This window comes from Dasypus novemcinctus, chromosome 11 (assembly GCF_030445035.2).
Source record: "Dasypus novemcinctus isolate mDasNov1 chromosome 11, mDasNov1.1.hap2, whole genome shotgun sequence".
Classification (NCBI taxonomy): Eukaryota; Metazoa; Chordata; class Mammalia; order Cingulata; family Dasypodidae; genus Dasypus; species Dasypus novemcinctus.
Genome location: NC_080683.1, coordinates 28,121,087 through 28,265,265, shown reverse-complemented (window position 1 = coordinate 28,265,265; position 144,179 = coordinate 28,121,087). Strand labels below are relative to the sequence as shown.

Sequence of the window (144,179 nt, the reverse complement as noted above, 5' to 3'; positions counted from 1 at the left end):
TTCCCAATGAAAGATTATATTAATTTATTATAGCATTACTAAAACAGATAAACATGGGAGAATATGTAGTCTATATACTGATAGCATTTACAAACCTATAAAAATGCTTCATCCATTGTCTCCTTTGGGGCATGGCTACTATCTCTTGAGTTCATGGATTCTGCCTCTTTCAATGGAACTAAATCTATAAACAACAACTCTGTTGGGAGGTTGTAGCCTCTACATCTAAAACTTTCGTTTTGGATATGAAACTCAGAAAACAGTAAGTCAAAATTATCCAGCCCCAACTCACAAAGACTCGCCATCTTCTTGAATATGGAAGACAAAATAATTTTACTTCTTTAAAATCCATTACAAGAGTGGGATGAAGACAAAAATTAATATCTCATAAAAGCATCTTTCCAAAGTAACCACATACCTACTTTGCAAGCAAACTCAGTTAAATATTTCTTACCTGGTTCAAAACTGGTTAAGGGAACAAACTACATGACCACTAACACAATATTTTCTACAAAATGAGGGTAAATTAACAGCAGTGTGGAAATTCATAAAAAGAGCACAAATTGAGCATGATCTGCCAGGAACATGATTAATAGAGGAAATAAAATTGTGGCGAAATCCCAATTTCCAGGCAAAGTGTACATTTTTGAAATGGTAACAAATTGAAATTAAAGATAAATATCTTGAAAGAAGTACATGAAATTAAACTAAATAATATTATGCCAAAAGTCAAAAATAATGGAAAAAAGTTGAAAATAGTAATTACTGCACAAAAGTAAATTGAGAAAAGATAGTTTATAATTGGTATCACACTATGGCTTACACCATACAGGCAAAAAAATATTGTCTTATTTTGCAATGTGAGAGATCAATAAATAAGAATAAATGATAAATCAACATTACAAATGTCTGAATAAATTGAAAGATATTTCTCACAAGACTGAAAGCTTCATGAGTGCAAAATTATTTTTGTTTTTAATCAATGTGTTCCCCATACCTATTACATAGTAGGTACTCAATAAAAATATGTTTAATGACTGAACAGATAAAAATGTCAATTCTTAACCAAGCAAAGTTTCAAATAATTTCTAATTAAAGTATCTAAGAAGTTCACTAACTGATTCTACATTTCATGAATAAATAGGTAAAATGCTAAAATGTATCAAAGGAAAAGTAAGGAGAATCTTGGCCTATCTTGTAATAAAATATATTGTTTTATGAAATGACAATTACTATGGCATGGTAGCAATAAGAGAATCAGTAGGAGCATGTTTCTGATACTGGTCAGATAAAGCAGACTTAATTTTTAAAAAATAATTTAAATCTTCACCTTATAATATCTTTTGAATTAAAATGTGACATTAGGGCCATTTTTTAAAAAGAGAAGAAAATACAAATAATGTCTGACTGGGCAAAATCACACTAATCCTAAAAGCAATGGATGAAATGGGAGACATCACAGAGGAAAGGGTCAACATATTTTAAAATGTTAAAAAATTATAAATTTAAAAGACAAGTAGCAAGATGGGAAAAATATTCATTCCAACTATGAAATAAATACTTAATATCCTTAATAATGACCTCATACAAATTTTGAAAGAAGGATGTTCTAAAACTGCACTAGAAATTAGAATAAAACATAAACAGTTTAAAAGACAGAAGAAGCAAATGGCTAATAAGCCTATGAAAATGTTCAACTTCACTTAGATCTAAAAGGTACATTAAAACAAAATATTATTCTGCCTTATAAAATTGGCCAAGATGCTTTCTCCCTCTTTTTAGTGAACTACTCACTATTGAATTAGATATTAAAAAATGAATATTTTAGGCACTATTCCTTTCAAATATAGATTTATCTAACACTTCTGGAGGGAAAATAATTTTTAAAAATGTATCCAGAGTTTTAAAAATGTTCATACATTTGTACCTGGTATTTTCTCCTTGAAGAATCCATTGTACGTAAATAAAAAAACTTGAACAAAGAACACACACAGATCTTCACCATACCTTCGTTGAGAAAAACAAAACATGCAGTAATAAAAAGGGTGAGTAAATTCTGGCCCATTCACATGATGAAATTGTAGTCATTGAAAATCATCTTAACTAAGAAGAAAAAATATGAGAAAAACCCTAACTAATTGTCTTTGTTTGCTAAAAGCTGCCAATGCAAAATATCAGAAATGGGTTGGCTTTTATAATAGGAATTTATTAGGGTAGTAGTTTACAATTCTAAGGCTGTAAAATGTCCAATTTAAGGCATCATCAAGAAATATTGGCTCATCGAGTTGCAGCTATGGCCAACCAGGCACATGGTAGTGTTTTCTAAAGGTGCCTTTTCTCAGAGCTCGGCTGTGGGGGATCAAGCACATGGCAGGGCAAAATGGCAACCTGCTCATCTCTTCCCTCTTCTCTGAGCCTGTGGCTAGTAGTGCTTTGGGCTGCTCCACCCATCTAGCCTCTGACCTCTCTCATCTTCTAGGGGTTTCTTTGTCTTTCTGTGGCTATAGGCAATCCTGGAACACTCTCTCACGTGGCAGGGTAAAATGGCAGTTCTCATTATCTCTGTGTCTCTGCTTTCAATCCTCCTTTCATATGATTCCAGCAAAAGGGCTGAGATCCTCCCTGGGTTATGCCTCACTGAAGTAGTTAAATCAAAGGCTCCCCCAACTGAATCCAACCCAAGCAAAGGGTCCCACACCCACAGAAATGGATTAACTGACATACATTTATCTGATAAAGTGATCAATACATGAAATTATAAGAACAAATGGCAGAGTTTCAGTGATCTGGGAATATGAATATATATATATTCATATAAAAATATTATCAGAAATTATACCAAAATATTAACACTGATTACTATTGGAGTGATGGAAACATGAAAATGATGTTATTAATTTTTATATATTTTGGGGTTTCTATATGTACTACAAAAATATAAAACAGAATATAAAATATGACCTTTTGATGATTAGAAGTGAACAACATGCTTAACCATAGTATCAGTAAAATGTGTCTGTTTTTGGATGAAACTTTTAGGATTCATTGGAAATATAAGAATATATGTTTAAAAAACAGAACATATGTTTATCATGTGACATAATCACTGTCACTTCTTTAACAGAAAGCATTGAAAAAGAAAGTAAGATGAATATATTCTATGAATAAACAATATCAAGAACAAAGGAATGGTACAAATATTAAAATAAAAATATAAAGGGATATTAAATATTAAAAAGGAACTTGCACCATTCAGCTTACCAGAGCTAACCATATCTGTCCCAATGCCATACCAGTAGATCCATTTTTTTCATTGCTTCCATAAGGAAATCATTTTGTGATATGTTTCCTCAACCACTTGCGTGACTTTATTTTTTAATACCTTGCATTGGAACCATGAGGAATATAGCACACAAACTCTGCCATGTGACTTTTAGGCTTACTTAGGAAATAGGACTTTTCTTCTATATTTTCCATTGATTCCATAGACATGAATTACCTTTACAGGAAAAAATATAATGTAGTAAACTACGCAGGCTATTCATGCTTTATATATAACTGTACCATAAAATTTATTTTGACACACCAAGTTTTAATTCCCCAATATGGAAAATTACCTAGCCCCTTTGGGCATTTATTTCAAATGATATGGAATCTTTCAGACGGTTTGAGAAAAAGGGTAACATAGTCAGACTGATACTTTTAAAGTACTTTAACTGCTTTAACGGCTGTGTTGAGAAAAGGCTGTTGGGAGAGGGTGGCAATGGAAGAGGCAATGATAACAGTAAGGCATCTATTAAAACAATCCAGGTGCAAGACAACAATGCCAAAGGGATTGCTGATGGACAGGGTGTGTGGTGAGAGAAAGTGAGGAGTCAAGACTCCAAAGCTCTCTGTCTGAGCCAGCTGGAAGGATGAAGTTGCCTCAACCTGGATGGAGAAGTCAGAGGCTTAAGAAGATTTGAGGGGAATATGAAGACATATTAATTTGTGCTCTTAAACCCCTGAAGTGTTAAGAAGGTAACTGGGTGCTGAGTCTAATATTCAGGGAAGATTTCCAGGCTGGAGCTATTAATTTGGGAGTCCTTAACATATGGATATTGCAACCAAGTGTGAGAGATGCTGTGTTTACCCAACGGATTTTAACTTCCTGAGAGCATAAACCATGGCCCACTTCTTTTATACCTGTCAGTCTACACAGCACACTAAAAATATACCTTGGGCTGAAGTAAAATTTGGATCACAAATATTCCTCAAACAAAATTGTCTCAATTCTCATATGCTTTTTCTGTAGTTTGATTTTTTTTTTTTTCCCATCTTAGTCATCAGGAAGTATTCCTAGCCTCATAGTGCACTGACCTTTGCAGACAGGAGTATTCACCAGTTCTGGACATGATATGTGCCAAAAAGTATAGAAAGATTTGCTCTAAAGATTGCTGAGCCCTAGGCCAAGGGAAGGGGTTTTATCTCTAACATTTTAGTTTTATATGCAGGGCAAATAATGGTATTGTCATATCTAAGAGAAATGACAATCCAGATTTTTTTCTTTCAAAATTTTATCAATGCAGACAAAAGTTTTCAAAGGTATAATGTGTTATAAGGAAATAACCTCACATTTGATTTCTCTCTTATTATACAAGAGGGCAAAGTTAAAATCCTTAAAGATTACCGAGTGAGTTGTAAAAACTTGATATATTACTTATTAGTTAACTAAGATTCAATTTGCTATCAACTATTTTATTATGCACATAACTAATTTTCTTTCTTTCCTTGTCATCTGCATGTAAACTCTTGTTAAGATATGGCTACAAGAACTAATGTGGACCTTAATACATATTTATCATTGAAATTGGAAGAATTGAAACCACACAAAACATGATTAATTTTACAAGTTTATAGCAAATGCAAGGAAATGTAAAGCTTTGGAATTTTCTTCAGGTGAGGAAATGGGCCTATACATATGTTGCTGGTTAAAATGCAACACATTTCCGATATATCAGTATCTGCAGTTTCTGTAGCATACAGTGAGCTGATATCACTCCTTTTTATCTGTCAACAAATGCCTCCTCCCACACAACCTCAAATAAATAACTTCAAAAAACACTTAATTTGCTATACAATTGAATCTTGTTCTATTTATTTAAATCTGTAACCCGAAGGTTAAGTTTAAGTTTTAGATATTGAAGTGAAGTTTTTGACAAATCGTCATAATGTAACAAAAGCCAGCTTTTCTTTAGAGGTAACTATCTTTACTATAGCATGTTCTTTCAATGGTAATACACTGATGCCTTAAACAAAGAGCCTTTAAGATTTAATATTGGTGAAACACTTAATGCTCTTCCTATATCTATACTCGTTCTAACAACAACAACAACAACAGTTGTTGGGGTACAAAATGGAGTACAATGAAGAACAATATTCTTAATTAAGTTTTATATCATACCGGGGAAGAAAGAGCTTTGTATGTTCGAGCATCATACACTGTACATTGATGGGACAAGGGATGAGCTCATGACACATGCCAGCTAGCAAATATTTTGCATCTTAACTCATTATGTCACCCCGACTACATTTCCTCTTCCTCGGGAAGCAGAGGGGACAAATTTATTAAGGAGTTGTGTCTTGTTTATTCATTCCATCTGCTGTTTCGTCACCTCACTGGCTCATTACAGTAACCCTGAGCAAAGTAATTAGTTTAGAGCCTCCACTGGGAGCAGGAGAAGGCACACCTCAGGAATAAGCAGGGATGTTGGGGCACAGGGAGCCTGCTTTATGCATCTTCTTCAAACAGCCTTTTGTCACCTCTTCTGGGCCTTTTATTCTTTCACTCTGTCATTGACTTGGTTCTTGCTGTTTATTGATAGATTTGATCAGGTTCCAGTTTATTATACTAGATTACAGACTATGTATAGCCCTTCCAATTATGCTGGAGTAGTTGTGAAAGGATATATTCCTTTCCAGACAACTCTGCCCATGATGCTGGCTTTTCTGACTAGAAAACACTAAGGACTTCCAGCTGGCTTATGTCTTCATTAAATGAACAGCGAAAGGCAAATACACATAAATTAAAGGGAAAAAAAAGAACACGGCATGACCTAAAATTTCTGAAATGCAATAACAGAAGCTTTGTAAAAATCCAGTCTGGCTGGTATCAGTAAAAGATTATAACACAACCAGAAGGAGAATGCATTCCAAATCTTGCTACATCTGCCTCAGGCAAGTTAAAAATATGAATAACCTCAGTACAAAAATTTGAAACTTTATTATACAATATACAATATGGAAGAAGCTCAAATCAGTGATAGATGTTTTCAGTTTGCCAGCTTCTAAACACATTTGCAACTTTAATTTATTTGGAAACTTCTTACTATATATGTATAGCTTACCCTTCGATATTCCAAAGGCACTGCTTCCATTTAATAGCTATCAACAGCTGCAACAGAACCATTTATCCCCAGCTCAGAGAGCTATTCCCTCAATTTCTTTTTAATTCTGAGCCTCCATACTCTAGCATGATCTTCTTGAATACACTTTATCTGAAAATGGTGTGTGATTTAAATCCTATACATGGCAGGTTAACAGCATAAGGAACTAAAAGAAGTTGGTATTATTATCAATTATCAAGTTGAGGATGAGTGGGGAATATTCTGAATCTAACACTTTATTTCATGGTATAAAAAATGTGGTATGAATTCAGCAAGCTATGCTTACTAAAGTGACTTGCAATTTTACAAACCTGGGTGAAACTGAATATAAAATATTTTAAAAACTTAAATATATGGATTAGACCTCTGGGGAAGATGGCAGGGTAGGGAGCTCCAGGAATCAGTCCCTCCACCAAAACAACTATTGAACAGGCAGAAAGTGTCTGAAACAGGTATTTTGAAACTATGGAGTCCAGAAGAACACTGTACAGCATCCAGGAAGAACAAAAGGGAGAGTCTGATAAACTACAGTAAAGGACAGTAATTTGCTTTCTCCTCACAGCATCTACCAGTGTCCATCCCCCACTCTCATGAGAAGCAGTCTAGGAGTCCAGCCCATAGATAGCTTGCTGGTGACAGAAAAGGACATAAAAATCCTCTTCCCCAAGAACAGGAGTGGGCACCACTGACCACTGATCACAGATCACAGCTGTTGACTTGCAATTTTGGATTGCTGAGAACAAGCTCTGAGGGCAGCCATTGTTTCTACCCTGCCCCAGACAGATAGTGTGACAGCCATTGTTTAAACCCTCTCTGGACAGGTGCAGAGTGATGGAAATGCTAAGATTCCTCAAAGTAACAAGGGACAGATAGTTAAAGGGCTGCATCTGCTGGGCAGGTCCGGAAAGCTCAGCTTTGGGGAAAAGTTGGAGTTCTTGCTAGCCTTTCTGATCCCCTCCACAGGGGACTTTGGAGCCAGTGGGCTCCCTGGTCCTGTTTTGGCTAGAAAAAACTGACTTGGGAAAGTCCTCTCTAAAGCGACCTTCCTCCTATAATTTGCCCCCCAGGCAAAGTCAGCTTGTGATAACAAAAAGGAGTGTAAAAAACTATAAAGCAGACAGTCTGAGACAAAGACCTGCCAAATTCAAACATCTAAGAGAAGGGGAAAACCGAACTCTTGTAAATAGGGGAACTCCAAAGCATTTAAAAGGCAAAAGCCCAGGACCAGACAGGCCCAGAATGCAGGAAAACCCTGCACAAAGCATTTGCCTTGGGCAGACCTTCCTGATAGGAGGGCTGAAACTCAAGAAAAGTCTTATCAGCCGCTGGTTACAAAATCAAGAAACAGACATCCCAGAGTTTTAAAATATTAATGTACAAGGAGCAAGAAAATAACACAAGACAAGCAAAGAAATAGGAAATGATGATCCAGCCAAAGGAAGAGAATAAAAATCCAGAAAACACTAACAGAGATGAGAATGTGTATATACCAAACAAAGCTTTTAAAAAATGATCTTAAAAATACTCAAGGAGATGAAGGAAATTACAGAAAAAGAACTAAAGGATATCAGGAAAACAATCAATGAGCGATATGAGAGTCTATGTAAAATTTGGAAAGGGACTAAACAGAACTACTGGAGTTGAAGACTAAAATAACTGAAAGGAAAAATTCCCAGAAAGGTCTCAGGAACAGATTGGAACTGGAAGAATAAAGAATCAGTGAACATGAAGACAAGATACTTGAAATGAATCAGGCTGAGGAGCAGAAGGACAAAAGAAATAGCAAAAGCAAAAATAGCCTAACAAAGTATGGGAAACCACCAAATGCACCAAGTTACACATTGCGGGAGTCCCAAAAGAAGAAGAAAAAGATAGCAGGGTAAGGGGACTAGTCAAAGAAATAATGACAGAGAATGTCCCAAACTAAGCAAAAGACCCACAAGAAGAAGCTCAAAGAACACCTAATAGGATAAACATGAAGAAAAATGCACTCCAGTCAAGAATTTTTTTTCCCATGAGGTATTTTTTTTTTAAATGAGGGAGCAATTAAGACATTCCCAGATAAACAAAGCTGAGGGAGTTCATCACCACTAAACCTTCCTTAAAAACAATGCTAAAGGGAGTTGTACAGACTGAAAGGAAAAGACACTAGACAGTGGTTAAAAGCAGCATAAAGAAATGAAGACCTGCAGTAAGGTAACCATTTAGGTAATTATAAATATCAGTATTATTGTATTGTTGGGTAGGTAGCTCCACACCTTACATACTACGAATGCTAAAGTGAAAACACATAAAAAGTAATGATAAAGGTATTTTTGGACATACAATGTACAAAAATATAAGTCATAACAAGCACCAAAGAAATGGTATGGGGACAGAGTGTTATAGGAAATGCAATATATATGCTATTGAAGTTAAGTAGGTATCAATGGGGAGGAAATACATAAGTAAATAATAAATCTTTTTTTTAAAAAGTCATTCAGATTGGAAAGGAAGAAGTAAAACTTTCCTTATTTGCAGATGAAATGGTCCTATATACAGAAAATCCTGAAAAAACAACAAATGAATTCAGCAATGTAGTGGGGCACAAAATCAACACCCAAAATCAGTAGCAATGAACAATTGGAAGAAGAAATCAAGAAAAAAAAATCCATTCAAACACCTAAACCAGAAGAATCATATCTATGAATAAATCTAACTCATGATATAAAGGACTTGTACACAGAAAACTACAAAACATTGCTAAAAGAAATTAAAGAAGACAAATAAATGGAAGGACTTTTCACGTTCACGGATTGGAAGCATAAATACCATTAAGATGTCAATACTACCCAAAGCAATTTATAGATTCAATGCAATCCCAATCAAAAGTCCAACAATCTTCTTTGAAGAAATGGAAAAGCCAACCATCAAATATATATATTGGAAGGGTAAGGAGCCCTGAATAGATAAAGCCATCATGAAAAATAAGAATGAACTTGAGGGAAGCGGACTTGGCCCAGCGGTTAGGGCATCTGTCTACCCACATGGGAGGTCCATGGTTCAAACCCCAGGCCTTCTTGACCTGTGTGGAGCTGGCACATGCACAGTGCTGTTGTATGCAAGGAGTGCCATGCCACGCAGTGGTGTCCCCTGCGTAGGGGAGCCCCACGCGCAAGGAGTGTGCCCTGTAAGGAGAGCCGCCCAGCGGGAAAGAAAGTGCAGCCTATCAAGGAATGAATGGTGCCGCACACACGGAGAACTGACACAACAAGATGACACAATGAAAAGAAACACAGATTCCTGTACCACTGACAACAACAGAAGTAGACAATGAAGAACATGAGCAGATAGACACAAAGACAACTGGGGCAGGGGGGAAGGGAAAGAAATAAAATAAATAAATAAATCTTAAAAAAAAAAAAAAAGAATGAATTTGAGACATCCTACTTCCTGATTGTAAAACTTACTACAAAGCCACAATACTCAAAACAGCCATGGTTCTGGCATAAGAACAGACATATAGACCAACTGAATAGAATTGAGAGCTCGGAAATCAACCCTCACATTTATGGCCAGCTGATTTTTGACAAGGTGGTAAAGACCACTCAATTGGGAAAGAATAGTCTCTTCAATAAATGGTGCTGGGAAAACTGGATCACCATTTGCAAAAAAAGAAGGAGGACCCCTACCACATATCATATACAAATATCAACTCAAAAAGCATCAAAGACCATAATTTATGAACTAAAACCACCAAACTCCAAGAAGAAAACATAGGGAAGCATCTTCAGGGACTTATGAAGATGGTTTCTTAGACTTTAAATCCAAAGCATAAGCAACAAAAGAAAAAAAAATACATAAATGGAACCTCATCAAAATTAAAAACTTTTTTGTCTCAAAGGACTTTATCATGAAAGTTAAATGACAACCTATACAATGAGTGAAAATATTTGGAATCCACATATTTGATAAAGGATTAATATCCAGAATATATAAAGAAATCTTTCAACTTAACAAAAAGACAAGCAACCCAAGACTTGAACAGATTTATCTCTCCAAAGAAGATATACAAATGGCCAGAAGGCACATGAAAAGATGTTCAACATCATTAGCCATCAGGGAAATGCAAATCAAAACCACAATGAGATTCCATTTCATAGCCATTAAAAAGGCTGCTTGGAAAATAACAAGTGTTGGAGAGGATTTGGAGAAATAGGAACACTCTTTCTTTGCTGGTGGGAATGTAAAATGATGTAGTCACTGTGAAAACTTTGGTTGTTCCTCAGAATGCTAAATATAGAACTATCATATGATTTCACAATCCCACTACTAGGTAGATACTCAAAATAATTGAAAGCAGGGACTCAAACAGATATTTGGACACTGTTTTTTTATAGCAGTATTATTCACAGTTTTCAAAAGATGGAAGCAATACAAATGTTCACCAACCAATAAAGAGATAAATAAAATGCGGTATATACATACAATGAAATAATATTCAGTCAGTAAAAGGAATGAAATCCTGATAAATGAAACAATATAGATGAACCTGGAAGACATCATGTTGAGCAAAATAAAACACACACAAAACTACAAATCTTATATGAAGTCACTGATTTGAAACTATTAGAATATGCAAATTCGTAGAGTCAGAATCTAAAATATAGGTTACCAGGGGACAGGAAGGGGATAGGAAATAGGAAGTTAAGGCTTGAAATGTACAGGGTTCCTGTTAGGAATGATGGAAATGTTTTGGTAATTGATGGTGGTGATGGTAGCACAAAATTGTGAATGAAATTAATAGCATTGAAATCTATATCTCAATATAATTAAAAGAGGGAAATGCTAGCTTGTATATAACAGAATTTAAAAAAAATTTTAAACCCATCAACTACAATATACAGTGAACCCTAAGGTAATAGACGGACTTTAATTAATAGTAAAATTATAAAAATGTGGTTTCATCAATTGTAGCAAATATTCCACACCAGTGCAAGGTGTTGGTGATGTGTTGGTATATTTTATTCATGATTGTTCTGTTACCCCACACATTTTCTAATAAAGAAAAAAATTAAAGTTAAATATGTAAACAAATTCATATGACTAAGTATTTTTATTTTTAGAAAAGTAAGTATAAGCATTGCAAATATTATATTGAGAATAAATCTTTAGTAATGCATTGGTCATGGAAGATGTGTTAAATGCCAAATTTTTCTTCTAGAAAGGAATATTATTTCAATAATATTGGTTTCCTCTTTTTAAACTGACAATTCCTCCAACTGATGTAAATGCCATTCTGGTTTAGGAGAATACACTGATGGGCAAGCATACCTTGATCCTTAAATACTTAATTTTTATATAAGTGGCACCAACTCTCATCTGATTATCTGATTCTTAAGTATGATTCTTAAGTACAAGCAGAAAGAAATCTTAAAGGAAGTGACAATAGTAAAAATTATTTATTTTAAGCAGTAAGTAGATCACTTTGTGCACATTATTTTTCTGTCTTCTCTCTTTTCTAACCCCTGTTCCTCCCCTCCTAACATTTTGCAAGAATGAAGAAGCTGGTGTAGTTATTAAGACAACGCTATACATCACTGTTCTGGTTCATCATAGTATGAGTATAGCTTTTAGTCACATTACTAGATTAGAATTTGCTAATGGCCAGGGTCTTTTCTTTATTAAAATAAAAACTTCTGCTCAGTGAATGACTGTTAAGAGAATGAAAAGAAAAGCCACAGACTGGGAAAAAATATTTGCAAAATATATATATGGTAAAGACCTTGTATCTAAAATATATAAAGAACTCTTTGAAATCAACAATAAGGAAACAACCAAATTTTAAACATCAGCAAGGTATACAAACAGATACCTCACTTAAAATTATTTAGAGATGACAAACACATATAATATACTCAACATCATTTGTAATTAGGGAATTGCAAATTAAAGCAATAAAAAGATACCACTAGATAACCATTAGAATGCCTAAAATTTAAAAAAACTGACAATGTTAAATGCTGGTGAAAGTGTAGGGCAGGAGGAACTCATTCAATCTGGTGAGAGCGCAAAATTGAACGGCCACTTGGTAAGACAATTCAGCAGCTTCTTACAAAGATAATCTTACCATATGACCTAGCAATTTTTCTCCTAGGTATTTACCCAATTAAACTGAAAATTTATGTTACACAAAATCCTGAACCCGAGTTTATAGCAGCTATATTCATAATTGCCCAACAGTGGAAGCAATCAAGATGTTCTTCAATTTGTAAATAGACAAACTATGGTATATATATTCAGTGATAAAAATAAATGAGTAATCAAATCATGAAAATACATGGAGGAACTTTAAATACATACTCTAAGTGGAAGAATCTAGCCGTAGGGTTTTCAATATATATGTTTAACTAATCTAAGGCCAATTTCTAATAATACTATACCATTTCACAGATAGTACAGAGACCTTATAACAGAATATTCCACTTCCTCACTCCTGTATTTTATAACATTTCTGTCATTGATTTCACTTATCCATATGTTATAATTATCTAATACATTGTTACCAGTACTTTTCCCGCTCCCCCTTCCCTCCTCATCCCCTACTGCCCCGCCTGCTGTTTTTGCTGTCTGTGTCCATTCACTGTGTGATCTTCTATATCTATTTCTCTCTCTCTCTTTTTTTTTTTTGTCTTCTTGTTTTTCTCCTCTAGGACATCAGGATTCAATCCTGGGACCTCCGATGTGGGGAGAGGTTCCCTGTCACTTGCACTGCCTCAATTCCTGGCTTCTGTTGTGCTTCGCCTTGACTCTCCCCTTTGTCTCTCTTTTCGTTGCGTCATCATCTTGCTGCATGACTCACTTGCAGAGGCACTCGGCTCACCACCCAGACACTTGCATGGGCACTCAGCTTGCTGCACAGGTATGCTTTTTATTTTTACCAGGAGGTCCCAGGGAGCAAACCTGGGTCCTCCTATATGTTAGGTGGAAGCCCAATCACTTGAGTCACATCTGCTTCCTTGTTACTACTACTTTTAACAGTTGTCTATTAGGTCAATTAAAAATAGGAAAAATAAAAGATTTTATTGTACCTTTGAGGTAGGGAAAAAGTAGGAGGAGGGAGATAACTCAGCAAAGGAGGAGGACCAATGGAAAATTACCATCAGCTAATACTTAACCTAGCAGAAAATCACTTGCCCAAGGCCTAGGGCCCAAGGCCTAGTGCTGGAAGATACCAGATGACAAAAGGCCCACCCATCACCTGAGCTTCACTGACCCTTCCCCTGGACAGTTCTCACTTCAGCAGGAATACTGAGTCAGGAAAAAGTTGTAGTTGTCAATCCCTCTTTTGCATAAGAAAGAACAAGTGAGAATGTTGGAACTTAAAGTCCTCACTGACGTGGAGGGGGAGAAAGAGGGAGAGTCCAGCCTTAATAAAACAGCACCACCAGCCCAGCAGGTGCACCTTGTACAATTCATACAAGCTTGAGTGTGCACTCTCACTTTACATTCAATTTTGCTACTGTATGACTTGTCCTTGAATTCTTTGACTGTGTCAAGAACCCTCCTACCCTAGGTTGAGGTCTTTCTTCAAGACCTCCCAGAGCCTCTCTGACATCACCTTCAATTATATCTTCTCTGATGTATATATTTTTTTGAATATCTGGGGGACCTATATCATTTTCCTTCTCTCTGAAGGAAGCATTCAGATATTCTTTTAACATTTTTGGCTGAGCAAATCTATGGGTGATAAATTCCCTCAATTTTTCCTTGTCTTAGAACCTATTTGTCTTTCACTTTTGAAGAATAATTTCACTGGATATAGAATTCTAGATTATTTTTTAACACTTTAAATATTTTACTCCACTCTCTTCTTGCTTGTATGGTTTCTTATGAATGGGCCGATATAAATCTAATCCTTCTACTCTATGTAAGGTGTCTCGCCGAACCTCTGACTTCATTTTAAAATTTCCTTTGTCATTGGGTTTCTGTGGTTTGAACATGGCATATGGATATTAGAAGGATAAAAAGAGTCCTCCTTATCCTCAGTGTGTGTTATGATTAATCATCCCCACTTTTATAGTAGCTCCCTATTGTGCCAGCTGGTTCACCAACCTGAGACAAAAATGGCTAAAGTGCAGTTTCAGTTTCTAATTCTCAACTTCCAAATAAGCAGTTTGAGTTTTCCCCTTGAGCAGCAGGAACTCCAAACTCATCAATCCCAGTTTCATAAATACAAAAGACAAAAATTCTTCAAGTGGGTTCTTATGTTTAATAATTACATGGATCACCTCTACCTTGACCTTCTTGTCTCCTGGAACTTTAATGAAGAGAAAAACTGCCACAACTGTACATTGCAGAAGCACCAGTTCAGGAAACTTCCAGCAAATGATCCCTTTATTACTTGTACAGAATAAGGAATCCAGAAAAGGAAAATAATCTCATTTTCACTTAGCATAAAGAGTCCAAAAGAGCAGGGGAAGAAGTCCCATAACGGCTGGTCTCCTGGGGTGGCTGAAAAACTGTTTGTGTTGGGGTCAGTAGATAGCAGCTCCATATGACCCACTTTGCAACAGAAAAGAGAGGCAAATCTGTCCTGTTTGGCTGTGATATTTATCCATTCTGTGAGGTAGGTGCCTGCCACTGAGAATCCCTATTCTGATAAGCATCTGGGGCTGCTTCTTCCTGGTTTCCTGGGCCCCTTTTCAGGTTTAAGGTCTGGCCAGACTTTTCATTAAACTTAATGAAAACCCACTTTGTGGAACAGCACACACAATTTTAAAAAAAGGAGCTGGGGGTAGCAGAAGGCTTCTTAGTGTGTGTTTGTGACTTTTTCAGAGAAGGAAGTCAGGGTAGATAAGGTCTAGGCAATGGCCTCTTAATTTGTGGCTGTGATTTCCCTAACAGGGATAGCAGGAGGGACTGGGGAAAAGAGGTGGGGCTTCCTCCTACAAGAAAAATTTAAAGATTAAGTCAAGCCTGCCAAAATACCCTACAGAAGGCCATGGAGTCCCCATCTTTCTCCAAAAATGCCCTTGGCCCTAAGGTTAAGGGGGTAAGAAACTTGGTAGTGTTGAGCATTCAATTGACAAGGCATTGTGTAGCCAAGCCCCAGGTATACAAAGGACTTCTGAAAATTGAAAGGAGAAAGAACATAAACACAACAGAGAAGCAAGCAAGATACAGGAATTGGAAGGAAAAAAAAAGGTGAATAGCTCCTAAGCATATGGAAGATGTTCAACCTCAGCAATAATGTTAATAAAAGAAGTGATAATAAAACCATAGGCAGATAACGTGGAGTCCTAACTAATGGAAAAGGAAACAGATTCTTGCCAGACCTACTGCTTATCAGAATTCCTTCTTTTCCCATTACTAAAATTCCTTTCTGAGTTTTTCTTACAGGCAGTTAAATTTAGCCTCAGTCAAAACTCAGCCACTGATGGAGAATGCGCAGATAGTCACATTGCTCAAAGCTTGTTGAGGAAGATGTGCTCCAATCAGCAATTTCTCAAAAGGCTGTCAAACAGAAAAGGAAGAACATATGATGCCCAAGTACTAGGAACTATAAAAGATTCTTTTTTTTACCAAGGGAAACTAACTTTGGAGAGGGTAAAGAGAGATCCTGGAGTGAATGAAGCACCACCAAATACATATATACATATATCATATAAATGTAAAAGATAAGTGAAGACCAAATGAATATGCTTATTTTATTGTACAATATTCAACATGAGGATCAACTGACTATAGTCTTAGTAAGTTCTCACTGAAAACATCCAATTAGATCTATAATAGATTCCTTTTACCACTCTGCCATAGTGACACTATGTTCTAAAAGCATAATACAAGTTAATGGAACCTATAAATATTTTTATAGAAATTTAGGTTTCCAGTAACACTTTATCATGAAATCTCTTGGCACCATGTAACTTTCTTTCACAACCCTTACCACCTGTAATTTTACTTATCTTTTTGGAATTATTTGATTAATTCCTGTCTCTTTCACTACACCATAATTTCAATACGAACAAGTGCAACCAGATTTTATCTAGGTTCTTGACTATGCTATAGAAATGAATTTCAAAAACACGTCAGGTTAGTTAGGCCAGTAATTTATTAAGGTAGGGAAGGAAAAGAAATGGGAGAAAATAACAGATCATGGGTCTCAGGTAGAGAGGAAGGTGCTGAAAAGTGATAAAGTGGGCTGATTTACAGACTATGGTTTCCCACTATAGATTATAAATGCCCAGGTTTTACTTGCATGTTGATACATGCAGGGGGACATGGCGAGATTAGGGTACAGAAGGCAAAAACAGGGGTCAAAAAACAAGAGAGAGTTAGCCTTTGCTCTTGTTTTTTTTTTTTTTAAGATATATTTATTTATTTATCTCCTCTTCCCCTGCCCCAGTTGTCTGTTCCCTGTGTCCACTTGCTGTGTCTTCTTTGTCCACTTCTGTTGCTGTCAGCGGCACGGGAATCTGTGTTTCTTTTTGTTGCATCATCTTGTTGTGTGTGCAGTGCCATTCCTGGGCAGGCTGCACTTTCTTTCGCACTGGGCGGCTCTCCTCCTGGGGCGCACTCCTCATGCATGGGGCTCCCCTACGTGGGGGACACCCCTGTGTGGCACGGCACTCCTTGCGCGCATCAGCACTGCGCATGGGCCAGCTCCACACTGGTCAAGGAGGCCCGGGGTTTGAACCGCAGACCTCCCATGTGGTAGACGGACGCCCTAACCACTGGGCCAAGTCTGCTTCCCTGCTCTTGCTTTTTAAACCATTAATTATTCCACCCCTTTGCTCATGGCAGGTGTATTAGTTAGTCAAAGGGATGCTTATGCAAAATACCAGAAATCAGCTGGCTTTTACATAGGGTATTCATTTGGGGTAGAAGCTTTGTTACCAGTCCATAAAACATAAGTTATTCCCTCACCAAAGTGTTTCACTATGTGTTGGAGCAAGATGGCTGCTAATGGGTGCCAGGATTCAGACTTCTTGGATTCCTCTCTTCCCGGGGTTCACTTCTCTCAGGGATCAGCTCCTCTGTTTTCTCCACAAGGTCAGCTATAGACTAAGAGGCTCTCCAGGTTTTGCCTCTTTCTACAGGGTGAGCTGTAGACTATCAGACAAACAGCTCTATCTCTCTGCCTGGGGCTTCTGTTTAAGGAGATGTTTCTCTATTCCTCTGTGTTTTTTTCCTGTGTGTTCACTTCTGGGCTCCAGCTCAAAAACTCCAACTATCTCTTTTGCCATGTTGTTTTCTTTGTGAGTCCTTGCCCACCAAGGGGGCAGGGAAGCAACATCCTACTGATGTGCCCCAATCAAAACCTGAATCATTATTCAATCAAGTAAACCTCTGAATCCACTATAATCTAATATGCCCAGAGGAAAATCCTGTTTAAAAACATAATCCAATATTTCTTTTTGGAATTCATCAATAATATCACACTGCTACAGAAGGGGAGGAATCCCAGCTGTTTGCTGTTTTGATTGATTGCCCCACCCATCAATCCCCAGGAGGGTCCAATAATAAGACCCCTGAAGAATATCCAGGGCCTCTCCTGGCTTTGGAGGAAATCTTGTTCTGAACTGGATTTCTCAGGAGAATCTTCCAGCAGCCATCTTGGGGTTATTGATATCCATGTGGACTTCTTGCCAAGTTCCAGATTCATCTATTAATTCTCCATCTTACCAGCCTGCTTCACAAGGACCATGTCTGCTTTTATTCACCATTTTTTCCCAGCACAGATAATATTGATTAGCACAGAATCAGTGCTCAGTGATTATTTCTGAGCCAGTAAATGAACTTTTCAAGAATGCATTCATTCCATTGTTAATTGAATACAAAGATCTGATTGAAAAAGTTCCATTTATATAATTCAGATTTTTAAATTTCATTTTCTTTATGATTTAGTTACATACCAATTTGTGATATGCAAAATGTCACTATTCAAATTTATTTTTAGCCCAATGATTCCTACCACCTACATAATAATTCTACTTACTTTTCTCGATAACAAAGCATTTCTAAAACTAAACTTAGCCTTCTACCATTTTTGCCATTGATACCACAATTTGTCAGCACCAAGGTGATGGGTGGAAAAACAAGATAAAGAGCAAGCTGGTGCTGCTGAAACAAAATGAGTGATCTGAGCATCAGGGTTAGAATCTACATCATATACCATACTTTAGCATATTAATAATTACAATAATTACAGCATTTTTAGTCCCTTCCTGTGTAAGGCATGGTATTGAATGATTTATGCATAGTCTTAAAATTATTCCCACAAAAAGTACTGCAATTTGGAGTTGTGGAGGAGACATTAAGTAACTGCCCAAGGTCAGACAGTTAGCTAATTGCTGCCTGCAGATACACTCACATCTGTTTGACACCAAAACTCTTGTTTTTAATACTATATTCCAAGCACTGATTTGGAGAAACTTATGTGATACCAGAAAATCTTTTATTCTGAGACAAAGTTAAAATTATTCTTTTATTTTTAATACTGTATGTCATTCCTTTACCAATACAAACTGATTCCTTGCTGTTCTCTGGGTCAGCTTTCAACTCAGCCTGTAAATTAAGATGTTCGCTTACCTCATCTGCTAAAAACAGCCCCTCCCTACTTTAGTCATGCTCTTCTCTTGACCTTCCTGAAACATCCATGCTCATCTCCAAATATGCATTTGCAGAGTGGGTCTGTTGCATAAGTTGCTCTTCCCTTCCAAGGACAAAGCCCATGCTTCCTCAAGTTCAAATGTGACTCATCTCATTCAGGATGCCATACCTGAATAATGTTGCTCCACAATCATCTTCCCTTTCCCTTGTAAAGATTTCTCTCTGTATTTCTGATGATAATCTAGACCTCATTTCCAGGCAATTCATGCCTTTTTATTTGTTCATTCATTTATTATCCTATATATATTGATCACCTACTTGGTGCCTGGTAGTGATATAAGTGCCAGGAAATACAATAGTGAACAACAGAGGAAAGTGCCTTTTTACTTGTAAAACATATATTCTAGTGTGGAATGTACATAATAAACAAGCAAACCAACAAATGAATAAGATAATTTGAGAAAGAATTAGAAATTAATAAAACAGGGTGCTGATCAAGAGTACCTAGGTGGCCACTTTAGACTGGGTGTTGAGAAAGCCTTTATGAGGTAGGAAGGTTTGAATTTTTGAATATTGTAGACAAGACTTAAAAGAAGAAACCAGCCTTTGCAGATGTGAAGACAAAACACTGCAGATGTCAGTTACAAGGTCTGGAAAGAGAATGAACTTGGCATGCTTGAGAGACATCAAGAGGTTGCTAAGGATGGAACATAGTGGGGAAAACAGTGGTAGAAGGTGAGGTTGGAGACATGAAGAATGGCAAAGGGTTTTTAAGCTAGTTGCAATGGAAGTCACTGGAGGAATTTAAAAATGGAAAGACATAATCTATTTCTCTTCTAAAGAAATTACTTTGGCTGCTAAATGAAAAATGACTTGTATGGAAGCACGAATGGAAGAAGGGAGATTCCAAGGGAAGAGTGATACATGTTTGGATTATCAGAGAGCACTGAAGATAGGGGAAATACATTAGCAATGCATGTTGGAGATATGGCCAACATGACTTGCGGCTGAGTATATTAATACTAAAATCTATGTTCTTTTTTTTTTTTTTTAAAGATTTATTTATTTATTTAATTTCCCCCCCTCCCCTGGTTGTCTGTTCTTGGTGTCTATTTGCTGCGTCTTGTTTCTTTGTCCGCTTCTGTTGTCATCAGCGGCACGGGAAGTGTGGGCGGTGCCATTCCTGGGCAAGCTGCACTCTCCTTTCACGCTGGGCGTCTCTCCTCACGGGCGCACTCCCTGCGCGTGGGGCTCCCCCACGCGGGGGACACCCCTGCGTGGCAGGGCACTCCCTGCATGCACCAGCACTGCGCATGGCCAGCTCCACACGGGTCAAGGAGGCCCGGGGTTTGAACCGCGGACCTCCCATATGGTAGACGGACGCCCTAACCACTGGGCCAAAGTCCGTTTCCCAAAATCTAAGTTCTTGAGCCACTGGTTGGATAAATAGACTATTTTCAGATGGAGGATAAGTAAGATTTGAGGCCAAAACCAAGAGTCCCAATTTAACCATCATGTGTTTGACATGCCTGTTAGATACCAGTGTAGAGACTTGAAGTAGATAAGGCCAGAGATATGAATTTAGGAGGCAACAGCAGTTGAATGGCAATTGAAGACATAGTACTTGATATTGGGTAGGAATGTAAGGATACCAGTAGAGGGCCTATAAAATAGAATTTCTCCATTTTCAGCTACTTTCAGTTATTTCAGAGATGTATGTCCAGTATGCAGTGATGGTTAATTTTGTTTCATGTATGAATATCTACTCCATGGCTACTCTATAAGCTCTTCAAGAGGAGTATCTCATATTTCTTTATTTCTTTGTTTATGGATAACTGAATTGAAATGAATTAAAGTGAAGGAAAATGAGGAGTCAATAGAATCAGAGAACTTCTGCAAGTTTTTTAATGAGAGCATTTTTCTCCATTACTTTTAAACCCAATTGAAAATAATAGGTTTTGCATTACTAAGATGTCACTGCTACTGCTCAATTTGGAAAAAGAAAACATTTCCCTTTTTTAAAATTGCTTTTCTCAGTTTCATACAGGGACATTTATTTAAAAAGTTCTGTAATGAAAATTCTTTTCTGACTCTGTGTTTCTTAGAAAAGTACTATTTCTTCATTTCTACAAATATTTGGGATGAACCAGCAGGGGACTATCTCATTCTGAACTCCCTCAAAGTAGACCCTGAGCTAAAATTTGAGTAAAAGCAGTTTATTTGAGTAGTACTCTCAGGAAATACAGGGAATTGAGACAGGAAGGTGTAGGGACATTCAATGGCATATTAACAAACAAATTACCACTGTGGGCAACTAAAACTTGATTTTGCTGGGGATCTTCGGAATCAAGTGTAGAACATACAGCTCAGGTCTGAAGAAGGCGGCACATTTCATGCACTCCTGGCAGCCATTTTGTGCTGATTTTTCCCAGAACCATTACGTTCTGAACATTTCACTCAGGGCTGGGTTCAGGCTGAGTGGACTCCTATGATAGGAGACCGCCTACCAATAAATGATATTAAATATTGGAAGTTGGATATTGGGTTGTAACAGCATGAAATGGGGAGTGTGAAGGATGGGGTGAAGCACTGACCACTTGTGAGGTAGTGAGGGAATGCCAGAAATCTGGTTAAATAAGATTTTAAACAGTCAACTGGTTTCAGCATGTTAGAAGTTTCCTTTACAACTTTGCAAACAGCTTCAGTCTGATGGCATGGTCTTTTCAAATGAAATAGCAATGGGGTCATAAAATTCACTTATTATTTATTTAAACAAATAATAAGCAAGAAATAAAGTGTGTGAAAGAAAGGGAGAATATGTTGGTGGTATGAAATTTTAACCTACAATTTGAATTTAAATTTAAAAGGAAAGCAATATATTTACTTGACTATTTCTTCATTTCAAGATTTAGGGAATGTTAGAAGAATCATGCCTATAAAAAGGAAGAAATTGGAGAAAATAAAGTGGTAGAGAAGATGGAAAAAATGGGAAGTATTTGGCTTACACTTATAAACCTTACTCCTGAAATAATGAAGCTAAGCCTAATTATAATTAATACCTAAGAGTTACATCCTGAAAACCTTCTTGTTATTCAAATGTGGCCTCTCTCTAAGCCAAACTCTGCAAATAAACTCACTACTTCTGCCGCCCTCCCAACATTGGACATGTCTCCCAGAGATGAGCCTCCTTGGCAATGAGGTATTACCATGTGAGAATTTTTTTTAAAAATCCAAAAGTGATGCATTTGGAGAAAGATCTTAACCAAAAGAGGACAATATTAAGTAAAATATATAGTTTTTATGGCTAAGAGATTTCACTAGATTTCAAACTGACTCAGGCAGTCATTCTGTAGGTTACACTTATGCAATCACAGCCAGACTTCATAAACTGATGCGGTAAATAAAGCTTCAGACAAAAGGGCTCCTGAGAACCCTAGGGACAGCTGGACACCATAGGCAAGCCACACGGCCAGATGAAATCAACACCCCCTCAATTGGGTTTTATCTGGCAATACATGTAAATCTATATCCCCAATATAATATAGTTATACTCATTTATAAATCCCCTAACCATGATTCTTCTATTCCATTTATCTGAACCTATAATTTTCAACTTACCTGTTAAGTATATTTCTTAGACACTTAACGTTTTCGGATTGTTCATATGCCAGTTGAGCCCTGAAGCCCAGCATAGTTGCAGTCAACTTCTGTTCCCCAGTTCTTCAGGCCTACCCTGGACAACTACTAAAAACAATTAGATGTCCAGCTCCACCCCAAAAACATGGAGTATCTTAACTGCAAGTAAATCAATTCTATTAGTCTGCCCCATGATATCTATGTCCTTCTCAGCTGAAGCAGTCAGAGCCGACCTTGTCCCAAACCCCTCAAGATTAAGGAATAAACAAAAATGGGGGGGGGACCACTGAACAAAGCAGGTTTATTGTTATTGTAGCTATGATCTTATGTTTGTTGAGCAACTTATAATGTTGAAATAAGTAATACATTTTTTAAATGGGAAGGATTTGCATTTATTTATAAGTGGGTAAGAAAAAAAAGTCATGCTCCAAAAAATAAATTGAAAAATAATTTTCCTCTTTCCTCTTTTCTACCTACCATGGCCTTTCCTTCAATCTCTGGCATTCCATGGTAAAGTATAGTTAGGATAATTCATGTTTTCTTGAGAAGGAAGCACAAAATCAGTGAAATATTAATATCATAAACATGAGAGTCTATGTGTTAAAATGGATTATCAAAACAGTAAATAGTAACTTTTCTCTTTTCAAAGTCACAAGTAGGAGCTAGTTCCTTAGTGATAACTAAACAGAGCTAGTTTTCAGACACCCTTAATATAATATAGGTGTATTATCTGATGGTTTAGCACACCCACAGAAAAATACCCCCTGTATAGACCACAAGATCCTGATCACATGGCCAGGTACCCCATTTATTTTAGACTTATTTTGTTTACAAAGTCATGGTGATTTTTCTAACACTGGATATTAGCAATCAGAAATAATAATGTTGAAGGAAAGCATTATATATGTTATTTATAAGAATTGTCTAACAGTTATTTAAATACATGTGTATGTTGAATTACTATAGGTAGAGCACAGTACAGTCTTGTTTAATCACTAATGCACTAATTCTTCCTCAGTAAGGGACTGACAAACTTCACAGGGGTTCAGAGACAAAATCTCAGCCTTTGGGCTGGTTTATTTTTTTTTCCTTTTCCATATAATTTCCATTTCTTGGGTTTCCTACAGGTTCTTGCCTGTATCTTGAACTCCCAGATTTCTTCTCTATTACTTTCAATTTTTAGAGTCTAAGAGCTGCTTTTACCACAAAATGATCTTTGTATTATTGACAAGGCATAGACTTCACGGCAAATTATCTGTATTTTTTTTAAAGATTGTACTATTTATTTATTTATTTATTTATTTAAGCCCCCTCAACCCCATGGCTCCCTTGTCTGTTTGCTCATCTTCTCTAGGAGGCACCAGGAACTGAACCCGGGATCTCTCATGTGGGAGGCAAGAGCCCAGATGGCTGAGCAAGATCCACTCCCTGCTGGCTACAGTATCTGCTCACCCTCTTTAGGAGGCCCTGGGACCAAAGTAGGGATCTCCCATGTGGGAGGTGGGTGCCCAGCTGATTGAGTCACATCTGCTCCCTTTCTGTGAATCTTTTTTGCCATGCATGATCCTATTCTGGCCTCAGATTTTTAATGTATTTCATTTGTTTACTCTTTACACCTGGTCCTCTGGTCCATTGTCAACAATGGTGACATATCTCTTTGTACCATAAGGTATTGGTGGACACATCCTTCAATTTTTTGTCATATTGACCAATTCAGTACTGTGGTTACAATATTCCCTGTCCTACACTGACTTCCCCCATCTTATAGCCAGTACTGATTTTATTCTCTCTGTGCCAACTGATTCCTGAGTTATTAATTTTATTACTGCAATTATCAACATAAAGCCATCAGTTACATCTCAATAATGAATACCTATAGTGTTCTGCTCTGCAAATCATAGAGATTGTTACCTTGTCCTTTGCATTAGGGAGGCACAAATTCCAAGCTGACCCTGGAAACAGTAATATATTTTTCTCTGTAGGACTCTTTCTTTCTCTCCTTCAACCTTTCCTCTGCATCATATTTACTGACAGAAATTAAGTCTGAGTCTTTGCAGATAGACAAAATTTGTTTCATTTGAGGGGAATGCTTTGAAAGGAGAAACTAACAAAACTTTTATTTTTAGTTCTACAACTCTGCCTGTTAACAGAGACACACATGGATACACCTTATATGTTGCATTAGAATTAGAATGTTTACTTCTTGACCAAAGACAGGTTTTTGTAAGACTAATCTAAAGATAGAAAAAAAAATCAAAGTATTTGTAGTACATCTGATTATGCATTTTATTTTCACAAGTGAGCAACCAGACATCTCTTTCTCTATATTATCATCACATTATAAACTTGAATAAGTAAAAACTGTACTGTGGTACATTAATGATAGAGCTCCATTTGAGGGGATTTTATTGAAACTCTTGCTCTACTTTCTCAGTGGGAAGGAAACTTTTAACAGAAAAGATTAATCTATAAATCCAGTTTCTTGGTATACATTAGAGATAATAGAGGCTGAGAATTGGAATGCAGCCAACTGGCAAAAAATATTAAGTATATGTACGCATATATATACATATATATATGTGTGTGTGCTTAGGCAGTCAAAAGTAAAATTTGCATAGGAAACTTCCAAACTTCGCATTGAGAAGATTATTTTTTATTTCTTTTACTTGAGGCTAAAAATATACACAGTGGCATATATCTGTGAAGATCCATTTTTGGAAAAGTATAAAATACAGATGATTATGCAACCTAACTATACATTGCATTGAAGGGCAGCAATTATTTTATATTAAAATTTCTCTTGGGATTAGAAAAAGCAAAAATCATCTAGGATTCTATGTTTAAACTGACATTTAAAAAATGAAGATAATAATTCTCAGTTACTCAGTTATTAAGAGAACTCATTTACCAAGAAGGTTGAGATAACACATATCTAGTTGAGGACCATTTCTCAACCCTTTTACATTGGCATTTGCTTCTGAAATTATGAAAACAAACCCAAAGCAAGAAAGCTAGAGAAGAAAGCAAGAAAGCAAGAAAGCAGGAAGGCAGGAAGGAAGAGAGAGACTGGGAAGGAAAAAGGAAGAGAAGAAGGAAGAAAAGGCAACTCTGTCTAGCTATCCTGCTATATCTCCCTTCCCTCGAAGCCATTTTACATTATGCTACAACACTCTACCTCGAAGTTACTCCTTCTACCTTCCCAATCTCTCAATAATTAGCCAAAGAAGATAAGAACATCTGGTAATTAATGATAGTCAATAATGGCTGCTCATTCCTCTATGATTTTTCAAAACAGAAGTAGTAAATAGAGATAACATTTGTTATATCCCTTTTACCAACTAGTCCCCAAGTCTTGCATATTCTTCTTTTATACAAAATTGTGTTCATCTTGTTCGTGTGTGTTTTAATTTTTCAATTCCATCCTCATCTATACATCAGGGCTTTTGTATCTCACTCTGGGATAACTTCAACAACAATCTAACTAATTTTCACATTTTCAGTTCTTTTTCCTTCAAATACCACCCTTAAATCAGATGAATCAATGTGTCTAAAATGCCGATTTAATTGTCTCATCCCAATGGCATCTTTATTTGTGATTTTAAAAAGTACTCTAGATTGATATGCAAGTTTCTCCACCCTGAAGCCCCAGCCTGCACTGACAATCTTTTATCACTGGTAATCATCAGTTCTACTAAGACAGGGGTTCTTCTCCAGGGGTCCACGGGTCCGTGGAAAGATTTCAGGGGGGTCATGAGTTTGACATGAAAAAAAAATCAACTTATCTTTATTTTCTCTGACCTCTAACTGAAATCTAGCATTTACTTCACTTATGAATATATGCAACAGGTAAATTCCAGTAGTATTCATTTCACCTGACTGGCGAAGAGGTCCATGGAACAAAAGGGTTAAGAACCTCTGTACTAAGGGGTTCTGAACCCTGTATTGTTCTCATTTTTTTATTCTAAATTTTTGTTGAAACTGCTTTTCTCCTACTTTAAATGCCACTTATCTTCCATCTCGTTAAATTTACCGTTCTTTAACGTCAATCAAAATTGCCACACTCCACAAAGTTTGGTTCTAGCCCATAAACCAGCAATATGCCCCTCTCCCTGTAGTTATTTAACTGGATATTCTTGAATAGTGTATGTAATGGTTCACTTACACCCTCTCCCACATCTCCCTACCCAAATGAATTGTTAATGAGTGCTAGGATTCATTTTTCTATGCCTAACAACATTTTTTACAAAGTAAATATTCAATAGACACTTTGTAAATAAGTAAAATGGAAAACAAAATGCTTACAAATTAATATAATACCACAAAAACACAACTAAACTTTGCTTTTTGTTTAAATTCATTAAACTTAATTATTAATTAATGGAAGTCTGTACCAACGAAAGGACTCAAATTCATAATGAGGCCCTAAAAAAAAGGTTGGGGAAAACTGAAAGTGGAATTATTTTGCATTAAAATATACAAGGTTTGGAGTCATACTGACCTGAGTTTCCATCTTAGCTTCCTCATTTCCAGACATATGATTGAGAACGAACTGCTTAAGGAAACTTCCATCTAAGTCTCAGAATAATACATACAGTATTGGGTTATTTTGAGGTATAAATTAAATCATGCATCCAAAACAGACAGCACAATGCCAATCACAGAGAATATGGCCATACGTGGTTGCTATTATTATTGGCGGTAGCCATAGTGGTGTTATTATCCCCACGTTAGCTCAGAGGTTATATTATTTAGGGGATAAGCCAAGGTGCTCTGACAAATGCATCCTAATACTTCATGATTCAGACAACATAGAAGTTAAGTCCAAGGAGGATCAATGACTCTGCTCCATGAGGATATTTAGGTACTCAGGTACATTCTAACCTTTTCCAGGCCTCCCTTAGGATGTTGAACTTTTTCTGCAGGCTTTACACCTACATCTCAGCTTGAGAGAAGAAAGTAACCATACAGAGCAGGAAATGGCATTTTTATAAATCATTTCAAACAGAAGTTGCCCATATTATTTCATATCTCATTGCCTAATCAACAACTCACATGGCCACATTTAGCTGAAAGAGAAGCTGAGATCTGTATTCTATAGTTGAGCCACCATATACGTCCAGCTGAGGAGTTACAGTAAGAGGAGCTTCATTTCCTCTCTCCAGGGGATAAGGGAATATGGGGTATCCTCACAGCTGACTTTAGGCACAAACTGCAACCAGTCCCCTCTGTTGTTCAGTCCTTTTCAGAGATTAGGGCTCTCAGTCTGCCCCTAGGACATGAGGCTGCATGTGCTGTTTCTTCTTCTGGATACAACCATTAAATAGCTTTATTTTTTAAATTTATTTATATTAAAATATCTTTATGTATTCATTTTTCTTTCACTTTAATCTCCAAGAACATCTTATAAATTTCAGCTCTTATATCCTTAAAGTCAATGGTGGCAGTTGGGGGCAAGGTTGATTGTTAATTCAACAATGAAACCTTGGATAGCCTTAGTTGAGCAGTGCTGAAGTCTTATTCATGATGGCCTCAGTATGGAAAATATTTACCGTGTGACCCAATGTGTACATACGTTTATATTACATGCAAAGTAGAATTAAATTTGCTAATTCTTGCTGGATCATTAGTCATGCATAGTGGGAACTCAATATGTATCATACATATGTTAGGTACTAGAGGTACAACAGTTAAACAAATAGGAAAAAAAAATCCCAGCTTTTGTGGAACATATATTTTAATGTCATCTCATTTCAATCCTAGGAAGTAGGTCTTATTTTCCTCACTATACATGATGAGAAAAAGTGAGATCAGAACTATGATGTGATTTATCTGAGTAGCTAATCAAGTAAACAATGATCAGGAGGGGCAAAAAACATACCCAGGTCAGTCTAATTCTAATACCACCAGCTACTAAATATCCTGCTATATGCATAGCAAACATTTCTTGAGATCCTCCTACATGCCAGGCACAAGATAAGTCATACGCACTGTACACACAGCCAAGGAGAGGCAAAGCACTTTCAGGCTTTGATGTGATGGTTCTGGAGACCTGGACTTTTAACCATTGCCTGACATGCCCCATTGCCATGTAGACATAGCCACAGTTCCCCATGTTGTCCTGCTCCTGAAAGAGGTTCCCGTTATTGTGAGCATGTTTTTGACAGGGAAGAAATTGAGAGGTAAATCACTTCTATCTGAAAGTATTTGAATGAAGATTGAACAATTTGCTTGGTAAGTTGTGAAAGGAGAAAACCTACCTCATTCACTGAAATTCAAGGGCAAAATCAATATTTTTGATGGAACAACTGATTTAATTTACTGCGGTGTTGCATCTAAATATAACTCTTATTTTAATGGTTTGCTTCTACACAAGGGAACAGTACATGCTGAAGATTAAATGGGGGACAGAATTTTTTTTTTCTAGGTTTGTTATTTTACTAGAACTTAAATACCTCTGCTTATACATTATTTTTCTCACTTGTATAATGATTTTAGAACCTATTTAACATATGAAAAAAAGCTTTTGTGAGAATGTTTAATTTCAAGGAGAAAGGTGTTAAATATGTTATTTCTTCAGGTTATTTAGGATAATGTTGATCTATTTAATTGAATGTTGTGCAATACTGCACAATATTGATAAGGGCCATATGTATCTTTTACAAAACAATTTTTAAAAATATAACTGTAAAAGAAATATGCTTAATACTTTATATAATGATGACATAATTGAAACTTTCATAATTTAAAAGCAAATTCAGGATTAATATTGATATAAATCATCATCTTAACATTTTTTCATTGTACATGTAGATATATATGTAGAAAATCTAACATCTCCAGGAATAAATAAGCCTTAAAAACTGGTTAAAAAGAAGAAATCCTTGATAGCAATCCATTTTAAAATATTTTTTCTTTCTTATTGGAGTGAAAAAAGTAGTTGTAAAGCATTCTATAACTTTAAATTCCAGATATATGGACATTAAATATAAAGTGGACATTAAATATAAATATTATTAAAGACTAAAACAACTAAACATTTTAAGTGACAATAAACATAGATCATTTACATTTATTTAAGAAAGTACCCAAACCACAATTTTCTCTGTAGATTACTTTTCAGTAAATAGCATGTAAACAATTATTTATAAGGACATTATTAAGTTTTTCTATAGTATATAAATATATAAAAGTTTTATGTTATATAATTGCTCTTTTGTAAAGAAATCATTGCTTGCAGAGTAAGCAGTGAAAAGCAAACTATCAGATCCCCATTAAATTTTATAAATATCCATTGCTAGCATTTATGTAGTTCTTACTATGCACTGGCGTGGTTTTAAATGCTTTTATACGCATTAGCTCACTTACCCCCTATAATAACTCAATGTGAAGGCACTATTATTAACTCCATTTCACAAATAAAGTGTTGTGCTCAACTTGAAGAAGCAGGGTAGACATGCCCATCCAAAATTTGGTTCAGAGTTTGAGTCTAATGATGCCACACACAATCAAAGAGGTTATGAAAAGAGGTTATGAGACTTTCTGGAGAGAGCAGGGTGGGCTTCCAAGCAGGTCCAAAAATGGTTTGAGCTGGCAGAGGAAAGACTGGCTTGGCCTTTGTGGTACTGATATGGATTGAATTGTGTCTGTGTCCCCCCAAAAGACAAGTTCAAATCCTAACCCCTGGTCTTCTGAATGAGACCCTATTTGGAAATATGGTCTTTGAAAATATTATTAGTTAGAATGAAGTCAGACTGCATTAGGTTGATACCAAGATGACCCTGTAAGCAGTGGAAATTTGGACACAGTTGGGAAAAGAGAGACAGCAATGTGACAGAGGCCGTGACTGTGTTATGCTGCCACAAGCCAAAGAACACCGTAGATTGCAGGCAACCTGCCAGAAGCCAGGAGAGAGGCAGGAATGCATTCTCCCCTTGGAAAGGAAGCGTGATCCTGCCTTGATTTCATATTTGTAGCTTCAAGAACTGTGAGACAACTTCTGTGTTTAAGCCAATTAATATGTGTGACTTGGTTTCCAGCAACCCTGTCCAACTAAGGCAGGTGGTTTAGAAGCTGCGTTTAGAGGAAAGGTTCCTGCATAGAGTTTGAACTTCCCATTGGTACCAAAGGAGGGAGCTCCCAGAACTTCTTATTAGCTTGCCCAGAAAGTGGGCAGAGGGAATAGGGTGTGGTGGAATTTGAAAGCTGCCAACAGTCAAACAACAAAAAAGAAGTCAGAGTTAAGACAACAGTGTTAAAAGACCAATCTTGTAATCCAGTTTGCAGATTACAGCATTTTATTGGAGACACTAAAAGTTTTGCTGCAGCAAGGAAGCCTGATCACCTGTGAGAGTGGAAGAGGCTTTGATCTTCCAGGGATGGCAAATACTTTTCAAGCCATGAAAAGGAAGTTTGTTTGGCCCTATTGATTGGACAGGGGTTTGTCCATTTTATAGGGGCAGGTTTAGGGCAGGTGGGATTTAATTTGTATTAAGTCAAATATAATGGACCAGGGGCTTGATTGGCCTTCTGGATCACCTGCCTTGATGGGGATTTCACAGTGAAAAAAGATATCAAAAAGAAACTCAAAAGGGAACTCAAAGAAGAAGTAGGGCACAAGTTTTTTGTTTTGTTTTGCTCCTAGTTGTCCGTGGGGCTTTGTCTATATAATTTTATCAGTAAACTCCTTCAAACTCAATTTTTGTTCCAGTAGGAAGCAGCAACTGTGAATCCTTACTTGGATTCTTTGGTTTGAGTATAGCCATGTGTCCACTGATCAAACACAAGCTGCCTTGGGATTACCACCTTCTGTACACAAATTAAGCTTCTATTCACCTCCTTGAACTATCAGACTATTATGATGTGGGGGTTCTTTTGGCAGCATTTGAACTAATTGTTCCTTCTAATTACAACACTTTTTTCTTAGATATTCATTCAGGTCTCTGTTCCAATGTCTTTCTCAGACAGTTCTCCTCTAACCACCTTCCTTAAAATAGCATCCCATCCTTATATTTATTCTTTATCTTCCTTACTCTGCTTCATTTTCCTTAATAAAATCTCTCCCTCTGACATAGTATAGTACCACAGTATAGCTTAAATAGTGAGGCATTGTATTGAACCTTTGAAACTGAGAGTTAAGAATTGTATAGATGCCTTTATATTATTTTAAAAAATAGCTAAATATTAATACCTGAAATTGCTGAAACTGGCTGGATTTAGCCTAGACTCGCTAATATGACGGTCGTTCTAAACAGACCTCATCCCTGTTAATGGTTACACAAAACTTAGTCTCTTGCTTGGGTATAACCACTCTACCCTTTGTCTGTATCCATATCAAAGGAAAACCTTGTCACTGACCTCTACTCTCCACTTTCCGATCCTGGAGTCTTGAGCTCTGATAATGATTATAACCTCGTAACTCACCCTGGTTTGGTACCCACCCCACCATGTTCAACCCCTTAATGTTCATTAATGAAGGAACCTGTGTCCAGCTCTGCCCCAAATATCCATTAGCACATCGAATAATATGGTATTAAACATTAGAAGTTCTGCAGTCCGTGAAGTCTGATTTGTGATTGTGTTATTTCGGTCTCCTGCTGGTGAATAAATCCATTTTCCTTCCCAGCCTAGTTTGGTGTGTCTGCCTATTCTTCTGCGCTGAGTGAACGAACCCAGATGAGGACCACCCCAGGCCCTCTTCAGTAGAATGAATTCAGCAGAACTTAGCTGGCTATAATAGTAAACTTTCCACCTCTGGGTGCAATTTAGGCGCCATTTTCTGTACATGTAATATATGACCAAGCATGTTAAAGCATGTAGTGCCACCTGTCAATCTTGTAACCCAACCCTTTGAACTCCTTTCCTGCACAAGCCAATATAACACTGCTACTTCTGCTGTTTAGGGAGGTTGATCTGAGACTATGTCTCCAGACCTCTACCAGCTTAAGAAACTCTTTTGCTTAGATGAGAAAACCTTAGTGGGGAACCCAATTCTCTGAGCTGAGCAAAAAGAACCCAGGGAACTCATGTGGGTCCCCTTCAAAATGAGCTTCTATGTGCTGAGAGGGCCATATGGCAAGGAACTGCAAGTGGCCTCTAGGAGCAGAGGAATGGCAGTTGACAGCCAGCAAGAAAACAGGGATTTCAACCACATAATCATGAGAAACTGAATTCTGCTAATGCCCACATGGGCTTGGAAAGGGACGTTAAGAATGGAATGCAGCCTAACCAACACCTTGTTTTCACTTTTGTGATATTCTGAGGATCCATCTAAATCATACCTGTACTCTTGACCCACAGCAACTGTTGCTTAAAATCACTAAATATGTGGTAATTTGTTGCATTAGCAATAGAAAACTAATGCACTCAAATGTGTTTTAAGTCATGACACAAATATCGATTAGATAGATTAACTTAAATTATTTAGCTGCTCCACATAAGCCTGAGTCTACATTTATTATTCTTTCCTCAGTATAAGTTTGAAGAAGTTATCTAAAATGTGACATATGTTACTTTTGCTCCCATAAATTCATGGCACAGTATTTTAGCAGCTCAAATGTCCATTGCTTACTGTCTTGATGGGACTGTCAACCTAGGTACCTGCCCCTGGCCTAAACAGAAGAGAGTCCTGTAAGCTAACAAGACTGATTAGACTCTTTCTGCGAAATGTGAATATCAACAAGAGTGACTGAGGCACTGAAGATCAGTGGATCTGAATCATGCTTATTGTGGCATTCTGTGATTCCCTCATGCCTAGATCTCCAGATGCCTCATTGCTCAGCTTTTCCTTTGATTCATAAGCTAATGTATATTCTTCTAATAATTGAACATATATAAATAGACATACAGATGATAGATATATAAACAAACACATGTGTTTCTGTCGCTTGCAACTAATTCTAGTAATACACTGAACCAAAAGACTAAACTTTTAACCACTTTTGCCAACCAAAATGCTTATACCAACTTTCAACAACATATGAGATTCTCATTTCCCTATGCTCTAAAATTTAAAAAGTTTTTCCCAATTTGATAGGTAAAAAGATACATCTTTTTGGTTTTTTTTTTTGCTTGTTTGTTTTTATATATTTTTTTTAATTTTTGTCCTTATTTTTTTAATGTTACATTCAAAAAATATGAGGTCCCCATATATCCCCCACCCCCCTCACCCCACTCCTCCCATAACAACAACCTCCACCATCATCATGGGACATTCATTGTACTTGGTGAATACATCTCTGAGCACTGCTGCATCACATGGTCAATGGTCCACATTATAGTTTATACTCTCCCCCAATCCACCCAGTGGGCCATGGGAAGACATACAATGTCTTTGTCCCTGCAGTACCACCCAGGACAGCTCCAAGTCCTGAAAATGTCCCCACATCACATCTCTTCTTCCCACTCCCTACCCTCAGCAGCTACCATGGCCACTTTAAAAACATTTCCTTCTCTCACTTTTTGTATGTACATTTATCTCTCTTTGCTCAAATATATACTTTTTTTCTGAATACTTCCTGCATTTTCTCAATTTTCTTACCAATCTTCAAAACTGAACTAACCTCCATGATCTGATCTAATTCAATAACTTTTGCAGTTTCTTCACTCACTTCTTTTATTTATATCTTTTTGGATTCATTATTGTGGTGATAAAACATATTCTATAGTTGTTCTTTAGCTAGGGCTTTTGAGGATAAATTTTCTCAGTTCTAGCATGATTGAAAATGTTTTACTTTCCTTCCATACTTTAATAATTGGTCACCTGGTGTAGAACATTCTAAGTTTGAGATTACATTTTATTAGAACTACACAGGTGCTGCTACATTGTATTCAGATTTGCCCAAAAGAATTCTGATGTCAATATGATTGATGCTTAGTTCTTTATAGTCATCTATTTCTTTCTTCTTTAAGCTCATAGTATTTTTCACTTTATCCTAGGTCTTCTGGAATTTTATCACAATAGGTCTAGTTATGAGATTTTGCTTTGTTTCATTTCACTTTGCTCAGCACCTAGTTAAGTTTTTCCCAATTCTTTCAGTATTTAATGTGTTTTTATTTTGAATATTCTATTTATGTTAAAATGTCTTTAGACAAATATTGGAACTTCCAGATCCATTTTCCTTTCATTCTAACTTCTATTTTTCTATATTTACTCTCTGTCCTTCTTGGCTAAGTTTGGAGGAATTCTTTATTTGACCTTGTACTTACTAATTTATTTTTCATTTGAGTCTATTCTGATATTCATTCTGTTTAATTTTATTTTAATATTTTTATACTTTCAAGGTTTCTAGTTGGTTCTTTTTTGTGTGAACTAAATTTCCTCTTTATCATGGCGAGGTTAATAATTTTATTTATTCTAAAGTCTTGTTTTTTGTTCCCATTCATACTATTCCATAGGTGTCAGCTCTATTCTTTGGCATTCATGACTTCTTTCCTTGAAGTCATGTTGTTCATAGAAGTATAGATTTTTCTTTTGAGCTCATTTTACTGGGCATACTGGTGAGGGGCAGGATGCTATGGGAAAGAATGCATTAGGAGCTAGTTTTCTGGTCACGGGGTTTTCCATTTCATCCTAGATGTCTCCTGCCACTCAGGGCACCGCCCTGCCTCTCTGGCCCACAGACCCAACCTCACTGCTCCTGCCTGACCACAAAGACTTTAAGTAGGCATGGGGAATGGGGCATGGAGAGTGCTGTGCCCTTTAGGACAGCCCCACCAAGACTCTTCTATTTAATCCATGGTCTCTTCTTCTTTAACACATGTATCACATGCAAACTTGGAAACCTGGAACACCTCCCCATCTTTACTTACGAATTTATTTTTTTGAAGAGTTTTCTTACCTGTGACTCCCTACTTTAATCTGATTCTATCACCTGCCATCTTCCAGTGACTGATCATCATTTCTAGTCCACTGAGAGAACAGCTTTTTCATTTCTAATTCTATTGTGGGTTTTTAAAAATATATTGTGAGGCATTTTGCAAGGGAAGATTGTCTAGAGTGTGTATACTAAGTCAACCATTTTAAGGCAATCCTGTAGTAAATTTCTAAACTTAAGATAATCTAAAGAAATTACAAATGAAATCATCTTTAGATTTGATTACTTTAAAATATAATGCTCTTCTCTTTTAAAAATAATAAATGGGGTGTAGACATAGCTCAGTGGTTGAGGGCCTGCCTCCCATGTATGAAGTCCTGGGTTCAGTCTCTGGTACCTCCTAAAAAACAAAACAAAAAATAAAACAGAAGAACTGGAAGATTACTTTTAAAAATTATAATAATAAATGAATAAAATTAAAAGAAGCAGTACCAAGGAGACATTTGAAATGAGCATGATAAAAAAATCACATACAAATCTATAGAAAGGTTAAAATTCCAATAAGTACATGGAAAAAGTTTATTAATTGGGAATTCAAATGATAAAAATAAATGTAAATAAACATGACAAAAAAACAATAGTAAATAAAATATAAATTTTAAAAATGAGAACTGTTTCACCTTTACCAACCTCACAAAAAATGAATTTTAATAACAATGTTCAATGCTAGGAAGTGTGTTATAAGTTAGACATTCTTATATACTGTTGGTAAGTATTAGAATTGAACTATTTGGGGAAAAAATTGTCACTATATTTAAAATTCCATAAAATTTTCACCCATTTGGTTGGCCCAAATATGTGACTAGATTTTAAAAATATATTTATATGGACTAGAATAGACTTATTGGTATTTACTATAGACTAACTGGTATTCTAGCAACAGAAGAAATTATATCATTGATGTGGTGACAGTGGCCACTGGAAGTGCTGAAGTCAGGGAAAGGGACAAAGAGGTATAATATGGGGGCAATTTCAGGACTTGGAATTGTCCTAAGTGACATTACAATGACAGATACGGGTCATAATATATGTGGCCATAATCTACAGAATTGAGTGGGAGAGAGTGTAAACTACAATGTAAACTACAATCCATGCTGTGTGGCAATGTTCCAAAATGTATTCATCAACTGCAATGAATGTACCACACTAATGAAAGACATTGTTAATGTGGGGAAGGGTGAGAGGTATGGGGAGTGGGGTATATGGGAATCCCTTATATTTTTTTATAAATGACATTTTATGTAATCTAAGTATTTTTAAAAAATAAATTAAAAATATAGTAAAAATAAATAAATAAATGGGAAAAAATTGAAAAATATATATTTAAGTGAGAATGGTGTTTTATACATAATTTATCATGGAAGAAAACTAAATGTCTAGTGATAGGATAATGGTAAAGTGCATCATTTGTCAGTCACATTACAGAATATTATGTAGCCAAAAACTGATATTTATAAAGACTTATTTTATGGGGAAATGCTTACAATCAGTTATTTTTTAAAATATAGTATAATTGTATATAGAGAGTTTGATTTCAACTTTTTAATAAATGTACATGTGTATAAACCAAAAACTAAAAGGACATTTGTGAAATGTTTTCTCTAGTTGATAAATTTACTTTTAATTTTCAAAAACATTTTTCTGTATTTCCTAATGATTCACAATGAGGATACAATACCCTGATAAATACTAGGAGAAGCTGTTTTTAAAATTAATCATTGAATAATATCAGACTTTATTCTCATCCTTCCCCACTTATTTCATGTCTGGTAATTTTGCCCTCTTCTTGCCATGTTATGATGTCCCACTTACTTCTGTTTTCCAAGAACCTATCTTTTGACTCTCTGAACATCTCTCTCTTTTTCTCGCTTGCTTGCTGTCTGTCACTCTCTCTTTTTATTAGGGAAGTTGTAGATTTACAAAAAAATCATGCAGAAAATACAGAGTTCCCTCTTAACGCTCTCAATGATCAAAATGTGCCAGATTAGTATGTAATTGCTGAGTCCTCTCAATCAGTTGGAAATGTCCTTATAAGAAAGGGCTTGGTTTTGGTTGGTATTGATGTCTACTAACAGAATAGGCATAAATGACAAACTAGGGGGGAAATATTTTTCAGCATCTCTCCAATCACACCAATATAGAATAAATAACAAACTACTTCACCTAATGCAAGGAAAGCAGAACAAGCAGCTGTCACCATTCCAACTCACTGGAGGCAACTAAGGAAGAAAAGTTTCAGGACCATTGAGAAACAGTAAAATGCCATGTTGGATAATATGCCTAGTGAGCCTTTAAATTGCTTCTTTAATTTAATACTGTAGTATTTTGCTTAGAGAAATCTCTCTGGGAAACAGTAGTAACAGCTTCAAAGTAGAAATTCACAGCATGAAACTAAAGCCAGTTTCCTTGCTTTCTTTCCAAAGAGTATATTCAAAATATAAAAAAAGGGAAAACAGATAAAAAATATGGCAATGTAGGTGGTCTTGGTAATTCTCAGCAATTGCATTGAATAAGGTGTCAAGTACTAAGGAGATACTAAACATTACCATTCATTGAATCAATTATAGATTTAATCCTCAAATTAAATCTTCTTTATTTAATTTTGAAAACATGTAAGTGGTAAATCTGGGAGCAAGGAACTATTTCTATGGCCCCCCAAAACCTCTATTTCTTTGGCAGCCCATATGAAAAATAGGGTGCTAGTATTTTAAAGCTAATTTGCATTTATTGTCAGCATATATTATTTAGATCTATAAATTAAATTGCATGGCAATTCATACTTGTTTACTCCCACATTTAAAATGTATGTGCTGCATGGTGCTTGATCTTCAGGCACACCTTCAGAACTAATTCCAGAGACACATCCCTCTTGCTGAATCAGTCCTTAACTATTGCTTCAGCACGACTTTGTGGCACCATACCAGAAGAAAATGCCATTTCTTTTAGGGACAGTGATTATTTTACCTTGTCCATTGAGGCTTACTATAGCAGAATGAGTGACTTTGACATAGTGATGATTATTCTAAGCAAATCCTAATTACAAACTTGTGTCCTTCCTCTGTAAATACCTCTGCTCTTTCAAATGGAAGGGCCGATATTTGAAATTCCCTCTAAACCATCTGAGTACTATTATTATATTCAAGCTCAGATTGTATGGGAACATCATTTTTTGTTGTTGTTTGGTGTGAAATAAAGAGTTATATCAAAAATTGTAGCTCTAAGTGCAATTCCAGCAAAGCTGGCATCTCAAATAGATGGTCTCTGAAATTCAAATGCAGTCATTCGCAAAGGCTGTGGGATAATCATTAATGCTGCATTACTCTCCCAAGACATTGTTTTGTTTTTGTTTTTCTTTCCTATTCCATAGATGGCTTAGCAATTATGATACTGAATTCAGAGAAATGCTGCAATATTCCAAGTAGATGACTTGAATACATGGGTTCATCATAATACCTAAATTGTTTCCTAGCAAACCAGCCAGGCTTATGCTTCTCTATAGGTCCAACCTCCTCCAAGATTAATTTTCTACAATCCTTAAACTATACTAACCACCCCTGTACCTTGAATTTCTCAGAACTTGATCATTCTTGAGGTAAATAAGAAAGCAGAATTTCATTTATTTTTTCCAAGATAAAAAAGCCATTTAAAAGTTATAGGAAGTTTCTCTTGTGTAGGAGTTGTCTTAGGTTTTCAAAGTTTCACAAGAACATTCTCCCCAACTATACAAAAATAAAGCAAGTAAATCACCAGAGGAAAGAGTGTAAATGTGGTGTGCTTTGTCTTAGCAAATACCTTTGATTGCTTAGTGGCTGGTATTGTGTAATGGTGTGGAAAAAAAATATATATATATATATATATTTTAGGATGTACCAGGGATTGAACCTGGGACCTTGCACATGGCAAGCAGGTACTCAACCACTGAGCTACAACTGCCCTCCAATGAGAGGTAGCTTTTTCACTTGTTTGTTTGGTTTTTAGGAGGTACCAGGGATTGAATGTGGGACCTCATACATGGAAAGCAGGTGCTTAACCACTTGAGCTACATCCACTTCTGTGATGGTATATTTTTAATATAGTGCCTCACCGATGACCCCTCTTTGTATCCAGGAATTTACTTAGGGATGAAGGAGAAATCTGGAAAGATCAGAAGTGAGGTTTATACTCCTTGCCTTAGAAGTTTGAAACCTTTGGAACAGGTGAAATGAACTGAAGGTTGTTCCCCACAAGTGAGATCAGTGTTCTCCAAGGTGAAACTCTGTTTTGAGATGGGGATTCAACCCATGACCCAGAATCACCATTGAGGAGCCCTAGTTCTGTGCACTGTGTGGCTGATGAACAGCATTGGTGTGCCTTAGGATAAGAGGTTGTGTGTGTGAATAGAAGACCTGTTCTATAAGGAATGGGCCTTGCTCTGGAGTGAGAGAAGCATTTCCTATTGGAGCTCTTGTCATCTGAATTTGAAAATAAACATAATTTGTTTTCTACTCAAGTGACGATGCAGCACACCAGTAACATTTATAATATATTTTCTCACATTTTTGTAGATGATTCCTGTATAACAGTTTTATTTCTTCAAACAGATTATCTCCCTGAAACCAAGATCTTCTGCGTTTTGGTAGGGAGCATACTTAATTGTGATAATTTGTCTATAATAAATACCTGATATGTGTTTGTTCATTGAACAGTATTTTACCTTTATAAAGTGTTATGGTTCATGATGTATTTCCATGAAAAAATTATCTAACAACCAGATAACTGTCACACAAAGAGGCAGTTGTACCTTATGATATTGTTTCCCTGAAACTCAGGGAAATAAAGGATTTATTCAAAGTCACATAGCTAATAATTGGGGAACCAAAGCTCAACTGATAGCTTAAAGAATATAAGTGAGCATCATTATTCCAACTTATAACAGAAATGACTATCTGATAGCCATCAAGTCAAATTTTGACCCAGATGATATATATTTTTGTCTTTATTTTGTCCCCATATACCTCCCACCCCCCTCACCGCACTCCTCCCCCCATAACAACAACTTCCTCCATCATCATGAGACATTCATTGCACTTGGTGAATACTTCTCTGAGCACTGCTGCACCTCATGGTCAGTGGTCCACATCATAGCCCACACTCTCCCACAGTCCACCCAGTGTGCCATGGGAGGACATACAATGTCTGGTAACTGTCCCTGCAGCACCACCCAGGACAACTCCAACCCCCGAAAATGCCACAGAGATGATATATTTTTTGACCTTCCATTAGATCAGATGCTCTCTCTCGAGTTGACCACATAGCCCACCACTCTCGGTTGAGCTATACCTGGAAACCCTTGATGTCTCAGGTTACCTGCTTAGCCCCTGAAGACCTGATATCCTAAACTTCACGACAAGTTATGCAACATACAGAGTTTAGTCTTCTTACTTTTCTGCCAGCATAGGGACTTCCTTAAAAGAGAAGTTATCAGGGGTGAGAAGGAAGCAAACTAAGCAGAGAGAGAAACTAAAAGGTTAAAAAGATACCAGAAAAGACATTTGTGATATGAGATTCTTATTTAAAAAATCACTCTCTGGGCCCTGGGACTTTGGTCCCGTAATAATCTTTCTTTTTTATAGATGCAAAGCGATTACAAACTGTAGGTTTTGTTTTTAAGCAGATAAGTATCTTAGTGTCCCTTTCAAGATACAAAAAAAGGGATGGAATTACTTAAGTCTATGCTTCCACTCTTATGATCTCTTTCTTTTTTTAAACTTAGTTTATACTTGTTTATTATATTTTATTAGTAATTAAAAAATAAGTTGCTCTTCTGTGATATAAATTAAGGGAGTTATGACTGAATATTACTACACATCTGCAAAATCTGCCCGGATGTAGGTAATGGAAGAAGTAAGGATGCATTCACACTTTGGAAAGAGTTCTATCGGCCCCACAGGCCACACCCTGGTGCCAACACCAGCCACAAAGTCCAAGCCCACCTCTGTGTTTACACCCAATTGCTGTGAGGGCACCATGAGCCAAGGGCCCACAATTAACTGGACAAGTGAAAAGTTCCAATTTAGGACAAAGCTGGAAGCAGTACTAGTGATAAGTTCAAACTGCTTAGCATCATGTTTAACAGAGAATTAAAGGACAGGGTTTCCCTTTTGGCACAGGCCTACATCTCTAATTTTTCTGAGATTTCTACCACTTTATGCTCTTAAAAGAATCAAAGAAAGCTCTGGGGCTCAGAGAAGGTAATCACCCTTAATTTTGACAGATATTAAAAGAGAATTGATATTCTGATTCATACTGAGGATCTACTAATCACTGAATTGCCTTAAATTACATCAGTTTTATTAAAAGTCTGTTCCTCTGTCCCTTTCCATCTTCACTGATTCCTAAGGCATTATTCAAGACTAGATAAGAAGGCTCTATAAGTGCCTTAAAGAGCCCTTTGGAAAAAAGGTTTTTCACATGGAAAACAGATTTTTAAGATTTAAGAATTTTTCTTCTTCTGATCTTTTCACAGTAGTTTGCTACAGCAGTTAGAGCTATGAGGCTATGTTGGGCTCAGAAAGAAAGAGCTTTGAGATCTATTTATCATCTTTTTCAGAGGTTTCAAAGAAAGAATGAAAATGGAGAGGCTGTGTATCTGCCATGATCACTCTGGTAGTCTTTATGTTATAAATATGGGCCATGATGTGCTTAACTCAGGTGGACATGGCTTAGACTTAAGGGAATGTCAGCAAGAAACAAGGGCTAATGGCTTGACCAAGACTCTAGTAAGACTGGCAGCTGACAATAACTTAGCCAGTGCTTAAGTATACAGCTGCAGCTTGCAAAAGGGCTACAGGGACTGAGCTTTAACCCAGTTCATTTTCAAGGGACCTGATTTGGCAACTATAGCCCAGCAACCAAATCCCAACACAGGAAATTGCTTAAGAAAGAGAAACTGGCATCCTTTGGACACCTGGTTGTTTTGTCTTGGTTTTATCACCCTTGGAAGTGATTTCCATACAGAGGACAGGGGATAATCCTTGGGCAACATTAAGGGTCAGTTAAGTCGAGGTTGAGCCTCGCAGGGAAATGGGAGTGTGAAATGAGGTTGCAAAATAGAAATTAAGGTTTAAAAGGAAGTAACAGAAATTGTAAAAACTTGTCCAGGCAGGGTAGGGAAGGTTGAAGGTTGGTACAAATATGAAATCTCAGTTTACACTAGTTTACGACTACCTGCTCTCAAGACCAGTCGACCCCAGTTCTATCCCTTCTCCTGCCAGCCCTCTGCCTCCTTCCTTCTTCTCCCTTGCAGGCTTGGGGATCCTGCCTTGGGCTCCACAAGGTTGACCTGAGCCCTCTGTGAGTATCATGATGGCATCGTTGAGAGAAGACATGCTTTTTTGAGCTGCCCATGGGATACAACAATCACAGACCTAAAGATGGAGTAACTATTTTGATGAGTTACTTTCTTTGAACTAGGGTAGAATGGAAGGAGTCTGAGCAGACATTTTCCTACATATTCCATGCACCTTAGTACATCGCCCAGTCATGCCAGTATGCAATTAGTCTTATCAAAATCATTTCAGTTTCTTTTTTATTCTTTCTCATGCATGGTTTCAAAGGGAGCAGTTTATAGAAACAGATCTAATACAAGAAACTGTCAAGTGTTGTGGAAAACATTTTGTGTGAAACAGGGTTTTAATGTACTTGTTAATATAGTTTTCATTTTTCTATATTTCTTTTTAATTTTTCCCAACACTATTGGAACAGTGTCAATAAAATAAGTGACATATGTGGATGACAATCTATGCAGGAAAAGTAGACATACTTTCCTGTCAAATAAGAGAAAAAGAGAAAAATCATGGAGGGTGCCTGCTTACTCAAATCTGGCAATTACCATAGTTAGGACAAATGTTTCTCTAAATTTAATTGTATGGGAATCACCCTCTGATCCCTTGCTTTTGAGTCATACTACAAGTTGAGAATTGTGAAATTATTAAATTTAGAAAATCATCTTAGGTTGATAGTTTCCCTCATTGATTTTTAGAGACCTAACTATCAATATCAAATGCAAACTAAGTACAGGAAGAAATTATAAAAATTATTTTAATCATGTATATTTTTTAGGCTATTCCATTCTTCAATGAAATAATTTTCTCTGTCTTTGGATATTGATTTGCTTTACAATTAAAATGAATGTGAAAATTCCCTATAAGGAGAATCTTTTCAATGCTTGTCTGCACTAGAATACTGTTTTGTTTTGTTTGCTTGTTTTGTACGTGTAGATTTATCAATGTCATCAAAAATATGAATGCTATGCCTCAATACATGTTTTATAATTTACTGAAGAAAATGTGTAACAAAAGGTGTAACTACTAGAAAATCCATACCTCTAAAAGAGATGGATATGTTAATTCAATCTTCTGAAATACATTTTTCACTACTAGTTATGTAGCACAGAAAAAAAGCACCAAGACAAATGATATACATATCACCACTAGTACTAAAATATTTACTTTGCATTAACACCAAGGGGGTCTTCTATTAGACCACATGTAAAGAATATGTTTTTCTCTGTATTATTAACTATGATTTTGGACATATAATTATTAACAAAATATAATGGAATATGCTTTCTGTATACAGTGCAGGAATGGGTTTTTTGTTCTGTTATGCTCCAAGCCCAAGTTTAAGAAACTATCAGAAGGAAGTTAGTTATAAGCTATCTTGAATTTATAAAATAGTTTTCTTCTCAGGAACTCAAAATTACTTGCATTCATTCTTTACACCTGCCAGGCTTCCAAGCATTGCTGTGTGTCTCACATGGCGTAAGATGTGCCTGGTTGAATTAATACCACTGCTGCCTGCCTCTTAATCAAGGGAGCTGGGTGGACCCTAGTAGAGCTATATGAGTTATGGGTCTGATTTATTTACAGACATACTTGACCTTATACATTCCTATATTGGATTGTGTTTGTCAGAACCCCGTTGAAGTCGTCACCTTAAAAGGATAAACATTCAAATAATTTGTCAACCTGTCAAATGTATTTGATTCTTTGGGAAAGGATAGCATTTCCTTCAGAGCCAGTTGATGGACCATTTAGAGCCAAGCATCACTCTTTGTGCATATTCCTCTTACATCAAACATAGCTACAACTAATTTTTATTGTTTGGATCCAGATAGATCGTGTCTGGCTTTGACACATACCATTTCTATAAAATGGGAATAATATATATTTTGAGTGGAGGCTGTTGGATAGAGAGTAAATGAGATTCTCTGTGCAAATGACAATGGAGTGCTTTGCCTATATCTGCTCCATACTGAAACTTCCATGTCTCTCGAATCTATACAGATATATGAAGGTTCTCCACCATTATAATAAATTTTACATCTATAAACTTGGCAGACAGGATGACTTGTTGAGCACTGGTAACTCAAATGTGTGAGTCACAGTCCACCTCAGTCTCTGCTAGATTTGATATTGAGTTTTCAAGTTTAACATGTCAGTTCTCCACTGGATTGTGTCCTAACTGCAAACCTCTGCTCACTAGACTAATTCTAAATATATTCATCATGAGGCTACTTCATACGGACCACTTAAGGATTTGAACATATTGAAGTGAGGGACTCCTGCTGCCTTGTATAGCCCACTAAATTGGATTGCTTTCAACATTGTTGCTGGCCTGTGTGAAACTTTGTATTTACCCTAGCTCTATGGGTTTGAGCAGCTGTCTACAAAGCCAAGTCACTCAATTTCACCTGGTATACACATGCTTCTCTTTATTCCTGGCTCATGACACCAAGTTCTCAACAGGTAGGAAGGTCTACTGTAGTTTCATAAGCCACTTCCCAAAGAATCACTCAAAACCACTCTGAATAACAACATAGTTGAAAATAGATACATATTGGTTCCCAGGATGACTAGTTAAAAAGAAACTCACTTATTTGTATAAAAATTGTAACAGTTAAAATAATGCTAAGAACTTTACCTGAATTATCTCTCTTACTCGTCACTGAAACTGCATAAGGGAGTTACTTTTATGATGTCCACTTTATAGATCAGAGTTGGGCAAATGATTGCCCAGAGATTCTGGCTTGTCACCCGTTTCTATACAGCCTGTAAGCATAGAATGATTTTTACATTTTTTAAGTAGTTGGAACAAAATCAAAGGAGGATTAATATTCAGAAAATTATATGAAATTCAAATTCCAGCTTCAATGATAGAGGTCTTATTGGAACACAGCCACACCTATCTGTTTATATATTGTCCACGGCTGCTTTTCCTGTGCAAGACCTAGTTGAATTGTTCTAACAGAGACCCTATATCCTGCAAAGCCTAAAACATTTACTATTTGATGCCTTACAGAAAAGGTTTGCTGACCCCATTTACAGATGATGATGCTAAAGATCAGAGAATCCAGTAGACTACCCTAAAGGTTACCCTAAAAATACTGGTGAAAATAAGATAACATCCAGGTCTTACTGATCCCAGAGATTATACTCTTAGCAGCTATATACTGTTAGTGCAATTCTGGTTGCTATGTAATCTAGTGAATCTCACACACAGAGAGTAAGCCACATTTCAGTGACTCTGCAGCTACTTTCCGTCAAAGCTAGGTTTGACAGAAGGTAACTGCTACAACTTCTGTAAAATTGTGTGTTGCTGAATGTATAAGAAGACTGCTTTGCCTTGCTGACATCTGCATGGCACAGTAAAGCTCTGGTCCTATTTCAAGTGGAATGGTTGCCAACCCCCATATTGTAAACACTTTCACTCCTGCCTGGACTTCAAAAGCACAGCACATATGCTCGGCTTTTGGAATTGGATGAAAGGTATGGGGACCATGCCCAAGAAATAATTACCAATGATTATTCAAAATTATACATTCAGTTAATTGCCAGTAAAGAGAATAAATAATCCCTTGCTGGTTTCTGAAGCCAGAAATACATTCAGTCCATTAAAATGAAAGAAAAACATTGCATCAGGAGAATCATTCTCTCAGAACAACATTTTAATGTCTAGTCTTCATTTCAATATCAGTGTTAAGTTTATTTCTAATAGTATTTTAATCTATACCTTAACTGTTATATTTCAGATATCATGATTAAAAACAACTACTGTACAGCTGATTTTTGTCTGTTTCCACATAGTGGCATAATGCTAATTTTCAAGAGTGCGATTTTGTGGTATGTTAGAGCATACAACCAGGGACATGAAGGATTAGTGGACATCTATTTTTAAATCTTTTCAGAGATATAGAGACTGGGACACAATAGCAAACCAATGATTAGTAATGTGAATATATATTGAATGATGGATTAATAAATTCATAGATTAGTATCCCATGTTATTCACATTGTTGGCGGTACTAGGATTCTTGGACTGAAATAATTAATCTGCATATGTTCATGGTTGCCCACTTGGGTAGTCTTCCTTCTCCAGTTATTGCTCTATTGGACCTTGGATATCTATTTTTGTGACTAGGCATTAAAGCTTAGGAAGACATTGTTTTTATTAAACTAGTGTTTACCTTAAGTGAAGAGGTAAAAAATATTAAGGATTTTTTTAAACTCTAGGTAAGTAGAGGGGAAAGATTTATTAGAAAATTATAAATGTAAATTGCTTACAAATACAAAAAATCAGGTGTTTTCCTAAATTGTCTTCACAAGTGTCATTAACTTATTCTCTAGACAAATCTTGCCTCAAAAGTAAACCATTTTCATATAGTAGGTAAAGCCTGTGACTCTTCATCTGGGTATGCTTTCTCCTTTCTCTGAGTCCTTTTACTCCATGTGTGCAAGCTTCTCATTGCACATTGGTTTTTTATTATAGTTGTTTATTTACTTGAATCATTTGCCTGGCCTTTTATAGTACAAACTCCTTGAAGGCAAGTACTGAATCTTGGAATGGTATTTTCAGTTCCTGCAATAGGTGACTAATGAACAATCACTTACATGAATGGAATAAAATGCCTAATAGTGGAAATTTATGTTATAAGGGAAGTTATGTGCTTTTGTTTGACGGACTGAAGGAAACTAGATATATATCACACAGTTTCTTGTGTTAAACAAAGCAAATGTGTCCCTTTTAATGTCTGATTTGCTCTGATACTTTTCACAAACAAAGAAAAGACAAATATGTAGTGGAGGGGTAGTTTTTTGTTTTGTTTTTAAGTAAAGGTTGCTAAGGAGAAAGTGGTGAACTTCAGAGAGAAATAATAGGATTAGACCTGAAAATAACTTGCACTCCCCAAAGCAAGGAAGGAACAGGAGTAGCTTGTGGAGCACTGGAAAATTACCCAATCTGAACATTGTTCAGCATTATGTTCCTTCCATGTCCCATCACAGCACCCAAACACGGTCCTCACTTTCCCAGTGGCTAATACTTATTAAACATTTAGTATATGCAGGGCATTGTACTAGAAACCATATCTATAGTTCATATTCTAAGTGCTTCAAATTAATTTTGGTAAGATAGATTGTTTTAATTTGCTAAAAGCTGCTGGGAACAATATACCAGAAATGTGTTGGCTTTTATAATGGGAATTTATTAGGTTAAAATCTTACAGTTCTGAGGATCTGGAAGTATCAAAACCAAGATGTCCAGGCTTACTTTCTCCCCAACTTTAGCTGTGGGTGATCAGGTATATGGCTCATCTCTCCCCTGACCTCCAGCCTCATCTCTTTCAGGCTCTTAGGGACCTCTTTCTGTGCCTCTGTGCAATACTGATTCCAGCCTCTGGACTCCAGGACTCTCGGCTTCTCAGGGTTTCTCTGTCTCTGCCACTTTTCCCCACGTCTGTGGCATTTTAGTCCTCAGTTTATAAATGACTCCAGCAAGAGGATTAAGACCCACCCTGGGTCCCATAATCTAATCACATGCCCTTAACAGAAGCAATCCATTCAAAAGTGATGTAGTCAAAAGGCCCCTTAACTGCATCTAATCAAATGTTCACATCTACAATGGGTTTACAGGCATAGGAATGGACTCTCTTTAAGAACAGGATTTTCTAGGGTTCACAAAAAGACTCAAACCAATGCATAGGCAGATAAGTATGATCCTCTGTCTAAGTTATGATAATAAATCCAGTCTGAACAGACTTTGTGGTTTAAACACTAATGAACATGTAAAGTGATTTAAAGCCATAGTCAATTAATCCAATTAGAGATGAGTCACTCCTAAAACATATTATTATTTTTTTGCCTGCATAGGCTTTGAAACCTAACTGTCTCAATTCAAATTTTGAATGTAGCATTTATTAGCTCCTTATTCTTTGGAACCATTAATGAAGTTCTTTAAGCTTCAGTTTCCTCATTTGGTAAATAGGGATGATAATAGGTCCCAGCCAATAAAATTACTGTGAGGATCAATTAAGACAATGCATTTGAAATGCTAAGCACATAATAAGCACTCAATAAATTCTAGCTACCAATACGATTATAATCAGTGTTGAACTATTGTGCAGCTGTCCCCTAAGGCAGGCATTTTTGAATATATGATTAATGTGGGTAGTTTGAATTTATTCATTGGACTTTAATAAGTCAACTCAGGATGAAACTGTCCCAAAGTCCAGGAGTCCCTGGTATTCTCTTTTCATACTTAACAAAGCACAGAATCACTAATTCTGATTAGCTTTCAAATTTTATTTTAATTTTCAACCTAGCCCTTAATAGTTAGGATGCATTCAAGTATATTTGAATGATCCAGTAGTTTTTAGATTTAATCTAATAGCTTATATAAATATTCCATTTAAAATCTATTCTATATATTAAGTCTTAAAATGGTGGCAATGCAGTTTTCCAGTATTCCTTTATTGAGATTATGTGATGCTCACTCAAGAAAGGGAGAAGGAACCTATTTAACTGGCTACAATAGTTAATTCTAATATAATTTTTGTAAGTGAGATTCTTCTGGAGAGTGTCTGGTTGGCTTCTACTCAAATTTATTAAAATCATCTTTGAGGTAATGGATATCTCAAAATATCCAGAATCTGCATTTGAAGTCCAGGGTATATCATAGAATCTTTCTTTCTGTAAGGTAACCAGATCAAAATTGTTGTAACCACAGAGCTTTGGAGCAATGGCAAGTAAGCTGCTTTGTCACTGACTATAGTAAAACATTTAGAGGAAAAAAGATCTATTCATAAATGACAAATTATATTTTACCTAATGATTTATAATAATGTAGAGTATATGTTTTCCAATCCAATTTCAAATGTTATTTATCAAAAATTAACATTAGCACAAAAGCAAAAAAATATTTGTTTTACAAGAAGGCAAAGCAGTGCAGATGTGATCCCTCTCCACCTCTAATATACATATGATCACATGGCTAATTAAGCACATCCATAACATTTAGATTAGGCAGATAAATAACTAGGTTTACCTAAGATCAAGTGGGAGTCTTTTAAGTGGGGAACTATTTCTAATATAATCTAATATACTCAAATATAACTCCTAGGAATTGCATGTGTGTGTGTGACTTTAGAGTTCAGTGGCTTTCAAATTGTAATACTCAGGCTAGCAGTACTAGCATCATCTGGGAAGTTATTAGAAATGCTAATTTGGGGCTCCAATCCAGATCTACCAAATCTGAAACTCTAGGGGTAGGATCCAGAAATCTATGTTTTAACAAGCTCACCAAGTGACTTGGATGCACACTAAAGTTTATGGACCTCTGGTCTAAAAAAATTTCTCACAAAAAGAAGAAATTTGACATATACTAAGAAGCCCAGAAGCAAACTAATGAAATCATTAATTTAAATAAGAGGCTTTTCAATGGTGTGTTTTCCAGATACTTTTTAGGTCTTATCTAGTTATCTTGTCCTCTGACAGTGCTACATTCTACTTGTAAGAATCCCAAACTCAGCCTCATTTTAGTTTCTAAATCCAATCTTGATCATAGTCAGGGATGCTTCAAGTATCTCTAGGTTTGTAATTTGGAGCTCAGTGTCACAACACTCACTGCTTTCTACTTAACTATATTGGTCAGTTCGACTTTGTCTAGTTGCCAAGTCCTCATTTCTAGGAAAGAGTAAAACATTGGTGCTCCTGTCCTCATCTTTCCACCTCTTGCCACAGAGGAGAGGTGTCCACCCAAACATGTACCTCTTACCATTACACAAGGGTAGATTTCTTATTAAGCAGATTAGTCAGAGACTGAGTCACTTTTCACCAGTATGTAAGAAAACTACGTTTATCTGAGGGTGAACATTGTGGAGGAGGAGGAGTGGAGAAGGAGGTATTCAATAGCCTCCCACATCTAAGCTTAGCTGACTTTTCAGCCAAGCCTTGAATGTGGTGGGGATGGCTGCTAGTGTATCAAGTGCCTTCTCATCAGAGGCCCTTCAAAGGCAGGAGTAAAGGGCAGAATTCTAACATTACAATTCTACTCCCCTAAATCTTGGTACCACTGAATCCCTGTTTTGTTCTTTAAATTGGGATTTCTGGGAAGTGAATGTGGCTCAAGCAACTGGACTTCCATCTACCATATGGAGAGCCCTGAGTTTGGTTCCTGGGCTTCCTAGTGAAAGTGAGCTGGCCTGCATGGCATGGAGAGCTGGTGCAAAAAGATGACACAACAAAAAAGCGACACAGAGGAGAGACAGTGAGAGACACAACAGACCAGGAAGCTAAGGTGGTTCAAGTGACTGAGTGCTTCTCTCCCCCATCAGAACGTCCTGGGATCAGTTTCCGGTGCCTCCTAAAGAGAAAGACAAGTGAAGACAAACAGACACAGAAGAACATTCAGCGAAAGGACACAGAGAGCAGTCAGTGAGTGCGAGCAGTGGGGATGGGTTGGGTTGGGGGGGATTAAATTAGAAAATAGATCTAAGAAAATCAATCAATCAATCAATCAATCAGGATTTCTGCCTGGATGCTCACCCACAATTTCCAGCCCTAGAGGAACTGAGTTGTTCTAATAAATCCTAAAGTTGGCTGGAATGCATACCTGAAGCCCTGTCAGGAGCAGGTCTCTGTGGCCAGTCATAACTCTCTACATCAACTGTCAGTTTGTCTGCTTCTAGATGCAGTGGACCTTTAAAAAAAAAAAAAATTGTATATGCTTCCCATCTGCCTAGAATATCTTCTTTATTTTATCTTACTGTAATATATTACCTTTGCAATGGTTTCTTAGGTGGTATATTTATTGCTAATTTTTGATTCTTTCTTCAATAGACTGTGCTCCTGAAGGGAAGGGATCATGAGAACCCCATGAGTATCCAGCAAATAGTAGACATTTAATTTCAGGGAATGAATAAGTGAGTGAATCTCATGCAATATGCATAGTAATTATACCTATATACAAGGATCTTGATCTTAGGATAAATTTGATAAATCAGTAAATTGTTCAAGATATACACATTTGGGGGAAGAACTAAACATTTGGAAAGATAGCATTTTGTCTTCTCATTAGCAGAATGAAAGAAAAGTTAATTTTATTTTCAAAGCAGACCAGAGAATGCTACTTTACATCTTCTGTTTAATTCAAACACTCAGAAATTTTGTCAGACATTTCCCACATCTTATAGTGAGTCAATTCTCTATGTATAATGTCAGGGCCATTTCTGCATTTAAAGAAAATGTAAATGGTGATCTTTTGTAATACCATGGAATAATTGACAATGGTATTGTGGTTACATTAGAAAAGAACCCTTAACTTTTAGAGATTCATAATGAGGCACTAACAGATGAAAATATGCAATCTATGAGATTTGCTTAAAAATAATATGAAATAATGGTAGAGTAGATAAGGTTGTTGATAGGGCAGATCTCTTCATGGGTTGAGGATTGCTTAGGACAGTTGATGGATAATGGGCACTCACTGAAATATTCTGTCCACTTTTGTGTACGCATGAAATCCTCTACAATTGTTTTCTATTAAAAAAATACATTTTCCATCATGGCCAATGCTTTTGCAATTGTGAACAATTAAAGTAACATTGAATACTTGTTCTTATTATTTTTGATGCACTCTGGTATTTTTTCATCTTCTATTTTATTTTAAAAGCTTGCCCACCATGACCCATTAAATTAATTTCAGTTTTTGCTAAAGGATAATGATAAATGCTTTAACAGAATATCCTTCATGTATTACTGTCCTTCCTCTGTCTAATGTCCATTCTTGCAGAGTTTTCTTTATTCCATATTAAATACTAATTTCCTCATAAGGCTTCCAGACTTTTAAACACCTCCCTGACGTTGCTCCAATTTGTTATATGATTTTTGTCATGAAATCTGCTGTAAAACAATTTCCTAGGATCATTCTAAACAGATGAAGGTTAAGGCAGGCCATGGAAAGATAAGGCAATCTAGGAAGGACAATAAATGGTGTTGCAAAATGTTTTCCTGACTATATATTTGAACAGAAACATTATTTTATTTAAAACAATGTTGTTACAGGTAATTAAATAGGATCCTTTATTTGAACTTGACACTGGAATAAAAAGATTCTTCCTGAAAGTACACGCTCCCATATGTTCCATTCTGTGTATAAACATCTGTACTCTCCCAGTTTTACTGGTATTTCTAGTGTTACATTCTGAATTTTCTTTAGCTTTGCAGCCACTGAAAATCTTCCAGCTTCATAGATTCCCTAGGCATCCCAGATCACTCCTTAGCTTGCATTTGTAAAGTCTATATTTCTAGTATTTTATCCATTGAATTCTATTCTATGTTTTTATATACTTTTCTGCTTACTAAGGTCATTTGTAATCTTTATTCTGTGGTGCAAGCTATACCTCTTGGGATGGTGCCATCTACAAAAAAACAAACACTTTATATACTGCAGCATTCAGTTTAATGATAACATTAAATACTATCCAGTTCCACTGAACCACCTTTTTTTTACTGTCACATACACACATATAACTTAATTTCAAGTCTCAAACTCATTTTAACTGATTGAGTCATGAACAGTTGAGCACCGCCAATGCGTTGACATTAAAAAATGTATATAGATGTATAGAAACTGACGAATATAATGGTTTTTGGATGAGTCAGTAGATATTCATCCACTCTACCACATTTAAGAAACAAAAGGCTTGATAAAGATGAAAGATATGAACTTTTATGTTTTGTTATACTCTATTCTTCTGTAATTGTTTGCATGTTATACTTCCACAAATGTATTTTAAGATCTTTGATGCCTTGTTACCAATAATGGGGGTGACAGTGTTCAATGTATGGTAGGCAATCTAATACTGTAAATTAAAATCCAAACTCTTCAATATATTATTCTGGCCTAGGAAGGCATAGAGACAAAATAATTGGCAAAGGTAGAAAAGAGAATAATTGGTTAAGCTCTTTAAAAAGAGGGACCTAAGGTAGTTGTTGGTGATTACACGTTAAGTAATTACATTATAAAAAATAAAACTTGCATGAATTTGGATGAGTCAATATGGAACTTAACATTGAAAAGTTTCTAACTAACCTACATCTATAATCTAGCATATATAAAAACTAAGCCCGCTTGCCACACTTTAAACATACATTTCTTGCTTAAGTATAGAGCTATTGTGGTAGATGGTCTGTCAGAATCCCCAAAATTCTTATGATCCCCTGACATGAGATTAAAAATAATTTAAGTCTATTTTCCCAGTTCATTAAACATTAAGAAATCTTAAATCTCTTAAAACATTGTATTTGATATTCCAATGAGAGTAAATGGGTTTCTGCCATTTTGATTAATGACTTACTTGTCAACTGTATGCATATCATAGGGAGTTGGTGCTGGAACATATCCAGCCAAGGTGAACTGATGCTAGGAGCACCACCTGCTGCCAGTCTGCTCTCCTCCAAGTCACTCCATTCCAGCCACTTTCTGGCCTCTGGTAATATATATTTCTTGGAGCTCAAACAAAAACACTTAAGATAGATGGCATTTAAAAATATATTTTAGCACTCAAATACCTAAGTTTTGATCTCCAGCATCTGCAAATCAACCTGTGTCAAATGCCAACTTCAATGGAGAGAAATATTTAGAATTTAAAGTTATTAGTCCCTTCAGCAAAGTTTAAAAAAATAGCTTTCAAAGTAATGCTAGGGGGATGATAATCCACCTATGCAAATGTTTACCTTGTGCCCTTGCTTCAAGGGAGCTCAAAATACAAGGGCGATGTCTTTATTATCTACATACTGCTATGAGGGGGGAAATATAATAATTTTTATTTAATATAAAAGAAGCCAAGTACAAAGAAGTGTCAAATAGTTTGTCAAGAGAGGGTAGAATTCAGCCTTCTATTGCTTTTTGCTCTTCCTTCTAATCTTATCTAATTTAATTTTAAAACACCACATTTCACCTCTTGATTAGAATACAAAATTTATTTCTCAATTTTTTTCCTTTGGAAATCAAGTGAGAATAACACTTATTGAGTCCCTTCCCTGTGACAAGCCTTGTGAAAGCACTTGCTATAACCAGCATTGTTAAATTTTAAATGATATGAAAACCCATTTTAAAATATTTACTAAGCTAAATAAATATTTTTCACACTTGAATTAGCAAAGTACATAACAAGATTGTTTTCTGTCTTTAAAAGAGCAACATTTTATTCTGCTGGGGAGAGAAAAATGAAAAATCAAACTTCAAGTAATTTGGAATCCTCACTTATGGAAACACATCTAGTTCTGAGCTTCCTGGTAAATCCTCATTATACTAGAATATTTATTTTAATCCAAAGAATATTCTGATTTAGTTCACCTAAGCAGTTAATTAAAAATTTTACTACTTTGTTAAGCGACTGAACAAACCAAAAATACACAAAGACAAAAGAAGATTCTTCCTAAATTGTAGACCATTAAGTCTAATAGAATCTATCTGATTGAGAGACATGAAGATGTTTCTTAGCTAGAAAAAAATTTTTTTTTAGAAAATTATAAAAAAAGAAAGCTAGAGACCAAATATGTTAATATTAGGATATACCCTGAGAATAAATCTTTGGTAAGAAGTTCTGAATTTTTATTTTTTTGGTTGTCGTTTTTATTTGCTATTTTAGTTGACCTCTTTTCAGTGAAAGTGAAATAGTGGAGACCATTCTGCCAAATTCACACTTTGTTTTGGTATGTACTATGTGTGACAAATATGACTCATTTCCTGGGCCATTCTAGCTTGATAAGGAAATAGGAAGTTCCCAGCTCTGTCAGTTCTGTCACAATTTTAGCATCCCTTAATTCCTACCAAATATTTTCTAGGAGTCCTTAGGGACTTAAGGACTTAGGGAGTGTGCTACAACTGCCCTCTGAATGTACCCTCTTGGTGACCTTATGGCGTTTGTTCTCTCCTGCTTTCGCCTACTGTGGTAATATCACGCAGTACTGCCTGCCCAGCGTTGCCTAATGGATGGGCAGCATAGGGCCTGCAGTTGTTGCTGTAACTTCAACCTGAGCAGAGCGGCTGCTGCTGAAAGCACGCGGCTGAGTGTGCGGAGGTCACCGGGGAGGGTGACCGTCTTCTGCCGCTGCCATAGCTCTTGACAACCCACTTGCAATAGTAGAACTTTTAGAGGAACTTTCTGGTGCTTTCCTCCTCACAGCAGACCAGTTTTTTTTTCCTTCACACAAACCCTAGGAAGACCAACCATGCCAGTTTTCTAAATATGTCCATATTCTACAGTGAATGGCACTGAAGCTTAAGATAGGATCCCTGCTGCATTTTTCTACGCTCTTTCATGCAAAATGATTATTCAGATAGTTAGAAATGGCATGTACTGTAAATACAGATATTCATAACTATCTACAGTTAAGAAAATGTCCTCATGGAAACCAGTATTTATTAGGCACCTCTTACGTGCACAAGGTGGGACAGACAGCTCTCAAGCAACATAGGGATTGTTTGCTGTTGACGTGGGTTATTCTTAAACCACTCGTGAAAACTTGCTGGGAGCTTCTGATTAGGCAGAATTTTTTTCTCTTATAACCGACATACTTGGAACATATTAGGTTCTCAGGACGTTTTAAATAAATAAATGAACCAGGTGTTGAGAACAGATTAATATCATGGGAGAATTATCCAATTTAACATATTACCACCTGCCTTGGTTAACTCAGAGACATTCTCCTATCTTTCTCTTGCTTCTGTTTCTCATTGACTGCTGTTCTGATAATTCCACATCAGGTCTGATTTTCTTCCCCAGAAAGGATACACACCTATCCTCGTCAGTGCCCTTCCACCTTTTCCTAATACTTGAAAGTCTAGAAAGACTGACCTTTGACACCTTTTATCCACTGAAACTATTCATAAATTTCCTTTAGGATGGTCACAAAAGTTAAGACCTGATCTATTTACCTTGCAATCCTGAGTTCACAAACTGAGTCTTTCTTACACATCAGCATTTATGATATAAAATAAAAATTTGTTCTATCATTATACTCAAGTACTTAAAATCACATTTATTTTTAAAAGGATCTTTAAAAAAGACTCTGAGAGGAAATGTAGCTGAGTGCCTGATGGCCTGCTTCCCGTGTATGAGGTCCTGAGTTCAATCCCTGGTACCGCCTAAAAAAAATTCCCAATACACAGTATTTCAACTACATTATAGCTTGTGGAATAATCTGTCATATAAAGGATATGGCTTTTTCTAAGAAAAATACATTCTGAGCTTTAAAGAACTAACTCTTGACTTCAAGATACTAAATATCACCAATTGGTCCATTACAGAGGCACATTTAGAATACCTTTATTCAAACCAATTTTTAAAAAGTTATACAAAAGTGAGTAAACATTGTTTTAAGGAACAGATTTCTCTATTTTTCTAAATCACCTGTTATTTAAAATAACCACTACATTACAGTAGAACTTGAGAATGGGTATATACGCTATTATTTTTTTTAAGATTTATTTCTCCCCACCCCTTCACTGTTTTGCATTTGTTGCGTCTGTTTGTTGTGTGCTGGTCTTTTTTTTAGGAGGCATGAAACCAAACCTGGGAACTCTCAAGTGGGAGGGGTTGCCTAATCTCTTGAGCCACCTCTGCTCCCTGTTGTTGTGTTTCACATTATGTTTTTCTCTTCTGTTGTCTCTTGTTACATCGTCTTGTCAAGTCAGCTCCCTGTCTTGCCTGTCTTCTTTAGGAGGCATCGGGAACTGAACCTGGACCTCCCACGTGGTAGGTAGGTGCTCAATCCCTTGAGCCACATCTGCTTCCCATACTATTGTTGTTTAAGGTAAGAGTATTGCTATTAACATCATATCTGGATAAATTGTATGTAAAATATAACTGCTAATCAAAATAGAAGCACGAGTGTTTAGAGATGATTTCAAAATCCAGGCAGAAATATTTCAAAGTGTATAAAAACCTAAATTTCTGACCTTAATAACTAAGTAAGCTTAAATGGAGAAATCCAAGGCATAAAGATAAACAATATACTGATGTTTATAAAAAATTATTTAATATTTATTTGTTGTTAAACAAAAGTTAATTTGGAAGAATATTTCTTTGCTAACATATGCATATAAAAAGTTGACTCTTTGGTTTTTATTTCATCCATTTTGCTATAATACAATGAACCCAAATGAATATTGATAACTTTTTTTTAAAAACAGTATTGCATGTAGGTCGCACATGTGAAACAATGAATCTATTTTGTATCCATTAGTCATATGCACATTACCCATCAACAGATATTCTCAAAAGACAGGTATCTGCGGAATAACTAGATAGCTCTTGAGCAAAGTTAAAGTTGAAAGCAGTTAGACTTCAATTGTCTTCATTGCTTATCTGGATTACACTAGCCATCATCATCTCAATTAAACAGGATATTTGCTTTTACAAACAAGACTTCAAACATACATCCTTACTTCAAAACACTACATTAGAATTGGGGCTACTTCCAATTGTTACAATAGGGGGAATACAGTCACTTAAATTATTCTGAGGCCATCTTGCCAAGTATTTTGAGACCACACCTATTTTCTTTAGTATTTGGTTCCAAATTAATGTCTCACAGAATAAAAATTACATTACTAAACTTAAATATGAAAGCACATCTAAGTGACAACAATATCTTTCCAATACTAGCATGGCAAGAAAACCAGGGAAAGTATATTGCTTGAAGTTTGGTAGTGTCAGTTTAAAACTTGTTAGTATTTTGAAGTTGAATGTGCTTGTTCAGTTTTAAACCTGAGTTCAGCCACAGAAACTTTAGGAAGTTACTATATACTGAGATACAGGTATTTATGGGAGGAATCAAAATAGAAGGAAAGCAAGGGTAAAAAGCAGAGAATAAATCTGTCACACAAAAGCTGAAGCTACCTGTCACAGGTGGATGAAATAAAGCAAGAGGTAAACAACAGCCTATACTCCCCAATTCCATTTCTTCAGAGGGGAGGAGCCTGGCAACTGTTTGGCAGGTTGTTTCTATAACCTATCTATACATTTCCAGGACTTACAGCAATTGCTGTACAAAAAGGAACAGGTTTTCCTTGTAATTAAACATGATTAAACCTCTGATCTTTATATAATTTCAGCTTTAAAGTTACATTACTCTAAATCTCAGGGCTTTTGATCTCAGAGCTACTTTATGACGACGATCCCATTATCCTCTTAGCTATAAAAGATACTCCTTCCAATACTAACAAAGCATGGGCAACTTTAAAGTAAATCTAGTTTGGGTAAGTATGGGTTCAGGATGTTGATAAGTGGGTAAAAGACTATGGGACAGAATTACAGAAGTGACTTTTTGCTCAATGCAAAATGAACATTCACTACTATGGCCCGATTTTAATGCTTTTTAATAAAATGACACTAACCTATGATGATCATACAAAAAAAATGAACCCATTAACAATTAGAAATATTTCTTTTGTTGCAACTGAACTCCTTGCCTGACTATAAGGAATATTATAATATAAAGGTTATTTTAAAAACAATTTTTCTCTAATTGTACTTGGCTTTCTTGTAATGAATGACCATTCTCTCTTAAAGTTTTATTTTGGATATTTATTAGGAATTGTACAATATTTCCAGTCTATTAAACTCAATTTCCTAAGAAAACAAAATTTCATGTTGTAGTACTTGGGAATTTCCTTTGTTATAATGGGAAATTAAAACCTACTTTTATGAATGATGCAAAACTGAGTATTATATTCTGGATTTGTGTATATAAAATATTATTGCTGTCAGTTACTGGTATATTTTTCCAATTTGTACATGGATACAGAGTGAGAGAGAGAGACAAGTACTTTTAAAGACGGTTCTTAAAGCAGGTGGAATAAGCCAGCAAGGTGGTGTGGTATTAAAAGTACAGCCTTTAGTGTTTATTTTAGTTTTCTAGGCTGCTCAAGCAAATACCATAAAATGGTTTGGCTTAAACAAAAGGAATTTATTCACTCATGGATCTGAGGCCAGGAAAATGTCCCTATTAAGGCATCATCAAGGTGATCCTTTCTCCCTTAAGGCTGTGGCATTCTGGAGCTGGCTGCTGGTGACCCCTTGTTTCTCTGCCACATGACAAGGCACCTGGCGGCATCTCTTGGTCTCTTAGTTCTCTCCCACATTGTGTCATTACCTTGTTTCCTGTGGCTTCCTCTGTCTAAATTTAAATCTCTTATAAAGGACTCCAGTAATAGGATTAAGACCCAATCTGACTGAGGTGGGCCACACCTTAACTGAAGTTACCTCATCAAAAGGTCCTACTTACAATGAGTTCATACGCACAGAAATGGATTAACTTTAAGAACATGTTTTCCTGGAGTACATACAGTTCCAAACCACCAGTATTCAAACCCCAGCTCCCATGATTCAGAGTTCTTGTAAATTACTTAACTTCTTAACTACTCTTGCAAATTACTTAACTTCTCTGAACCTTGGTTTCCTGCTTGCAAGAGGAACATCCTTATATCACAGGGTTATTGTGAATATTTAATGAGCTGATATATAAAATATGGACCTTCTTTTCCCTACCTGGCTTCCTGACCTAATGGGATTCTATCTCAAGTCCAGGGAGTAGGTTACAATTCACTTCCGCTTCCTTTTCCTTCCCCTTATTGCTTCAGGTAAATGGAAAGGCGATCAAAAGGCCACCTAGCAATTAAAACTGGCCCTATCAGATTGCATTTAGAAATTAATCTCAATTTAATTCCCTAATCGTACCTACTGCGATTAACCTAAGCCATTCTGTGTCCTTGTGTCTGGTGAAAATCAGCTTAATCTTTCCTGATTGGTTGCTACTGAGTCACAAAATAGGCTATATGTTTTCATAAACTTTCTGTCATTTAATCCTCACCAGATTTGGTAAGGTAGGCATTAAATGCAGTTGGGTGGTGGCAGAATGTTACAAGCACTTTAGAGTCAAATTACTTATGAGTTATGAGATGGAACATTACTTCTGTGAGCCTCAATTATCTCATTTCTCATCTATAAATAATGAGGAAAATGGTACTCACAAAATAGTGAGCTCGGACGTAAGGGTCTAAGTCACTACCTGGTTTACTTAAGTGTTGAATAAGTGCTAGGTTTTCTTTTCCCTAGTGTCACGTTTCCCTGCTGTGTTTCCTTTCATGTTTTTTAATATACTATGGGAATTTATTTTAATGACATAAATATTAGTGCCACTATTTTAACTATTTTAATGACACCTATAAGTATCTGGCTGAATCATAAATTTTTAAAACAACTGCATAATGCCTCTATATCAACCTAGGTGTTAAAAAATACAAAACATTCTAGAAATACTTAAAACTTCTGAAATGATGCATCAATTCTTGAATCTTTTTCACTTGTAAATGACAGAAAGTCAAGTTGTCCCACTGATGAATATGGAATGCTTATTTTATTACTCTAAGAAAGGTAAAGGGTATCTTATGATCTAAATATCATCAACAAATTAAGATTACTGAAAGATTTAAAACTGTACTAGGCTACATTGTCATGGAAGAATAGACTGGGTAGCACTTCTCAGTTTCAGCATGATATTCTTAGGAAAACATTTTGTGGTCATATCATATTTAGCAGAGCATGAAAAGAGGAGCAAAGGATTTTGCAAGCAAAACTCCTAAGCACTGTCATGTTAACCTGAGATAATTTCTAAAAGTTTTTATGTATTAGAAAAGGGAGGGAAGAGTTCAGGTTTTCTAAATTCCTGCAGACTTGCTATAAAGGATGCCTATAGAAATTGGCAGTCAAGTGGAGTGCAGGTTCTCTGCACTTAAAGTGGAAAGAAACACATCTTGGATGTTTTTTCAAAGAATTAGGAAAATAAATTCCTGTGATGTATTTGTACTACTTGAGGCTAATACTTTGCAAATATTTCAGGCACAATAAAAATTTCACTAAACCTTACAGTTTAAATTTTACTTTGCTAAACAACCAGTGGTATGTGATCCACAGGAAAATTAATAACATGTTAATAAAATGTAACAAGCTATCCTGTAGAATTTAAAGTTAAAAGCAATAAAAGCTTCTTCCTGTTTTCTTATATTTTTGAAGACATGTTAAAACAGGCCCTTGATTACTACCATGATGCTTTTGTAAAGGACTTTAGAATGAGTAGATAAAATCCATGCACCATCTCTCCACCTAAGCTCTTACTTAAGACTTAAGAGATTTAGTCTGAAGAAAACAATTACATTTGTTTTTCACCATTACCATATAAAAATCATGTGTTTACAGAGAAATTCCATCAACAGTGTAATTAAACAAGACTAAGTTGGTCGTACAGAACAATAATGCCTTTACTGTGCATTAGTATCTTATAAATATATACATCATATCCAAAATTCTGCCCCTCCAGAAATCTGTCTGTCCATTGTAAATTGGTCCACACTGTTTTTTGGACAAATATTTATAATCACATTCATTTTTATTTTAATATCTATTTAAATTTATGGCATTTCACTTATTTTTGTGGATGAAGTTGCCAAACTTTTGCATAAAACCTCGAAACTTGCTTTCATTGGGCTGATATGAGCGATAAACACCAGGGCTGTAATTAAGCATTGGGCTCGACCTGCTGTAACTGTTGCCCATAGTCGTGGATTTTATTTCTGGGTGGTGTATACTGGTATTTGGTATGTTACTTGCCGGTGAAGTAGTGCTCTCCATCTTACAAAATGGCTCAAAACGACTGTAAACTCGCCGGTCACTTGAATGAGATCTTAGAAGCTCACTGGGCTTCGGCCTTGGAGAAGCAGTTGGTTTTCTTTCAGGAGCAACAACAGCATTAATTTCCTTTGAATCTCGGTATTGGATCTGTTCGGTGTTAAATCTTGGGGCAGAGGCATCTCCTGCCCTTTCCAAGAAATTGCTTTCAATGGGACCTGGAGAAGGTATTATTTTACTATTTTCTTCAGATGGAGATTTTATCCCCTGAGATGAGCTAACTGTGACATCTTCCTTACTTTTGTGGATACTGCCTTGAGAGTTAGATGAAGAAGAACGCTTTCTTCTGGGAGATGAATCAACTTTTGGCTCTGATTTCTTGGGGTTTTGACCCTCTTCACCATTAGAAACTAAAGTATCAGAACTACTACACATTCTATAAAAGGCAGGTGCTTTATTTTTGGATATATTTTCTTTCTTTTCTGGGGTAAGGCTAAGTAATGACCTTAACTTCTGGGATCCTTTTTTCAAAAAACTTGGGGAACCTTTAACTTCCTTCTTTGAGGTGAGTTCTTTGTTGGGTTCCTCTTTATTTACATCAAGTAAAGCAGCAATGGAAACAGACTTGGTAGTGGTGCCAGTTGGAGGGTCTCTCTTGGTAACTTCATCATCCTCTTCCATGTTTTGGGTCACATTATGCATGCTTTTAGAACTTTTCAGTGGATCCTCTTTGGGTTTTTCTGGTGGTCTAGTTCGATTCCTGGTAAGTGTACTGTACACATACTGCTTACTATTTCCATGATCTAAATCGGCTTTTGTGTGGTCAAAGATTGGGAAACTTCGCCTTTTAAGCAGATTCCCATTCTGTTCATTCTTTAGATTTTCTGTCTGCTTATTTACACACAAGGTTGTATATAAATAGTTGTTTGGCTCTGTATGGCCATTTGTGGTATGGTTTAAGACTGGTGAATGGTTTTCAGGAACCTGCAAAGTTTGCATTACTGATGTCTCTGACTGCAATGGAATCTTGGGGACTGATTCTGGCACGGGCTGATCGGCTGAATGCTGAACACTTGTAGGGGTATCTGGGACCTCCTTAGCCACATCACTTCCCTGGGAACCAATGATAGTTGAATTTGAGGAGCCAGTTGTACAGCTGTTAACCTCTTGCTGCTCAGGTAAAGTTGGTTTAAATACAAAAGATGAACGAAGTCGAGAATGAGTATAAAGGGCATTGGCTTTCAAATTCTCAGCACCATCAGAGATCTCAAACCGGTCACCTAGAGCTGATCCATTTGAATCAGGAATAGCTTCTGAATGATCATTTAAGTAGGATTCAATTCTCCAGTTACGTAGGAATGACTTTGTGGTATGTTCAAGGGTTGGCATACGTTGTTGCAAAAAGCGAATATGATTATCTGTCCCATTAAAAGACCTCCGCACATTTGAATTTCTTTCTGCAAGATTTGTTGTTTTTCTCTGGGTAAGCCGATTGGCAAAACTCTGGGAAGGTGTGTTATGGTAGTTTGCAAAGCCTCCCCGTAATGATGATGCTACACTGAGACTATCGGAAGGCCTTTTCCAATTACCAGGTAGATTATTGGTTCGATTCAGAGCCCTGTTATGCAGCAGGTATGAGGATGTTTCTGGCTGTTCCCCAGCATAACTATGTCTTTTCCAATTTTCATTTATCTGACTGGGTTGATACTGACGGATTTTATTTGGACCATTAAAGTTTGGAAGAAAATGGGGTTTATATATATGATTTCTTATGCTATATTTGTCATGTTCATTTAGAGTATATATCCCTCTATTTTTGAAGTAACTAGAATCTAGTTTATGAAAACTGTCTTGTCTACTAAAAAGATTTCTCTGGCTGGATGAAGCTAATGAAGAAATTGAATGCTGGTAAGTCCCATTCTCCCAGAGTGCTTTGCCATGTTTCATCCTTGCTGATTCATCCTGAGCAAATGGACTAGGGACACAGGATCTGGCATAGAGAGTTCTAAATTCTTCATCAAAGGACTCAACCAATTGTCCTGTGATTATCTGAACCATGCTGATGTGAGCTTTTTCAAATGACCACATGTAGCTGAAAAAAAAATCAGAATTGGAAAATTTTAATTTTTCTAAGTTAAAAGACTGAGGATAATATCTAATTCTATTAAGAAAAGTTAGTTCTTTAATGTTGACCTTTTTTGTTGTTGTTTCATTTGGGTACCATAATTTAGAAAAGCTTCAATCATTATATGCTTACACTATACCATTTCCACAATCCCATATTCATATTTTTAAAAAACAAAGCAACTCAAATCCTGGCTTTGATTCCACCCACAATTTCTTATGCTATTTTCCAGGACTCAAAAGAAAAGCCTGCTTTGATTTGCATCTCAATCTACCATAATTTAGTGGTGTTTAAGAATGATATCGTAATTTCATATATAGCATCCTAGCAGGTTGTAGGAAAGCCAGGATGGGAAGGAAAGTTGAGAGAGTTGGTTACTATTGAGCTATGTTGCCACTCTAAGCTTGGGCCTCAGTTTCCTTATGTCCAAAATGAGGACATAGACAACAAACAATCTATGAGTCCTTTTAGTTCTAACATGTTATAAACAAGACACATCTCTGCTAATGCATGCTAATTTTAAGGACAGAGTTGCAGTGTCTTCCAGTTGTTACGTCTTTGGTTTACTCAGTCTAATTTAGGATGCCAAGAGCTGTAAACAGTGAGAGAATTTGTGGGCAGCAGCCTCGACCACTGATGGGCAGGTTTTTCTATTGTCAGTGCACACAGGATTGGTACATTTAGCACCCATAAACCACACCAGTCATAATGCCAATCAGGATCTTTTAATACATAAAACAATGCCTAGGAAATTAAAGTTTGTAACCACTTTGCAGTACTTGATGGAAATTCCAATCCTTTTCCTAGAATTTAGCATTGATAGCTATTTTGAAATTTCACACAAAATTTTAAATCTAATTTATATTTATTTTTTGAGGTACCAGGTTGGGGATTGAAACCTGGACCTGGTGTGTGGGAAGCCAGTACTCAACCACTGAGCTACACGTGGCTCCCCTGAGTTGGTTTTTTCATTTGATTACCTGTTTGGTTTTTGTTTGTTTGTTTGTTCTTAGTAGGTACCAGAGATTGAACCCATGACCTCAGGTGTCAGAAGCAGGTGCTCAACCACTTGAACTATATCTGCTCCCTTAGATCTAACTTTTGAAAACCAAGTATAATGTACCATACACAGCTGTAAAAGAAATGAATTAACTATATGCTGGTTGTCAAGTCATATATATGACACAGCAGAGATTAATACCAAAGAAAAAAGGATATGCATACTTTCTCCACAATGAAGGAGCTTACTGTTTATATAGGGAAGACAATAATACAGATAGATGAAAAGATTAAAATAATGTAAACTGTAACAATTGAAAATACATAATGTATCATAAACAGCAGAGTGCAACTAAAGAATCCTATTATTCTTATATGCTTAATTTTTCTGTCATGCCTATGGAATATCTGATATGAGAAGGACCTTGTGCAAGGTACTTTTATAAGCACATCTGTGGACCATTAGGCTGACTTTAAAGAAATGGTACAAGAGGAAATCACTAAAGGGATTTTCAATCTAACTAAAGATATAAATACAAAATAGGCGAGGAATATCAAGTAAAGCAATGAATAGTAAGCTTTCAAAATGAAATAATCCCTGGAGACAGTGGAAGTTTAACTGTGCTTTAAGACACTAGATACCCAAAACTTCAGAGAAGAGAAGTATGAGAGGACTTTCACGTGACAATTTTAAACAAGGATATCCAATTCAAAATACTATTTTTATAATTGATTAAAAGTATATATGACTTTCATCTTAATGTAGTATCATGTAAGGTAAAACTCCTGCTGTTTTCTTGACCAAAGCATCATCTTGGTTTTATGTAATATGTAACTATGGTGGATACAGTTGCTGGTCCTTTCCTGGAACACTGGGAGTTTAGAATATAATGATATTCTATAGTCAAGATTTCTGAATTAAAAAGGGAATTCTGAATTGGGCTAGGAGGAAAACATCAACAGCATAAGAATATCAGAGACTCAAGCTGTTTTTAAGAGAAAAGAAGCTAATTTTTAAATAGCTTTGATGAAAATTGGTTCATAAATGTTCTACCAGATCCTGTTAGAATCTCATTAGCAATAAGAAAGATCCATGATGGGGGAAATAATGGCAACAGCTGATAACCACTGTGTAAAGCAGAATATTTTGAATGAACTAGAAATATAGAGAATAGAGTTGTTATGTAAGACTTTTGATGGATTTTTATAATCTGTGGTCCAAGGTGTTCCATATCCACTTCCATAAAGAGTAAGCTGAGTTCTGCCTCTGCCTAATGATATAGATAGATAATTTTTGTTGCTGCTATTGCTTGTTTAATTCCATAGTAAGCTCATTCACAGTATACAAAGCACCTGTTAATATCTAGTGGTAGCAAAACAAAGTTGAGGTGAATTTATTGCTGAAGATAATCTTAAAAGTCAATTTAAATAATAAAAATAGAAAACATTAATTATAACGAGTTTAAATAATAAACACCATTCTATAAATCAATTTTAATTAAAATTTCAATTAAAAACTCTCGAAAACCAAAGAGCCTGAACAAATATGTATACACAGGTCCTTAAAAGGACTCATTAATTTTAAGCACTAGCTGTAATTTCTACTCTTAATAAGTTTACATTTTGAAATCCAAAGAGCATTTTCAAAAAAGACTCCCTGATTTTAAAGGGAGTGTTAGCAGATAATAACAATTAAAATAACGACTGAAATAATAGCTAATGAGGGGCTTCTCATTCATTAACTCATTTAATCCTTACAACAAGGACATCAAGTAGATTCTATGATCATCCTCATTTTGATGATGAGTAAACTAAAGTGCAACCAAGTTAAGTACCTTGCCCAAGGCCTCTCTATTCAACATGTTGCCTCCTTCTCCCGGGCTTTTTAAGTAATTAAGAAAAAATACCAGTGTTTTCCCTTTGATTATTTAAATCCACAGCTCGGCTGTCTTTTTCCCTCAGTATTTAATAATGATTTAACCCTGTCATGGAGGTCTAGCAATTCTCATGTGTTCAGTGTTTTTATCTGTCTACTGATATATCTTTCCTATATATCCCATTCAGGGTTAACTTTGGGGATTTATAAGGGAATAATAGGGCAGAGCCTATTCTCTGGAGCCAACTTGGCCTGAAAAGGAACACTGGCTCTGGCTCTTAGCTATGGGGTTTTAGACAAGTCACTTAACCATTAGGAATTTCAGCTTCCTCATTTATCTACAGATTAAAAAAAAAAGTGCCTTGCAGTTAAGTTATAAAGACTGTAAATGAAATACCTAAAAGAATTAAGCTAGAACATAGGAGATATCCACTAAGGATAGTTTAGAAAGATGTCAGAATGGGATTTGGGGCAGAATAACTTTTGTCTAGTGTCTGCCATAGCAAATGTAACAGTTGGACTGTTAAATTTTGGTAATACTATAGTAACTACGTGATAACTATTAGATTCTCAATAACATTAAAATAAGCAAAAAATTCCACTGGTTCTTCAAGATGGTAAAGCTTCTTTTTTTTTTTTTTTTAATAAACAATTAAATTTAATCCAAGTTGTGTACTGTTTTCAAAAGAAGCAAAAACACTTTTGGTATTATATAGTGGTAGGAAACCTTAGATATTAGTCAACACTCTCATTTTTGGATGAAGAAACTGAAGCCCAAGGAAGTTATGTGATTTGCCTAAGGAATTATTACTTTTTAGCGGCAGAGGCAGAACACACACCCAGGTCTCCAAACTTCCAGGCAAGTGTTAGAAATAACTAAACAAATTACATTAATATTTGCAGCTAATAAACACATTATTTAAATGGCAGATAATGCTAGAAGTAAACAAAATAATCTTACCTGTAAGAACCATATATAACCTTCTGGCAGTCAACTACTAAAAATTTCTGTTCCAACTTTCCATGGAATTTTGCTCCACTTTTTGAAATATAATCTTGGCCTTTCACTGTCCGCACTCGAATATTCTAAAATTATCAAGTAAAATTATGACTGGTGAGGTGTTATTTTGAAAAGTAAAATGTATGTCCATGTAAGGTCTTAACACCAAAAAATATTTACACGCAAAATAACCTTTTTAAACACATTATACACATACACACAGCAAAAAATTAGAGAAAAGCAAATTTCAAAACATCTCTAATAAAAGAAATACTCAAGGAAAATAAATCACTTAAAATATGTATTTTAACATTGCTAGGGGACATTATATTTATGCATAATGCTTTCACAAATTATTTAACATTGTACCGCAAGAAATCCTTTTGGGTTATAGTGGCATGACACTGAAACAACTGAATATTAACATCCATTTTCTTTTTAAAAAAGTCAAATGTAACTGAAAACATGATGCCAAATGATTTTGATAAGCAACATCTACTGAATTAAAGAATCACTAGAGTCAGTGTTTTCAAGACTGTGCTGGCAAGACTGTGGCATTAAGTACGACTGGTTGCAAAGTTAAATCAAAAGCTTAAGTGTTCAAGAAAAGCACAATATGAAACCCTCATGAAGGTGACTGTTTTCATTCACCTTCTGAAAAATACAAGGGGACCCTTTGTGTGATCAACATTATATAACTTTAAATATATTGGTTTTGCATATCTTTAAATTTTATTTTTGAAGTAGTAAATATTAACAAACCTCAAATTTGACTGACATGATAACAGTACACAAGAAACTTGAAAAAAATGGAATTCTTACCCTGAGACGCTGAACTTGACAACCCTGTTTCTCAGTCATATTTAGAAAATGTTTAAAATTGGACTCATCAAGCAGAATGTATACAGATATCCCTCGGGATGATGCATCAACTATTTCTTTGAAAATATCAACATCTGTAAATATATCCATTACTAAAGCAATGACCTGTTAAAGATAAGAATTTGAAGAAAATTTAGGTACCTAACAAAAAAGATTTATGAGTGCTTTCATTCAGTAAAAAGTAGATAAAATGGATATGTATTAAGTATATATAAATATACACATAAATATTTGGGCAGTTTTCTGAAATAGAACACAATTAAAATACAATAAAAATAAATTCCAACATACATATTTCTAATACTAAGTAATTTTCACATTTGCTTTAAGTCAAAGGAAATTTGCATTGCAGTTCGATTACAAATCCAGGAGTACGTGACTGTCTATAAGGTAGACGGAGGGGACAGAAAAAAAACCAGTGTCAGAGCTTTTGTTGGGAGACATGTCCAGGGAAAAATGGGATTTCTAGGACTAGTTGTTAAGAATAATGGCCTCGGGGAACTGAGGCAGAAAAAATTCTCTTAAGAATAGAACTATAGTTAAGAAAGTATAAAAGGTGGAAAAAGGGGATAAGAGGACTTGCTAACTAGAAAATCAAATACATCTGACATACAGAAGATATATATATATATATGGATAAAAAAGGCGGCATGATTATAAAATAAAGGTAAGTGTAGAGGGAAAATATCCTAAAAAACCAATCCCTAAAGTGGAAGAGTCCATGCTAACTGTTAGAATCAGAAATGTGACTAACTCAAAGAGTCAATGAGTGAAGTAATGCTGGAAGAAGGGAAAACATTTATTTTTTAAAAAATTTATTGACCACCTACTATGTATCAGAGAAAAAGGATAAAAATTCCTGCCCTTATGGAGTTACATTCTAGTGGAGAAAGACACAATAAGCAATAAACATCATAAATAAATAATGTAGGAAGTTATAAGATGATAACGTTTGTTAGAACCAAAATAGAGTAGGGTAAGAGGAATCATCAGTACCTGGAAACTGAGAAAGGGAGGTTTTGGGGATTTCAGGGCAAAAGTATCTTTGAGAAGGCATTCTTTGAGCAACGACTTGAAAGGAGTTGAAGAAGTTAACCTTGTGAAGATCCTGAGGAAGAAAGTTCTAGGTAGAGGATATCAGCAAGGAAAAGGCCCTAAGGCAGAAGAAGCAGGCCTAGGGCTCACTGTGGCTAGAATGGAAGGAGAAGGGGGAGAATACGTTATTTACATTGCCTTGAAGGCACTAGAAAACTTTGTTTCTGTTTGCTTTTTTCCTGAGCAAGATTGTAAATTATTAATGGGTTTAAAGTTGAGGTAGTAATACGATCGGATTTATGTTTTAAAAAGATTGGTCTGTTGAAAACAGAATTTGAGGGTGAGGGCAAAGGAAGAAATGGGAGAAACCAGTTAGAACTCCTGGAGCAATTCAAAATAGGTGGTGATGTGGCTAGCACCAGGAAGGTAGGGGCATTGTGGAAAGAGAAATGGTCAGATCCTGGATAATCTTTGAGCCAAAAGAACTTCTGAATGATTAAATAGGAGCTGTAAGAGAAAAAGAGGAGGCAAGGATGACCCTAAGGATTTTAAGTCTCCACATCCTGAAGGCCAGAGGTCGCATTACTGAGATAGGGAAGAGTGCAGGTGCAGGAAATTTTAGGCGGAAGATTAATAGAGACAAGTTAAGCTGAGTTGCCATAAATCTAAGTGAAATACTGAGCAAAGAAGTCTGGGCCAAAGATGCAAATTTGGATGTTGGCGGTGTAGAGACTGCAATTAAAACCAAGCATCAAGGGAAGGAAGGTCAATAGAGAATAAGACCAAGGACGGACCTGTAGGGCACTCCAAAGTTAAGACACCTAACAGAAGAGGTGGTACCAGCAAAGGAGGAGGAAACCAAGAGAGAACGGCATCCTGGAAGTCGATCAAAGGCAGTACATCAAGGAGGAGGATGTGCTGAACTGTGTCAAATCCGCCTATTGGGCCTAATAAGACAAGGGCTAAACTTCATAGGTTAGTTAATGTTTAGGCTATCGATGACTTCCACCAGAGAAGTTTAATGGGGCGGTGAGAGCAAAAGCCTTACTGGAAGGGTTTAAGAGAAAAGGGGAGGACGATACTGGAAACAGCAGAAATAGTCAACTCTTTTTGAGTAATTTGGCTCTAACAGGAAACAGAGAAATGTAAAGTAGCTGCAGGTAAAGCTGGGTGAAGAGAACTCGCATTTTTGTTTTGTTTTAAAGCACATTTGTATGCATTAAATGATCCAATAAGGACATAAATTAGTGGTCAAACTCATGGTGGGACTGGAGTGGCAAAAGGGAGAATTTCTGAAGCAATGTCTTTGCATAGGCAATAAGGGACAAGATCTAATGCAAAAGTAAAGAAATCAGAGGAGAGAGAGTATACTAAAGGCAAAGTGTAAGGTACTGGTAGGAGGGAGGATGTGCATAAGTTCTCTTCTGACTGTTTCAATTTTCTAAATGAAGTGAGAAGCAAGGTTATTAATTGAGAGTGAAGATGCAGGAAGACCTGTTAGGGTTTGAGGAAAGAGGGAAATAAAATGGTCATTTACGTGTGCAGAAGAGGAGATAGCCTAAGAAGATATGCAATAATTGCTGGGCAGCATTAAGGACCCAACTGACCATAAATTTGAAATGATCCCAATGTGATTGTGAGTTTTTCTCCAGTGATAACTGTGGTCCTGCCATCAAAGTATATAACAAAATGAGAGAGGGCAGGAAAGGGTGTATGCAATGTGGAGGGAATAGGATGACTGAGCACCGGCTCTTAGCTGGGTAAGAGAAGAGTGAGGATGTCATTGATGGAAGAAGCAGTGAAGTGGTGGCAGGATCAAGGAATTGGAGTTCCTGCTGAGGTTAAAGGACTTGAAAGGTTTAATATGCATGTTATCATTTAAATATGTATACTGAAATACTGATGAAATGATACATTGTATTGTATTTACTTCCAATGTAATAGATGGAATAAAACTGGCCATGGACTTATCTTTGTTGAAGCTGGTTGATGGTACATGAGGGTTCCAGATACTGTTCTCTCTACTTTGGAAATTTCCCATAACACAGTTGAAAAAAAATAAAAAAGAAAGGAATATTGGATACTAGTAGTACCAGAGGGAATAAGAAAGAAATATAAGCAGAGGAGGTTGTCAGATGGGGGATGCATGAATTAGATTATATAGGTGAAGTGGTTATTGGTCATGATACTGCCAAAGGGTATGATCTTGGCAATTAATGGCTAAGGTAAAGGACAAAAATCACAGGAGGAGAGAAGGGCAAGGAACTAGTATTTGGATGGATCTCTTACTTATATATTGAAATAGCCAGGAACTGGGGCAGGAGTATTTTTGGAAAGAGAGTAATCCAGGAACAAACACTGTTAAGAAATGAGAGGTAAGGGGATGATCTAGGAATAGACAAATGGCAGAAACTACTAGGATACTGTAATGGATGCACTGCAGTAATGTCAGAAGATGAGCAAAGTCAAGGCTAATATATGGCAGGGGTTCTTAACCAGGGGTCCATGAAAAGATTTTAGGGGGTCTGTGAGCTTGAATTGAAAATTCAAAACAACATTATTCTTGTGGGGACATGTTGGTGTGGGTGTGATATATTTTCTAAATAATATACAATATAGTGTGGACTTAGTATAATTTTTATTTTGATGTAGAGTGTTTTCACTGCAGTGGATAACTGCCTGCAAAAAGGTTGGTAAGGATGGCAAAGATGGTTTTATGATGCTGTGGGAAAACTCGAATTTCTAAATGTTTGCCGAAAATGACCATTTGAACAGATGTTGAACCAATGTTAGGTTATCAGGTATTAAAATTATGAGAAAGTTGTAAAAGGTAATTTACAACTTAAATCCTAAAATTTAAAGACATGCCAATGTTGTGTTCTGATATATGGAACCATTTATATACACTTAGTAACACATTTAAAGAAAATAGTGGGCAATGCTCAAATTATATGTTAATGCTATTCCTCAAACTACCTGTGAAACACATCTTAATCAGATTTTCTCTAAGAAAACAAATCATTCTCTTATTTATAAATGGATGATGTGCCAAAAGAAAGAAGCTAGAAATAGCTATAATAAGAATATAAAAATAAGTCTTTATAATAGAAAATATAAAAACCTTCAAATTATTAATTAATGCATTATTTATTATGACCAATGAGTGGTGTAAAGACATACATACGGGCACTGAGATAAAGAAAAGTAAATGTCCATATTATAAGTTTATTTTACAATTTTTGACTAGAGCAGACTGGAACTAGTCTTTTTCATTAGAAAGGATTCCTTTTTAAATAAACAAACATTCTTATATAACATGAGATTCTTTAAGAAAGAAATTAATCAGCATATCTAAAGAATTTATTTTTAATTTGCCAGATAGTCTCATGTAACAAATTACTTTAGACTTTGGAAATGAACACAACCACTTTAAAGGGATAAACAAAGGATTTTGTTTACAAAATATAATTGAAGTTACTCAGCCAGTGGATGAATCTAGCATGCCAAAGGTAGAACAAATGGCAGTCTTTCCTGCATGATAGATAATATACTGACTCTGTATCCATGAGATCAGATTACAATCTTTGACAAGCTTAACTGATACCAATCAAGTCAGGCAGCTTATCAGAGCTTGTGTTTCCCTGCACATTTATTCAAATGTGTTGAAAAATTACATAGTCTGCAAATAAATTTCTGCTGTGCCAAGAAAAGCAAAACAAAATGTAGTTCTTACATTTTTGTTGGGTGACATTCCTACAAAAGGAAAAATAATTAGAAATGAGATATGTCAAACCTGATCTGAATGTATTATGTTCTGGTTAGTTATCTAAATCACACTGTTCTGCAGAAATGACCACAATGACTACATATAATCAAGGACAAATTATATATTCAATTTATAGAAAGCTTTTCAAAAGGTCCATCAACTGATTATAAGTCAATACAGTAACTGGTTATATTAAATAGCAATCATTTAACTAACCACTCCTATATACTACTCAAAATTCTTCTCGTTTCTTTGTTGGTTGTCGCTTTATATTTTTTAAAAATCTAAATAAATGCATTCACTGGGAACACGAGGCTTAGAAAATTAAAAAAAAAAAGATATCTGGGGCCATATTTAAGATGTGAAAGAAAATAAAAATATTTTAGTAGTTTCAGAGAACCTGCCTCAAGGCCACTGGTTTTGCTTATCTTTCTCACAGTTAATTTCCTGACGTGACCCAGACCCCAAAGGTCACACTAAACTAAAACAATAGAAATACTGGTAATAAATTTAAGATAAGCGCATATGCATAACACAGTGTAAGACCATTGAGGGAAGTAGATAATGAGGTATTAGGAACTAAACTGTAGTGGTAGCTAAGAGAAAGGAAAAAAATTGCTTGTTAGGGCGGGGACACAGTAGAATGAAATAGACCAAGGGTTTCATGGATGAACTTCAAATAATGAACAAAGATTATTTTTAGCCTTGCAAGCTGCATGACTAACATTGCAAAGGCACAGATATAAAGAGTGGAATGAAGATGATAGTAATATTTTAATAAATATTTATTGAATGAAATGGAAGTTAACTACAATGATCATTATGTTTAGGAGTATGAAGTAAATTTAGCTGGGATTTAAACAGATTAAAAAGGATCTTGAAAATACAAGACATGTTTAAATTTGATCTGGAGAGCAATATCCAGTGTTCTGGGAGAATTTTGTCTGATAGTAATGTTCATATTGAAGGTAGGGAGAAAATATCTAAGTTCTATTAAGTCGTATGACTGAAGAAGAGTGTGATTTTTTATGATATTTATTATAATGTCCCTAATTATAAATGAAATGAGATGTCAAAAAAGTATTGTGGAAGACAGTGATAAAGAAAAAAAGATGGAAAGAATTGAAGATAAATGGTAATGATAGAAAATGTCGGTACAATGTTGACATCAAATAGTTGGCGTTTACTTAACATGCTTCATGATCTTCAATACTTTATTTTTGAACCCTGTATTTGTTTTTCCTTTCTTTATCAGGATAGAAACTATTAGAAATGAAGATTTATACGACCTAGATACTTAATGAAATGTAGGTCACAGAATTGTCATTATAGTTCTCAAAATTGAATATTATATCTTTTATGTGGTTACAGGTTGCAAGCTATGCTTCAAAATTCTACCCACCATTTGAAGGGATTCAGACTTCATTGGCAATTGCCTGAATATAGACAGAAGGATTTGTTTTTTCTAACAGAAGAAAAACTAAAAGATCAAATTTAAAAAAATATTAATGGAACTCCATAAAAACTTTATAATAAAATTCAACAAAAAATGGAAAACTTTAAGAATTGGGCAATAGAAATACAGGAAAATAATTACTCTGGGGATACATAATTCTGAGTCTATAAAAGCTGTCAAAAGCAATGTGCCAAATGGATTTTGGAACAAAAGGCAGATACTATAAATAAGTGCTTTTAGTTCTTATCTTTATGCAGCTAAGTAATACTGTCCATTTCATATGAAATTATATATATGATATATTGTATATACTACAGTATTGTATAGTAAATTAATCTTGAAATTAAGAATAAATTAATTAGGTCTACAGATAAATTTAGTATCTATACTTAAAGCTGTGTCTATGTATCAAAAGATTTGATCTGCCATAAATTAAGTGATTTTGGGGAAATTATACTGAAATGACTCTGAGTCTCATTACCTTTGTTACATAATAAATAAATTAAGCCAGAGACAATCTTGGGTTTACCAAGTACTAAAATTCTATGAATCAAAACAAACACGCATATCATCATACAATGCTGCCATACATCTCCCCACCATCAACACCTTGAGTTGTTGTGAAACATTTGTTAAAAACTCTGAAAGAGCATCATCAAAATATTACTCTAACTATAACCCGTATCTTAGACTTGGTGTATTTTTATCCCAACTCACCCAATTACTAACACCCTATATTAGTGTTATATATTTGTTATCATTCAGGAGAAAGCATTCTCATATTAGTCCTGTTAACCATAGTCCATCATCCAACACTATATTCCTTGTGTTATACAGTCCCATGCTTTGTACAATCCATTCAAAGTATACATTAGTTTTTGTAAATTCATAAATTTTATTATATACTTATTGTTTATGTGTGTTCATGTATGAATGATACACTTCAATAAAATTTTATTTGAAAAATTCTTTGATTCAATAATCATACATTCACTCCCAATTATGATAGTTAAAATAACATAATAGTCCTAGATTCCAAGATTTGTCATTAAAGAATATGAGAGTTCAGTTAATATATATTAAAAGATGAGAACTGAGTCATCCTAGACATCTCAGGAAACTATTTAAAATTGATTTATGTATTGCTAAACATTTGATTCTTCTAATCATTAATTATTTAGGATACTCAAATAACCACATCTCACCATTCTCCAACAATTAGATCGAAACATACATTATAGTACTAAACTTATAAAAATGCCATAAACTAAAATTTGGTGAAAGTAGAAAAAAATCTAGATTATTATAAAAAGTTAACAAGAAATGAAAAGGGGAATGTTTAAGCCGCAGGGTAGACTCTATTGAGGCTACAGCATGAACTACAGTAGAAACAATATGTATGTCTATCATCTCAGAAAAGTAACTGCATACATCATTACTCACTTTCTTTACATAATTTATATGAGTGAAAGTAGTAACACACCACAAAAACGAATTACATTTTTACCATCATGCTACTTGAGTAAGTCCTTTCCTTCATAAAATATCTTTTGTTCTGATACTTTAAAGTATTAGGAGAAAGACACATAAAACAACTTGCTAAAATGAAAAAATGAAATTAAGACACCAAAAGCCATTCATAAAAAGAAACATTTCTCTACTTAATTTCTTAAATAGTTTGCCATTAACCTTTCAATTCTGCACTAAAATTGTATGTGTAATTGCTTATTTCCACTGGTGCTACTTAAAAGAAAACTTATTATGGAGAAAATGAGTTTATCACAATAATCATTATTTTAAATCAATTTGACCCAAGCAATACTATGCAAAATTCAAATCAAGGAGATGAAAACATAGGAAGGGGTGTATCAATGATTATAATCTTTATTTTCAATGGCTTTTTAACTTTCACTAATAGTGAGCATAAGCATAGCTTTCAAATGATAAATGGTTAAGAATAGTTTAAATATTGGAAGAAGCCATTGGGAAGGAAATATTAAAAATTAAAAATTAAAAAATTTTTTTGGAGTTTTGTGAAAACTTTTGTTCTCATTAAAACTTCCACATTAGACTAAAATATATTTGACCTTTCTAAGTAGCTATTTTGTAATTATTGGGTTACTTAGCTCTTTACATCATTTATTCCACATAACATGATTATATATATATTCATTATTCTTCTTTTAATCTATAGCTTCCAATGCAGGTTTAACTGACATATAACAATTGTTAAATATATTTTTTTTGTTGGAAAGAAGTAGCACCTTTTCTCAAGGAATGCACAGTTTTGTGAGAGACTGATAACTAGAACTGGCTACAAATCAGTATGACATATAATGAAATTATGATCAACTACTGTAAAGGAACATAAGCATCTAAGAATATGTCATTAGTGCGCAGAGCCTATACAGAATGAGGCATTCCCTTAAATCTTGTTAGTAAGGAAAATAAGGTATCCTTCTAAGAATTAAAAGTCAAAGCATAGTGGATGAAAGCACTAGTACACAAAGTTCCTTACTAAAGAGACTGAGGTCTGTAAGATGTCATTACAGCCAAATGAATGATTTAATCTATCTATCTATCTATCTATCTATCTATCTATCTGTCTGTCTGTCTGTCTGTCTGTCTGTCTGTCTATCTATCTATCTATCTATCTATCTATCTATCTATCTATCTATCTATACAAGTAGATGCTACAGAAGAATATGGCAACTAGTTGGTAAGCCATAGAAATAATGCAGAATCAAACACTACCCTTGTCCATCTATGTACTGTCCAGAAGGAAGGATGTGTGCCCACAGGCAATAGACTCGACTTTCCTGATAATATTGGTCAGATATACTTGGTTTAGTAGTGGCATCTGTGGCAGATGCATTGTAACAAGTTCCTCTTCTTCTGATTTCATGGCTCAAGTATATTTTGGCTTACAATATTTATTGCTATGGGGAGAGGATAGCCAGCTGGATAACTCAAAGGTCTCTAAGTCCTTACAGTTGGCACTGTAAAATGGTATTTTGATATCAGGCACCAGTGTTCCAAACTTAGTTGATACGAATTTAGTTTTGGGAAACGGATGTGGCTCAAGCGATTGGGCTCCTGTCTACCACATGGGAGGTTTCAGGGTTTGATTTTCGGGGCCTCTTGGTGAAGGCAAGCTGGCCCGCATGGCAAGCTGGCCTACACGGAGTGCTGGCCCGTGTGGCGAGCTGGTCCAAGCAGAGTGCTGGCCCACGCAGGAGTGCTGGACTGAACGGAGGGCTGGAGCAGCAAGATGATGCAACAAAAAGAGACACAGAGGAGAGACAAGAGACACAGCAGACCAGGGAGCTGAGGTGGTGCAAGAGATTGAGCACTTCTTTCCACTCTGGAAGGCCCCAGGAACAGTTCCCGTTGCCACCTAAAGAGAAGACAAGCAGACATAGAAGAACACACAGCGACTAGACACGGAGAGCAGACAATGGGGGAGGGGAGCAATAAATAAATAAATCTTTAAAAAATATATGAATTTATTTAAGAGAATTGAATCCACCTGTAGCATGGCTGATAAATCAGGTTTTTGACCCTTAAGGAGGTCCAGAATCCAGACCATGGTAAATTGACAAAAGTAATTTTCTCCCATGAGACTCCTTAGGAGATGGCATTTTCTTGGTAACAATCACCTCTGTGCCAAGGATGGAAATTATCTAAATCACTGCAGCAAGAACTGTTAGTGTCTCACTTGTATTGGGGAGTGAGCAATAAAACTACAAAGATTAGAATGGCAAGTGTGGCCCAGATGATAGGGGGAAGTCCTTGAATGCCAGGCTAACTAGGAATTCCATGAAGTATATGGGGCACTATTAACAGCTTTTTAGCCAAAAAATTGCACAAATAAAATAATAATCAAAAAAAAGAATAGTATATTAGTATGGTATGGGATGGATTAGAAATGATAACATGTGCCAGCTAGTAGAGGGGCTATGGTGTTTCAATCCTAATCTAGGTAAAAAAAAAAATATATATATATATATATATATATCATATATATGATAGTAATGTGGATGTCAGTAGCAGCAATAAAAGAAAGGATGGAGGTAAGGTTTTAAAAGATGATTTATAAAGACTAAAAAGCTGACTACCTGTGAAGGGCTACAGAGAAATAGAGAAGGCCATGTCAAGGATCTCTAGGATTTACAGTTCTAAATTATAAGAAAAATCACTGTGCCATTATAGGAAAACTTAAAATTCAATGTAGTAACTAGTTTGTATATAAAAACAAAAGCCATCAGACTAGGCGAAAACAATATAATAAAAAGTCGTGTTCTCTGTTAAACCTTGTTATCCATCCATCCATCCATCTCTGTGTTGTTCATTTTTAACAGCTGAAAGTTGAGCATGTTTTTGGCATATAATAGGAAAAGGGGGGTGGGCACCAAAAGAATAAAACAGGAAGGAGTTATTCAGCTGATGGTATAAGATCTCAATGGTGTCAGAATGGGATGGGATGAGCACAGGAGGAAAAGTTTGCCTTAGAAGTAAGTTGTACTAATGTGCTAAGGCGAATTGGAAGAAGCGAACTGGTGGTAACTGAAAGAAATATTTTGGTGTTGAATAGGGTTCAGTGAAAGGAGGAAAGGGAAACAGATTAGGAGACTGACTCCTGATGCCCTTACCATACATTTCATGGTAAAGAGGTAAAGTTTCTCTCTGGGTGGGGAGGTCTCAGACTGTGGGGCTTACATGGGAGTAAAAGAAGTTCAGAATAGCTGCTCTGAGAAATATAGTAAGAAGTTAATGAGAAATCACGATGAATTTTGCAGAGTAACAGTGTGAACCCAATTAAGGTTTAAAAAAACAGAAATCTGAAGTTGCTGTTTTGGCAAGTTTTTGAGACATTTTTCAGCAATGCTCAACAAGCCTAGAGTGAAAGAACAGAGAGCAGATGGTGGGGTTGGCACAAGATTCTTCAGGTTGATAGAGAGGTCAGTTCTGACATAAATGGCCATGCAACATCCAAAGGGCTGAGGGATTAATTAGAACATGGCGAGATCAGAAATCAGCACGAGAACAGAAATCAAGTTCAGTGAGTCTGATGAAAAGTGAGCTTCAGGAGTGAGAAGAAGGTAACCTCTTGGCTCAAATAAATAGGTTTATTTTAGAGCATGTTATAGAACTTTTTCTTTCTAATATGTAAAATACTATTAATGGTTTGTCCTTTCCAATGGTAATGTTATATGATGCATAAATTATAAATACTTTCTAATTTTTCATAGTAGTTTGCTGGTGTTAACTAGAACATATTAGTTGATTTCTTCTAGTTAAAGAACAAGAAGAAATATGCATGCAGAAACAAAATTCAGGTGGTTAAAAATTAAATCACTTATCTGAATTCTGATAGAAACAATGCAATGGCAATGGAAATTTCTTAGTTAATAATTTGATAGGTTAAATCAAAATTTAAAATTTTAATTACTTGGATTCAGAACACCAGAAAGAAAATAGCATTTAAAGACCAAAAATAGAGAATGATTTACCAAAAATGCTCTTTTGTAACTGAAGTATAATCTTCTTAAATATTTTAATTTAAACTCTGAAACAAACTGTCAATATATGATCAGATTAAGCTTTCAATTTTTAACAAGTCAAATGAGAACTTTATTATTTTTGGCACTGTATATTACATACTGTAGGTGCCCTCGAAATGTTTGCTCACTTGAACATAATGTTTAGCGAGAGGGTGTTTTTGAAATCTTCCCCATGCCTAACTCATTTGATTCTCACAATAACCTTGTAGGGGCAGCAAAGCAGGAATTATTTTTCCTGTTTTATATATGAGGAACAGCTCAGAAAAGCTATGAGCCTTGCCAAAGACCAAAAAGTAAACATTCCACTATAATTTTAATTTCTTTTCTGATTGAATTCTGTTATGTGGGACCAGTTATTATGCCTTCCACATGTTTCCATGAGGAAGAAACTTAGTCCTTCCAAGCTCTGATGAATGGAAGAACCTGGGCATGTTGAGCTCACCCCAGCACTCTTTTCTTTTGAGGCCAGACTGCATTCAGAGAACAGACAGATTTGCTCTGTTCCCTCATGCTACAAATCTCACAGTGTACTGAAACCTGCATGAGCCACCAGCAAAGATGGCTACCGGCTAGGCAAGTTCTTTTAATTACAAGGTAAAGCATTAGCAAACCTACAAAAGAGATTCTAAAACCACATCCTCCAAAAGCTTTATAAAGAATAACAGTGACAACTTGTTCTCCATTTTTCCGACTTCTGTGTGCATCTCTTACGTGATTTAAAACTCTAGTTAACTAACAGATTTTTATGTTCCCTTAACTGTATTTACTACAATTAAGGTTCAACCATATAAAACTGAATTGCCTCCTTAAAATAAAAAGTTTCATAAAAATGCTTAGAAAAAATATATTAAATTATGATTTCCAAAGTAATGAAATGAGTATTTTCCATTGTTTCAAAGAGCAAAGAAAATTTAAGTGTATGGTTACCTAATAAATAAGTCAAAACCACAAAATTTCTGAAAAGTATACTTCCAAAACCAATATCCTTCTTTTACATCCATATAAAACCTTTTTAATTTCACAGAGAAAAAAAACAACCAACAAAAACCCATGTAATAATTTGAATTAAGTAAAATTTAAAATCTCAGTATTGGTAGGCTCCTTCTGAATTTCTGGAAAATTCATCAGCATTTCCAAGATATAATTAATGGCCCTCAGTAAATATTTGGTATACAAATGAGCTTACTCCAATGTCCATAGCTCAGGTGAACAGAAGACTGTGGCAAGGGTAATATATCTCCACTATATTATTCAACTCAGAATTCAATGAACTACCTATGAAGTAATTTTGTCAAGAAAAATCAAAGTGAAATCTAATCAAGTCTCTGGGTCTAAGTAGGCGTCTACAGGCAAACAAAAGAGAGTGGAAGACATATGAAATGACACTATGATGATGTAATTAGAAAAATCTAAAATGTGGGCATTTTCACAGACAGTGTCTTGGTTTCTTCAATAAATAAAAGTTCCTGTTCCCAGAAGGAGAAAAAAAAGGAGGAGGAGGTGGATCTCACAGAATAAAAGACATTTAAGAGACATACCAAAGAAATGCAATGTATTAGGACCTTGTTTGTACCCTGACTTCAACAAAGCTACTGTAAAAAGATATTTATGTAATAATCAGGGAAATTTCAACACTGACTGGATATTTGATGACATAAGTGAATTATTTATTTATTTTTTTAGGTTTGATAATTATGTGTGCTATGTCTGTTTTTGTTAAAGTCCTTATTGTTTAGAGAATAATACAGAAGAAATTACAGATAAAATGATCTGTTGTCTGAGATTTGCTTTATAATCAGATAATTGCATAATTCAGCAGGATGGGGGATATGGTGGAAACAAGACGGACTGCACACTGATAATTGCTGAAACTGGTGATGTGTATATGAGAGTTCATCATATTTTTCTCTGTTCTTTTACATATGATTGACAGTTCCACACTAAAATGATAAGTATTCAATGAATTATCTAAATATTCATTCCATCTGTTTTATTTCTTCTCCTCTTCTCATTTTTCCCTTGTTCGTTTTCCCTGATATTTCATCCTTGCTAATTTTCCCCTCTTACTTCCTTTTGCCCCCAGTCTTCCAAAGTCACTTTTCAGTGTTTCCTTTTCCTCCACATTTAAATGCCCTATCTCTATGTATCTACCCGTATCTGAGATCTCCCATTTTCTAGCTGGGTGAACTGTAAGAATTAAATTAACATCTTTATGCTTCAATTTCCTCATCTATAAAATTTAGTAAATAATTCCTACTTCATCGGCTTGTTCTGAAAATTAGTTGGGATGATGTATATGAAGTTCTTAGCGCAATGTCTAGCACATGTAAAGAATCATTACATAGTTGCTATTGCTAGAAATGTTGGTATTAATATAGCTTGAAGAATAGACATTTTTGTTATATTTGAACAAAACTCTCCTAGACCCTAACTTGAAGAGAAGAGAGATGTGTTTAGCATTTCTCAGAGCATTTTTAAAAACATTTATAATGGCAGCCTTAGCCAAATCTTCCTTTAAAATTAAAACAATAAATACAACAAAACAAACAAAATCTTCCTGCTTTAACGTCTGCATCCTTTACTTGGGCATTAGTTTTCTCGTTAACATCAAAGATAAACAACGGATTTTGGTTTTGCATTAATTCTACATTCCTCTGCATTAAGTAAAAAAATTTTAAAAAGATGTATTTACATGATTACTTAACCTGACATAAAAATCAAATATACCTCATAACCAAAAATACTATGAGTGCTATTTATTCACTAGTAATTTCCAAATTATAACCTATAATTTATATATTTTTTGAAAGTGTCCTAAAGAAACTTGTCCATGTGCTCTGTTAAAAGAATGATTATGTTTACTACATAGTTTACATCTAAAAACTGAAGTTTTATCAAAATTGCAGTTGCCTTTGTTATTGCCAAAATGACCACAATTTATTCTGAACATCTTCATTAGATGAACCCAAAGTGTTTTATCTGTGAAACTTAGGAAATTCCAGGACTTTCGTTATCAATGTCGATTGATATTCTACATAAATGTTATTTTGAAATGTAAAAGATGTTCTATATAAATTTATCCTCAAGAAGCCAGTTAAGTTGCAAATGTAGGGAAAATGAAGCTAATGATTAAAGAAGGAAGAGAATAGGAGGAAAAGACATGGAGGACGAGAAGGAGGAGAAAACGCTAAAACATTCTCTTGGAACAATACATTCAATTTAGTTACTGTACCAAAAATATAAAACGGCATTATAAAACACTTAAACTCCAAGTATTTCCAAAAGGCAGATAATACCATCTTACATACCAGAAGGAAACAAATAATATTAAAAAGGTATTTAATTTTTAACAAACAAGTTGAATTGGAGTTTCAATTTGTGCAAGAAATATTTTTGAAACAATTTAAATATAGCTTTAATTTTGGTTTCTTGAGACTTAATTTTTGGAAACAGATCAATTGGCAAAAGAGAATTACACCAGACAGACATTGAAGCATTTGAAGCAATTAGAAATCTAACCTCAAGCATTTTTATTGAGTTTAACAAATGCAACATAAGCATGGCAATACATAAGGGGTCCAAAATAATCTGTCCTCCAAGGAGGGAAGAAAAGGGTTATGCAAAATGCTATCATAAATTTAAATACCTCTAAGGATATATCATTCTCAGTATTTACTTGTTAAAAAATGTTTTCAATGTTTAATACAAATAATGTGAACACATGTACACATCTTTTCATTCCACCTTTTCTCTTATACAAAAGGCGTAACACACAATATACTTTCCAGTATTTTGCTTCTTTCATACATATCTACTTGCCTCTGCCTATCTTTGTAGGGAAAATATTCTACTAGGCTTTCATTTCAACATCTGTTTAGGATTCTCTTGCATGGAGATGGTGTTAGGGGTATAGGTAATTTAACAGGCCCAACTTCCTTGGGCAGTTGGAATCTTCTGTGTCTACCCACCCTCCTTTGTTTTTTATTAACCATGAACTATGAGACACTATGTCTTCACAGTTAGGATTCTGCAAGTGTCTCTGTATACTTGTTTATTTTTTCAAATAAACATCTACCCAAAGGTAAGAGGTTAATGAATTATAACTTAGACACATGGTATAATACCCTTACCTTTCTATTTTTTTTTTTTTCTCTCCATAAGCAACCCTTACCTTTCTAGAGAAAAAGCGGTGGCTCTCTGCTCAGCCACAATGGCAGCTGCTGGTTCCTGTTTTCAGTGAGTCAGAGGGCATGATGGTCATGAAGGTCTCCTATTCCATTTCTGGTATATGAAACAGTTTTGTATGCATATTCATATACATGCCACCATACTCACACACGTACAGAGATGTGAAGGATATGTCTTCTGAGTTAAACACCTAGGACCTAGATTCTAGGTGATGACTTTCTCACAATATAGGGAGTTTAGGGAAAAGTAACTTCAGATTTTATGAGATGGTTCTGTAAGCTGTTTCTTTAAAACTGCCCTGAGTTATATTTGTGTAATTCAATTATATGTATAGAGTTGCTTCTGTTGACATTGTGCTTTATTATGAAATTAGAGTTTACCCTAGAGCTCAAACAGCAGTATTAAAAAAAAAAAAGATCTGCAACAAATATTCTACAATATAATGCATTGGTAGAGGGGTGTGCTGCACAGGAACGCCACAGGTCCACAATTGCTCTGCAAGTTCATAACATCTTCAATAAAAACATTAAAAAAAGAACATTTCTCTATTGCTCAGTGGAAACAGCAGTATCTGAACTGGCAAGGCAGTATGTAAGCTGCCACTTTCTAATCATCACTCTGGAAATCCCACAATGTGTCAAGGACATACAGGTATCTCACTGCAGAGGACATATGCCAAAGAATGAAAGAAAAACATATACTCTGATCATCTCTAGGGAGTGTGTTGATGAGTGAGTGCTCTTTGTCTAATCCAGTCTCCTTTTAAAAACAGGCTGCAGGAGGGGGCAAGATGATGGCAGAGCAAGGAGCTCCAAGAGTCAGCTCATCCCACAGTGTAATTGGCAATCAGCTAGAGCCATCCAAAGCACCTGTTTGGGGGGCCCAGGAAACCAGAAGAGCACCCTGCAATACCCTTGGAAGAAGAGAAAGAGAAGACTGCTGCACATTCACAGTGAAGATTCTGGAACAGAGCACTCCATCCTCGGAGGCTGGAGCCAAGCCCCCACCAGCAGTGCATGACACCTCAGGAGCCACTCTCCAGCTGGAGCTGGAAGCTTCACCCCCCAAAATCAGGGGAGGAAAAGGCAGCCGGGCACTGACCTCAGCTGCTGATTAATAAATTCAGCTGGAATGTCCAATTCCAAGAACAGTCAAAACCTGAGCCTATCTTGGACAGAAAGAGGCTGGTGGCCTCCCTTCCAATTCTAACCCTGGCATGAGGCTGACCAAAAATCACAGTGAAGGCAGGGACCAGCTTCCTTCCCCCCAGGTATGACTGCAGCCCTAGACCAGGCTCTAGCCCCAGCCCTGGCAGGGCGGAAGCTGGGGAAACCTGCCCCAGCCTCTCCAGGACATGGCAGTCACCTTCGGCCCACAAGGACCAGGTGCTGGGCACACCGGAGGCTCCATTCCCACCCCTGGGAGGGGAGGTGGGAGCTGGTGTTTTATCAGCCTACTTGGGCAATGCGTCAGTTTTGACTTGCACAGCATAGCTTGCTGCCCACACATGCAGCTCCATCCCCACTCCAGACAGGGCAGGAAGGGGCATGGAGCTTCGGTCTCTCTGGGCAACTGTTCAGGGCTGCAGCTCCTTCCCAACCCATGGCAGGGGAGGAAGATGGGACAAGCTTCATTGGCTCCTCAGGCAACAAGGGCAGCTTCAGCCTCCACAGCTTAAAGTACCGACTGCCTCCTTGTCTCCTGTAACATGGTTGCTTGGACAGCACCAGCCTTCATGCTTTCCTTTTCTTCCATTCAGTTTCTTCTAGCTGGGACCATGCATGGGTGGAAGTGGTCCTAAAGGCCCTTCTTGACTAGATAAAGCCAGCAGAGACCACCTTGACTATTTGCTTTTGAATTAAATTAAAACTAGTAAGCATCTGAAACAACTCATAATGCTACTTCTTCAGATAGGTTTATCACTAATTATGCAGTTAATGTTCTCACTCTTCTCTTAGACTTAATGTTTTATGGGCCTAGCCTTTCAAACACTGAACTCAAACTTTCCTAAGTAAAACTTAGGAGCATTTCTTTCAATTCTGCCATCTGGTTGGGGGGTAAAAAGCTAGTTACTGACATTCTTACCTGAAAAAATTTATAAAGTATTCTATTTTACACACACACACACACACAATTTCAGTTTCCACTCCCAACCCTGCGTCTCCTCTGAGGAAAAATTACAGAAAAGCAGATAAGAATATAGCAAATTTCACAACCAGGGACAACGTTATTGTAGCAGTTTGATATGGTTATGAATTCCAAAAATAGATAATGAATTATGTTTGTAATCTGGTCTGTACTTGATCATGATTAAGTTATGATTAGGGTTTTCATTGGGCCAAGTCACTGGGGCCCCACCAACTGGTGTGGACTCACAGATAAAAGGCATGGCAAAGGACAGAGTTGAGGGTTTTTGATACTGGAGTTTTGATGTTGGAGTTTCATGCTGAAGCCTTAAGTTGGAGCCCAGGGAAGTAAGCTCACAGAGGAAAGAGAAGCAAGCCCCAGAAAGAGAGGAACCCTGAGCTCAGGAAGAAGCAAGCCCTGGGAAGAGAGAAACCCTGAACCCAGAGAGAAACAAGACCCTGGAAGGGAGGAACCCAGGAAGCCTGAACCCTCACAGACGTCAGCAGCCATCTTGCTCCAACACGTGAAAATAGACTTTGGTAAGGGAAATAACTTATGCTTTATGGCCTGGTATCTGTAAGTTCCTACCCTAAATAAATATCCTTTGTAAAAAACAACCAATTTCTGGTATTTTGCATCTCTTTGGCTAATACAGGTATTTTCATCTAATCTTTATATATGCATATTTTAACAAAGCTGCGATCATCTTGTTTATATAGTGTGTCCTGTATATTTATTATTGCATACAGCTATAACATTCCAAGTTTGAAAATGATGGTTCTCCAAAGCAGTGTGAAGAATGTATTGGAGAGGGAAGGGTCTGGACACAAAAAGACCAGTTAGAAAGCCACTGCTAAAGTCCAGGAATATGGGTCTAACATACAAAGTTTTTCAGAATTCTCACAGAAAACAAATTTTCCTAGTTTTCAATGTTGAGTTATTTATGATTGAAGAATTTATAGAAATGTGGGCAGAGTTAAAGGAACCAGCAAGGCAGATAGAACCCTGGCACTTAAGTAGGGAGGGGGCCAGGGAAAAGACAAACAAGCCAAGGGAAGACTTCCCTCCCTTTTGTCCTCCAATCTGCCGATGCCTCCCTTTGGACTCCTCCCCAAAAGGCAATCAGAAAGGAAGCCCAGGTAATGCAGTCTATGGCATCTAATGCTGAAGAGTGGAAGTTAGATCTGATGGACATGGGGATAGAGAATAACCTGCTCAGGGTTGTAGACCAGAGCAGACTTCAGAGATTTTGAGGAACTAGGTGGTAAAAATGAAACTTGATGTTCAATTGGATGGGGGGGGCGGGTACATGAAGAGGAAGTTTCAGGATAACTTCCACATTTCTGGATTGGGTGTTTGAGTGACAGGTATTATCACTGACAGACATAGGCAGATTAAGGTTGGAAAGGATGAGTCTGGAAAGAATGAGTCTGGATTTGGAGCTGTAGTTTCAGCCGTCTAATGTAGCATGATTTGGAGACTCAGCCTTTCAACCTACCTTCCAACAAACTATTTAGCAATAACTTACAGAATCAAATCTAAATTATTTATAATGGCATTCAGTGTTCGTCTGACTTAAGTCTCCTTAGCTTCATACCTCATTGCACATTCCATGCCTCTCACTGTGAGCCATGCACTTTCTTTCACGATATCATGCTAGTGCAATTACTTTATTCTGAAGTCCCATCTTTGCCGTCTCTCTGAAAATCCAATTCATCTTTAAAGGTTCAGCATACATGCAGGCCTCCTCACAATGTCTCCCAATTATAAAGGCCTAAATTAATTTTGCATCTTAATGTATGCTCCATCTGCAGCTAATCTATACTTTCAGCATAGCATTTATTTCATTCAGCCTCACTGCATACTTATTACTCTCACCAGAGTAATGAGCTACCTAAGGGCAAGAAGCATAACTTAGTCATTTTTATATCCCCATCAATTTACCAATATTTTCTCAATAAAGTTTCTTCAAATTATTATTGTTTTTCCAAAGTGTCATGTGTAGTGCCATGTGTAGTTAAGCAAATATCAGTTATAAATGAATATTTGCATTTCTTCTTTGAATTCTCAAAACTTTAGGGATTTTCTAAATAAACCAGTCTCTGAAATCTCTTATAGCACTTTTAATTTGAAATCTACAGAGTTCTGGGAAGGAGGTTACAGTCTAGGGACTATTAAGTTTATCTGTATTCTGGTTCTAGGTAATATGCTTGCACACTTGTATGAAATACCTGGAAGACTCTAAAGGTCATCTACCTGTTATTTATATTAAGTATGCCCTGAAAATATTCTAAATGTAGTAAATGGCAATACTATAGATAATAATGTAGAAAACTTGGGTACCAGTAAGTTGGGAATAATGACACTTTAATTGAGGGTATTATAAGAATGAAATTTCTCAAAACAACCCTGTTTTCTAGTAATTATTTTAATTATTGTATAATTACAAATATCAGTAAACAAAAAATTAAAATCATGAAAACTAAGAGATTTATTTAAGATCACACAGGAAATGTTAAAGATATATCTAGAACTAGTTTTCTTCTAATTCAATACTTTTTTATTATAGGATGTGACCTCAGCAGCCCCATTCACCGATGCCTCCCACTGCATGCCTCCTGACAAAATGAGGGGGAAATCAGAAGGCCTGAGATGGTTCCAGGACATGATCCCCAACTCTGGTAAAATCCAAGTTGATCACAGATATGTGGTTAATGAACAATGGCAAGGCAATAATAGTCCAATGCAGTTTTCCATTCTTGAAACACACCTATATTCCATGTTCTAAGACTAATCTCAAAGCTGTGGCAATCCTCAAGGTATGGTCACTGGGGTAAATGAGTACTAAATTATACTCTGTCTCTATACTCTTTAGAGAGTCATGTTTGAACTCATACTAGGGCAAGGACCTAAGTCTGACAGGCTCTATCCCAAAATGGACCTAAAACTCACTAAGGATAATTTCCAATGTATGTATTGATAGTATGAAAATTATGGTTAGATTTATTTTCTTTAAAAATAAAGTATAACTGAAAACTGATTATTTGAAAAATCCACCTCATTAGTTTAAAAAATAATCAGGGAAGCGGATTTGGCTAAACTGATAAGAGTGTCCGCCTACCATATGGGAGGTCCAGGGTTCAAACCCAGGGTCTCCTGACCCATGTGGTGAGCTGGTCCATGTGCAGGGCTGACGCTCCAACGAGTGCCATGCCACGCAGGGGTGTCCCCTGTGTAGGGGTGTCCCCTGCATAGGGGAGCCCCACACGAAAGGAGCGCACCCCCGAAAGGAGAGCTGCCTACGAGAAAAGCGCAGCCCGCCCGGGAGTGGCGCCATACACATGGAGAGCCAATGCAGCAAGATGACGCAAAAAAAGAGACACAGATTCCCTGTGCTGCTGACGTGAATGCAAGTGGACACAGAAGAACACACAGTAAATGGACACAGAGAGCAGACAGTGGCAGGGGGAAGGGAAGAGAAATAAATAAAATAAATCTTAAAAAAATCAGAGGAGAGAGAGTGTGACTCAAACAGTTGAGCACCTGTTTCCACATGGAGGTTCCAGGTTCAGTTCCCAGTGCCTCCTAAAAAACAAAAAGAAATAAACAACAAGCAAACAAACAAACAAAAAACCAAGTCAGGGGAGCTGATGTGACTCAGTGGTTGAGTGCCAGCTTCCCATATATGAGGTACCAGGATCAATCCCTGGCCCGGTACCTCAAAATTAATTAATTAATTAATGATAATAATCAGAATAAATCATAGGTTCATGCATGCAAAAATGTACAGAATATTTGATTAAAATAGGTTTCGGAGTGTTTTAAAGGAACTCTTCTCCTTGGTGGTAGAACCATATTTTGGGAACAACTCAAAATGGAAGAACCTTACATTTTAAGAACTCAGAATAACAGCTGTGTACATAGAATGGCTCATGATATAAAGTGCTTAGTTTCTAATAAAGAAATAGAAAAAAGGAGAATTTGAGGGTGAATGAAATAACTAAATACAATTTTTATTAGTAGAAAACCTAGACATAACACATTTGCCATCATTTGCAAGACATTTTTTTCTTACAAACTTCCAAGAAGGTAGAGCTCCCCAACTGGTCAACAAATGAGGTAACAAAATCTGCCTTTGTTTTGCAAGTATCAGGTCCACTTATACTTTTCTCCCTCTTAATTTTAGCCAAACAGAACCTTAAATATATAATGGTAATTTTTTTTATCCCTTATGATTTGCTTTTAATAACAGTGTTCTACATCACACCTGTTTAAAGTCATTCCTTCAGAAAAAGTCATATGGCAAATTATTTTTTAAAATTAACTTATTTTTTAATAGTCTTTATTTTTATTTTTATTAAAAAAATTTTTTTTAATATGGCAAATTATTCAAGCTAAAAGTACTATTATAACGTTCATGGCATCAATTCTCTTATCAAGTCAATATAAAAAAATGCATTAGCATTTGAAATCAAGATTCCCTCAAATGTTTGTATAGTCTCTGAAATTTGGGCAATAGCGTTTTACCGGAACTTGGAATTGAATAAAAGAAATTCACACATTAAGGAAAGACATTAATTAGATCAAGTCTGACCTTGTGGTATCTTCAAACTCTGAGATTATATGATTCCATTTTTAAAATCTTAAAGCATTCCCTGTGAAAATATTATCAAGATCTCTCCTACTTCTTCAGTCTCATGCTGTCAGAAGGCTCCATAAATCGCAAGCTAATGAGATGTTAGGTATAGAAGTTGAAAGTAAAGATCAACTGAGAGCAAAGAGAATAAGGAAGGGAAGAGATACAGTGCAAGGCTTATGAGAACGGCTACTAATATTACTCACAAACGTTAAACATACTGAAAGTTTTCACTTTTTCAGGTAAGTAGCGTTTAACAATGCTTTGGAATTGTTTGGTTGTCTAACATTCCAAGGTCAGACAATAAAATTGCACTAATAAAAACAGCAAGTAAATACCATTTGATTGAATAAAACAATAATAAGAATAGTCTTAAGTTTAATTAAAAACTAAGAATGATCGAAATAATGGCTTTACTATATTAAAGGAATAATAAAAAAGGCTGGAATATATTTCTAACATGCTTTTTTTATCAGTTTCATCAGCTATCAACTGGCATTCAAGAAAATACACAGGTTGAAAGAAAATAGATGCTTAGCACATATTAAAAAGTAAGCTTTCTCATATAACTGTAGTGAGGTTTAAATTTGATGGTACTGTTAACCCTAAATACATTACAATAATAGAAACAAATGGATACTGACACTTTATAAAATAATAAATTTTAATGTAATCAGAAAAGAATGTCTAAACAAAAAGATTCACAAATATATATTGGATGAAAGAGATTGTATAATACCTTTTGTGCCCCTAAGTGGCTATTTCAGTGTGTTGTTATTGTCATAATATTTTATCAGGATTTAAACATATTCTTAGCAACATTCTGTACATATTCACCACAGTTTTTAAATCACCTATTAACTGTGAGAATAGTCAATATCTTGTCTTCTTTTAATTGTATAGTATACTAGATTGAATTCTAAGTCTAGTCAAAACCAGAATTTTTTTCTTAAATTAAATATAAATGATAAAATAGATATCCAAGCAGCAGCTCAATTCACTCCATGTATGTTACTTATATGGGGCCACTGTCACAGGTTCTGGTCTGTTTATCAGCTCTTAGTGGTATAATTGACTACTCTTTCTGTATGTTGTGGTACTCTGAAAATTCCATTTATATGGACTTTAGGTTCTCCCTGAAGATAGAATAGAATGATGACTGAAACACAATTTTGGATTCTTAATTTAGTCTTGTTAGCACAATCATATATTCACCAGTGGCTTCACATTGGAACAAAGGAGGGAACCCGCCTCCTAAGGAGTGGATCTCTGGTACCTGGTCAGTATAAAAGCAGCTATGAGAGGCACAGCTGGAGCCAATAGTGGCTCCAAACTGCTCCACAATCCTACATTTTCTCTGCAGCAAATAAATGCTCCCTGCTTTACCCTAGAGTCTTTTCTCCACCTTTCTCTTTTAACTTGAGTGGATGCAGAGAACATTTTACACTGAGGAAGAAGCATGACATTAGCAGGTAGGCTGCAGATTCTCCTCAAACCTGCCTACTTTACTCCTGCCTTAACTACGTCGCTACTGCAGCCTCTGGGAATCATTTCCACACCTTACCAGAATGTCCTTCCTCCATTCTCCTTACAGGATATTAACCTCTTGTCTTATCCTTTCTTCTTTCCCAGCTCACTCTCCCCCTCTCTCATTTTCTTCCCATCTCTCCTGTCTTCCTCCTCCTCTATCCCTCTGGATTTTCTTTTCTGGTCTTTTCTTCTTTCTCTTTCTTTCTCACTGCCCTTTCCCAAAAGAAAGATGACTAAAACCAATATAGGTGGCCAAAAAAAAAAAGATGTTGAATACCTCATTAACAGAGAAATGAAAATTAAAACAATTTCATGGTTTACCTTTCATCTTGTAAAAAAAGTTTGAGAGACTGAAAATACTATTAGCAAGCAGTGAGAAAAAATAAGGCACTGTCATGAAATCTCAGTGGGAATGTAAATTGAGACAATTTTCCTGTATGGCAATCTGATAATGTTCTCTACAGTTTGTAAGTAGATTCTCTTTGACCATACTAGTCCCATTTCAGGGACTCTTCCTGGGAGAAAAAAAATACTGAAATGTATAAAGATGCATGTATTTGCAAGCTCAACACTGCACTCTATAATTACAAACATTTGTAAGCAACCTAAATGTCCAGGAATAAGAGTATTACAGTTATGGTACATTCAGATAATGGAAGACGGTGGTGAAAATAAACCAGGTTCAAAATAGCATATAGAATATAAACCCACTTATGGAAATATAGAGAAATAAATTTCACCTTGCAGTTGGAGGTTCTGTCATTTGTTTTATTCATAAAGATCAAAATTAAAGATCTTTTCAAGATTCTTTTATGCAGACAGAGCAAACACAGTGATCAGCATTCCTTATCAGAAATAAAACCTAAGATATGGGGAACAATGACTCAGCCCAATAAGGCAATTCCCTTCCTATGACTTAGATGATACAAGAAATAGCTGTGCTGGAAGTGATTCACATTTTATGAATGAAATAAAGTCAGGCTTATCATCCCTAAAGGAGAAACGCCCAGGAATGGGAAGACAGCTGACCTCTAAAGGATTGAAATGGAAGCAGAGGAGGATCTCCTAGAATGAAATATGTTAAATTAGTTTCTTGTCATACACATGACACAACTGTCACTAAACAACATCAACCTGACAGAGTGAAAATGCTTAATTACCTTAAATTGCTTCTCTATAAATCTGCTTAATAAAAATTATCTGAATGTAAAATACTGACTTCTTTTCAAGGCCAGAAATTAGTAACTCTACAGCACAATTTCAGCCAGCAACTACTGTTTCTTCTTTTTGCTTCATTAAAGGAATGAATAAAAAAAAAAGGCAGTGTTATTTTAAAAAGAAACTAACTTATTTTATTAACCATATATACCATAGCAATGCTATGCCAACACATTAAAGAATCTTTCAGTAAGTATGTGATGTATTATTTATTCCTTAATATGAAGAGAATTCTTTAATATTAGGGTTTCAGAGAATAAGACTATCAACTCTCTTTCTGTTATCATCAGAGGTTTTTCCCATGTTTGTTTCAAGACAATAAAATATACAATTTCTTACAATGATGAATATTTTGAAGCTGACACAATTTTACTTGTTTACAGCCTATATTGAGCTAGGTGTTTAGCAAATTCCCCTGTTGCACTAGTGTCTATAGACTATGAAAACTTGTTAGGCATATTAAGAAGAGGGCAGCACTACTCAAGGATAATAGCCTGTGGAGTAGGATCAATATAAATTGTATCCTGAGACATTTGTCATCTTTACCCTTCAGGTTCTTTGTTTTTAAACTATTCAAGGATCATGGTTTGGCTAGATGAATTGATTGATTCCCCAGATCTCTCCATACAGGCGTTAACAATAGCTTTTGTTGTCAGCAACTCAGCAAAGTTAACCAGTGTCAAAGAACAGTCATGCTCTATTGAAAAATTTAAATTTTGACATATGACATATCCTTTAATTTCTGAATACATAATTAGAGTTGCTTTGAATGTTGAGCATACCAGTACCAAATGTCACATATTGGTTACACATGTGGATATGGTGCTTGTGGCTCTGCAGTTACATTTCCCAGCATTTCTTAGTAAGCAGAACGGGGCACTCTAACTTGATTGTAAATTTTGGCATCTTTCACTTTCTTGGTAAAAGAACTTTATCATGTCACCATTTAGCTGCTAGTTGTAGAGTCAATTCAACCTTCACAAGTCAAGAACTGAATTTGCTACGTTATTTGTTACATATGTGTATATGTTGTCACAGGCAGACACTTAGATGTGCATCTGGTCTCCCTTTAGCTGCCCTCAGGCATCAACATTTACTCAGTTATCAGCACAGACAGAATCTGTGCCATCAACTATTTTTCTTTTTTAAATGCTTCATTTTCAGTATTAAAAATATAAAGTTATGTTTTAAAAATATTTTTCAAGTATGAAAGAAAAACCAGATCAACTGCTGACTTCTTTCCTAGATAATGGCTATAGTAGTATGCTCATTTGTTTTCTGCCTCATACTCTTCAGGCTACTCCCATCAAGTAACAACTCTTATTATGCATGGTGATTCCTACTGGGGTCAAGAGAATGGGCAGTTTGCAAATGCTCCCTGGACATTCTCTATACTACTACTTGGTGGGATGAGGCTGGTGATACCTCACTCTCTTCCATTACTCCATTCACCGAAAGGCAATGGTCAAATAGAGAAGGCTCTTTGTTCCTGCTTTCATACTATGCTTTTTTAAACTCACATGAAGACACCAAAAGTTGGAAAGCCTCACCATTAAACTGAAGTATGTAATAATGATTACATTATTACCTTCATGTACATAATTCTATTTCACACATCAAATGCAAGTTGACAAAGTGTTAATATATTCAAATGTGATATTACCTTTTTCCATCATCTCTAACCTATCTGTCATGGGATAAACTATTTTAATAAGTTTCATATAATCAGGTGATTTTTTTGTTTGTATTAACCTGAATCATTTCATTCATTATGATTAAAAATTGTGCTATGTATCATTGATTGCTATAACTCCATTTAGCTTCAATCACCAAAATCTAAGAATGAACATTTAAACGGCATTTGGTTTGGCCATTTCCACTAGTTACTGAACAGAACACTGACAGAACCACGTTGAGGAGAACCTAAATGATCAGGTATGAAAAAGATAAAATGTGTATTCTGAATCAAGTATAGAGTGGCTGCATTTGCTGCTACTAATGAATACTAATACCATAGTGCAAAATTACCCTTGCTTATGATTTTTTAAATGCTTAGGAAAAAAATGTCTGGAAAACATTTTACTCACTCACTCCCCCAAATGGTGTATGTAAATATTAGTTTAAAAAATATGAATAAAGCCTTCCCAATTTCTACTTTATCAATATACATCACTAACTTTGGTTTTCACAATGAATCAAAACCCACCTTTTTTGTTTCTCATTCCTATTTAAGAAAGGTGCTGGGAAAAAAAAAAGAAAGGTGCTGAACATTTACCAGAATTTATAAATATATAAGATGCAGTCCTCTCCCCAAGGACCTCAAAGCCTAGTGGAGTGTTGGAGCCATAGACAAACATTTAAATTACAGCATGATTAAGTGCTACAGAAGATGTGTATAGAGGGTAGTACTGACCTAACCTGAGAAGTTCAGGGAATGCTTAGCAGAGAACACATTTTAACTAAGACTTGTTGACTGTGAACAAATCACCAGGAAAGAACACTGAACAAAAGGGAGATAAGAGATTCCTGAAGCAGGCTAGGCAAGAAATGAGGCAAGCCTGGACTAGACAGCCTTGGGAATAGGGAAGACAAACTAAGCTTACAGATTTTGGTGATAAAAACAACAGGTCTTGATAAAAACTTGGATGGGGTTGGGGAGCGTAAGAGAGAAGGGAGGAGTTAAAAAATTGACTTCAAGATTACTATTTTGAATCAACACTTAGATGGAAGTACCATTTTCCTTGTCAGAAAATATAAGTGGAATATCAAGTTTGGAAGTGGTATAGAGATAGGGAGTTCAGTTTGGGAAGACTGAGTTTAAGCTATATGGGATCCTTAGCTGAATCCCAAAGACAGTAGCCTTGAACTGGTGATGGTAGGTGGTGCTTCTTTCTTCTGGCCTTTGTTCCAAATCTTAACAAGTAACAAATGACCTACAAAGACCAGTCATCTGTATCTCTAGTCCTGCAAAGTATAGAGAGCATCTGACCCTGCTTCACTCCTCAACAGAGCTAGTGATGACTCTGCCAAGGATTTCTGATACCATGTGCACTGCAGCTGGGCTGGCAGAGAATTCCTTTCTGAACTAGACACAACTTGGGAGAAGAGAGCTTTGGAAAGCAACAAGAGGCAGATTCCAAGTAAACCAGAAGTGTAGTGTCCATCTCAGACAATAATTCCAAGGTACAAAATAAAGAAACCTATGTTGAATTCTCAGAAATCCTTTTTAGGCCAGCAATCTTAGCTAAACAGTCAGAAGAGGAAGAGTATAACATTAGCCACTCTATAAGTAAGACCAACTTGAGTAGAGAAAGGAAAGAGGAAATATGTTTTATACATACATACACACATCACACATACACACATGAACAAGTAAGTATAGATGTTAAAATTTTTTTCAATTTCTGGTAATGCTAGTTTAAAATGTTTAATAATTCACATATTTTCTTCAGTCATTCAGATCTTCTCTTTGGCCCAATTAAATGATTATTTTCATAATTACAAATCCAAAACTCCTTGCAGTTTAAGGTCACTGATTAAGAAAATTGTTAAGGCACGATTTCTATTTACACTTGTCTAATCCATACCTGCTGGCCTAAAGCATTGCTGGCTGTGAACTGGTATGTGATCTGTTCTATATTCTGCTAGATAGCATAGTGTTGTTTACATTTCTTTTTTTTACTGTCACACTATCTTACAAGTCTAGACAAAAAGAAAGAGTGACTAAGAAATTCCAGAATATAAATCTGTCAAACAAAAGCTTAAAAACTTTGACCCAAATTTGACAGCTAACTTAACAAGTTTTTGTGTTGTTCTGCCTTTTAACAGATATTTTCAGAATTTTTCAGATGGAAATTAGAATTTTTGTCAAAAGTTCTAAGAAAATTTTCTGAGCCCTCTATCCCTATCAGTAAAGAATAAAATAATATATAAAAGCAAATGTGGGTAGGAAGTGGCTGTGGCTCAATCAGTTGGGTTCCTGTCTACTATATGGGAAGCTCTAGGTTCACGGCCCAGGGCCTCCTTTGAAGGCAGACACCTCCACATGCTGCAGAGAGCCACCAGCTCGCAAGCGCCACAGAGAGGTGACTCAGCAAGGTGACGCAATAAAAAAAGGGAGACAAGTAAAAAACACAGAAGAGCATGTAGCAAATGGGCACAGAGAGCAGACAACAAGCAGGCTGCAGGCGGGGAGGGAATAAATTAAAAAATAAAATACAGACACACAGAAGAATGCACAGCTAATGGACACAGAGAGCAGACAGCAAGCAAGCCACGGGGGGGGGGGGGGGTGGATAAAAAAAAAAAAGCAAATATGGGAAAGCAGATGTAGCTCAAGCGATTGAGCTCCCACCTACCACATGGGAAGTCCCTGGTTCGGTTCCAGTGCCTCCTTTTTTTTTTTTTTAAAGATTTATTTATTTATTGAATCCCCCCCGCCCCGTTGTCTGTTCTCTGTGTCTATTTGCTGCGTCTTGTTTCTTTGTCCGCTTCTGTTGTTATCAGCCGCACAGCAAGTGTGTGGGCGGCGCCATTCCTGGGCAGGCTGCGCTTTCTTTCGCGCTGGGCGGCTCTCCTTACGGGGCGCACTCCTTGCGCGTGGGGCTCCCCTACATGGGGGACACCCCTGCATGGCAGGGCACTCCTTGCGTGCATCAGCACTGTGCATGGGCCAGCTCCACACGGGTCAAGGAGGCCTGGGGTTTGAACTGCGGACCTCCCATGTGGTAAACGGACGCCCTAACCACTGGGCCAAGTCCGTTTCCCTCCAGTGCCTCCTAAAGAAGACAGTGAGCTAGCGTGACAGGCAGGCACAGCAGCTGGCATAAGAGAAGACACAAGAGAAAACATAATGAGACACACTACAAGGCAGGGTGCAGAGGTTCCCAGTAACTCCTAAAGAACACGAGCAAGGCAGCAAGCTGATGTGACAGGCAGCTATGGCAAGCTGACACAACAAGATAACACAAGAGATACAAGAAGAACAACATAATGAGAGATACAACAAAGCAGGGAGCAGAGGTGGCTCGAGCAATTAGGCACCTCCCTCATACATTGGAGGTCTTTGGTTCAGCTCCTAGTGCCTCCTAAAGAAACAAGGAAGACAAACATACACAGCAAGTGCAGACCATGAGGTGGTGGGGAGAAATAAATAAATAAATAAATAAAAATCTTTAGAAAATAAAAGCAAGTGTGAGAAACTTTTAAACTCATTTAAAGGCTTTCCTATTTATAACATTTAAACTACTCAGAATACATAGCAATGCAATCAAGGCTCTCATTATCAGCAAGAAAATTACAAATATTATCTTAAGATTAATCATGGTACCCATGGCTGTTTCCCATTTGTGGTTTCTCCACCATCTGGATGGCATTTTTCCCTTTGTTAGGTCATAACGTGTTACTACCTCATCAATATAGCAGCAGAACTAGCTGGGAAAGATGTCCCCAGGACTGTTGGAAGCTAGCGAAAAGCCTAAAGGGTCTCAGAGAGAGGAACATGGGAAGGATTGCAGCAGTGTTGAATAAAAAAATAACAACAGCAGCAACATTAATGATGATGATGATGATGATGATGAAAAGATGACCCCAGTGAAGCGACAACAGAAAGACAACTCTAGCTAAATAGTAAAACACTAACAGGATGGTGTCTTCTGTATTTTCTAACTATTTTGCATTCTTATTGTTTCTACATTAGCTCTAAGAATCTAAAGTTGCCTATAAATATACAATTGTGTTTATTTTTTAACAAATATAATTTATTTGTATTAAAGAAGTTCCTTCCAGGAGTTTGTCTAACATGTCTAAGTATAATAAGAATATTTTTGTTGTTTATAGTCTATTAAATTTAGAGGGAAAGCATGCTTAAATATATTCTTCCCTATTTTCTCAAACATAGTATACTGAACTTAATTTAAATATGATATCACTTAAATATGCTCTAACACAAAGACAACTTTAATGGGTGCTGACAGAGGCAGTGCTACGTTTCTGTGCTGTGGCATTCTTTTTACACTTTACAGTTTTACTCCTGCCATAAGAACACTCCTATCTCTTGTTATTGTGGCTTCCTGTGTTCTATTTAATACTTATAATCAGATCTGCAATTGGAAAGAGCAAGGAGTTTATTTAAATTGTATGGAAAAAAGGTAAGCAGACCTAGGGAGGACTCCATATTGATAGCTAGAAAATATACTTATTAAAATTTCTTCATTTAAGTAGCTTTGGATCTTCTAATAGCCTTCCTGAAAACTAATTGAGCTGGTTTTCTATTAATCTAATCTTAGAAGTTTGCAATTTGTACTTAGTTCCAAGAAGAACATTAACCAGACCTTCTCATTTTGCTTAAGGAATAAGAGAAAGTATCAAAGCAAAACCAGACAGAATGGTGTCGGGAACACCTTATGATCCAGTAGACCTATAACATTTCTCAGAGACAAAAAGCTTGATATCCTTGAGCAGTCGGCTAAGAAAGGCATCATGAAGACCTTGCACGATGGCACCTACACAACATCTAAATGGGTTCATTAGCCACTGAAACCAAGGACAAGTTTCATGTGCTTGAGACAACGCAGGACTGAGAATTGGCACATACCCTCCTCACAAGGCCCCTGAAAGCATTACTTGTTGTTCGGTTTTTTACTTATTTTTCTTCTCATCTACTCCCTTTTTCTTTGCCTTTAAAAACCCTAGTTTCCATTTTTACTTTTAACTGGTTTGGGGAGGATGCTCCCAGTTTTCACTTGTGCACTTGCAATAAATCACCTTCTCACTGACAGACGTGTTTCTCCTTTATGGAGTCAGATTGGTATTGGAAACAGCCGTGCTTACAGTGACAACATCTATTCTGGCCATTCTGGGGCCAACCTCTTGGGTTTCTGAATCATTCCAGATGGATACTACAACCAGGCAGTCAAATGTGGAAAATTAGCATGTTATGATTTTACTTTTTCTTTAAGCATTTGATGATGTTTTTTAATCAAAGCCTTTTTTTTTAAACTATGCCATGTGCCATGGCCAGTTTAGTGTGTCACTTTGGCTAGGCTGAAGTACCCAGTTACTCAAACACTAATCTAGGTGTAACTACGAAGTTATTCTGTAGATATGATTAATCTGGACTGATACCCCATATTACTGGTATCAGAACCCATTTTCCCCATTTCAGTTTAAGCCTTTCTCAACCGAAGCGACCATTCTACACAACACAAAGTAAAAAAACATGAAAATGAACTTCCCATGATTTTCAGAAAATGTGATGCCTTGGTATGTATGTGCTGAAGTTCAGCAACAACTGTTTTTCAATACATACTGCTTTTCGAAGTAAAAGCAAGAAACACAAATTGGTCTATCTACTACCTGAGGATATAAAAGAAACATATATATTATAAAATTATAAAATGAAATATACAAATCTCAAGGAAGTAGAAGGAAATAAATAGAATTTTATGCAAGGATAAAATGATAAGGCTGAAGAGATTTGAAATGGTATCAAATCTATCCCTCCACCTTCCCACGAATATGTTGCTCCAGCCAAACGAAACTTTTCCTTCCCAGGCTCAATAGGAATAGTTCTTTCCATGTATCTTTGTAATGCTCCTTCTCACTCATTCAAGCTTTGGATTTTTTTTTTTTTCTTCCCCCACATCCCTTCTGGATTATAAGTCTATAGCAATGTGCTATTTTTAAAGACCTTGTCAGAATATGAGTTAAGACTCAGGCGTTGGAGTCAGAGAATTAGTTTCTAGTCTTGGATCCACAGCACATCATCTGCTGACCTTGGTCAAATTACTTAACCTTTTGAGATCTCAATTTTTTTAATCTTAAAAAATAGGAGTAATAATACCTTCTTAATAGTGTTATACTTTTTGAAGCACATAGCATCATACCAAGCATATAGTAAAAACTAAAATGGTAGAGCTGAGATTCCAAGTGAGGCTCTCCAGATCCTGAGTCCATGCTCAGAATCATTGCCTTAAGCTGCCTCCTAGGTTTATACATTCTGTAGTTTCTTTCCTAAAGGCAAAATATCTTATTTCTAATATTCTTCTAGCCAAACAAGGTCAATCTGAATTAGAACCCAAAATCTAAAGGGCCTGTTAACTTTCCAATATACCATCTACTAAACAGAAAATTTAAGGACTTGTCTCTGTATTCTAGTCCAGTAAAAACGTAAATATTAATTTAAATACCAGTTGGTTGAGGACAACCCCTTGTAGAGTTCTGTTTCTTCAGTTCCCTAAGATGATACAAATTCTTAATTAAAACCTCTTCAAATATGTACTCTCGACCTTGATTTGTACATTTTGTTTGATGTATATGTGTTTCTTTGGCAGACACCACCACATACATAAATTAAGGTACACAAAATAGATCCTGTTTTCCCATTTTACCTGAGACTGTCATCTTAAACAAAATCAAGAATTCATCAGAATACTAGACCACTATTCTATCAGGAAAAGAAGGTTTCCTAGGAATTGAAGTTTACAAACTTTTGGCAGATCCACTACTTATAGAATTAAAATATGGAAAACTTGGGAGTGCCACTTAAATTAATGGACATCCAGTCACTGAAAGTCACTGCTACACATACTTCAGCTTTATGTGATTAAAGCAAAAAGGATACACTATTAATAAGAACCCTGAAAGGACTCTTCTCCTTCATCCTTAAATTAACCCTCTGCAGACAAATATGAAAGTCCAAACGGAAAAGATCATAGTTTCCTTTATGGACTAATTAGAGTACTATTCTTTGATACCATAAAATATATTAGTTCAGGTTAAAATAAAGTGAAAAGAACCAATTATCTTGAATTTATAACACTTAAAGTGATTGAACTGCCAAATTACTTCCAAAGTGGAGAGCTATAGCATGGCTATTTTAATAAATATTGAGGCCTCACACATACAAAAATAAAGAATATACGTGAAGTACTCTTTAGAAGCTCCTTTCATACTTCTCTGCATATAAATATTATCAAAGGAGAACCCTTGGCACTAAAAAACTCAGAATGTTCCTATAAAAAAGAACCATTTTCCCTATATATCACATTGTTTAGGTACTGAACCTTAAATTTAATTTAGAAACTGGCTCTGTATGTAGCTTGATTTAGTAGAATTATAGGGCTTTAACTAGTTCCTGTATGGCAGACATTTATTATAATTAAAAATGGTGAAATTTAAGGTGCTAAGAATCTCTTTTAAGAGTCATCAGGTGAAGGTAAACATTCATATCTAAAACTCTCTCAGGATATTTAGAGTAAAATTACCAAATGGATGTCAGAATCGTGGCTCTTATTTTAAGCTTATAGGTATTTACACTGTTTATTAAATAGTTCAGACCTATAAAAATTTGCTCTAACTCACCAAATTATACAATGTATTATTAACAAATAACCACAAAATGAATAGACTTTCACAAGAAACATGTCCATGGTATAAATGAAGGGAATTCTTAAGAGTAATCCCATTTCCCTACAGAGATCAGGGAAGGTTTCCTAGAAAATACATTATACTAGTTATCTCTTGCTGCATAACAAATTATCCCCCTCTTCCCAAATTTAGTGGCTTAAAACAACAAACATTTATCACCTCACAGTTTCTATGGTAAGGAATTTGTGAGTGACATAGCTAGGTGTTTCTCACTCACAGGGCCTCTTATGAGGTTGCTCTTATCAGCTGGGGTATCTGAAGTTGGCTCAGGGAGCAGTGCCTGCTTCCCAGAGGGCTCTCTCAAATGGCTGTTGACATGAAGTCTAGTTCCTCAGCACATGGGCCTCCATATAAGATGCCTGAGTGATCTCATGACACAGAAGCTGATTTCCCTCAAGCAGGTGATCCAAAAGAGAACAAAGCTTTTATAACCTAGTGACACCATCACTTCTGCCATATTCTATTCATTAGAGGGAGGCACTGAGTCTAGGCCACACTCAAGGGGAAGGCAATCAGGCTCCACCTTTTGGAGAGATGAATATGGACGAGTTGTAGACACCATCTGAAAATCATTACATGTAAGATTTAAGTTTGGTGTTCAAAAATGTACGCAAATTAATAGGCATATAGGGCAAGGAGTATTTCTGGAAGACGCAGGGGTAAAGACAAAGATTCAGAGGTAGGAAAAGGACCATATCAAATGTAGAAAGGCAGATGTTGGGTGATGGAGTACTTCTGTGGTACTTACAGAATACAAAGATGCCAAGGTCTTCAGTCAGAAAAGAATGACACGATCAACAATCATTTTGGCAATGCAGTGTAGGAATACTAGAGAAAGCAAAGTTGTTATACAGCAAGATGAGTTAAAGGAACTGTTGCAATTAACCATGAAAACAGGGCCAGATGTGGGTGGTAGCAATGGGAAACATTATGAGGAGGTGGACAAAGCAGACGTGGCAGAAGTCCTAAACCCAGTGTCCGATGACAACTCAAAGCATAAATTATACATAATTCCAATATGTTTTAACATTGCTGTCTAAGAAAGAATAGATGTCTTTACCAATACAGAGAAGACAGGAGAAAAGCTTTAGTGAACTTAATAAACTTCTAAGTTTACTAGAACTCAGAACTTTATTACCATTGAACTGTTAGCTACAATGATAGGCTGGTGCACAAAGGACAGGGCCAAACTAGGGTTGTAACTACCAGTAGTAGCTAAAGGTATGGAATTAGAAAACAGCATTAAAGAAAGAGGTGCAGATCCAAGGAAATAAAATTTTGAAAAATTCACTTTCAGGAGGTAGAAAAAGAGTTAGCAAAGGAAATTAAGAAACAGTAGTTGGAAAGACAAGAAAAGAATAAAGAGAAGAGAAATAACATAAAACAAATACTAAGAGAATGAAAGGTGGACATTTACTACAGAGAAAGTGTAAGAGACCGAGGATTAGAAAAAATTCACTGGTGTATCTTGACCATGTTGGCGACAGTGGCTATGAGACACCAGGTTAGGAGAGGAATGAGTGTAAAATCAACCTCAGGGTTGGGAAGAAAAAAGGAATTAAGGAAGTAGAGACACTTGATGGAAACTTTTTAAAGAATACATGGTTATAAGGTAAGAAATAAAGAAAAGTAGCAAGAGAGGAAAGCAGGATGTAGGCAAGCAATTCACTGGAGAGCAATGTGATTGTGTGTGAAAGCAGAGAGTGAAAAACCATAAATAGGGAGCGGCTGTGGCTCAGGCAGTTGAGCATCAGCCTCTCATATGGGAGGTCCTGGGTTTGGTTTAGGAGCCTCCTGAAACAAACACAACCAACCAGCAAAACAAACAATAAAACCAACTCTGGAAAGCCAATGTGGCTTACTGGTTCAGTGCCAACTTCCCACATACGAGGTCCTGGTAAAAAAAAACAAACAAACATAAAATTCAATGTATAAAAAACTAAAATAATAGAAGAATTAGGAAAGGGACACTCAAGATCACAGGTTTATTTAATTTCCCTCCTAAAACACAGAATAGAAGAGAAAATAGCTGAGGTGGAGAGGAGAGAAGTTGAAAGGAATTCACCCAATAAGGAAGGAATCATTATGGTTAGTGAGGGAACTGACCCTGGGGTTCAAAGAGAATAAAGACATTCAGTTCAGTTTTGAATGTTAAACCATTGTGTAATTTTTAAAAGTACTCTTACTTTTGATTCTTCTCACTAGTAAGATTACATGAGTAGAATGACTTGGTAAATAGCTTTATAGCAATCAGTAGCAGTTTCTTCAGCAATAACGAAGGCAGTGGGGGAAGGGGTTAGATATTTTTCACTTCTGGAATTGAGAGGAGAATTTTTACATGTGTAAATGATGAATAGTGTATTTCCTGGATCACATTTCCTGCAGTGTTATTTTTAAATAACTGTGTGGTCCTCAATTTCTTTGATCTTATCCTTAAAAATGGAACAGTGCAGACATTAAGGTGAAACTAAGCTCTGGGAATCTGTGACTTTGAGCTCCAGGAATTTTGCTTCTGTGAAACTATGCAAATAAATCCTGAAAGCTCTGCTGATTAAATCAGAATAGATGTACTTTTTCGAAAAATATAAAAGGGCAGCTGATAAGACCATCTTTTATTTTGGAAATAAGATGCATGTTTATATTAACTTGGGCTGTGAAAAACTGAATAAATTGTTTGAAAATGTGACTTAAAATACAAAAAAAAAAAGTTAGTGTATTTGGCTAAATAAATATACTGATTACATCACTTGGCACAAGTCTACGAAAAAAAAGATTAAATGAACATATACTGGAAAAATTCTCAATATTAAACTTTCCCAAACCTATGTTTCCTAGCATATAATTGTGAATAATATAATATTAAAAATTTCTGGTTTCATTCAGAGCCTTAAATTTCATCTTCATGTTTTAAGATGCTGGCATAATACACTTTGGTTTAAAAAGTATGCTTAACAGAAATAATTAAAATATAAGAGGTATATCAAAAATTTTTACTAAATTACCATATATGATTAGGTTATATTTATAATGAAATTTTAAAAATACACACAGAGTTAATTTTATAAGGCCACAAAGCCAGAAGCCCTTAAATGCCATTAAAATTCTCACAAAGTTAAACTTTGGTAAAAGTTTATCAAGGACATAAAGGTTTCTCTTTGTGATTTTAAAAAGGAAGAATAAAAGTCCACACATAAATCTTCATATTTATACATGAACATCTATCCTTACACATAGGATATCTACATATACATATATCTTCACATGCAAACTATTTTTAAGCAGTAGTAGTTCAGATACAGGGATTTATCACAAATGGCTTGAATAGACAAAAATTCATTTGGGTTATAGTTGAAATAATGAGTTTCATAATGTATACTGCAGGGAGGAAAGTTGGAAAAGACAGAGAAGAGAAAGGAAAATAAAATACAGAATGGTTTTTATCTGTAAAAATGTTAGACTTGCTCAAGAGTAAAATTAAAATAACTATAACTGATTCACCAAATAAGCAACCTATATTTTAGTACTAGAAATAAATTTTTAACAATTTTTTCTAAATAAAATCATGATGGGTGACCTTCATGATTTCTTTGCATTTTATACTCGGAACAAATACCTAAGATACTTATAATTTTTTCTTATCTTCCCATTCAGATCTTGTAATATTTCATCATACTAATGAATTCAAAATAAAAAGGAAAGAAGTCCTGCTTCAGGCTATGATAGCTTGAATTACATCAACTCTCCAAATTAAAGCAATGGTAAGAGCAACAAAACAAATTTGAAAATAAAGACAAACAGGACTTGTGTGGCCGAAATTTTTTCTGCTACTTTTTTGCCTCAGATTTTGCCTCCACAGAGGAAGGCTAAACAGTAAGCCATGAACAAGAGCTTTTAGCAATCTCAGAGAGGTGGGAAGACAAAAACTGATATTCAGTACTACCAAGGCAACCCAAATCACAGAGAAAAGAGATCACAATAAAGTAACCTTGAGGTTACATGCACTTACTGTGCTCAAAGCATTTGCCAACTCCTCAACTGGTGAGTGTAAGGGAGGCTGAAAAACCAATAGAAAGATGTTGCAAAGAGTGTAAAAAGCCAGAGAAAGCTTTTAAGATTGACCTTGAGGAGCTAAAAATTGAAATCCAGATTCTGCCAAAAAAAGAGAAGCCCCTATAAAAACCTCCTGTTTTTAAATAAGAGTCCTGAAGGGTTAGACTGGAAAGAGGACACTATTCAGAAACACTGAATTTCTGCTTTATAATACCTCAATCTATATCTGGATTAAGGTAATCTACCCTTATTCAAACTGCTAAAAAAGGGAAAATTAAATTCTTCCTGAAGGAAATTATTTCTGCAGCTTTTCAGAGTTAATGTACAGCATTCAAATCAATAATGTCCATACATACGAGTAAACAAATCCGAAAGACCCAAATCCAATGGTGTAAAAACAGACAATTGAACAGATCTACAGGTAATCCAGAAATTGTTGCCATCAGAACAGACTTTAAAATGACTATTATTGAGGTATAAAAGAAAGTAGCTGAGAAAAAGGAAAATTTCACCAGAAAACTGAATATAAAAATAAGTATCAAATGGGAATTATAGGACTGAAAAATACCAACATTAAAATTAAGAACACAACAGATGGGTTTCATAGCAAATTAGAAACAACTGAAAAGAGGATTAGTGACTAGAAGGCAGCTATGAAAAAAATATCTAGAGTAAAGTACAAAGAAAAAACAGATGGAAAACACAAAAGAAAAAAAAGAATGTGGGACACAAAGAATGTCTACAGGACACAATGAGAAAAAAAAAATAGGTAAATCATGCTGGTACTTAGAACTCCTAAGAGAAGAAATAGAGTAAGACGGAGCAATATTTAAAAACATGCCAATTGAGATATTTTTAAAAGAAAAAAGAGTTTAAATACAGATTTAAGAAGTTCTATTATGTCAAGGAAAAAAAATTCTGAAAAAGAAAGTGATCACTTAGGTACATCATATTAAAGCTAATGAAATGAAAAAGAAAAAGAAATTCTTAAAAGCAGACAGAGAGAAAAGATATATTACCTTTAAATAAGCAACAATAAAAGTCTAATGAATTTATAAGAGAAACTATGAAAGCCAAAAGATAATGATATGACTCATCAGTCATTAAAATGCTAAAAGAAAAGAAAAACTGCTAACCTTTAGGGCTCTACAAGTGAAAATTGCCTTGAAAAATTCAGGAGCAACAGGACATTTCAAGCAAATTCCATGAGAATTTAATTTAAATGGACTTGAACCAAAAGATATACTAAAGGGAATTCTCCTGAAAGAAGGAAAATGATCCCAGATGGAAGAATATTCAATAATAAAGAACTGAAGAGTGCTGGGTAGGGTAAATATGTTTAAAACTAAATGAATATTGATCCCTTAAAATAATAATAAAGATAACTTGTGAGTAGTAAAATTATACTTCAAACTCAGATTCATGACAACAAAAAGGCATAAGTTAGTCGAATTAAAGCATTGTAAGTCTTTGTACTTTCTAGGATGTAGTAAGAGTATTAATTTATAATACAATTTAAAAGGCCAAGAAAGAACTTTATATACATAATATATAATTTATATATAAAACATGAAACCTATATGAATGATCTACAAAAATAAGAAAAAGGGAAGAAAAGAATGGGTGGGATAAGTACAAAAAAATAAGATGACTTAAAACCAATATATCAATGATTATAATTAATATTAGTTACTAAATATACCTTTAAAAGACAAGACTGGTTAGATTTTATTTTTTAAAATCCAACTATAGGCTGTTGACAAGAAATATACCATAATTATACAGACAGAGAAAAGCTGAACATTAGTATGGTCATATATGCCTTACAATACATATGATCCTAATTAAATATGTATGGAAAGCTCTGTAGTTTCATGTTACATAATTTTTAAAGTAAGAAGTTTTATAGAAGCTATAGATGTTTCATCATTTTTAAAAAGTCAATTCAAGAGGAAAATAAAACATTCTTACTCTCTATATACCTAATAACAGTTTCAAATATTCCTTTTAAAATTAAAACATTTAAAAGGAGAAAAAGTTAAATCCTTATTCATATAAAACAAGTAGAAAAATCCAAACAGACAAAAAAAGGAATGTTAGAAAATAAAAATTTGATTTAAATGGAACCGACTTTACCTAATAACTAAAGAATATCTATTATTTTCAAATGCTCAAGAATCATTTACCAAAACAGATCACATGCTGAACCATAAAGCAAATTTAAAATATTTTAAAAGTATTCAAATCATACAGAATAAGTTCTCTGATCACAGTATAATTTTAAGATAAAAAGTGGGAATTGTTTGGATACTGAGTCAACTTCTAAATAATCCATCAATGGATAAATCAAAATTGAAATTAGAGATATTTTAAGTAAATAATAATGAAAATAAAATATTGTTTCTCAGGAAATGAAGCTAAAGCTATGCGTAAAGAAAAGTTATGATTTAATTCACTTGTTAGAAAAGAGGTTAAAAATCCCTAATCCAAGTATTAATCATATGAATCCTAAAAAAAAGCAAATTAAACCCAGAGAAAAAAGGAAATAATAAAGATAAGATCAGAAATCATTAATATTGAAAATCAACATATGTGAACTGAAAAGACAAATCAGAAGATTAATCAAGCAAAAGAGCAAATATCCAATTTAAGGGGTGAAAGGAGAACACGACTACAAATCCAAAAGTTATTAAAACCAATGAAGAGAAACTTAAGATAAACTGGACAAAATCTTAATTTACTATAAGAGATTCATATAGAATCTCTTAATTTACTATATAGAATGGTCTTAGATCTATTAAAGAAATTAAACCTGGAATTAAAAATATACTCAGAAAGAAAACTTCAGGCCCAAATGAGTTCATTGGTAAATTTTTCCAAACACATAAGTTAGAAATAATACCAGTCTTATACAAACTCTTCCAGAGACTAAGGAAAAAGAAAAAAAAAGAAAAAGGGATCATCTTATGAAGCAAGCATAAATTTGATAATAAAAATGGATAAGAATACATAAAATGAAAAGTATAAGCTAGTACTTCTGAACATAAACATAAAATGTATAAACAAAATCTTAATAACTACAATTTAACTTTATACAAATAGGACAATACATCACAACCAAATAAGATGAATTCCAGCACTGCACTAATGGTATATGTAGAAAATCTAGATTAACATATTATCAGATAAAGGAGAAAAGTCATATATTGATATCCCCTATGATAAAAACACTTAAAGCAGGAATAGAAAATAACTCCCTTAATATGATAGACTATCTTACATAATCCTATAGTAAGTATCCTTTATATTTAATATTTTATTCAACATTAAAATGGAGGACCTACACAATAAAATATGGAAAAAGAAATAAAAGCTATGTGGTTTGGAAAAGAGAAAATGAAATTAGCATTATTTAAAGACAGTATGATTATATATCCAGAAAAAAACCTGAAAAATCTATGTATAAATTATTGCAATTAATAAGTGAATTTATCACGTCATTGGACCCAAGGTTATCATATAAAAATATATTTTATATACTCAGCAAAAAAAATATTAGAGCAAAAATTTAAAATATCCCATTTCCAATAAGATCAAAAGCAACCACTAATCAGGAATAAATCAAACAAATGATGCATAAGACCGCTACACAGAAAACTGCAAAATCTCACTGAAAGAAATTAATCACAACTAAACAAGTGGAAAGATATAACTTATTTATGGATTGAAATACTCAATATTGTAAAGTGGTCAATTCTCAAACTGACGCAATGCAGTCCCGGAAAAAATCCCAGTTTTTTAAAAAAAATTGTACTTTTATTTTATTTTTTTGCAGAAATTGACAAGCTGATTCTAAAATTCTACAGATAAGTTAAGGATTTAGAATAGGCAAGGCAATATTCAAGAACAACAAAGTTGGAAGGTTTATTATAATGTTATAATAAGAATTAAGACATTGTGGTATTGGAACAAGGATATACAAATAGACCAATGGAACATAACAGAGTCCAGAAAATTCTCATATATATATACATTATGAGAAGAGTGGCACTGCCGTGCAGTGGGGAAGAGATAATAACCTTTTCAATGGTGCTAGATCAACTGGATATCCACATGGAAAAAAGAAATTGGACCCTGACCTCATACTGTATACATGTATCAATACCAGATTGATTTGTTAAACTAACTATGAAAAATAAAACAAAGCTTCTTAAAGGTAAGAAAGAAGACTTTCATCTTGATCTTGGAATAAGAGTATTACTTAAATAAGACTCCAAAATAGTTAATCTTAAAATAAATTGATATTCATCACCACAAAACATTTGAACATACAACACTGTGATTATACAAAAAGCCACTGACTGCACACTTGGATAAACTGTATTGTATATGAATATATCTCAATAAAACTGCTTCAAAAAAAAAAGAAACTGAGAAGCTGGGCTACATTAAAATTAAAAACTTCTGTTCATCAAAAGTAAGCCACAGAAGATATTTGCAATATATACACCTGACAATTCATACACATTATAACAAATTCTTAACAAACCAATTAAGAAAAGAAAAAGATAAGCCAGTAAACCAAGGAACTTCACCAATGAAAATTTCCAGTAAAGAATCATGGCTCCTCTGACAGAAATGGTAGCACACCATTAAGAATGTAATTAAGAGCACTGAAATATAAATCTAAATGTGACTAAAAAGGGAAATGTTAAGATTGTATATATGGTAACAGAATAAATTAAAAAAAAAAATCTATAGAACTACACTACACAAACAGTAAACCCTGAGTTAAGCCAGGGACTATAGTAAATAGTAAAATTATAAAAATGTGCTATCATCAATTGTAACACCAATGCAAGGTGTTAATAATAGGGTGGTATATGGGAATCCTGTGTTTTATGCATGATTGGTCTACAAACATACAACTTCTCTAACAAAGGGGGAAAAACCAAATGCATATTATGATTTTAATTTTTTTCAAACACCACATAACCATCTAAAATGGAAGAAAATGTCCTAGAATCATACAAGAAATGAATATTAAATAGAGTGAACAGTAGGATTTTAAAGTACATAGATATATTTAAAAGACCACAAGAAAAATGTTTCTGCCACCATATATATTATTTATGTATGTAAAATATTTTAAAATTAAATAAAAAAGGCTTGACCAAAAGGGGGAAAAGGTAAAGACTAATGAGTTTATATGGGTAAAAGACTTCAAAGTGAGTCAGGAGGTCATTCCAGAGGTAATGCTTACGCACATCTCAGCGGGATCTCTTTAATTGCCAAAATAGATCCTACCCCAAATAGCACTCCTAAGGGGTTTGGAGACATCCAGACACTAAAGTCAGGGCAGATAGTTCAGGAGTTAGGTGCCTTGCCAGTGGGCCCTACTTTGGAATTTATACTCTCCAGTGTGATAGAGTTAGACTCATTTTTGTGGTTTCCTTACACATGGCTCTTGTGTCCTTCTATTTGAACCTATAATTACTACTAGAGTTGTTAAGTATATGTCCAAGAGACCTGAATTTTTGGGCTATGCATGTGTCCGCTGGGCCCTGACTCTCAACAGAGTTGCAATACCTATTCTCTAGTTCATTGATTCATCCAAGACAACTAATGAGGAGATGATGGATAACCAACATACCAAAAAACCAAAGGTGTCTACAACTACAAGCTAGAGAGTCCCACCCATTGGCTGGGTGGGACTGAAGCCCCCCCACCTTAATTAAAGGTAGAGTTACGCATCACCATCCCAGAATCCTCAGGATTGGGGAATAAACTGTGGACTAAAGTAGACTTACTGGTTATCTACTATACACTTATAGTGATTCTAGCAATGGAAGAAATATCACTGATGTGGAGGCAATGGCTAATGGAGGTTCTGAGGGTAGGGAAAGGGAAAAACTGGTGTAATATGGGGGCATTTTCAGAACTTGGGAATTGTGCTGAATGACATTACAATGACAAATTCAGGCCATTATATCTCTTGCCATAACCTACAAAATTGAATGGAAGAGGATCTAAACTACAGTGTAAACTATAATCCATGATTAGTGGCAATGCTCCAAAATGTGTTTATCAATTGCAATAAATGTACCACACTAATGAAAAACATTGCTAATGTGGGAAAATGTGGGAGGTGTGGGGAGTCGGGCATATGGGAATCCCCTATATACTCTCTGTAACATTGATGTAATCTAAGTACCTTTTAAAAAATAAAAAATGAAAAGAAATAGTGAAAAATGGCATAAAAAACGAAAAAATGAATGGAACGCACACAAAATGGAAAAGGGTGCTCCAAAGGGAGAAGTGATTATGAACAAAAGCCAAAGGGAAAAACTACCATGGAAGGTCCAGAAAAAGGCAATTGAGTATATGGAGTGTCAGGTAAGTGGAGAGAGGTAGAAGGGAGATAAAGTACAACAGTAAGAACTCAGCATGAAGAGCCTGTATATACTATGCTTACGGATTAGATTTTATCTGGTAGATATATTCCTACAAAAAAGTGCTGTGAGGATTCAGGTGGTTTGCATAATGCCCAGGATGGAGTGTCTAGGACTTAATACACTCAGTGGATAAACGTCCAGACTCTGATCTGAGCCCACAGCCTGGGCTCAAACACAGGCTCTATCTCTTTCTTCACTGCTAAAAGGAGATGACAATGTACCCATCTTAGAGAGCTGTTGTGAAGAAAAATGTGTTAATAAATTTAACATGCCTGGCACACAACACCCAATAAGCATTAGATACTATTAATATCATTAACAAATTTAGTTCTTCTCACCAGAAAAGCAACATGATCAAAAAGAGTCTTGGAATGGAAATCAAAAGTTTGGATGGCTCCTAATCAGTTGGGTGACTGGACAAGTCTGTTCACCTTTCTCAATTTCTCTATTTCTCTGGCCATGAACCTCAGATTTCTTTTATCAGTAATCGTTCCCAAATTTCCGCAGGCCTGAATATGACTACTATGACACACATGCTGATTTATTTACATGATTATGGATTCTCCAACAGCACATATTGGATTGATATTTAGCCAAATGGCAACATCTTTGCTTTTCACATTTAATTACTTATTTACGTTATTTCCTATGCTTGAATTCATGGGGGGGGGGGGGGGGGAATCCAATGTGGTTACTAAAAAGCCCAAAGGAAAGTTTTGTTTTGTAAAAGAAAATGTACACCTAATTGATTTTTCTGCATTTAATACTTCAAGAATCAACTAACTCTTGAGTGTCTGATGCTATGAAAAGGTTAGGAAGCTTTCTTCATTTCTAATAGATTCTCACTGTATTAGCACTGGTGTGCTAAGGGGTGTGAGGGATGGGTAGGGCACTGGTGGAGGCAGTGGTGACAGAGGTCTGCCCTGGTGAGGAGGAAAAGGCTAACATCGCTGTTGTTTACATTTGCCAACATATGATGTAATAAAAAGCAGACCAACTCTTAGTCAATCTTACTATGTTTTTAAATTTCCTACAATGAACCTGCTTATTGCTTGAATCCAGGGCAGACAACTCCCACTTCCCCCCTCCCCTGGTTTTGTTAAACCACTGCATATCAGTACAGGAAATAAAATAATTTTATGGGAAATATACTAAGTGGGGAGGGGAGAGAAGCAGGAGACAAATTTTTATACATAATATTATCTTAAGTATAATAAATGTGAACATTCAATTTCTAAGCTCTACATGTGCACACACATGTACCTCTCTATCCATCTATTTTTCTAACCTGGAAGAAAATTTTCAACTTTAGCAGCAGTGATGATCTCTACCAGGAGATTAAGGTTGAATTTTACTTTCTTACCCCTTCACATATTCTTCTATTTTATCTATAAGAAATATATGTAAATCTGGAAAAAAGAAAAAATAATCCTTTAATATAATATATATACTTGTAGGATTGGTAAAATGTGTTTCCCAATAAAATTTTGGAGGCATTTTATCTTTACCATAAGTTTTCTGTTCTGAAATTTCAGGAAGTGTCTCTATAATCCTCTGATAACTAAAGAAATCCAGGCACTTTGTAATATATAGGCCTTTTGGGATGGTATCATCCATATGCTTGCAACATTTTATCTACGTATCTATCTGAGCCTTTTAGTACATCTGCCAAATATTAGACTCTAAAACACTTTAGGCATTTTATTTTTCCCACTTTTATGATCAGTCTGCTTGTACGTAGTAGGGACCCAATAATTATTTATAGAATTAAACTAATTGTATGTTGTTGAACCATTTTGTACAGAAATTAATTTTAGTTTTACTGATTCAAAGTTAAGACATTACCTTAAAAAATAGCTTTAAGACAAGAAAAGTACATTCCTTGAAACACATAATTATATTTTTTTCTATTCTAGAAATAATTTGAAGATACAATTTCACCTCAAGAAGACATTTTGTTCTACATTGAACTTCAGTCAGTTAAATTGAACATATATCCCAACTTGTTACAAATCCATTTTATATTTTTCTCTAGATTTTTTTAACTAATGAAAACATGATGTTATGTCCAAAACCAGGTTTGAAACATCACTGTCCTACTCAAAAGCATTAATGTCTTCCTACTGTCCATAGCCACAGAGTTGGACTGAAGGATCGCCACAATTTGGCCTCAATCTACCTCTCTGAACAACACCTGCCTTCCCTTTTTCCATCCCACTTTCCTTTGCCTACATTCCCTCCTGCCAGAAAACACTAATACCTCCCAACAAAAATCTCCTACTTCTCATAATTTATTCACTCAAAATCCTCATCTCCTATATGACCCCTTCCCAGTTTCTCACACTGTAACTCACTCACCTGACCAACCAACTAGCAAATGGGAGTTGCTTAATAATTGCTGATAAAATGTGATTGAGAAGACTAAGTGTTGGGAGGTTCTCCTTCTCAGCACATTATATAATGAGCCTTATTTTATTATGTCTTGGGTAAGCATCCAGTGAGTTTTGTTCTTATCTCACATGCCCTACTTACCCTCTGCTTTGCATGTGAATCTTATCCAAGTTACTTTCAACTCTTTCTCCCAGCTAGGTCCTCAGCTTCAGGACTGAAACCCAACCCAGCCATATTGAAACTCTGCCCATTCCAAGACTTTGGTAAAAGTGACAAATGAAAGCTCCCATAACTGGGTCTCACAGGGCCTGCTTCCTGATCACAACTCCCCAAAGTCTCTGATGCCAACCTCAAGTGACAACTCCATTACTGCAATTGATCAGGCCAAAACGTTTGGAGTCATCTTGTACTCCTCAACTTATTTCACACCCCACATTTCATTACTTCCAATTTATATTCAAAATCTAACCACTACTGCTACCATTCTGGTCTAAGACTCCATCATCCCTCACTTGAATTATTTTAAGAGTCTCTAATTTTCTCACTCTTATACCCTTAGAGTTAATTTTTAATACTAACAACTGGAGGTATCATTTTAAAATATAGCATGTTTGAAAATGATGATGTCTCTCTTTTGTTCAAAATTTCTCAGTGGCTCCCATTTTACACAGAGCATGCTGCCTCTAACAAACAGGCCATGTTCCTGCCCTAAACTGTTCCCTCTTGTCTAATCTCTGCCTACAAATATCTGCATGGCTCATTCCCTCTTTCCTCAAGGCTTGGCTCAAGTATCACTTTATTGATGAGGTCTACTCTCAGTACCCTATTTATAATTGCAAATACTCCCCCAATACACCCAACTGCCCTGACCCAAATGTACTATGCTTATTATCTACCCTTCCCCCTTTGTATATAAGGTTCACTCAGGACAAAGGTGTTTTTTTATTTTTTTTTATTTTTTACTTTTTAAAAATTTTTCCTTTTCATTGTGAAATAATTTCAAACCTACAGGTCAGCTGCAAAAAATAATACAAACCCCATACAGAGAACTCCAAGATAGCTCCACTTCCCTAGATACCCAGATCCAACAACTTTTAACATTTTGCCACCTTTTCTGTATCATTCTGTCACCATTTTCTGACCATTTGAGAACAGTTTTCACGCATCATACTTCTTGAATACATAATACTTCCATGTTCATTCACATAATCACCTTAAGTGCAGTTACCAAGTTCAAGAAGCTTAACATTCACATAAAGCTTACATTCAATATTCAAATTTTTTCTTACATCCCAATAATGTTCTTTTGAGTCTTTTCTCCTCCCCTTTTAGGTCCCATCCAGTATCATGTATTCATTTGTCATTATCTATTTTGCTTCTCTTTCTTTTTTTTTTTAATTGTGGAAATGTACAACATAAATCTTCTCATCCCAACCCCTCCCAAGCATACCATTCGGTGGGATTAATCACATTCACAATTTCACAATAGGTCAGGCTTTCTCTTATGTATCATCAGAGTTTAGAATAGTACTTGACAAACCCTACACCAGGAGTTCTTAACTTTTTTTTGTTCAACAGACCACTATGCCAGTCAGGTGAAAACCATAGACCCCTTACTAAGTCCACACTACACTGCATATTATTTAATAAATACATCACACCTACACCAACATGTCCCCACAAGAATAATGCTTTTTTGAATTTCAATTCAAGCTCCCAGACCCCTGGCTAAGAGTCCCTGCTGTAGAAGCTCAACAAATACTTGCTGAATAAGTGATGGTTGCCATACTTTAAACTGTACAGTTAGGTCAAAGACTGATCTCCCTTGCAGTCTAGCCCAGCAGACGCCAAAGGGCAACTTCAATTCCTGACCACCCTCTCTCCAACTCTTCAAATTCCCCACATTCTTGAACTCAGAGAACCCATTTCCTTTGAATGCCTTTTGATCTGGTTCACAATCTGGGTGCTATACCTAATCTACTCATCATGATTTTCTCTCCATTACCAGCAAGATACTTGCAACTTCTAATAACATCCCCATGATAGACTTGTACCTGGCCCATTCAGAAACCAATGCTCCCACATCTCCACCCAATGGTGTCAATCCTAGACGCTCTCAACCAACATGCAGTGATTACTACTTTCCAATGATGATCATTTTGGTTTCACTCTCCACTAATATTAACTACAGTTGTATCTATTACAAGAAAGCAGATTATTCATCAGTAAAATATGAATGATAAAGGACCTATTTCACAGGGTTTTTGTGAAGGTTAGTATAAAATAATGCATAAAAAGTACTTAGCACAGTGCCTGACATATAAGTGCCCAATAAATATTACCTACTACTGTTAATAGGTTACTTATTGCAAATCTATTACTTAAATATGATGCCAGGTCAAGCCCTGAAGAAAAAAGCTGACAAGTTTTTTTCAAGATAATTTCAAGAGTAAATTGTTAAAAGAGACCTATAATTGATAATTGATATAAACACACATCATATGATGAATCTGTGTCAACTATAGAAAAGTAGGTAGAATACTTTAAAACCAAAATAACAGAGTGGAATTACAGCCCTCATCATCTCAAAAAGGCTACATAGCAAATCTCCATCTCTTTACATCTACTGGCAAGACAGACAAGTAAAGTAATATCTCCCTATATTTTATCAGGAAAATTAACTTAAATAAGATCCATCAGCATGTACCTGAGGCCTGAAGCTTATCATCTCATCCAACTGCCAGCTACATTTATTTATGACATATTAAAAAAGAATGAGAAATAGCCAGGTTCTGCTATCTTCTCTTCACTCATGTTTCTTTCATTGCCTATTGCAATACCTCCCCAACTCCTTCTCTTGGCAGTTATTTTTCTGGCTTGGTCCTGAAAACATCAGCCTTTTGTAAGACCATTAAATTCCATCCCTTTGGAATATAGGTATTATGTAGGCAATATCATAACTCAATATTTTATGATAATAGTGTCTTATGATGATAAATAGCTTTACCATTCCAAAAAACTACTGAAGGTGAGTCCTCAGAAAAATATTATATACTTCAATAATAACTAAATAAGTGTTTGGATATTATTTTAATCCTGTAACAGAAGAAAAATGAGTAAATAAGTAGTCACAAAAATAAGCATTCTACTTCAAAAATTGAGAATAGAAATAGAGGTAAATTTTGTACCATAATCAATAACAATGTCTCAAAGTTCAATAGAAAGTGTGCACACACTACATGCAGTTCTTATAGGTATTGTCTCTCACAGCTTATTTTGGAAAAATATAATTAAATGGTATCAAAAGAGTGAGAATTCAGTAGAGAAAATGGTTAAAAAAACAATAATCAGTAAATAATAGGTACTTTGAAAGAACTATAATTTTAAAATGTTTCCAGCAAATAATAAATCTACAAGTTAATATTAATAAGGCAAAGTTTTAAAAAACCTTATTAGCAACCATAAGCAACTCTAATTTTTCTTTTTAAAATTCAAACCATTTCCAAGTTGTCAATTTTAAAATGATAGTTTCTTAAAAACAAAAGTAGAGATGATCTTTAGATTTTACCTGATAACATTAGTTGATAAAACATCTGAAACTCATAAGTTAGTGATAACTTTGGTGTTCAACCAAGTTGGATAGCTCATAAAATAATTTTGTTAGTTTTTAATACTCTCCAGATTTTTTTAACAAAGCATAAAATAGCACCTCTATTAGGAAAGCAGAATTTTTGAAGCTAAAAGGACTACTTAGGATGTGCCTTAAATTATATCTGAAATATTTAGTAATTAACAATATTTTATGAACTAGGAGTGACTTAAATCTACTTTTAACACCAAGATGGCAGGTATCTAATTAAAGTGAATTTTCAAAATTTACCTTATAATAAATCTGAATTTTCAAAATTTACCTTTGTTGCTGTTGTTTTTTCATAAATATGGATCACATCTATAATGTCTTTAAAACCCAATAAAATTATCATTTTTGAGATCTAGGTGAAAATGGAATAGTTTTCTTTTTCTGTTGCTCTACAGAACATGCGCCCTTCCCTTAACTTTCCACTGGAGCACTCTATCTTTTTAGATCTTCAGATCTTTAGCTAAGAAAGTATAGTTTAGCATGTTTTTCTTCAACACAGTTCTTTATAAAGGAGGGTACTTTTTTTGCACATCTTTAAGTATTCAATATACATATCTAAGCTGTGTTCACAGCAGGTCTTATTTTCAAATATACTTAATGTTGAGTCAATATTTTCCCAGTTGAAATCTTCTAAGCAATAAAACTTGGGAAATGCTGTATTGCTCTGCAGCTAATGCAGTATATATAATCATTACGATACTTTAGAAATGTGCTTAAGGCTTTTCTGGAATGGTCATTTCACAAACAGCTAATAATCCTTCCTGGTATTCCTAGTGAGATACTGTCTCATTAGACCCTAAACTTGGTCAGAGGTCACTCGCACTTTAAAATAATAAATTTCAAATCACAATGATGCAAACATACAGGCTAATACGTTTTTGACAAAGTAAATTTCTGGAATAATATAGTAGTAGCAGAAGTAGGAGGACAGGAGCAGCACCAGGAGCTGTAGCACCACACACTGGGTGTCAAAGACCTGGTAGGTGTCATGTAGATACATCAGCTATTACATTCAATTCTCACAATGAGTACGAGCCCCTCCATTTCACAGTTGGATGAACTAAAACCCACAGAGGTTTTATTTGTATTATTCTATGTGACTAGCTGGTTGAGCAGGGATTCAAACCAGCCCCAAATGACTCCAAGACACAGAGTTCATATTCATTTCATGATGCTTCTTTTAAAATAAAATTATTTGAATTTGGCAATAAAGACAAGAAGGTTACAGCTTTTTGCCTATAAAAGCTACCAAATCAAGGAAGCCTGAATCTCTATCTTGCATTAAGGTAAAAGAGTTCCTGTATAGTACCTTCTTTCCTCCCTCTTCTTCCTCTATGTTAAAAATAATATACTAATATCATCAGAATTATTGGTAGTTATGGTGAGTGAGTGACCTGAGAGGAATGTGTTAGCTCTGTATAGCATTAGGAGTTTGACAAAGTTTGACAGCAATAGCTGGCACGGCAGTCAGTGCAAGTTTAACAAATCTTTCTTTTTCCCTCTCCCTCTCTCCCTCTTCCTCTCTGCTTCTTTCCCACCTTTCCTCCTTCCCTCTCTTTACCCTCCTCCTCTCTTTCCCTCTCTCTCACACACACACTCAAACATAAATATATATTAACATCTAATACCTGTTATTCAGAGAAGAATTCAACTTAATGTCACCAGATAGTAATGTCACAACATCTTACTAAGCAAAAGATATTTCCTGGAAGAAACTAATTTTGACTTGAATTCAAAGAATGAAAGGATTCACAGAAAAAATTGGAGTAGGGATGATGGAGCAAAGAGATTCTTAATAAAAACTGGGGATATTAGGAGGGAAATGATCCCAGCCCAAAAAAGGCACTGATAAATACATAAATTTCGCCTTGCTAGGCAGGACATGGTTGAAAACTGATGAAGACAGAAGTGACACATCATCACACTATCAAAATTATTCACTGTGTGGACTAGTTCAGTAAGGGGTGTAGCATATTTAAGTAATCTTGAGTTGCTAAACACTATTAAAGATTTGGGTAGAGACATTAGATTTTTAAAAATACTAGAAGTGTTTGGCATCATATCTTTCACTACATAGGTAATACGGGGGAGGTGTAAGGACTTGTTCAATGCCACACTAGTTAAGTCATAGAGCCCTGGTTCTAGTCTCTAGACTAGTACTACTTCTATAAGACCTGTCAGCTCCTAGGAATTGCCTCCGTCAACTATTTGCCTCTCCTTTTGCAGCTGTGGGACCAACTGGTAGTTAATATTTCTCTGTATTACTAATGACACCCAAGGCCATAACAGACACACCCAGGAACTCAGGGAGAAGCCAAGACCTTTACTGGGTGATGCAGGACAAAGCACCTCAGGAGTTACTCTGTCCTAATTCTCACTAGACTTTTGCTTATGTGACTCCTTGCTTCTGTATTTCACAAGAGTAAGATTCACATCTCTCAAAAGAAGTTAGCCTAGAATTAGGAAATCAAATGATGCAAATAATATTCTGGTTAAACATTTGCATGTTCAAGACTTTGAGAAGTTATAACTCTGTGGATAACCATAACTAAGTGGTTGGAAGAAAAATTACTTTAATGAAAAATGGCATTTAAAAAATAATTAGAAAGAATGTTTTTGTAAAAGAAGTTCACAACAATTAGGAATATATGCATGTAACATCTTGGGAACACTTCTAGAAAGATAAATAATTACCTGTGAAAAGTCTTGTTACACATCATCAGACTTTACAAAGTCAACACAAATGTAATTATGTCAACCACATAGTGAAAATTTGAAATATAAAGGGGTGAGGAAAATATCCAATAAATTAAATATGGTCCTTTTGGGGCAAAGTAAGATGTTACTTATACTTGGATTCTCCCAAAGAAATATTCATAAACATAAAATAAGCAAACATTAAAAAAAAAAAAAAAGAACTAACCCCCCCCCCCCAAAAAAGGACAAAAAACTGTAAACAACTTCCTAGTGACTACTGGTAAAAATTAAATGAATAAATAAAAACAGATATATGAATTTCTGAAATACTATAAAGGTCATAATCTGCTTATAGAGCAGAATGATTCTTAAGTTGTATAACTTAAGCTAGAAACAAGAGTATTATAAGTGAATGAAATTCAAAGACAAAATATTTCCAGTAAAGATAGATTAGATATAATATAATTTTAAATTCCTTCTAGGAGGACTAGAAGCTTCACTTCGTGGTTAGGATTTCAAATGTTCAGGCTTCCAAATAAATTGCCTCTAGACTCTTTTCATCATTTTAAGATTTTTCCATAAAATGGCCTTCATTTTCATAAGTCTCTTATCTCAATTGCAAACAAAACAGGAAAATGGATTTAAATTCTTCACTGAGATCCCTTCCTGGGCTCTGCCTCACTGGTTCCTAATCCCATTTGGCTTCCTACCTCCACAGACTTTTACAATGTTAGTTACCAAAAAATCTCCCTGGTAAATCTGGAGGCAAGAAATTGAATTCTATCCCTTGAAATATACATGATTCAAACACTTTATGAAGAATGGATCAATCCCCCTTCAGAATGCCATGCCAATTCATTGAAAGTTACCAATAAAGATCATTTGTACCCTGAAAATCATTAAAAAATAGAAAGTTTATCCTGATGACCAATTGGCTGTCACTAATTCTAAAAGATAGTAATATGTTCTGACAAGCTTTTACTTCATAATAATATTTGTTCTTCTTTGAAAATGTATCACATGACCTTGTCCAGCTATGGGCTAAATCATCTTATTAACAAAAATTAGGGACAGGGACAATCATTTTTCACCCAGGGTAGTAGAGTCTTCAAAAATCTTTAAAATGACACGATGTTATATAAAGAAATCTCTAAACTACTTGAGAAACATACAACCCACAATTATATAGCCAAGGTGACCTCAATATTAATTGTACTTGGGTAGAAACTAGCAAGCACACACATCATACTTTTGAAAAACAACAACAAAATTATCTGAAATGATTTATATTCAATTGTATACTCAATTTACAAAGTCCAAGTAATTCTCTTCCTTTGAATTCAGCTTGGATATGTGCATAAAAATCAAATAAAGGTAATATACTCTGTCCAATCTTCTGCCACATTGATTTTGTAGCAGAAAAGCAGAACATTACATTATCTTTTTACAGTATGGAGTTCAGTTCCCTCAGTTCGCAAGTAGGAGCTTCCAGCAGATAATGACCAGGGAGAAGGTAATACTTTTAAAGGTTCACTAAATACGTAGCTGGCACATTAGGAAGAAAAATACATCAAAATTTCATGACTAATGCTCAGTTTTCAGTGAATGCTAACCCGAGAACTCATGATACCACCTACATTATATTGTATGTCACAGAAATGCAGTGCCCCCTACTGATTTTGGCATAATAATAAGTTTAATCTTCACTAAAGCATTTTTCAATGTTCATTTAACACCATGGTTCAAAAATATACTGTCTTCCCCTAATGAAAATTAACACATGTTAATTCTTGGTATTAGTTAATTTTTTTTTTACAAGGACTCATATATATTCTTAACTTTTGTTCAGCTCTTTTAAAAACCCACAATTGTATAATTTGTTCACAGAGCACAGAATAGCACAGTTTTAAAAAATCCTTATGGTTCAATTCAGAAAACTGAACTGACAATTCAATTCATTCATTAAATTCATTAAAAGTTTGGACACCTAAGGTGGGCCTGGTTCCATAGCTAATTTTTAACAATGTAATTTCCTCCAATGTATTTCCTTCAATGTAATCCTGCTAAAAAAGATTTAACATGACTAAAAGGTCAGTTATTTAAGCGCAGAAGGGTGGAGAAAATCACCGTATTTTTGCACAGTCTGCATGTCACATTAGCCTCAGAACGTGGTGTCTCCCTAACACGATTGCTAGGCTTTTAGGTTAAGGTACCTATCTTGTAACTACCATGTCACTGCAGATTTCAAGAGTCTTCTTTTTCTACACTTCACAGAAGCATGCTTTTCCAAGCATTTTTCTCTAGTTAACAAGGAAGAAGACAATGCCATATATGTGTGCATCCTCCTAAGGTCTCTTTCAGATCTAAATTTCAATATCTTATAAAATCTGTAACTAAGAAATAGCTAGACATAACTTTTTGTCTGTAAATTTTAAACTCTACTTTGAGCTCAATAAAAACTCTGGAATGTTTTGTTGTATTTTCCACAGTGCCTAGCACAATGGTCACTGTACATAGAAAACTCCCAATAACTTTTATTGACTGATAAAAAGAAAATGTTATCTGTAGCCTTATATAAGCTCTAAAATAGAATTTCTGACATTTCTAAGGTAATATAAATATTTGATAAAGAGCACCAAGGCCCTAAAATGCTAAGCACCTCAGCACCTTACTTGAGAATTTTACATTACATGCTTGATTTTATACTGTTTCCATACAACTCAGGAAACAGATTAGTTAACTACAGTTTAGTTAAGAGCATAAACCATACCCAAAGCAAGAATTAGGACTCAGTTCTGTTGAGAACAAAGTAAGTTTCACCAGATCCATCAAAACACTATTTCCTTTCACAGATAAGGAAAAAAACATGTTTTACACTTACAACTGCGTGAAATCATCTTATTCCCAATCCATACAAATCTTAACAAATCTTAACCCTTCTGGGGATACGTACATTTGTAGATCTCCACCTTTAACAGGATCCTAATACCATTCTCACAGATAGATACAAAATATGGGAAAGTACCACCTTCCTACAGATAAACTATTTCCTGAAAATAATAGCCAAGGTCTATACATACTATGACTCTTTTATTAGCATACATATCTGTTATTCCACTCTCTACTTTTCTACGTGCTTAAAACTTTTCATTTGGAAATAGAAATATTACCTTTCTTGCTTCTTTGATCATCTTCCGAATAGTCTCCTTTATCGTAAGTAGGTGTGCTCTTGGTGGGTGAAACAGGAGGTCTATATGGGTACCTCCTAAGAGTCCAGGCATCACATACGGCCATCCTAAGTCAAGGTTTGGAGCTTCCACGTCCGACTCAAGGGGCCAGTAAGTCCCAGAAGATGAGGCATCATCGTAGGAATTGTCAGGACCGTATACTGTACATTGCGTAACTTTGTGGACATTTTTCAAAATATAATTAATTTCTTCCTCAGCTAAAAATTCTGAAACTCGTTCCTTAGCTAGAAATTCTTGGTATGCTTCTAAGCCATGTTCAATCAGAGTATCAACTGCTACCCGATACCATTCCTTGTAGTGAGGCTCAATGTAGTTGTCTGATTTGCACTCATCATTTAATGAGGAAAGCATTGACGAGGTCTCCATGCTTGCAGACATTTGACAACAGCACTTTCAAATGTCCATACATGCAGTGGGGAGAGGTATCTGGTTGTTTGAAAAGGAAATTAAGATCAGTTAGAATTTTGTAATCAAATATTTTATGGTATATATCAACTACTTATTTTTACATTTGCTTATTTCCATTTCTAGCAGCTCGAAAAGACTATTTCATATCCAAAATGATAGCAACAGCACCACAATCCACATATCTATCACAAAGATTTTCTTTTTACAAATTACTGGCTGATTATCTTCTTTCAAAGTTCCTATACTTTCAGCATATCTTCTAAGACAACACGCCTTCCTTCTGTGATTTCCAGAAGTCTATCTTTCTTAACTTTAATCTCAGATTAAACTTGGTGTTAGTTTCCTAGCCTTTTTGGTTTTATTAATTGTTTTTAAAGATTTTAAAATAGAATTAAATATAACCAATGGGGGAGTGGATGTGGCTCCAGCAGTTGAGCACCCACCTCCCACAGGAGAGGTCCCAGGTTCAGAACAAAAACAAACAATAATTAGAACAAATGAGCTCAGGGAAGCTGAGGTGGCTCAATGGTTGAGTGTCAGCTTCCCACATATGAGGTCCCAGGTTTAATCTCTGGCCCTTGGTACCTCAAAAAAATATGTACATTTTTAAAATAAGTATAAAATCAATGCCTGGCCAGTCTTTAGTCTAAGTTTTTACTGAGTAATTGTTACGCATATAATACTACCCTGGATGACTTATGCTAGATGAAAAGCACGAAACACCCACCTTCCAGGAATTCATTAATCAGCTGAAGAAGCAAAACATATATACAAAACTCTTAACATTCTGAGCAAAGCAATATATTGCTAAGAGACAAAATGATTAATACCTGTATTCCATCCTTAAAGAATAAAAACAAATAGAGGTCATTCTGGAATTAAGAGTTATGGATAGCCCTGTGGAGGGTGAAAAGTAAGATGACCTGGTGGAAAGATGGAAGGCTGACATCCCACACAAGGGCAAAAACCTAAGCGAAAACAGAACAGCAAATTTTTTTCAGGAGCCAGAAAAAAAGAAAACACTCGGTCTGCTGGACTGCAGGTACTTTTTCTAGGAATAGAAGATAAAGCTGAGGAGACAAGATGGAACCAGGTGTGAAGTGGCACTGGAGATTTTTATGAGCCTGTGCAATTTGTGTTTAAAACAATTAGTCTAGCAGCAACAGGGGAGCAAGAGGAGAGACATGCAGCTAGGAGGGTCTTTCAGCATTCAAACTCCCGGTAAAGAAGTGATGAGAATGTTGAGACAGAGAGCTCCTGAAATTTGAGGATTCGATAGCATAGAAGTGATGAAGAAATTTAAGACATCAGAAAGAACCCAGGGATTTCTCTTAGGAATCCAATTCGCCTATCCAAGCTCACTTTCACCCCATCCTCACAAAGTTCATAAAATGTTATTCATCCAGTTATGAGTGCATTCATTCACTGTGTGAGATACTCTATTGAACTTGATCTAAATCAGATAAGAGACTTTCCAGTCTTTTGAAGTCATGATCTCTATTGTATAGATTCAAATAAAGTACAACTCTATGATGTGCTATACTACTTTGTCAGCAGCCCTACCCTAATGTTAAATTTTCTAGTTAATATGGCCTTTTAGGTCTCAAACCTATCAAAACTTAAATCTACTAAACAGATGGGTAACTCAGGAAGCCATTACCATTGATTAACTCCTTAGCTCAAAATAAGAAACAGAGAAGTTATGAAGGAATGGACAATAGGGCCACTAAGTTTTGCTGGCAGACAAAAGGTCAGAAAAGACCCAGCATTTACTAACACAGACTAGATGTGCATGGAAGACAAAAGGTGCCTCACTTCACTATTTTTAGGGGAGGAAAAAAAGTAGAATTTTTACTGAGGATGTTAAGAGTACAGGACGGCTAAAAGGTAAATCTATTATAAGAATAAAAATAGAAGTTCTTTTCTGTCTCCTAAAGAGGTCTTGGCTTGAGTCATAACTTGACCCAAGCCTAGGCAACTAGAAGTGTTCCTGGAATCCAGCTTTGGAGAACTGGAGAGAAGGACAGTTTCCTACCCTAAATGGTTTTACGGTGGAGTTCTGCAGAAACATAATATCACTCATTTGTGGGGAGACTAAGGAACACCAAGTTGGTCTGTTGGTGTTTAAAAGCTATAGGATAGAGAAATAAAATTCATTTTTTATTACCTAATTGAAATTAGTCTATTGACATGCAAAGGAATACATTCTGAAACTTTTACACTTTTATCAATCACTAGATAAGGCTCCATCTTTTTCCAAATCACATTTCATTCAAGTTCAGTAGTTCTCAATAGGGGCAATTTGTTTTCCAAGGGACATGTGCAATGTGTGCAGATATTTTTGACTATCACATCTCAGGAGGAGTTGTGCTACTGGTATCTAGTATGTGGGGAGTTGTGCAAAACAACTTACAATGCACAGCACAGCCTCTCACAAGAAGGAATTATCTGGCCCAAAATGGCAACAGCGTCAAGGTTGAGAAATCTTCCTCAAGTCGCTCACATCAAATGCAACATATAATACTACCAACTAAAATCCTCTTCAAAGTTCATTAAGGTTTTCTTTTGCATATAATGTTTATTTTTAATGAAGAACTAAGGTTTTAATTATTTTAAGGGTCAATCCATTTGCTTTAAATATATTTATCTAAGGTTTCGTGAGGTACAGTTGTCATTTGATAATTACAGCCAATAAAAGGGTGAGTTTCCAGTGATAAACACGAAAATCATACCTGTTGTTTATAAATATTGAAAATAATTGGTAACTACTGGTTGTTCATAAAAATTCCAAGGTTTTTATTCACTTATTTATTTAGTAAATGTTTTAAATTTAACTTTTAATTCTTAGAACACATGATGTTCAATGCATATTACCTATTTGGAAGTGTGTATGTGTGTATATATATTCATTTCTGAGTTTTATCTATGCAAATAAAAACTTTGCAACTGTAGAAAAAGTCATTCTTGAATGATGCTTGAACTTAGAAATCAGAGATGAGATTTCAAAAGGGCTGTGAAAGCAAAACTGTGAAGGCATAGATGGAGAGTTAATTATGGAAAAAAAATTGAAAATGAGAAAACAATGAAACACTGTAGGACTAGTCAAATAGTAATGCCAGATACAATGAAGAAAAACATATCACAGAAAATAAAAAGAGCACTGCAATTAAGATATGAAGTACAACAGTTAAGAAAAGAAATAAATACACTTGATACTGTCCAGTTGGAGAGCCTACATTCTACTTACTCTCTGGAGATACTTATTTATCACAAGAGCAGTTTACAAGGGATACTAGTGAAGGAAGCATCCACAAAAAAATTTAAGAGAAAACAACACAGCCACGATACATACATAAATGGGTGCTGCAGTGAAACAGGCTTGTATTTTAGTTACAGTCTTACAATAGCATTCTTAAGAGTTCAATTACTATACATTTCAAGGGATTTACCTACAGATAAAATTAATTAGGTACACCTTTAAATGTATGAAAAAATGCATTATTCATAAGTATTAAACTCTCCAAGAAAGTATATTCTTTTAATACACAAGGCAGAGATAATAAGTAAAGCAAAATAAAATCTTGATCTGGTGTATAACATGGGCAGACCACTAGGATTACCCATCAGTTAAGTGACTCATTCCAAAAAAGCAGCCTCATAAAGTATATGATTCAGATCCATGACTCAAAAACATTACAAACTGCATTCAATGTTGAATCTTCAGGGTCCTTTGTGGAAAATGGAAACATCAGATGTTAATTCTATAAATACAAAGGACAGAAACTAGGCATACAAAATAGATTTCAATTCATGGGCCACTCTGGAAAACAGCTTAGAAGTCTCTTATAAAATGAAACATGCAACTAAGATATGACACAGCATTTGCACTCTTGGGACTTATCCCAGAGAAATGAAATCTTATGTTCCTGCAAAAAACTTTTATATAAAAGTTCATAGTAGCTTTATTTATAATAGCCCAAAACTGAAAACTACCCAAATGACTTTGAAATGGTGAATGCAAAATTGTGGCATATCCATACCACAGAATACTACTCAGAAATAATATTGACACAATATTGATTCAATATTGATACATACAACAATCTGGATGTATCTCCAGAAAATTACGTTGAGTAAAAAAAAAAAAAGGCCAACCCCCAAAGATTATACATAACATAATTTCATTTGTATAACATTCTTGAAATGATAAACTTACAGAAATAAAGAACAGACTATTGTTTGCCAGGGTGTAGAAATGGTGGAGGAGTGGAAGGGAAGTGGTGTGGTTACAAAAGAGTAGCAAGAGGTGCAGGAAATATTCTATATCTTGACTTGACTGTATCAATGTTAATGTCCTAGTTGTGATAATGTATTACAGTTTTGCAAGATGAAAACCGTGGGAGAAAACTGGTCCCTGGTCTAAACCATAGGAATTTCACGTGTCAAAATAATAAAAATTCCACTTATATAAGTTAATGACCTTGAAACATAACCATTCACTATCATTTGGAAGCACTTATTGAGAAATTCCTGTAGAATACTTCATGAGAAAAATTAATACAAAATGACTCTATTTGTGTTGAAAATGGAAATAGAGATATAATATTCTTTTATGAATACCTAAACTAGTTCTGAATTCATACTATCATGATATTTGCACTCTTAAAGCTCCAATGAACAGGACAAGGTCACCCTAATTGAATTGTACTTTGTACTGTGCAAGAGAACTCCACTTTTAGCCTGATGCTGATCAATGTGTGTAACAATTATTTGGATAAATAGAAAAGAAAAATAACACATTGATACAATGTGCAGAATTGAACAGCATCATATACGTTAGATACCAAAAATCAATATTCAAACTGAGTATGTTCATGAACTATATCAACTTGAACAAGATTAAATCCAACTACAATAAATTTAAAGATATGAGTTTAGATTAAAAATTAACAAAATAAGTACAGAACTGGCCAGGGTTTGGGGTAGATCGTGTCATGATGAATAGTTGAAAAGTAGAATGTTTAGCCCAAAGAAAACTAAGAGACACATAAGAGTGTTCTTCAACTGAAAAACAGTCATAGGGAAGTAGAATTTTTTAATGGTCAAAGACGAACACAGGTTGGCTCAGTGACATACGGGTCAAGGCCCCAACTCTAATGTCCAAGAGCTGAATTTCAGCTCTTCACTGGATGGTTTTAAGACCTTAGTGACATTTTTCTGGACACTAAGCCTCTTTCTGTATGTAATCAAGCAGAGGGCATATTTTTGAAGAGCCCTATAATGTGTAACAAGTTGGGTTCTTGGGGCACCCTCTGCTTCAGCAGTCAAAGATGACATTTATTTTGCTGCTGAAAAGATCTGTGAAAGATCTGTGATACTCACAAACTTGCTAACTTTCCTTGGGGCAAGGAAGCTTTAGGAAAATGTTTCTTACACTGAAGTGACAGGGCCTACCAGCCCTCTTCACAGTTTCTCTAAGTCAGTCTTTGCAGTTCAGCTTCATTTTATTTGAAGTTGAAAAACACTAGGCACGCCCATGCTCAAATGCAAAAACAAACCCGAGAATGTCCAAACCTGCCTGTTGTGGTTTTAATGCTATGTGAAAATGCTTATGTTATGATGATATGTGGCTAAAAAGCAAGTACAAAATGATACAAGCAGACTTATAATTAAATTTTTTAAAAAAAGGAAAACACCAGAAAATAAGAGTGATTGTGAGTGCGAGCATGCTGGGTGATTTTTTAAAAGCTTCATTTTTCTATACTTACCAAATGTTCATCAATGAATAATTAATTGTTTTGCAAGGGGGAAAAATCACTTTAAAAGAAGAACCTCAATATTATTTGTTTTTAGAATATCTGGCTCTTTTCTCATTCATGTACTAAGTTGACTGTAATTGGTGATTTATAACCCTACATATTGAAACTGTTCTTATTGTGTACAGGGACCATAAAAAAATACATAGCTGAGCTTAATGAGGATTTAGTAAGTAGCTCACTGATGCCCAGTGTCATCCCTAACCCTCCCAGGCTAGGATTAGAGGCACTGCAAGGAGACTCCCACAGCAAACCCCTGGAGGTATTATCATTTCTCACATTACTAATAGGCACCATTCTCTGCCCTCCCCACTAGACTATGAGTTTTGTGAGGGCAGAGAGTGTGTCTGTTTAGTACAATTCTTGATGCTTGGCAGACAACTGTTAAACAATAAGCTAGTAATGTATTGCCTTCACAACTCAAGGAAATGGAACGAGAGCTGATCAAAGTATGATGGGCAAGAAATGGCAAAGTGTAAGTAATTTAAAAATTTAATACCCATGCAGAACTTTTAAAGATTTAAGCAGATATTTGTGAAATCTCCACGGCTAAAGAAATAAAAGACACTAAGACACTGAGTGAGCTCAAAGAAAAATTTGAAATCTTGGATAGAAACATAACAGAGTTTATGAGAATAAAAGCCACAATAAATGAGATTTAAAATAAAACAGAGGCACACAAGGGCAGATTTGAATTCACAGAAGAATCAATCAGTAACATAGAGGAAAGAACAACTGAAATTGAAAGGATAGGAGACCAGAGAGAGAAAAGAATGGACAAACCTGAGCAAGGGCTCAGGGCATTGATGATAACACAAAGTGTACGAACATATGTGTTATGGGTGTTCCAGAAGGAAATGAGAATGGGAAAGGAGCAGAAAGAGTATATGAGGAAGTAATGGCCAAAGACTCCCCAACTCTCATGAATGACATGAACTTATTTGTCCAGGAAGCACAGCATACTCCAATTAGAATAACTCCAAATAGAACCACCCCAACACATAAAATGCAGAATGCCAAATGCTAAGAGAAAATTCTGAAAGTAGTAAGGGGAAAGTGAAATATCACATATTAGAGATGTCCAATAAGACCTAGAGTAGATTTCTCTTCAAAAACCATGGAGGCAAGAAGGCAGTGGTATGATATAAATATGGTACTGAAAGAGAAAAACTGCCAGTCAGAATTCTTTATCTAGCAAAACTGTCCTTCAAATATGCTGGTGAGTTTAAAATATTCACAGATAAATGAAACTAAGAGAGTTCATAAACAAGCATCCATCCCTGCAGGAAACATAAAGGGAGTTCTGCAGCCAGAAAAAAAAAAAGAAAAGAAAAGATAAGAGAGAGAGGCTTAGAGCAGAGTGCAGAAGGGAAGACTATCAGAAACAGTAACAAAAAGTAAAAAGATGGACAAAAATAAGATATGATATAAGAAAGACAAAGATAAAATGGTTGAAGTAATGCTTTTACAACAGTAACATTGAATGTTGATGGATTAAACTCCCCAGTCAAAAGATACAGACTGACAGAATGGATAAGAAAACATGTACCATCCATATGCAGGCTACAGGAACCCTTACACCCAAGAAAGCAAATAAACTAAAAGGGTGGAAAAAGATATTCATGCAAATGACCAAAAAAGAGCAGGGGTATCTATACTGTTGTCAGAAAAAAACAGGCATTTAAAATGAAAAACAGTCATAAGAGGTACAGAAGGCCATTATATATTAATAAAAGGGACAATCCACCAGAAAGAAGTAAGAGCCATAAATATCTATACACCTAACCAGGGTGCCCCTAAATGTATAAGGCTAACTGGCAAAACTGAGAGGAGAAACAGACAAAAATAGTTGGAGACTTCAACACATCATCCACATAAATAGAACTAGAGAGAAGATCAATAAAGAAACAGACAACCTGAATAATATGATAAATGGGCTGATCCTGACATAAATACATGGAACACTGTATGACAAATCAACAAGTTATAGATTTTTCTCAAGTGTTCATGGATTTTTCTCCAGGACAGACCACATGTTGGGCAACAACACAGCTCTCAATAAGTTTAAGATTGAAATTATACAAAGTACCTTCTCTGTTCATAATGGATTGAAACTAGCAATCAGTAATAGACAAGAAAGGGGAAAATATTCAAATATATGGAGACTAAACATGACACTACTAAATAATCAATGGGACAAAGAAGAAATCACAAGAGAAATTAGTAGATATCTTGAGACAAATGAAAATGAAAATACAATTTATAAAAACTATGGAATACTGTGAAGGCAGTGCTGATAGGGAAACTTATAGCCCTAAATGCCTAAATTTAAAAAAAAAAAAAAAAAAAGAAGGACTAAACTCAAAGATTTAACTGAACAACTGGGAAAACTAAAAAAGAACAGAAAACCAATCCCAAAGCAAACAGAAAGAAAGAAATAACAAAGATTAGAGTAGAAATAAATGAAATAGAGAACAAAAAACACTAGAGCAAATCAACAAAACCAAAAGGTGGTTCTTTGAGAAAATGAATAAACTGGACAAACCTTTATCAAAACTAACAAATTAAAAATGAAAGAAGATCCAAATAAATAAAATCACGAATGAAAGAGGGGAAGTTACAACTGACCCCACAGAAATAAAAAGCATAATGAGGAAATTATAGAAACACTATGCCAACAAATTAGACAAACTAGGTGAAATGGACAAATTCCTAGAAATGCATAAACAACCTACACTGAATCTACAAGAAAATCAGAAACTCAACAAACCAATCAAAGTAAAGAGATGGAATCAGTCATTAAAAATTTTCCAACAAAGAAAATTCCAGGAATAGAAGGTTTCACAGGTGAATTCTACCAAATATCTGAGAATTAAAACTAATCCCATTTTAACTGTTCCAAAAAACTGAAGAGGAAGAAAAATTACCCAACATATTTTATGAAACCATCAACCTAGTACCAAAGTCAGATAAAGATACTGCAAGAAAAGAAAATTACAGACAAATCTCTAATAAACAAAGATGCAAAAATTCTGAACAAATACCCATGCAAACTGAATCCAGCAGAATATAAAAACAATTATACATCACATTCAAGTGGGTTTTATTTCTGGTATGCAAGGGTGGTTGAACAGAAGAAAACAAATTAACATAATATAACACATTAATAAATTGAAGGGGGAAAAAAAAAACAAAAAACAAAAAACATATGATCATCTCAATTGATGCGCAAAAGGCATCTGACAAAATCCAGCATCCTTTCTTGATAAAAACACTTCAAAGGACAGATGTAGAAGGAAAGCTCCTCAACATAATAAAGCACATACATGAAAATCCCACAGTTACTCACAGGTACTCACTGTGGAGCGGTTGAAAGCTTTCCCTCTAATATTGGGAACAAGACAAGGATGCCCACTGCCAACACTGTTACTCAATATTGTGCAAGAAGGGCTAACTACAGAGATTAGGTGAGAAAAAGAAATAAAGGGCATCCAAACTGGAAACCTCCACTATTCGCAGATCATATGATCCTATATTTAGAAAATCCCAAAATGTATACAACAAAATTATTAGAGCTAATACATGAGTTCAGCAAAATGGCAGGATACAAGATCAGCACGCAAAATTCAGTACCATTTCGATACACTAGCAATGAGCAAGCTGAGGAGGAAATCAAGAAAAAATTCCATATACAATAGCAACGAAAAGACTCAAATGTCTAGGAATTAATTTAACCATGAATGTAAAGGATCCGTATTCAGAAACCTACAAAACACTGTTAAAAGAAATCAAAGAGGATTTAAACTAATGGAAGGACATTCCCATGTTCATAAATTTTACCTAAATTGATTTATAGATTCAATGCAATACCAATCAAAATTCCAAAAGTCTACACCAAACATATCCTAAAAAATAAGAGTGAGGATGAAAGACGCATGCTTCCTGACCTGAAGTATATTATAAAGATACAGTGGTCAAAACAGCATGGTATTGGCATAAAGATGGACACACTGACAATAGAATGGAATTGAGAGTTCAGAAATAGACCCTCACCTCTGTGGTCAACCAATTTTTTTATTATTATTTACTTTTGGAGGTACCAGGGCCGGAGACCTCGTATATAGGAAACCAGCACTCAACCACTAAGCCACATTGGCTCCCCTGAGTTGATTTTTTTTTTTCATGTTTCCTGTTCTGTTTGTTTGTTTGTTTGCTTGTTTTAGGAGGCACCAGGGACCTCCCATGTGGCAAGCAGGTGCTCAACCCCTTGAGTTACATCCACTACCTTGGGTCAACTGATTTTTGATAAGCCTACCTGGTCTACTTTTCTGGGACAGAACAGTCTCTTCAACAAATGGTGCTGGGAGAACAGGATATCCATAACCAAGAGAATGAAAGAGGACTGCTATCTCACTCCCTATTTAAGAATCAATGCAAAATGTATCAAAGACTTAATCATTAAAGCACACATCCAACAAGTGTCTAACATCCATGATAAAAAAAAAAGATCCCACAACTCAACAATAAAAAGACAAATGACCCAAATGAAAAACAGGCAAAGAACCTGAATAGACATTTTTCTGAAGAAACGTAAATGGCAAAAAAAAAACATGAAAAAATGTTCAACATCACTGGCAATTAGAGAAATGCAAGTTAAAGCCACAATGAGATATCATTTCCCGCCTACTAGAATGGCCACTATTAACAAAACAGAAAACTAAAAGTTTTGGAGCGGATGTGGAGAGATAGGAAAGCTTATTCACTGTTGATGAGAGTATAGAACGGTATAGCCACTGTGGAAGTCTGTTCAGCAGTTCCTAAGGAAGTTAGGTATAGGTCTACCCTGAGACGTGGCAATACCACTAGTAGGTATATTCCCAGAAAAAATGAGAGCAGTGACACAGACAGACATCTGTACAGTGACATTATTCACAATTGCTGAAAGATGGAAACATCCCAGGTGTCCATCAACTGAAGAATGAAAAACAAACTGTGGTATATACACACAATGAATATTATTCAGCTGTAAGAAAAAATGAAGTCATGAAGCACTTGACAACATGGATGAACCTGGAGGGCATTATGTTGAGCGAAGCCAGTCAGGTGCAAAAGGACAAACATTGTATGATTTTGCTATAATGAACTACTAAATACAATTAGCAAACCCATGGAGTTAATAGCTATATATAAGTCACCAGAAAATAGAATATGATTAGAGACTGGATAGCTGAAGTTTAATCTGTGAGAATTGGTAAAAAGTTGTTTGGAAATGTTTGGAAATGAATAGAAATGGTGAAAGCATATCATAGGATTTGTAATTAGTAGCATTCACATATGAGTATACAGTAGTTTGTTTTTTTTTTTTGGAGTAATAAAAATGCTGTAATACTGAAGTGATGAATGTGCAACTCTGTGATTACACCAAATGTCACTGATTGTATACTTTAGATAACTTACATGGCCTATGAATAAAAAAAAATAGGGTCTGGGGAAATACATCAAATATAAGATATGGACTATAGTTGGTAGTAATACTTTGATGATGTTCTTTCACATTTTATTACAAATGTTTCACAACAATATACAAGTTATTTGTGGTAGGGTGATGTGTAGGAGTGGTATATGATGCTATGCATGTTTGTCTTGTAAGTTCACAACTTTTACTACACATTAATATTTGTGCATGTTCATGTATGAATGATATACTTCAATAAACTTTTTAAAATGAAAAAAAAAAACAATTCCTGCAATTTGGGTTCTATTATTATACAAAATTACTTCTGCAGAAAGAAAGGATTCTTTGGCTATTTAAATAAGCTATGTTTATGGATGTTCGGTATATTATGAAGCTGAAAGTAAGTAAACTACATATTTATATTCCAGAGTAGCCCCTGAGAACCTGAAAGTCTGTATTTTATAACGTAATAAAACAGAGCAGTCAAGATTACATTTATCCAATGAACCATTCAGATTTGAGCCAGGATTTTGGTTTCAAGAAGTATGTTTATATCTCTAATCTAAACTTTTTTAATAACCAATTAGGGGGAAGTGGACATGGCTCAAGTGATTGAGCTCCCACCTACCACATGGGAGGTCCCTGGTTCAGTTCCAGGTACCTCTGAAAGATGATAGCAAGCTGGCACAATGGGCAGGCACAGCAAGCTGATGCAACAAGTTGATACAACAAGAGACACAAGCTAAAAAAAACATAATGAGAGACAAAAGATTATCAGGGAGTGGAGGTTCCCAGTGTCTCCTAAAATAAGATGAGCAAGACAGTGAACTGATGCAACGGGCAGGCACAGCAAGCTAACACAACAAGTTGATGAAACAAGAGACACATGGAAGGAAACATGATGAGAGACACAACAAAGCAGGGAACGGAGGTAACTCAAGTGATTAGGCACATCCCTCCTACATCAGAGGTCCCAAGTTCAGTTCCCAGTGCCTCCCAAAGAAACAAGAAAGATGAACAGACACAGTAAGTGCTAAACAAGGAGGGGGTGGGGAGAAATAAATAAAATAAATCTTTAAAAAAGATAATAAAAGAAAAAAAATAACCAATTTGGGATAGACAATACTTGCAGCAGGATCTACTTTTATCAAGAATATTAGAGTATTAAGGGGAGATGACTTTTAGTAGTGACTACTTTTGGTGCCAATGGTATCTGAAAATCATTACATTATTACTCTCAATGTTGGGTTCCAGGAAAATAAATAAAATGCTGTGTAGGACAGGAGGCTAAAAACTTTCCTCAAATGCCATGAAATAGTCAGGTCTTGGACACAGGAGCTCTACTCAGCTCAACTCTAACTTCACAACCCTTTCTCCTCAATAATCTCTTCCCAGAGTGATCTTATCCAGTCTTACAGCTATAAATATCATTTATGCACTGGTAACTTGCAAATGCTATCTGCAGGCTTGACCTCTCCCCTAAGTTCCAGACATATCTCCAGTTGGCTTCTGGACGCATCCCTGAATGTCTATTAAGTTATCTTTATGTTAAACATGCCTAGTTAATTCTCACTTTATGATCTCTGTACTAATTGTTCCATTTGCCTAGAATGCTCCTTCTTTAATTCCTACCTTACTCATATGCCACCTCCTTAGAGAAGACTTCCAAACTACCCATTATAAAGAGAGACTAGCATGCACAATTACATCACCTGGCTTTATTTAACATATAGTACTTATCATTATGTGAGACAACTATGGTATTTATTTGTTTAATTAATATTACCAGCATCCCCTTACTAGAATGGAAGCTTCTGACATAAAAACAAATGGGTGTATTCTAATATATCAGTGCTCCTATCATTTTAGTTATTATATGTTTTGAGTATCACCACTGTCTTAAATAAGGTCTGTTCTCTTACATAACAAGTCTGTTGGGACCTGTGGTAGTTTGAAGCTCTTTATACCCCAGAAAAACATGTTCCTAAATCTAATCCATTCCTGTATATGTGAACCAATTGTAAGCAGGACATTTTGTTGAGGCTTCAGTTAAAGTGTGACCTACCTGAATAAGAACGGGTCAGTCTTCTTACTGGATTTCTTCAGAAGAGCATGAAATTCAGACAGAGAGAAAGTCAGGGAGGCAAGAAGCTGCAATCAAGGAAACCTAAACTAGAAGGGAGAGACCAGAAGAGTCCACCTTGTGCCTTGTCATGTGCAGAGGAGCTAAGGGTTGCTGACAGCTAGTCTTCTAGAAGAAAGCATTGCCTTTTAAATGCCTGGAATTTGGACATTTTCTTGGCCTCAAACTGTATGCTAATAAATTCCCATTTTTAAACCTACCCATTTCAGATGCTTTTAGGAGCCTGGGAAACCAAAATAGAACCTTTGCTTGGTTCTGCCCTCATTGAGTATTCATAAAGGAGAAATAGCTAGGGATCTATCTATCTTTCTAAAACCTCTCATGTGTGTCTTGCCTCTCCTTCTCCCCACTTTCCAATACCCATCCACAAACTCCTGAATATCAAAGGAAGTAGGGTGCAAGGTCTTTCAACCTAGAGTTTAGTTTCAGAAACCTTAGTACAAGCTACAACAAAGACATGATATATTTAGAAGAGAACACTGCAGGCAACAAGGGCTCCATGGAGAAAGATATTGAATACATGCCATGTGTACTTTGTTCCATTTTTTGAGCCTAGTTAAGGCAATAAGTCACTTTTGGTACATGTTGACATGCACCTGCTCCTCTGTAACATAATAAATATATGCTCCAATACGAACTCTGAAAGTGACTCCTCAAATACATTTAACAATAGAAATGTACTTCATTTATGAAGAACATGCAATTCTGCCAATGTTTTAAGAAAATATATCTTAAGTATGTTGGGAACAACTATCAAAGATCAGGCCAAGATTTTAGTTTAAATTTGGGTAAAGAGCCACATAAGTAATTAGAATATCTAAAGTTACCCCAATGTGTACAATTGTTTATTAGTCTTTTCCCTTAGGATTCACTTTTAACCAAGCCTTTCAGACAGCAATATCACAATTGAAATAAAGTACTTTTTTTTTTCAATTTTCCCCCTAAAAATCCCCAACAAATTTCTGATTGGAAAACTAGCCCACAGTAGCTCAGACATTTCATTCTTTTTTAAATACCCTTTTTCATTGGCTTCTCTCACTTACATATAAAACTCCTACATACACGGATGTTATAAAAAAGCAATAAAGAAATTAACTTTTTAAATTTATAAAATGTTATCTGGATTTGCATACATGGATTTCTAGGTTTTGTAGATTATCTAACCTGGGTTCCTTGCTATCTCCCTTCCCAATTGTGCACAATTCTTCTGAGACTTCCTCATGTGAGTAATGTTTATAAAGTCTGAGAAGAACTTTGTTAACACTATTTTACAGTACCCTCAAGAAGTAATCAGAAAATTTCAGAACAGAATGGGTGACACTAGTGATTGCATAGCCTTTTGTACTACCAATGAAAAACCTGAAGCACCAATATAATTTAAGGATTTTATTCAAAATCATGACTAACCTTAAACAGCTAATGTTTAGTTTCACAAATGATTAATGGATAGATGTAAGGTCTGCTGAGACCCTCAGAGAATATAAAGGAAAATACTAAGTCAATGGACCTGATCCTTTCATTTTCTGAGTGTTTATTATTAGGTCCTGAAACTGTGAGCAATATCTTACTACCTTAGTATCCAGAGTGGAACTCATGGCCTGGCACATAATATATAGTCAATAAATACGTAATTAATGAGTTAACAGTGTAAAAGGGCAAAAAATTATATAACCTTTAGATATCATAATTATACAACTTTTATATGAGCCCTTAAAAGAAAATAACATGGAGATTATGCCAGACTCTATGCCAATATTCAAGAGAGGTTGACCATTACTACTTTACCTTCCCCAGGGATAGGTGCAGTCTACAAATTTACTTGACCCACAACTCAACAGATAAATGCCATGTGCCTTTAGGGGACATCAAGCCCTATTCCTGAGGACAGTGAAAAAATAAAACAAAAACAAACTGGGTAGTAATTAGATGTCCCCAGATGAAAAGGTTCCTCATATCATTCATGATTATACAATACAAGCACTTCCCAAAACAGATAGGCCCAAATGATGAATACCCTGTACACATCGATTAGCTCTCTAACCCAGGGCTCTTCCTCACATTATGACCACTGCTGAAAACATCCTTTAACCTCCACATTCCCACTCCTACCTCCTCTCTATGTTAGCCCTCATACTCTTTAATATGTCCTCCTTCCCTATCGTGGATCCCACTTGCCACTTCACCTCCCCACATGCCTTTCCACTGCAGTTTAGCACTGCCTCAACTCCCATCTCAACAGTCCACTGCATTAAGCCTGCCAAAGACTGGCAGTGCCATCCCCCTGGGAGGCCTGTCCTGGGATACCTCAAGACAGTGTCTATGCCCTCTGGGAGGTCTCAGAAGAAAGGCTTCCATTCCTGGAATCTCAACCAGAAGGCCCAAGACAAGTGGTGGTGGCTTTGATTCTTGATGGAACTTAGATGCTATTTGTAATTTAAGTGCCACCAAAAGTTAACCCAAGGCATCCTTATATCTTGTCTGTGAACATAATCATTTAGAATTCTGTTTTCATGGGGCAAAAAAAAAAATATTCTGACTTTCAAATAATAGATTCACCAAAATAGTTGTAAAATACATCCCAACATCCTAATTAAAAATGATTAAATGGACAAAGCACATTTCAAAATAAACAATAACATTTTTTAGGAGGTATTGGGGATTGAACCTTGGATCTCATATATGCGAAGCAAGTACTCAACCACTGAGTTACAAGCACTCCCCAACGAGAGTAGGTTTTCCCATTTGTTTGTTTTTAGGAGGTACTGGGAATTGAACTGGGGACCTCATACATGGGAAGCTGGTGTCAACCTCTTTAGCTACATCTGCTCCCCAACAGTAACAGACTCTGTGAGTAGTGAAACATCCTTGTGACACTCACATTTTGCCAGTTACAAAGGGACAGACTTGCAACTTACCTAACAAGTTAAACAAAGACAATTTGTAATTTTATAAATAGTTAAGATAAGTGAGCCCATTTCAAACAATCTCCTCTAAGGAAATTTATGCTTTAGAAGAGGCCTGTTTTACTAGGATAGCATTTTCACCACAGAAATCTGCATGACCAGCAATGGTCATACTTGGGAACACTTATGCTTGGGAACTCTTATGCTTCCATGCTTGGGAACTCAGGATTGTATAATGTAATTTAATGGGAAACAGGTAGGAAGATTGCTGCAGAAAAAGTATAGTCATGAGAGGTGTAATATGGGGGCATTTTCAGGATGTGGACTTCTCCTGAGTGACACTGCAATGACAGATATGGGTCATTATATATACGGTCATAACCTACAGAATTGAGTGGGAGAGAGTGTAAACTACAATGTAAGCTACAACCCATGCTTAGTGGCAATGTTCCAAAATGTGTTCCTCAATTGCAATGGACCACACTAATGAAAGAAGTTGTTAATGTGGGGAAAAGTGGGAGGTGGGGGGAGTGGGGCATATGTGAATTCCTTATATTTTTTTATGTAACATTTTATGTAATCTAAGTGTCTTTTAAAAATAAATT

The 144,179-nt window shown here is 35.6% G+C and overlaps 1 protein-coding gene across 1 annotated transcript; it reads right to left on the bottom strand.

Annotated features, from left to right (window-relative positions):
- Positions 1-61,000: 61,000 nt before the first annotated feature.
- Positions 61,001-127,275, bottom strand: FAM83B (family with sequence similarity 83 member B). Its single transcript, XM_004461591.5, has 4 exons — positions 126,772-127,275; positions 69,360-69,524; positions 68,499-68,623; positions 61,001-64,629 (listed from the first exon to the last, which is right to left on the bottom strand). The coding sequence occupies exons 1-4, from the start codon at positions 127,225-127,227 to the stop codon at positions 62,331-62,333; spliced, it is 3,045 nt and encodes a 1,014-aa protein (XP_004461648.3). The 5' UTR covers positions 127,228-127,275; the 3' UTR covers positions 61,001-62,330.
- Between the last annotated feature and the right edge of the window lie 16,904 nt (positions 127,276-144,179).

Coding starts and splice junctions, on each gene's coding strand:
- FAM83B (XM_004461591.5), bottom strand. CDS start 127,227: ATGTCTGCAAGCATGGAGACCTCGTCAATGCTTTCCTCATTAAATGAT. Junction 69,525..126,771: donor TGATCAAAGAAGCAAGAAAG/GTAATATTTCTA, acceptor TATCTTTAACAG/GTCATTGCTTTAGTAATGGA. Junction 64,630..68,498: donor GTTATATATGGTTCTTACAG/GTAAGATTATTT, acceptor TTTTTTTTTCAG/CTACATGTGGTCATTTGAAA.